The sequence below is a fragment of the Balaenoptera acutorostrata genome, chromosome 3, assembly GCF_949987535.1.
Source record: "Balaenoptera acutorostrata chromosome 3, mBalAcu1.1, whole genome shotgun sequence".
In the NCBI taxonomy this organism is placed as follows: Eukaryota; Metazoa; Chordata; class Mammalia; order Artiodactyla; family Balaenopteridae; genus Balaenoptera; species Balaenoptera acutorostrata.
Genome location: NC_080066.1, coordinates 1,172,293 through 1,294,201, shown reverse-complemented (window position 1 = coordinate 1,294,201; position 121,909 = coordinate 1,172,293). Strand labels below are relative to the sequence as shown.

Sequence of the window (121,909 nt, the reverse complement as noted above, 5' to 3'; positions counted from 1 at the left end):
ACCAAAGGGGAAAGGGAGTTTGGGATTAACAGATACACACTACTATATATAAAATAGACAAGCAACAAGGACCTACTGTATAGCACAGGGAACTATATTCAGTATCTTGTAATAACCTATAGTGGAAAAGGATCTGAAAAAGAATATATAGATGTAACTTAATATATTTATATATAACATATATGTATAACTTAATCACTTTGCTGTACACCTGACACTAATACAACACTGTAAATCAACTAAACTTCAATAAAAAAATAAAATAAAAATGAAAGCAAACAAAACAAAAAGCAAAACAAAGAAGTTTTCAAACGGAAGGATAATAAAAATACAACATATCATAATTTGTGGAAGGCAGCCAAAGCAAGACTTAAAGAGAACTATACAGACTGCAATCTTTTAATTTAGAATCTAGAAGTCCAGCACAGGTCACCCCATTCTATATTTTGAGTGCTTCTCACATTTTAATCCTGCCTCAACAAGGGAGAAGCTCTCACTGAATAACTGAAGGTCTGCAAGCTTATCACTGGGTCCTACCCCCAACTCCCAAAAGCCCAAGTGTCTCCAAGCAAGATGCCTGGGCTACAGGAGAACTCAGAGAAGAAGGCAAGCCTCCAACACCGTAAGTGCAGGCTTGCTTTGATGCAGATTTCTGGAAGGTTGGTGAATGAAGGCCATGAAATACAGTAAGTTTCTGCAAAGTCCAAGAACTTTAAACATCACCATCCCAAATAAACTGTAAAAGAGGAGATGCCACCAGAAGGCTCTGAACACTGTGAAGATGTTTTCCCAGCTCTGGTCTAGATACGTCACAGCTTTTGGTTTTAGGTCCAAGCCTGATTCAGTTTTCTAGATAAATAAACCCTCCCCAGCCCTGATCCTGCAGCTTTGCTTGAGCAGAACTGGTCTGGCGTCAGTGGAAGGCGTCCAGAGCAGGACTTCACAGCTGAGGCCGGAGCTCGTGTTCAATCAGGCGCCTACGAGCCTCTGGAAGAAAGATCAGGCCCGTCAACAGGTCTGCTCAAGTGGTACCGGTGACAATGCCGGCCAAGGCAGTGTCTAATTACAGTATCATCACAAAACTCATATTTCTCGCTCCTGCTTTGAATCAGAAGGCGTCAGCGCTGGATTTCATGCCGCCCCTGTGCACACCTTGCACATGGTGCACACGCCCGTCTCTCAGCTGCCTGCTGGTCTGTACAGGCTCTTCTTCCCCCTGAACCCATTCCTTTGCTAACTCAGATCCCAGCGCATCCCCAGGCCGGAAGAGGCCTCCACACTCACAGCCCGCCTGGCCCCTCGGGCTGCCCCAAGCAGGCCCTACCTCCTTCTGCAGCCCTCCTGGGGTTTAGTGACCCTCCTGCCTGGAAAGTCTTCCTTTGCCAGACCGACAAACTTGACAGGATTCTAAAAATTACACGTCCCCTCGGGGCATCCTTCGCTGCGGCACCATCCCTGCGGGGACGCCCCTTCACCGGTCTGGGGGCCACTGGACGTCATGGCCCGAGCCTCTCCGGACGCGACCCGTTCCAGGTCTCTGCAGCTCTGAGTCCCGCCGGGCGGGGCCCCGGCCCGCAGAGCCCAGGGCTGCGCACCACGCGGGCTGCAGAGGGAGGGGCAGGGCCGGGACACGGCAGCCTCGGCGGGACCGCGGCCCCGCTGCCCCCCAGCAGCGCTGCCCCCCTGGCCCGCCGCCCTCCCGGCCTGCCCCGGCGCTGGTCGCAGAGCTGGTGGCAGAGGTGGCAGGGGGCGGCGGCGGCGGGGGTCTCCGCGTGACGGACCACACGAATCCGCTGCCGTCACCCCCGGGCGCCCCGGCGGGGAGAGGCCTCGCTGGCTGCCTCCGTGCCTGCACCAGGAGCCGCCGCCCAGGCCTGGGCTCCCGCGCACAGCCCCCGGCCCGCAGGACGGGTGAGCGGGCGGCCCCCCGGCTGCAGAGGCCACGACCCCCGGCGTCCCGTGGCGCGTGCAGGGCGCTCGCGACCCCCGGGCAGGAGGCCCGGAGCCTGTGACCAGGGCCGCCTCTGCCCGCCTCCCTGAGGGCCACCCGGCCCCGGAGGGAAAGCGCTCCTCCCAAATGTTTATCCGGCACCGGGCAGAACAGCTAGAGCGGAGGGCTCAGGAGTCCCCGCACGTCCTGCAGCCCTGGGTTATGCGCGTGCGGTCGGGTCTCGCGCCCTCGTGCGCGGCGGCAACGACCCCTCCGCGTGGACGGAGGCTTATTCACGCGGGGGGCCGGCCGCGCGGGCGGGGACGCCTCCCCGCCTCCGTTTGCTCCTTCACTCCCCTCCTACCTTCCAGGCTTTTTATTTTATTCTATTTGACTTTAAATAGTATTTATTTGTCTATTGGGCTGCACCGGGTCTTTTTAGTTGCAGCGTGTGGGATCTTTAGTTGCGGCGAGTGGGATCTTTAGTTGCAGCGTGTGGGATCTTTAGTTGCGGCGAGTGGGATCTTTAGTTGTGGCTGTGGAATCTTTAGTTGCGGCGAGTGGGATCTTTAGTTGCGGCGTGTGGGATCTTTAGTTGCGGCGTGTGGGATCTTTAGTTGCGGCGTGTGGGATCTCTAGTTGTGGCGTGTGGGATCCAGCTGCCCGGCTGCGGATGGAACCAGGGACCCTGCCCTGGGAGCGTGGACCCTTAGCCACCGGGCCCCCAAGGCAGTCCCCCTTCCTGCCTTTCTGGTGGGCTTCTGGAGGCTTCCGTGCTCATGCCCCGCGTCCACGACCCCCCAGAAGAGGCCTTCCTTTCTCCCGGGCCCCGACCCTTCTGGAAAGGCGGGCTGGGTTCGCGCCGGGAAGCCCTCGGCTGCTCGGACTCTGCTAAGCGGCTGCGGACGCCGTGGAGAAACAGGCCTTGACCTCGTCACCGACCCTGAGCCCCGCTTCGTTCGGCTCTCCTTGCGGGCGGCGGGGGCGTCTGCTCGGCCGGCGGGGCCCCTGGCTCAGGCAGCGTCGGGCTGGCGGCCCCAGAGCCCGTCACCCACACGGGGGCGGTTCCGAGAGGGAAGGTCGCGGTCCCCGGAGGCGCCCGCGGCGGAGCTGAGCCGCGCGGCCCCGGGCGAGCCTCGGTCCTCGGCGCCGGGAAGGGCGCTGACTCCCGCTGCTGCCCCGAGCCGCCCCCGAGCCGCCAGCCCGGCCGGATGCTGAGGCCCCGCAGCCAGGGCCCAGCAGGGCCCACAGCGCCAGGGTGGGCTTTTATTCCCTCCGGCGTAACCAACCTCGCTGGGCCTGGTGGGCAGGTGCACGGGGTCCCTGCCTCCCCGAGGGCCTGGGGCCCTGACCTGCCCAAGGCAGGACCCCTCCCTGGCACACGCACACACACGCACACACACCCGCGCACACACGCATGCGCACACACGCACACACACCCCATTCCCCAGCGGACCCACCTCACCCGCCAGCATCGTGCCCCCCTGACCCCCTCGAGGGCCGCAGGGACTGAGCGGTGGAAATGGGGCCCTTCCACCCGATCCCGGGCCCTTCGTGGAGGCCGCGTCCCGCTGTGCCAGCGCTGCAGGTGCTCAAGCGGCCCTGCGCCATCCGCAGCCGTGTCCTGGGAGCAACCAGGGCCACCTCCCACCTCTCTCCTTCACTCTTCCCAGAACCGCGGGGTGACCCCCGTCCCCCAGCATCCAGCTCACCGAGCAGCGAGGTCGGCCGCCTTCCCAGTGCTCCCGGCGTCCTGCTCCCGTCACCGCCCAGCCCCCAGCACCTCGCGCCTGGCCCGCTGCAGTAGCTCCTAAGGGCCGTGCTTCTCCCCTCACTGCACCCCCGTTCGGTCTGTTCTCGGCACACAGCCCTCCAAGATGTAAGCGCGATCTGCCCCAACCAAAACCCTCCAATGGACCTGGCTCACTTGTCACATGCCTCCAGGGCCCCACGTGATCCGGACCCGCCACGCATCCAAGCTCATCTGCCGGTGCCCCTGCCCATCACTCCGCCCACCCCACGCCAGGCCTGCTCTAGCCGGTGGGCCTTTGCCCGGGCTCTTCCTCTTCATGACGTCCCCCAAGTCTTGGCTCCGTGTCACCGCTCGACCATGCTGACCCCCCAACACACTATCTAAGGTGGCAACATGGGGCTCCCCCACCGTCCAGTGGTTAGGACTCCGCGCTCCCACTGCTGGGGGCGCAGGTTCGATCCCTGGTCGGGGAGCTCGGATCCCGCGTGCCGTGGGGTGCAGCCAAAAAAATCAAAAGACAAAATAATTTTAAAAGTGAAATAAAACGGCAGTCTGTTCCTGCACCACCTACACATCTGGATTTTCTCATCCTGCTCTTCTTGTGCTTTATTCACATCACTTATCACCTTCTAACTCACCACGTAATTTACTTAAGTGTGCTGTTTACCATTTGTTGTCTGTTTTCCCGCGGAAGCGTGCGCGTTCCAGCGGGCAGGGGGTTTTCAGTTCACTGATGTGTCCCAAGCGCCGGGGAAATTTTCTGGCACACGAGAAGATGCTCGATTAACGTTTGCCGCGTGAATGGGCAAAAAGAATGTCACCCTTTACCAACAGACGTTGCGGCTCGTACTGGGCCCTGAAGCTGCCCTGCCAGTGCCGCGGGGACCCCCAGAGCCCATGGTGCGAACCCCCCTTCCTGCTAGCTCGTAGGTGTGTCTGCACCTCGGCGGTGACTGCACAACTGGGATTAAACCGGCATCACCGGTTTAAGCCAGAGACGGAAGAAAATACAGTAAGTCCCCTACATCCGAACGAGTTCCATTCCAAGAGCGCGTGTGTAAGTCTGATTTGTTTGTAAGTCCAACAAAGTTAGCCTAGGTACCCAACTGACACAGTCGGCTATATACCGCTGCTTTCACGCTCGCTTCTGGACATCCTGGGCTTGAAATAAAGATGCTGCACTACTGTGGTCTACACAGTCCTGCACAGTAAAGTACACAAAAGCACGACCACTTGCAGAGGATGCACGCACGTGACAACGTACGCCAGAGACGTGAACTAACTCACGTGACTGGACACGCGAACGCACGTTGGCATCTTCGAGAGCTCGCGACTTGAAGGTTCGTGTGCAGGGGCCGTACTGCACGAGAAAGGGCAGGAGAGCCCCCTGGGGGTGGCCTCCCCCGTGCAGCTCCCCGCCAGAGAAGCAGAGGGTGGGGAGGTGGCTTGGTCCGGTTCACAGGCCTGGCCTAACTCGCAGCCGCTCCACCGCTACCTGGGCGGGTGGAGGACAAGCGCCCCGCAGGGTCGTCACAGCGGCCACGGAGATGGTCTTGTGCGACACCCCAATCTGTAGTAGGGACTTGCTCGATGACTGAACGCAGTGGCGGCCTTTGTAGCCCAAGCAGCATGGCCGCATTTGCCTCGCACGTTGGTCCGGCATCCCTGAGGCTCATCAGTGCTGTCCGGGCACCACCGGCTCGGCTGGTAGCCACCCCGCAAAAGCAACATCCTGGCCTCGTACATGCACTGGCCTGGAACGGAAAGCTGAGAGATGAGAGAAGTGCAGGGCACGGAGCACTCACTTATACAAAAGCAACCAGGTAGTTCAATTTGCTAATCCCCTTCATGGCTTCTCACCACAGGACGGTATAAATGAAGGCCCGATAGAGGGTGAAGCAAATACACACATCCCTGGTTAAAATGAAACATCCACAGGTGGTAAACTGCTCCATCAAACTCATATTCTCTTCCCCTTCGGGAAGATTTTTCAACTTCCTTCCTCTTCAGGTAGAGAAAGTCCCAAGCTTTGTTTCTAGAGCCACCACGGTACTGCTCACAGGTCTGCAAATACCAGACCCCGTCACTCCCCGGCCTCTCTCTTCGGAAAAGAGAGAAACCTGTTTCATTCTGTAGATTTGGCTTCTCCTGGCTGGGCTCTGCTTCCTTCTGTTCCCCCTGGGGTCTGAGCAAAAAAGCAAAGATCAGATCGAAGCCGGTCTAGCCCATCATCCGCCTACTGAGGTAACTTTCCCCACTTTTAAATTCTTGCCAACTCCTAAGAGATACAAACCCCACTAACAATAATGCCTGCTTTCCCCAAAATTAGGTAGATAATAAGTACCATCGCTTTAGCACCTTCCGTTACATCCATCATCTCTCATTTAATTGTCACAATCACCCTTCAAAGCAGGTCACACAATCCCCGTGTTACCCACGAGGAAGCTCACACTCCCCAGAGCTGGTTTTCACAAGGTCTCGGAGCTAGAAGTCCGCAGGGTTGAGACGTGAACTCAGGTCTATCTGGATTCCTTTGCACGGATTGTCCTGGCTGACCATTCGGTGTTCCCAGCGGAGATTAATCGCATCTCGCCCTGGGCTGTAAACCTAGCAGGTAAGGAAAGCCAGGTACCCAGGTGCCAGCTGACTCTCAGCTTGTCCCTAATATCCTCTTGGGGTGCGGCCACCTTAGTTTCTTCATCTTCCAACCCAGACCCTACTGAGAACAGAGAGCCCAGCCCTGAACTACATTGTGAGTTTCTTGCAAGCCGGGAGCTTCGTGCCCCTGATCTAGGCGCTAAGTGTTCATGGTTGTTGAACTAGACCTTGGACTCCTTGCCCGTGATCTAGTCGTTTTTCCCGGTTCGTCCAGGGTCCCACCCCCAAGGACCAGTGCTGCTATCATCCCCTGGCTGGCGTCTTCCTGTATAAACGGACCCCCGTCCGCCTTGGGCGACTGTCCCCCTGGACTCCTGACCTGCCCCATCCACCTGCCGGCGCTCTCATCAAATGGCCCACTTCCCCGTCTCCTGTTTCCAACTAGCCCGCTTTGTTCCTCCTCCAATCCAGTCGCCAGCACGGCGGTCCTGGCACATTTGACACTCAAGCCCACTCGCATGATGAGAGTGGGTGGTGATTAGAACGCCGCCAGCCAAAGCCTTTGGATTTTTCAAGGTGGACAGAAGAGGGTAGGCAGACGGCTTCCTGCAACAGCCCAGCACGTCCTTCCTGCAGGTTCTGTGTTGCTCAGACGATATCCTCCCGTGTTCCTTCCCTCTGTCCCAGGCACTACCCTAGACTGCTCACCTCCACATGGACAACTAAATGTTCTGTCCATAGGGGCATCAGAAGAGTGCCCTCGAGGATGTCTTCCAGCTCTGAAACCTCCAACTCTATGATTTAAACACCAAACAGTAAACCTACAGCCAAAGAAATAGCCAAAAACAACCAAGGAACTGCTGTGCCCAAGGCAGGCATCTCATCAGATGCAAATCTGAGCTGCTCTCGCGGGCACTGCTTACCATCCTGACAGCTCCAGAACCAACAGATCCAACGCGACAGTGAGAGTTCAGATGAAGGGGGAGAGAATTTAGCAGAGGGTGTGATTGCTTCCAGTTAAGGGGTAGGGGGTTTACTCATTCAGCAGACCTTTATTAAGCACTTACGTGCCAGGCCCTATTCTAGGCGCCGGGGACACTGCCGGAAACAGACGAGACGCATACAGGCCCTGCCTTTGTGGGGTTTACTCCTCAAGTGGTGGGAGAGAAGCCACAAAGACATAACGACTGACCCTCATGAGGATGTGTGGTCCTGCTCTGAGCACGAGGCGGCTGTCCCCCTCCCTAACCTGAAGAGGAGCTACTGACCGCCCAACACACAGGTAGCTCTGGGAAGCAGCTGGGCCAGGGCAGAGGCAGAGAGGTTTTCAGGAGGAGAAAGCCAACGGGGCCTCGATGCTGGGGAGAAATGGATGGCCACGGCCGCGGGGCGCACCTCGTGCGTTGCGTCGGGCGCGTGCTAAGGACTTTCCGATCATCATCACGATTGTCCCGCCCAGCAGGCCCTACACACGATCAGCAACATCGAGCCTCCTTGAGTCTATGGCAAATCAGCTTTGAAGGGGCAGAGCCTGGATTTGACTTCAGTAGGTCAAACTCGGAGACGGTGCTGACTCAATATCCCCGCAAAAGAAGTGTGTTCATTAAAATAAGTGCTCCACCATTTCCCCCTTCCTGTCTCTTCAGGGTCTGCTCGCAGTTCTAGCAACTTCTCTGAAAGCGTAACCATCCTCCTCTCCCGCCCCAGCCCTAAAGTGTCTGGGGGACCTTCCTGCGGGTTTGGATGATCTGCCTGAAGGCAGCCCAACACCGCCACCTAGTGTCACCAGCGGGATGGCCCAGCCCGCCCCGTGCTGAGATCTGCGGGTCCTGTTGCTGCTTCAAACACTTTTTTTTATTCCCGACTGCAAAAGAAGATGCTTATTGTAAAACTTTCAAGTATGCTTGTCGAGAATGATTCTAAAAGCCCACTTACACAGTGGAAAGCCAAAGCAGCCCTGATCTGACCTCCATATGGATGTTTCTCTAATTTTCCTTAACTCCCAAACCCCACCAAATGGTATGTGTTCTTGTGATACGGTGTTATTGGTTATGGGAGGTGCTACCCTTATGTGTGGGAGAGTCACGCTGCAGTGTGGAGGGTAAGGGCTGCAACGTCTACCCCTGACTTCCAGATGGTCTGCGGGGAAGGGAGGGAACGGGGCTATGACATTGTCAGTGACCGATTCCGGATGGTAGCACACAGCTGTCCGTTGGACAGTTCTCTTCACGTCTCACATGTCTGACATTGTGCAAAATAAAAAGCCACAAGCATCACCGGGACGGGTGAGGAGAGAGGCCAAGCATGTTCCCAATGTCAGTATCCAGACTCAGGAATGGGGACCGTGTGTGCCCTTGCGTGGGACTCCTCGGGGCCTGTGTGTTGCTTACGGGCAAGTCGGACCCTGGGGGACTGGATTCCAGCCAACAGCCTCAAGGGCAGCCTCGCACCTTCTTAGAGATCAGTGACTTTCCCTGCTTGGTAAGCTCGGTGGAGCCAACCAAACAAAATATGGGAAACCCTGCACGGCATTAGACAGAAGATGATGGACATGACTGACTGTTTGGAAGCAGAGAGGATGCAGGGAGAGGGGTCTCCCGCTGGCCTGCAGCACAGGCGCTGGTTTGAGTTGACTCGTCTTTTTTTTTTTTAAGATTTATTTATAATTTATTCATATTTGGCTGCGCTGGGTCTCAGTTGCAGCACGCAGGGTCTTCGTGGAGGCGTGCGGGCTTCCCTCTAGTTGTGGCGTGCCGGTTTTCTCTCCTCTAGTTGTGGCGCGTGGGCTCTGTAGTTTGCGGCACACAGGCTCTCTAGTTGAGGCGCGTGAGCTCAGTAGTTGTGGCACGCGGGCTTAATTGACCCGCGGCATGTGGGATCCTAGTTCCCTGACCAGGGATCGAACCCGCTTCCCCTGCCCTGGAAGGCGGATTCTTTACCACTGGGCCACCAGGGAAGTCTCAGAGTTGACTGTCTCTTGAGCTCAGTTTCTCTCTCTCCCGGTTGTTACACAGGTGCCGCTCCAACCCCTCTCAATGCTGGACACAGTTTTCCTTGTAGATGCTCACTTTCCGTTCTTGATCAGCTGACATTCCTTTTCTATTTCTACACTAAAGCAGGAGAGGAGTCAGAAACAAAATGGAAAGTAACAATAGTTGAAGGGACTCAGGGAAGGGCCCCGAAGGGTAGGCTGACCCCTTCTCCGGTGGGGTTTGGGGCAGAGGACACAGTGCGTGTGGGAGAGGAGAAATCCTCCAGGCTCCTGATGGGACCATGTGAGTCAGAGGTTGCGTCACCCCTGAAGTTAATCGCGCCCGTCACCCAAACATTCTTGCTGTGGACAAACCCCGAGCTAAAGTAAAGGGTTAAAAAAATGTGCCACTTTTGGGCTTCCCTGGTGGCGCAGTGGTTGAGAGTCTGCCTGCCAATGCAGGGGACACGGGTTCGAGCCCTGGTCTGGGAAGATCCCACATGCCGCGGAGCAACTGGGCCCGTGAGCCACAACTACTGAGCCTGTGCGTCTGGAGCCTGTGCTCCGCAACAAGAGAGGCCGCGATGGTGAGAGGCCCGCGCACCGCGATGAAGAGTGGCCCCCACTTGCCACAACTAGAGAAAGTCCTCGCACAGAAACGAAGACCCAACACAGCCATAAATAAATAAATAAATAAATAAAGTAGGGAAAAAAAAAATTATAATATAAAAAAAAAAAAAATTAAAAAAAAAAAAAGTGCCACTTTTTTGCATAATTGGAAGCACCACCGAGGGGGGACACAGAGGCAGGGAGAGGGCACTTTGCAAGCGAGCTTCATGCCCGGATCCCCATCCTTTCCCTCCAGGCCTGCGGCGCGGTTCCCCTGACTGAAGTCATGGACAGAGCCCGTGGAAGTGCTGACAGGGCGCGGGAGGCCGGTCCTGGTCGAGAGAGGGTCTGGCCGAGTGGCCTGCCCGCTGCCTTTCCTTCTAGTCGTGTCCGGGGCAGGGGAGACTGGCCTGGGGACTTGTCCACGTTTTTATTAACTAGACATTTGGTAGGGCGACAATGCTAGTCAGATATGCAGAAGTGTACTGATGAATACTTAACAACAGGCCCGGGGGGTAAGTAAAACCTGGTTTGAGGGTTAGTCCATTTCCACGGTGTCCATATTACCACCGTGGCCAATTTCGAGCTGCCAACGTGCAGTCATTAAACACAGAGCTGGGAATAAATGCGCACAGTTGCACAGCCAGCGCCCTTGAGCTTGGCTTCCTCGCGTCACTGAAAACCACAGTAGTATTTCCCAAAGAGCACTGGAAGTAACAGAGGCGATAAAAGCGTCTTTCTGTCCACGAGGCTGTCCGGGACAGCTTCCCGCGCTGTGCCGCTGAGCCCCACGCCACGTGGAGCCTGACGTTCCGCCTCCTTCTCCCTCCTCACGGCTCAGCCCAAAGGTCCGTCTTAGGCGAGGCTTTTCCAGGCTCCGTGATAAACCCCTCGCCTCCCTCCCTTGTGGGTCTCTGATTTATTACCGTGTTTTGTTTTCTTCACAGCAACTATTTCTGTATGTATCAGGCATTTTGTATTGAATTCTGAATTTTTTGTGCATTTACATTTTTAAATTGTTTATGACTGTTTTGCCTTGGCTGGAGCAAGCGCTTCACCTGTCCATACAGAGCATCTTTCTATCGACCAGCCTCCTGTTTTCTCCCTGCTAAGAAGCCAATGACTGCACTTGAATCTCCTCCCATTTCCTTACCCCAACGTTGCCGCGCTTCCCTACATCACGGGCCTCGTGCCCCGCCTTCTGGGGTCGCAGGTCTAGGTTGCTTCCACGTCACCAGTGGTGCTTTCACCACCTTCTCCCTCCATCTCTTGGTTAGATTTTGTCAGTTATTGCTTTCTTCAAGGTCTCTGACCCTTTTATGTTTGGGAATGTCTGCTGTCTTTATATTTGAACAACTTACTAACTGTAACATTTGGGTCAGAGTACAGTTTCTCAGACATCTGTTAGAACTTCATAGACGGCGCTGCATCACATCCTGCCAGGAAGCGTTGCTGAAATTGGCACACTTTCTCTCATCCCTTGTTCTGCTCGAGCTGGTTATTTGCTTGCTCGCTCTCAGGTCCGTTTTCCTCCCGTTTCTTCCCGTCTCAGGGCTGCAGAGCATGTGCCGGGCTCTCCTGCCGTCCTGCTTCTGGGAAAGCTCTGCTGAAGCGGGTCGAAGCAGAGGTGGGGAGGTGAGCCTTCTCCCTCTCCCCACAGCTGGCATCTTCGTCAGTGGGCTCGCCTTTGCCTTGGACCAGCTCCCCGGGCGGGAGCTGCCCCTCTGTCCGCCCTCCAGGTCGCTGCCCCGCTGTTCCCTCCAGTCAGGCCTGCCTTGGTTTACCCTCCGCCAGCTTCAATTTCCCTCCTTTGGAAACACCCAGGGTGACTTCTACCTTCTGGCTGGGCCCTAAGTCAGGGGTGATTGGTTGTGCTGAACTCCACCAAAATTTTCTATCCGCTTTTCTCTCCAGCACCTTTCACAGATTATAGGACAGGTTTGTGATTTTTTCATTGTTTTGAGGTTTGTGGAGGAATATATTGGCTCTTCAAATACTTTTGTTTTGTTAAGAATTCGGGGATATTTCATCAGCTATCTTATGCTGTAATTCCGTCATCAGTATTTTACATAATATCTTTGCAACCCTTGTGCTCGTCAAACAGGTAAAGAGAGATGGAGCCTGAGATTCTGCACTGCCATTTTAAAAATTAGAGCTTCTCCAACCATGGAACTATCTTCTGCTTCTCACTTTTAACAGTTTTAGCTCAAAAAGATGATAAAATGTCAAGGTGTCAGAATGGAAAAAAAAAAAAGTGAAATTTAAGGAAGTGGCCTGTTGATATTTCACAATGACTCTGTTCAAGCTCTCCTCTTTAATCATTAATTCTTTTAGAATAAAAATGTTTGAATGCATTACATTTAAATATTAAATACAAATTTGAGCAATCCTACAAAGAGTTAAAATGTTTACTTCACTCATTCATGCAAAAATATTTGAGCATACACTAGGTGCTGATTTTTCTAGGTGATGGGAATACACAATGAAGAAACAAACATTATTGTCCTTGCATTCTGCCTTTTTCATCCAAGGTAATAACCCTGGAACTACCTCAACAGGATGAGAAAACTTGAGGTCGCAACACACCCACATAGGCTGGTCAAACTGGGCAATTAAACAGTAGGCACACGAAAAAAAGAAAAAGACGCCTGTTTATGAAGTGCACCCAGTCGCAAAAGCAGGGAATTCTCACACCCCAGCTATCCTCCTCTAGGGTGGATGTGTGTAATAAAGATGCTCTTCCATCAGCGACACATCTCAGAACGTAGTATGTGTTTTCTGCCTACAACACCCGTCCTGAAAGAAGGATCTGGTTGGATGTCAAGACATCATCTGAACCAAAGACACGGGCCTAGCAAACCTTCCCTCCCTGTGAATCTGGACCCAGTCTCCAACGCCGCTCACCCAGCCACGCCCTGCAGAAGCAGGGCCAGTTTCTGCGGGTCCATCTCCCCAGGCTTATCCCATCAGAAGTAGCATCTTGCTTCTCTGCGGCTTATTTAATCTTAAAATGTGTTCAAGTTGACTACCTTGCTGAGAGAGAGCGAGCGAGCGAGCACATTTCATAATGCTAGCAATTAAAATGGGTTTGGAGCTCAGTTTTGGTAACCAATTGATTTCTTAAAAGGAAAAAAAACAAAACCAGTTGCTGTTCCGTTCCTATCTCCCAAGGCGAGAGGACCAAAATTACAACTTGAAGAAAAAGCTCCGTAATCTTTGTCGATCAATCCTCTTAAATTGATTCTGTCCATAGCCCCTTAACACTTGTAATTCATTCAGTAACTGTCTTCTGAAGAACGCCAGCGCGCAGGCATAGAGAGTGGTGTTCTGATTTGGATGGGAGGTCGGGGAAGGCCTCTGAGAAGAGACTGCACGGGCGGCCGGCTAGCTGTGGAGGCCTCTGGGAACAGGGCTTCCCAGGCAAGGGAACGGAGGACCCTGGGGGAGTGCCTGCAGCGAGCAAGGGAGGAAGCAGACACGAGACAGCGCCTACGTTCGCGGCTTGAACACAAAAGCCACGGGGCAGCTCTGGGTTTTGTTCTGAGCGTGACAGCACGGAGAGCAGGCTGTGCACGTGTGCGCGCACGCAGACAGGAAGGCAGGAGGCCGTGGCAGCGCCGGTGAGGGCTGGGCTGGAGGGGCAAATGTGGGCAGGGGCTCTCAGGCCCAAAGCACATCGTGAAGGCAGAGCACGTGTGAGAACAGAAACGTCTGGGTCTTGAGCAACTGGGGGAACCGCGGTGTCGGCCCCTTAAGATGGGGAACAGGGAAGGATAAAAGTCTTAAGCGCAAGAGCTCCTCTTTTTCTTAAGAGAATTTGCCATGCATGGTAAGGCAAGTGTTAAACTAACTTGTCAGGGAGCTCAAGGGAGAGACCAGGGCTGGAGATAATCTGGGTGAAACTGACCTAAGAGTGGGATTCTTAAAGCCAAGGGCCTGGACGAGCTCACCTAGGCAGGATGCACTTTTAGGGTACTCCCAAAGCTCAGAATCAGGGGAAAAGGGTACAGCAAATCCTAACAGGATCCAAAGAATCCCAACTCTAAGCCAAGTTTTTCACTAAAACAGTGCAATTAAGAAATTATATGAAACAAGACTGGAACACAACTATTTAAAAATTTTGTAGTAACCTGGTATTTTACGTTTTCTTCTCCAAACGCATAAAATTATGCACTCTTTCAAAACAGACTGTTCTGAAATAACTGCACAATGTAGTCAAAACATATTTATTACTTTTCAGTGTCATTTTGTACACTCCAGTACAAATACAAGAATATAGCCATATTTACAGGTATTGAAAAGAAATCCGTATATTCAAACCCCACATCTAAATACAGTAGCTTTAAGTCCTGAACTACAATAGTTCTGGTTTGCAGTGAATTACTTCACGCCCTGCCCCCTCCCCTTTGAAATAATCCCTTGAAGTTAAGGTTGTGTTTAAAAACAATAGATTGTTTCTGAAATGGATTCACAATTAATTCTTTGAAAAATTTTAAGCACCTCCTTTCCAAGATTTTACAACTGTGAAGCAGATACATAAAATCTGGAAGATAAAATCACTCATTTGGGCTATTAAAAGCAGCATAATGTCTTTAAAAAGGGCTGACAGAGTTTTCAGTGTGCTTAAAATCTGGAGATATAGCCCAAGTTCTAAAATTAAAAGTTAGTCAAACTAGTTAAACAGAAAACAAAGGGGAAAAAGACAGGGAGGCTGGCTCCTCGGGGATAAGACTCTAACAGATCCACCTTCACAAAATACATTTTATTACAACATCAGTTTTTAAGGTTTGAATGTAACACCACTCATGTCCCTTTTAAAACAGAAAAATAAAAATCCTGAGGTTTCCCAGGGGCTATTTGCATTTCTAGTCTCAAACTATCTGAGCCAAGGTGTCCACCAAAATGAGATACATGCTCAAAGCCATGGCAACAGGACAACTAGATAAAGAATTTTCTGGGATACTATGCCTATTTTAATAAATATTCCCTGGTTACCTCAAGAAGGTTAGTAGCTGGACACCATGTGTGTATTAAAGTGCAGTATTTAAAGTAATTCACTACAGAATAAGTGAATCAAATATTATAAAAATACTTACACAAAATTTTTAATTCTGTTTAAAAATTCACCGGGAAAATTTCAAATTAGGCATCACATATGTGTATGTGAGCAGTTCCTTTAGGGATATAAACATTTTTAAAAGTCAAAACAATAAGGTGACATAGATCAATAAACAATTAGCAAATCAAGTTCAAAGTTAGCTTAAATCACAAGTTGCCATCTGACTGGGAAACATCTGCCTACTACATCATCTCTCCAGAAAAGATACAGGACTACATCAGTAAGGGTTCTAACTTAACATAATTCTCCGGAGTTTCATTTACATGCACTAATCAAGTCCAGCAAATATCAACAATCTCACAGGTATTAACATTTCATGGCGATATAATTTATAACAGTTATTTTTTCTTACATTTTAAAAGTATCCTCAAGTTACAATTTAAAAAAATCAGTTTCCAGTATGACTTTTAATTCTTAATTACACTGGAACATTTTTGTATTTTAGAAAGTATCATCCATACTATTGCTTATAGTTTACCTTTTTTTAAATTTATTGAAAAATCTGAGCATTATCTTCTATGCTTTAAATATGCTTAAAGCACAAGAGCAATTTGGAATTTTAGCATCCCAGAATGTAGAAACAATGTCTAACATCACAAAATAAGCCCTTGGTGCTGGCAGTTCTGAAAGCACATGAATACATCTGCCTCAAGAGGAAAAAAAGTCTCTAAATTGGGTAAGTTAAGATTTTGAAATTAGGAGGTTCTTCAGCATAAAGAAACCCTTGTGATCTGATTTAATACTGGCAGTGTCATGCTAAGGCCATGTGACCAATATTTTAGCAAAGAAAAAAAAAAAAGCCAAGGTAATTTTATAGTAGCAATAGTTTCTTTTTTTATTTTAATATACTTTCGGAAACAATATACAAAGCTGAGCTTTCCCACCATTTCCAGGTAACAGCAGGAAGCTCCAATTACACAAATTTAGCGTTTTGTGATGGCTAAGATCAGCAGTCAGCACCAGACTTGAACAGTCAGCTACAACACAATCATCCTTGAGAATGAAATGTCATTAATAGCAAGACAGGTAAACCAGGGTTTAACAAATGACAACCACTTGGGAAGTGACTTAATCATTCTTGTTGAATTTCATATTTCATTAAATATTCTTATACACAATTTCCTGTTAATCGCTTTAAACAAAACCTCCCTTAAGGAATTATTTCAATTAAGTATAAATGTTCAACAAGAATAGTTCTGACAAAGAATCCCCAGGTAGTTCAAATTCTAATATGCATTGACCGAAGGTAAAGAAAAATAACAATTTTTGTTTGTTTTAACATGTTTATTATAACAGATACAATTCACATCTGACTAGCTGTTTCCTCTTCCCCCCCAACCATGTTCATTGGGCCATTTCCTTATATTTGAGCCATCAATGTACTTTCAGCACACATGCCCAGCAGTACTTTTAAGTCCATTCTTACAGGGTGCAAATGGATTTCAATAATTTACACAAACAAGTGGGTTATGCTCAATCACTGCAGTTTTAAGCTACTGTACACAGGAATGAAAAGGTTATAGAAAAGTGCCATAGCCAACAGTGCCTTAAGAAAGGAGTAAAAGAGGAGCCTTAAAAAATGGATAAAATCAGATCAAGGATTTCAGAGGGAAATGGAACACACGGGAAATGAAAAACATTTCTCTGCAAAACAAATGGAGAAGCACTGCTCTTGATCAGGTGCAAGTGTGGAAACAGTTGTTTCATGGTATTTTGTACACTGCCCATATGGTTCAAAATTGTATCCTTAGACACAGATCGCCTGGCGCTTGCACTGAATTTTTTGAAAATGCAAGATTTCTGAATGATAAATTAACCCCCCAAATTTTTCTTTAAAAAAGCTAATTTTGCAGACAGGTTTACATGTAAAAGGCTAGGTATTTAGCCACCTCAGCATTGATTAGTTTTGGATGTCTAAGCTCTGTTACACATGGCTTCCCATGGCTTCACTCTACAAAACATATTTACAACGTGAAGAATACATCTACAAGAAATCTACATTTCAAGGGTTTTACAAATCAATCTTGTATCTTTCCCCTGAATTGAATCTCACAGACCCCCACCCCTTGTCATTTCCTTTGCCCAGCTTAACGGTCCAAAGTCTACTTAAATGCAGCTCAAAAATGTTAAGACTGGGCAACAGATTTACAGTTCTGTTCTCAACACCATGTGCAATTATTCACATCTTCACACCATGAAGGAATTCTGATTTTTTAGCTTTTCGAGTTCCTTAATTTGTTGTCTCAAAAATAGTATCCTGAAAAATAAAAGAGGGCATTAGAACCCATGTGGTCATTATAAATGTTACAGAAAAACCAAACTTTTAACTATAAAAATAACTTTACAAAGAAAATGAGTAACTACTAGTTAAAACAAAGTAATTTAAAACTGATTAGTGTAGTTAGGACAAAATCACCATTTGAAAATATTACATATATTAAAGTATCAGGATGACAAAAGTTAGGTTTCCTAGTTTTCTAAAACCCGTTCTCAATAATTAGTTTGAATATAATGACTGACTTAAAAGGTAACTGTTCACTGTATCATCACCAGACACAAGAGGCAGCAGATAACATGAGATAAACTTACACTGCATGTTTTCTGGACCACAATATAGTAAGCCTAGAATTAACGAGCGGCAAGAGGCTAATCGTTTCTGAAGAACAATTCTCAACATAAATGTCGGTTCATAAAAATGGAGCAAAGTCCAATTGACATGTATATCTAAAACAAAAACTAAAACACAAATTCCACAGCTAACTCGATTTCCATGAACTCTGTTAACACTGTTCCTCTTCTGACCCCTTTCTTCTGCGAACTACGACGATTACTGCTTTGATATAGCATGGTATCTGTGTACAGTCAAACATGATACGTGACATATGACTGATACGATACGTGACTGTTCAGTAAGCTGCTGTAACGAGTATCGCCTGCCTAGCAAGCCAAACTAAAGTTAAGTTTTATGTACGTCAGAACTACTTTCAGAGCAATCCTAGAGTAGAAAATTCCCAACTGATATTCAACAAGTACCTCCAGACATTTTAGTAGTTGAAAGGTTAGATAAAAACTCACTTTTCCAAGTTTACTATAAATCCCAACTTCGCATTTATTAAATTGACCCAGTCGCTCAATATAGACAGGAAGTGAAGCCATTGAAAGTTAAGTCCTCGATTTTGTAATAGGCATTGAAAAAAATATCTATACTATTTAACACGATATAGAAATCCTACTTGAGTAAGATACTAGATTAAGAAATATGAGACAGAGGGGCTTCCCTGGTGGCGCAGTGGTTGAGAGTCCACCTGCCAATGCAGGGGACACAGGTTCGAGCCCTGGTCTTTGAGGATCCCACATGCCGCGGAGCAACTAGGCCCGTGAGCCACAACTACTGAGCCTGCGCGTCTGGAGCCTGTGCTCCGCAGTGGGAGAGGCCGCGATAATGAGAGGCCCGCGCACCGCGATGAAGAGTGGCCCCCACTTGCTGCAACTAGAGAAAGCCCTCGCACAGAAACGAAGACCCAACACAGCCATAAATAAATAAATTAATTAAAAAAAAAAAAAAGAAATATGAGACAGAGTTTAAGTGAAAACAATTAAAGAAAGCAGATATATATCATTAAACTTCCTGGACAACTAAGTTCTTAATGCAATTGCCAAGGGGTCTATCGATGCTGCGAGGACACCGCAAACAGTGACGTGAATTTCAGCTGAAATACGTGCCCTCGGCAAGAGAGCGCTGCTCCCAAGCGGACAGGGGGCTCCCGGCTGCCGGCCACCCCCCGCTTTTTAGGTAAAACATCACTGGCACCGTGTACTGTCATGACGCAAGAAAAAAAGTCTAACGATGAAGCATTTACCACGGGTGAAGAGAAATAAAATCTAGATGCCGCTACCATTCGCCGGGAGTACTATCAAATTATGAAAACACAGTTTACAGTATCATGGAACGATACTGATGTATCAGAGAACTTTAAATTTCAGAAATGAAATTCGACTTATGTTCTTTAGTCCAATTTAAGATCTAATTATTTTAAGATACATAATTTTTAGCATTACCTAAAAAAAAACAGAAAAGAATTCATTTCAGTGAAAAGCTTACCTTTGCTCTCGCAAAGTTGCTTGAATTTCACATACTCGGACTAAAGATCTTAAATTTTTTAATTCAGTACAAATTTCTGACATATGAACGCTTCCCATGTTATGGGCTTCCTCTCGCAATCTCGATGCCTGTAATTAAAGAAATGAAAATCTCATGAAATATAAATCATATTCACATACAAAAAATAAAACATTAAATTTGAGTGTAACTTTATACCAAGGTTACAGAGTAAATCTTTTCCTTTAAATTCACAAAAATGCTCATGAATCTAAGGGGGAAAATGATTTTCTTTTAAAAAACTGTCTCTAATGGTGGAAGGTGTTCACTTTAAGATTTCCCCTTCAGGTTTCCTTGGGGGGATAGTATTTCCCATCTCACAGTAGTTTCGTGCTGGGATAGAAGGACTCATGATTTGTGGTTAAATAAAGATGCTGGATCAGCCAAAGCAAAGTTCAGGTATTAACACTGATAAAAGGGCCTATTGTATCCCTGTATCAAGAGATACACAATGTATTTCCGTGAACTTACAGAACATTTCAGATGGTTAGTCATCTGATAAAAGGGAAAAGCCAATTGCAGTAACTGCAATGTCCTAAGGTCCCTCATCCCAAAGCAGAAGTGTTTCCTAACTCCAGTAGCTAGTCTGGAGGGAGAGTCATATGATTAATAGTACAGCTGAACCTTGAGCAACAGATTTGAACTGTGCAGGCCCACTTACATGTGGATTTTTTTCAATAAACACCACTGTACTACATGATCCACGCACGCTTGTGTGAACCTGAGGATGACGGACTCCGGATATGGAGGGCTGACTATAAACCACACTCGGATTTTTGACGACGTGGAGGGTCGGCCTCCCAACCCCTGAGCTGTTCGAGGGTCAACTGCACTAACAGGTTCTAAAGCTATCAGAGTGGCCGGCTGAGTAGAAAAAGCACAATGGCTTTGAGTCATAACACTGCAGAAACTGGGTGACCCTAGTGTAAATCTATTTGGTCTTAAAGGCCTCATTAGTAAAATGGAAAACTCATTATCTGCACTGGTTAGTAGTTTTAGAAAGTGGAGAAAACAAACATAAAGCACTTAGCACAGAGCTAAATTAAATGCTGAGCACTTGATAATGGGGGCTATACTGATAATTAAAATATTTTATGTGAAACCACAAAAAGTTACCTCACAAATATCCACATCAAATATTTTATAAAGTGACCACAGACAATCTAATTAGAAATTAGTTGTTTTAAATACAGCTTGAATCCTCTGGTCCAGATTAGATTTTCTCAAAGTAGAATTAAGTTGCCAGTCATCCAAAGGTTAAACATCTGCTGTGATCATGTAACATACCTGCTTCTCTGCATGATCTGCAGGCCATCCTTGAACATGTTTGATGAGATTTTCATTGAAGTGCGCTGCTAGCGTAGGTGTTAATGAACACGTAGGACGGGCAGATGAATTCTGTGGTACAACTGTTGCATTTGAGGCATTACTACTAGAAGTATGATTTGGACCAGGTGACGGACTTCTCTGGCTACTAGAAGAGAAAACACAATTGAATGTGTAGTATGTTTAAAAGTGGTCTCTGGGTATCCTAGACACTGTCTGTCAATACCTTTCATTAATTTAAAGGTACACAAATTCCTAACAAAAATTTATTATTTTAACATCAAATAAACAGAACTGAAAGTCCGAAGTATACTTATATATCGTGTATTCCTAATACACTTTTGGGGGGCTACAAGAGCCCCTTTAACACTAACGTCAGAGTTGAATTTAAAGTATCAGTACTCTCCCAAATTTGACAGCAGAACCTGTTGACTTTGTATACTACAAACACTAGACAAGAATGTAACTAAGCAATGGTCACATTTGAACAGTTGTCGATATAAGGCACATTATTCTACCTTAAGTACATGAAGATATGGAGGGGGAAAAAGTACACTGTCTTTGACTGTTTAATATCAGAATAAAGTGCTGAATCAGAGGGTGAAATAATGTGAAGCAAACTAGACTTTTAATTGCAAAACAATGAATGAGTTTAGTGGCAAAATAAGACCAAAAAAAGCAACACTCTGAGGTTGCTTATCTTCTTCTAAAACTGTATGGCTAGGGCTAGGATTTGGGGATATAAATAATCACCCAAGTTGATTTCCTACCTGCTTCACATCAGTTATTTCCAAAAACTAAGTCTCCCAAAGGATGAAGCGTTTTCACCACTGAGGATATTTATAATTATACTGCAGCCTCTAATGCCAATTTAAAAGGAGAATTTCCCCCAAACGTTCTGAGCAACGGCAACGCTGCTAGCAGACAGCTTCCCAAAGCGATCCCTGTAAAGGGAACGACGCTCATGTGCATGTATATGCTCCGCAACGCTTGTTTAGAAAACAACAATAAAAACAACCGCTGAATTATGCTGCCACCTCATAACAAGAAATAAAAATAGGAAAGTCAATCAAATGAAAATCATTTAAAGTTAATTAACAAAGAAAACCGACAACACAGTACAGCTCTCCATCTGACAAGCAATCCGTATAGGGTCAGAGTTGAGGCTATTATTAGGAAAGACACACACACGCGTGCGGACACACACACACACACACCAGTTGTAAAATACTGGCCCAAGTTTTAGATGTGAGATATCTGGCTTTATCAATACATTCAAATCTAAAACTGCTATTAGGAAGTTAAAAATGGTATCATTTCCAACTAATGAAGGAGTATAAAATCATGTGCCCTCTACAAGTATCACATATTATTACTCCCATCATATTTCACCAAGTAAAATTCTAAAGAAAGAGCCACTTTCTTCAAATTAACCCAGGATTCATTACTAGAGACAATCTACTTATTGTAGTAAGATTTGCCTTTGTAAATTTTATAATACAAAAAACTATGGTTAAGCTGTTCATGGATTCTTCCAAGATCAAGTTCTACTACATATATATATATATATATACACACACACACACACACACATATATATATATAAAATAATATCCAAACAATATGGCAATATGCCATATTAAGGAAAAAACAACGTGGCCTCAACACACAACATCAACTTACTTTGAGCGCTGAAGACTTCGAGGAGAGACAGGTTCATGACCTTGCTGCTTGTCAGCAGTTACAGGCTGCTGTGTGGCTGATTGTGAAACTGGTCCTTGCTTAACTACCGGAGTACTAACCTGAAACGTCAAAATCTGGTGAGACAAGGCTTCTGCCACAGAGACAAAAAGCATGAAAACTAGATAAGAACGAAAGTTCTACCAATGAAATTATTTCTGTTATTATTCTATTATCTTCCCAATTATTTCTCTTCAGTGATTTTTAAGGTAACAAGAGTAGTCCTAACTGTCCTTACCTAATAAGATTAGTAGTAGTGATACAGACACATGTAATCGTGTAAACTATTATCATTTAGGGCCGAAATCCACATACTTCTCTAAGTCTAGTTAGTAATCTTAAACACTTTATAATCTAGAGATTTAAAGAAGTAGAATCAAATGAGTTTCCAAAGGTCATGTAGTTAGAAGAAAGTCAAGTTTTGAGACTTAGATCTAATATCATAAAACAGCCCTGGGCCAAAAAATTACTTAGCAAACCAGCATAAGAAACTAGTTCTCCTGATTTTGAGCCCAGTTTTCTTTCCAATACACTATATAATACCTCTTCTGATTTACTGTTATTTATTTACTGTATCAATAAAAATAAATACGTTCCCACATCATACAAATACAGCTGCTCAAATTTCAACCACATATGAAGAGAATGTATATGCCGGTCTATCAGAGAATGAGCTACGGCCCATACATAATTCAACTGGAGTGGGCTTCAAAGAGATGTCACCCCATACAGGCAGACCAAGAGATCCATGACTGCAGTGGGGACACATATAGTAGGGTGGCCAAAAAGTTCATTTGGGTTTTTCTGGAAGATGTTATGAAAAACCCAAACGAACTCTCTGGCCAACCCAGTATCATTCACATTCAGACACGACAGAGAAAAAACAAGCAGTCAAAGGTGGAAGCCCGAAATTAAGGCGCAAAGGCAGACAGAGGCACCTGTGATTAAGTCTCACCGCTTGGCAGCAGAGGCTGTTATGCGGTGGGGGGGTGGGGGGAGGATAATTAATATCGCCCCCCAGCGACTCTGGTTAGCACTGCTCCTTCTGAATACAGAAGAGCACGCTCTTTTATAAAGAATATTTTGTAAGATCAAATGTCCACTTACTTTTAAAAACAACTCGTAAGTTTTTAATGCAAAAAACCGAGAGCCACCTGCGTAAAGGATCTGAAGTGGCAACGTTAGGACCGACGGTACACCCAACACTGCCACCCACGCCGCGTGCCCTCAGGACGCCACCGCAGGACGAGCTGTAAGCTCTAAGAATAAGGTCTCTGGTGCTAGAACTCACCTTGTAATTCTTCTCCCATCAAATACAGGCAAACAATAAAGAACTGCACAAAAAACTAACAATTGTGACTCAAAATTTAAAAACTTAATCTAGACTAACCCCAAAACACACACAGACCAACGGCTGAAGTAGGGAAGATGAGCCAACAGAAGACTGAAGATCCGGCCCACCATCCATTTCAAGCTGTTTCAATACATTTTTATTTTTAAGCTTCTGCTTATGATTTTATTTGAATAAAGAGTTCTTTGGCATGAAAGTCTGAAACAGCCCACTGTTTTACAACTAAAAAGAATTTCCTCCTATAGTTACCATTAAGAGTTAAAAAAAAATTAAACCTGTACATTCCAACCTCCAAATAGCTCAAGTTTTCCTGGTGGTGTGCTACAGAGCAAAGAACAAGCGTGACTGGGAACTGCTTATGAATCAGTGCGTGAGACTCCAAGGATGTAACATCAAGCTGACAGTAGCACGGTAAGGTCCTGTTCACAGCCCAGCAAGAATAGAAACCAGCAGCTTTCTAACTGTGCTCTGAGGAGCCAACCATGTACGATTTTGCTTGGACAACCAGGCAATGTAGCTTAGTATTAATAAAATGGGTTCTGTACTCAGAAAGACCTAGGTCTCAAAATCTGACTTGACCACAAAAATCAGACTTAACGGAAGATTTCATTTTCTATTAAATGAAGCAAATAGTAGCTGATGTGAAAATTAATACATATAAAGCTCTTAGCACAGAAACTGACTCATTTCTATAATTTGTAGAGAGGTGGATGGACCTAGAGTCTGTCATACAGAGTGAAGTCAGTCAGAAAGAGAAAAACAAATACCGTATGCTAACGCATATATACGTAATCTAAAAAAAAAAAAAAAAAGGTTCTGATGAACCTAGGGGCAGGACAGGAATAAAGATGCAGACGTAGAGAACGGACTTGAGGACACGGGGAGGGGGAAGGGTAAGCTGGGACGAAGTGAGAGAGTGGCCTGGACATATATACACTACCAAATATATAATAGATAGCTAGTGGGAAGCAGACACATAGCACAGGGAGATCAGCTCGGTGCTTTGTGACTACCTAGAGGGGTGGAATAGGGAGGGTGGGAGGGAGACGCAAGAGGGAGGAGATATGGGGATATATGTATACGTATAGCTGATTCACTCTGTTATACAGCACACCACTGTAAAGCAATTATACTCCAATAAAGATGTTAAAAAAAAAAAAGTATGGAGAAAATTACTGGAAAACATGTTCTCTGATCTCTCAGTCTAAAAATTCTACAAATATTAAGACTCAATTAGTATACCTTCTTTATCCACAAAGCCAATTAAGAGAAGAGAACCAGGGGCTTCCCTGGTGGCACAGTGGTTGAGAGTCCACCTGCCAATGCAGGGGACACGGGTTCGAGCCCTGGTCTGGGAAGATCCCACATGCCGCGGAGCAACTGGGCCCGTGAGCCACGGCTACTGAGCCTGCACGTCTGGAGCCTGTGCTCCGCAGCAAGAGAGGCCGTGACAGTGAGAGGCCCACGCACAGCGATGAAGAGTGGCCCCCGCTTGCCGCAACTAGAGAAAGCCCTCGCACAGAAACGAAGACCCAACACAGCCATAAATAAATAAATAAATAAATTTATAAAAAAAAAAAAAAAAAAAAGAGAAGAGAACCAGTGTATAAAAGTGGCACAGATGCAATTCCCTCCTCCAAGCCCTCAATCAACTGAGAGTCTAACCTGAACCTATTCTCACTCACCTGTCATTCATCCCACCACTACCTCATTCCCCAAAGAGGGCTTCTTCTCCAATACATATTCTAAAACATTATGAAACTTGCTTTAACCAGAAGTGGTTTCTTCCCCGGTTTCCCGCAAAGGCGACATACCTTTGGCTGTGACGCAACAGGAGGAGTACTAGCCAGAGGCTTGACAGGGACTGCGTTCGTCTGAGGTGTGCTTATTCTCGGAGACACGTACGATCTCGGGGATGATGCATCAGACGTCAAAGACATCGGAGACTGATTAGACGGCTGGGCTGTGGAGAGTAAAATAAACCAAAACCCGCTGTAGTTTATGTGCAGGAGATCTTTACATCTCTCCACATGCCCCACACCCCCAAAGAGAACAGCTATCTGAAAAAGTCAGCATCTAAGCACTCGCTGGGGTCACAATGACCAACTGAGCTGCTGAGCGAGACCAGCACGCCCAGTGCGGCCCCCACTAGGTCTGCGAACATGCTCCCCTGGAAGGCCTCATCTCACCCTCGCTGCTTCTTTCCCACCCTACAAGGAGGCCTGACCGTCCCCCTCAGGTCCCCGCCTCATGAGACCACCCAAGGGCTAGCAGCCCTCACTGCACGCTGCGTCAGTAGGCCAGGCGTTCCTGCTCACTTTAGCAGCTTTCTGCACTGGGGCTGGGGGCAAGCCAGGCAACCCTTTCATTTCCCGTTTGCTCCTCTGTGTCCCTTCCCCACTGGGTACCTGCACGGAGAAGAGGGCTGGCTAAGTCAAGGCAGGACTTGAGCATTTCTACATCCTCTGGTCAAAACCCATCTAACACCAACTTGAAGCAAACTTCAACTCTTAAAACAGATCCAATGATTCACAAAGATTGAGGGTATATCATATTTTATTTTAGCTTTGGAGTAAAATATCTCACTAACGACTTAAATGCTGAATATATACTATATTGCAGATGTGATGGCAACGGTGTAAGATATATGTCAAAAGCCTGTTTCATCTAAAAAGGTAAAGAAAAATACTACTTGTATACAGCAGTGTTAACAAATCAAAATAAAATCAATATCATAGCTACGCTCTCTTCAAAGACTAAAAAAAAAAATCTGCTACGAATTCCACCTGCCCCCCACCAAGATACAATTCTAGAGGTATCTAAGAATATAAATACCTTGTGTAGAGAGCTGAGCAGCTTGAGAAATCAGAGAAGTTATGTTGAAAGCAGATGGTCCAGCAGTAAGAAACTTATGAATTATAGACTGCAATGAGGCTTGGGTCACAGCTGCTGTAAGAACTATAAACATATTATATCTTAAATTCAAATAAAAACACAGTGGCATATGTGCTATTAGTTACAACTTGAAAACTCAAAAGGAACCCAGAAAAAATCTGGAGTGTTTCCATACTAGAACTCCCAAAATAAAAGTCTAGAAGATAGGAGTAATACAATGAGCCTAGAGATGTGAAGTGATCTGAGGCAGAGGCAAAGACATTTAATGGGTTTATATAATAAAACAGTAGAGTTTCCTTTACAGTAAAGTTTAGGTGTCCAGTTAAAGGAAACTCCTCTATGAGACTTTTAAAACAGCAAAGAGTATTCACCGGAACTTCTGATTATACCAGAAACCTATCGTACATAGGCAACGTACTTAGTACATTACTTGGAATTAACTGGATAAACAGCAGTTATTTCATGCGATTGCATTATTAGACCAGCTGAGCACTCAAACCCTACATCAACACTCACCCACAAGAAGCTTTCAAAAATGGATATTAAAAATCTGGGTACTTTGGAATACCATGTATTTTTGAAGCGTAAGATCTTTTATTATTGACATTTGCTTAGGCTATCATTTCTTCAAAATGTTTAAAAGTCCCACTTTGCCCAGTAAAATGTTCACCTATCAAGAAATGCTGAAGAGAATAAGAATGGAAGATTAATGACCAACTAGCCTAAGATACCTCCATTTTTAGGATAAAGGAAGAATTTAACCACTTATGTGGAAGTGTACACAAACAGAAAATTTTGCAATGTTCATAAGGCTTAAATGTTTCAATCTGAATGGTTTACGAATTAAAAACTACATCCACTTTTATTCAGACTTCTTTGAGGTGGCTGCCCAAATACTTTAGCAGCACACTGAAAAGCAAAGTTGGAATTAACAATGCAGTTAACTAGGAAAAAGAGGATAATGTTACCCATTACTTCCCTTCTCAAAAGTGTTTAAGTAGTTTAAGAACTACCTGAATTCCTGTTCTTAGTAATTAGCATATTTTAAATATTCCAAATAATCATTTACCGATATAACATGAGATTTCTTGAAATATGTTAGAAACCAGGTGTTTTCATATCAGTTTTAGCAAATATTCTTTTTTCTGTTTTCACTTAAAAAGAAAAAAAAAAATCACCATATACATTAAGCTGACGGAACAGTTATCTCCAGTAACTACCAGGTACACAGCCAAGTCTTGAAAAATATACAGAAAATCCAAGTATTGCTAATTCAATTACAGTAACAAAGACCTTAAGCTATGGGGGATATAAACTCCAAAGCATGAAGTTCAAATGTGAATTTCAAAATGAAACAAAGACCATTCCTATATTGGAGATTTTACTAATTACATAATTTTGCACAATGCAGATGAACTTTGTAGAAATTATCACAATGAAAATTTACCTTCATTTATCTTGGATATGTCCACATTAGAATTATTGAGTTGCAGCGTGGCTTGCAAAGCAGGAAGCAACTGTCTGAGCAGATTTGGGTCCTGCAGTAATGGAGGTATTGGTGACTGTGGGACAGGAGAGACAGGCATTGCTGAAGCAGAGGCTGGAGGGGCAGGCGTGGGGTTCAGTCCAGAGGCAGAAGACGTGGAAGGAGTTGTGCAAGAGTGTGACACCGATTTGTCTCCTGATGTAGATTCTAAATAAAAAGGAGATAATAAAGCTGAAAAACATTACTTCAATAGAGGAAACTGGAACCAACATCAAACAAGCAACACCCACGTGGCAGGCACCTAACTCAAGTAACCTCATTTAATATTTATAAGGTAGCACAGAGGGGACTCAGTAAATATCTGGCTGACTAGATATGAGGCAGACATTTCACATCCTGATTTCATAGATGAGAAAACTGAAAAAGATTACATAACTTGCTTGAAGTCACAAAACCTGGCAAGGCAGTGACTCTACCATACCCATGTCTGAGTCTCACAGCACCACACTCTATTGGTAATGCTGTCTCAAACACATGCACAAGCACACCTTCTTGTATTGCGTTTTGCCTTTATTGCATTTTGCAGTTGCTGCCTTTTTCTTCTCCCCCGGCCCGCCCAACAAATTGAAGGTTCTGCAGCAACCCTGTACTGGGCGAGCCTCTCCGCGCCATTTTCCCAACAGCACTCTTTTTTAATTAAGGCGCGCTTTGTTTTCTAAATGTAATGCTATGCACACTTAATAGGCTACAGTACAGTGTAAACACAACTTTTCTATTACACTGGGAAACCAAAAACTTCGTTTGACTTGTACTGTGAGACCTGCTTCACTGTGGTGGTCTGGAACTGAACCCACAATATCTCCATGGTATTGTCCTGTATTAACTACACTTCCAAATAAGCTTCCATTAGGATATAAAGGGACAGTACAACTCTGCAAGACTTAATTTCTATGCATCATAAAATAAGGTGAAAATGCTTATGACCACAAAAACAGTCTACTTAAGCATGACACCGGCCTTAACACCGATCAGGAGAGGCACGGTGGTAAGCACCCCAGAACGGACTAAGGATGTGATGACTAGGACGAGACCCTCCTACCCTGAACTTCCATCCTTACAACTGAGCTTTAGGACTGCATACTCCTCTTCGGAATTAAATGTACAAAGTAATGAACTACCTCTATTTGTACCACTTAATGATTATTAGCACTAAAAAAGATACTTTTAAAAGCAAGAAACTCCCACAAGAACCCAACCTCAGTGTTTAAAAATAAACCAAAAAAAGCATAAAACATGCATAAAAAATTATCCTTTGAAAGCCATCACTGCAAATTACTTATACAGATTTAATGTAACTGAAATTAAAAGCCCAATAGCATTTTGGTAGCATTTGACAAGCCAATTCTATAACTTATTTTGAAGACGTATGGGCTAGTAAGAGCCACAAAATGCTTTAATAAAAGGAACACAGCTACCGACATGCCTTGCCAGACATAAAAACTTTAACATTTAAAACAAAACCAATTTAAGGCAGGTTAGACTTCTGTATATGTATTTAAGTCTTTAGAACTAGTAGATGAAAACAGAGGAAAATAACTTTGATGTGAGGATGCAGAAAATAACAAAGAGCAAAACAATTAAACCCAAAGTACTGGTAACCAAAATACTTTAAGGAACTCCTATAAATCAAAAAAGACAAACTAAACAATAGAAAGGTGAACAAAAGACATGGAGACAATTCACAGAAGAAACGTGAATGGCTTAAAAAACACAAAGGATGCTCAATTTCATTGATAATCAGGAAAATGCAAACTAAAAAGCAACAGAATATTCTTTTATGTTCATCAGACTGACAAAAATGTCCAAAGTCTAACAATACCGAATGTTCTCAAGTAGTAATGGAAACACCTAACATCTCAGGTGGAGACTAAACTCATATAACCACACTGGAAAACAACTTGACATTATCTAGAAAAACTGGAGCTACATGCACTTCACGACCCAGTAATTCCCCTTAGGCATACACCCTTAGAGAAACTCTAACGTACATAAATCTGGAGAAATACTCAACAATTCTCATAACAGTGTTATGCTTCTTTTTTTATTTTAGCACAAAACTAGAAACAAAACACATGTCCACCAACAGGAAAAAGAACATCAACTGGTATTTTTATACCATGAAATTTTACTAATACAGTCACCGTAATGGAGGAAAGAATTAGAAACAGAGGTCCAATGGGTTAACGACATTAAGACTAGATTATTCAAGATATTCATACATAGTCTCTTACAATCTTGGCTGAAAGGCTCTTGAATTTCCCATATATACCCATTTCTTGGAGATTTTCAAGCTCATATATACATTGTATAACTGAATTAAGACTGCTACTATGATGTATAAATGTTTCAGGAACACTACATTTGAATATTACACTGCTACCTAATAAGTATAAATCTTCACTCCCAATTCTAGGAACTAAACATTCATTAATCATCATGGCCCCAAAGAAGCCGGGAATTACTACTGAATAGCAAGTTTACTGCCAAAAACAAAACCCCTCCTCCACGGCCTTTTTATGCTACTGTAATGGTCAGAAGACCCAGAGACGATGGCTGCTTTCAGTAGATTTCACGGATGTGTTGATCTCATATGATCCACTCAGAAGGTCTAAGACATATTCATTTTTGTAAGGCAGATACTTTCATTTTAAAAGGCACACATTTTAAGGGAGGGTCTCTAAGTCTAGCAGATTGCCTACCGTGTTCAGCTTTGCTGTTTTGGAATCATAAACAAGTATAAAGAAACTTGAGGGCTTCCCTGGTGGCGCAGTGGTTGAGAATCTGCCTGCTAATGCAGGGGACACGGGTTCGAGCCCTGGTCTGGGAAGATCCCACATGCCGCGGAGCAACTGGGCCCGTGAGCCACAATTGCTGAGCCTGCGCGTCTGGAGCCTGTGCCCTGCAGCGGGAGGGGCCGCGATAGAGAAAGGCCCGCGCACCGCGATGAAGGGCGGTCCCCGCACCGCGATGAAGAGTGGCCCCCGCTTGCCGCAACTGGAGAAAGCCCTCGCACGAACCGAAGACCCAACACAGCCAAAAATAAATAAATAAATAAATAAATAAGAAAATCCTTTAAAAAAAAAAAAAGAAACTTGAAGGAAATAAGATCTTCCTTGTGAAAAGTTTATTACTTCCTTGTGTCAGTTATTACATTTTATGAGGCAATATAGACTATAGCAGCAGTTTTCTCCAGATCATATACCTTAAGGTTCAGCTTAAGGAATAAACAGTTCAGGGGCATCTTAATGACGTTTAGAATGAAACAAGTTCTCTGTTTTTACTTCCTGCATGAAGTAAATTAATACTTATATCCCTCTGAAATGACCCTTTTGTTACATTTACTATGGTTTTCCTCTGCCTTTATAATGATAGGAGTTGGAGAAGGTGTAGGTTGTTTCCAAATTTCTTTCGATGCTGCTAAATCTATCCACAGATTTGAAAAATTAACACAGGCTTGAAAATTCTTCAGTGTTGCCATTCAATCCAGGAAAAGGAAAACACTCCAAAACAGAAGATACATATCACCGCAAAGAAATAAAGTAACAATGTAAATAAAAACGTGTATCCCGAGGAAGGATTTCTTTTGCAGTTCTGTGAGAGATTATTAACGAACAGTATGGAAACCAGTTACTACTACTCAATACTTACGGGAACCTTGAGCAAGTTAACATCTCTAAAGGCCAGAATTTCTCTTTTTAAAAGGTCTGACTTTGCGTACGACTTATCAAAGTTTACAAACAGAAAACAGATACCAGGGCTCCACCCCAGTTCTAATGAATGGGGCGGGGGTGGGGTGTCCGAGCATATGGTGAATTTCCAAGAGTTCTATGGGTGATTCTGCAACACCTTGCTGGTTATGAAGAAATAGAGAACTTCCCAGATTCCTTTTAACTTTAAAAAACCAAAGGAAACAAAACCAAAACAAAATTTTTAAAAATACAGCACAAACACAGAGAACTAGTGGAGAAAGGGCAAGGTCAGAGACAGCAAAGCTAAACTGCTTTTCCAGGTAGGTCTTCAGCATGCTATTTTCACACTAGTTACTTATTTTTAAAAACAGCTCCACTCACCCCCTTCTTCCTAAAGGACACACCCATACAAATGCCCTCCCGAAGTATGTTACATCTTAAACATTTTTAATACTACTTGCCTCCATCTAGAAGTATAATTGAGAAAAATGATTGAGTGTGATAAAAATATAAAACACCACCCTGAAAGGCAGTCTTGGTTTCATCATTAAAATATAAACGAAAGCTACTGGTTGGGTGCCGCTCCTCTGCGTTCAGAGCGCCCTACCACAGACATTACCCAGCATCTCCTATTATGTAGCTTATTCTCTCTCGCCCTTCTATCAGAAAATGAACTCTTTCAGGAGAAGAATTTTGTTGTATTTATCTGTGTAGCTCTGGTGCAAAATGGGATCTGGCAGCAAGATGGCATCAGCATGTACTTGAGGACTGGATGCCTGACTCGGCAAGAAAGGCTCAGGTGCATGTGTCTGTGCTGTTTTTCTTAAGCTCTAGGTTCAAAACTTATGATGGGCAGAAAAGCCTAAGGTCTCCAAAGATAATTCATTGAGCAGACAATGAACAGCTCACTTTATGCTATGTTTCATAAAGCTAATTAATACTACATAGCCTTAGAGACAAACTTAACTTATTTAGATTCATTTTAATAATCATAAAATCCTCAACCCCCTTCTTCTTTTTTTAAACACTCAAAGGCAACAAGCAACTATTCGGAACAAATACACAGTCATTAATTGTGCTTTTTCTACACAGATATTTAATTTTAATTAACATTTCTATTTGTCTTTTTAATCCGGAATCTGTTACAATGTTAGGTTAACATACTTCATGTTTAAACAGTTTTGTATCAAACTAAAATTAAAAATCTGGATCTTTGAAAATAAAAACAAATAATGAATTTAAGTAAGAAAATTAACGTAGTGTTTTACATTACAAAGCCATTTCAAAAGACTCTTCTGCTTTTTAACGTCAGCCTCTAGTCTCATTCTTTAAATGCAAACTTTTCCAAGCATTAAAGAAACCTAGGTTGCTTTAAGCCTATTTTTTCAGCTTTTGGCAAAACAACAGTATCCAATTTTAGCTCTAGCATGTTTATTTTTTTATTTTGTGTGCATGTGTGTGTGTGTGTGTGCACGCGCACGCGTCCCTATAATTTTTTTAAGGATATGTGGTGATGTTGTCCTACGGTATTTTAAACTTAAAATGAGCTTTAAGGTCACTTTCCTACCTGATGTTTTTCTATCATTTGTAGATCTCTAACCAATTCTTATTGTAAGCCATGAAATAAGTATGTTACTCTGATTTTAATTTAAATTGTGTACATTAGCTTTGATAAAACCTTTTTCTCTCCCTTTATGCTTGTAATTATGAATTATTCATTTATACTTCCAATTTTTACCAGTAGGGGGAGTAACCTACCAAAGACTAGACTTCACAGAGATATGTACCATAACCTAACTTTTTAAAGCTTAAGGTAATAACCACTCACCTCTTCTAATTATAGGCACCCTTTCAAAATACCCAAGACAACACAGACCAAAGTCAAAATTTTCTGACCTACATTTTTCTGGTATGCCAAATAACTCCTCTTCAATCTGCACTAAGATCTAACAAGATACTGCACGTAAAGAGTAAAAGGTACTGACTGCATTTCTAAACATTAATTTCCCACAATCCTCTGACAGTTGCTGTCATAATACTAAACAGGATATGGGAACAAAGCTCAAACTACTGATGCAACAAGGGCAGCCTGCTTGTTTCATTGTGTAGTAATGGTGTTACAACACGGAGGAATCACAAGGGAAAACAAAGTATACAAGTGTAGTAGAAAAAACCATAAAATAACTAGGTGACAACACCAGGTCTATAATCTGTGACTTTCATTTTAATTTATTTTTTACTCTATAATTCGTAATTTTAAATGTGTCTGTCCAGAACTTTTCTATGCATTTAAAATGTACATAAAAATAAGTATGGCATTGATTGATGTTTTATAACAATTATGTTTTTGCAACTTGCTCTTTTATTCAACCGAGAAAATCTTTATGCTAATACATACAAAGAGGATAAGCCTATTTTAAAACTTTTAACAGATTTTACTTAAGTGACCTCCGTAATAACCATCTTATTCACTCCTACCAATTGTGTTTCCCTACATTCAACTGTTAATTATCACCAACTTTAAGAGTGAAAAATCTCATTTTAATTTCCAATATTGTATTGGTAATCTTTCTCTTGAATTCTTTTATGCTGGTAAAATATACAACATACAATTTACCATTTTAACCATTTCTGGGTTTACAATTCAGTAGCATTAAGTACATTCACACTGTCATGCAACCATCACAATTCACCTCCAGAACTTTTTCATCTTTCCAAACAGAAACTCTCTACCCAATTAAACTATAGCTCCCAATCTTACAAGCCCAAAGTAAGCACTATTCTAGTTTGTCTCTCTATGAATCTGCCCATTTGAGGTACCCCATAAGTGGAATCACACAATATTTGTCCTTTTGTGTCACTTAGCATTAAGGTTTTCACAGTTCATCCATGTTGCAGCGTTTATCATCATTTCATTCCTTTCTAAGGCTGACTAATACTGCATGTGTATATATATATGTATATGTGTGTGTGTATATATATATATATATATATATATATATATATACACACACACACATATATGTATATATCACATTTTGTTTATCCTTTATCTGCTGGTAGACACTAGGGTTGTTTCTGCCATTTGGCTATTGTGAATAGTGCTACTGCGAACACTGGTGTATAAATACCCGTTTGATTCCTTGCTTTTCAATTCTTCTGATTACATACTTAGGCATGGAATCACTGGATCCTATGGTAATTTTATGTTTCATTTTTTGAGGAACTGCCAAACTGTATTCCACAGCAGCTGTGTTATTTTACATTCCAACCAGCAATGCACAAGGGTTTCAATCTCCACGGCCTCAAAAACACTTGTTGTCTTCTATTGTTTTTTAAAATATATATACAGTAGTCATCCTAATGGGTGTGAAGTGATATTTCACTGTGGTTTGATTTTCTTTCCCTGTTGACCAATGATGCTGAACACCTTCTTATGTGCTTACTGGCCATCAGACTATGTTCTTTGGAAAAATGTTGCATCAACTCCGTTGCCCATTTTTGGACTGAGCTGTTTCATTTTATTGTTGAGTTCCAGGACTTTGTATTTATATATTCTGGCTATTAATCCCTTATCAGACATGACTTATAAATATTCCCTCCCATTCCATGGGTTGTCTTCTCACTCTAGAGTGTCCTTTGATGCACAAAAGTTTTTAATTTTGATGAGGTCCAATATATCTATTTTTTTCTTCTGTTGCCGGTGCTTTTGGTGTCATATCCAAGAAATCACTACCAAGTCCTGTCTCATGAAGATTTTCCCTTGCTTTCTTACAGTTTCATAGTTTTTAGCTCCTAAGTTAAGGTCCTTGCTCCATTTGGAGCTGATTTTTCTAACTGTTCTAAAGCAAGACGGGCAATTTAAAATTCCTCTTCTGTAATTGCCTGTTCATATACTTTGCTCATTTTTCTATTGGATTGTTTTTTTTTCATACTGCTTTGATGAATTCTTAATGTATCCTTAATGTACTGATATTCATATTTGTTGCAAATATTTTCTCCCAATTTTGTTATTTTTTTTTCAACCTTTGTTAACTGTATCTCTGTCACAGAGAAGTTTTAAATGTCTTATGTAGCCAAATTTACCAACTTTTTAAGGCAAATGTGTTTTGGGTCCTCATTTAAAAGGTCTTCCTTGCCCCTCAAGTTATAAACAGTATTTTCTAACATTCTTTCATCACAGGTATTCCCCCTGCCCCACTGATCAAAATGCCATCTGTATTACATAATGTCATTTTAGTGACACTTACTAAATCAGACTAACACCAACTGCCCCCCACCCACCCCCGGTTAACGTCCTCAGTTATTCAACAAATGTTTAGGTACTTCTATGGCCAACTGGTCTAATTTTACATGAACATTTAGTAATCTTAAAAGTAGTCTGAAAAGTAGTTTAAAGCAAAGCAAGGAAGGGCTGAATGTGTCCCACTTACAGCCAGCTATGACCTCCTATGTGGGCTATAAAAGATTACTGCTCTTAACACACTGGGAAAAGTCTTCAGGTTCATTTTAACTTCACCCAGTCTACAAATATCATCAAAACACAAAAAGGAAGTTTATTCCAAGTGACTAACTCACATCTCACATTAAAGAACGACTAATCCCCTCCCATAAGATTAAGACTACAGAACAGCATGTAACTATGTGACTCTTTAGGCAGGCTAATTTCCTGAGAGCTGCCTTGAGGTCACTGAATAGGTCTGCTTCTGTGGCTGCTCTGTTTACTTTTCAAACTTATCTCTGTTAATAAACCATAACTCTAAATTATTAAATGAGAAACTTAAAAGTCATTAAACTCTTCTGACCCTGGCATTTATTTGGCTAAATCAAAAAACAAGGACCCACGTCTCCTGCCTATTCTGTCATTTCACAAATCTGGAAAAGAGGCTGGGGTCAGGACCAGTTTAGAATGGTCAATGGGTTGCCAGCCCATAAAATTCAGTTTTAGACTTTTTTTTTTTTTAAGCACATCAGAGTTTCTCTGTACTTTGTTATATGGCTGTCCAATAAAGGAGTCTTGCCAAGAGATGTTCAAATGTTACCATAAGAAACAGATATAAATCTAAAAGGAGGCACCTGACGCCCTTGTCTCACCCTGCCTAACACTAGGTTTATTCTCTGCAGAACCCAAGAGCTTCCCAGCTCCTCCACAGTTCTGTCCCTCAAGCAAGCACAGACTCACTTATCTACGGTTCTTTTCATCGAAAGACACACTGGCATTAAACAGATCTAAATCTATTTCTTTAATTAGACGCACAACACATGTAACACTCTTCTTTTTCTCCAAATACATTTCTTAAACCGTGACCAATGTAGGTGCTTCCCCAACTCCCAACACATGCATTACCATTCTTTCACTTACTTATCCATATACCACAAATACTGACTGACTGCCTCTAAGTACTAAGGATACAGCAGTGGTTAGGACAAAGTTCCTGCTCTTCTGTTATTTATTAGAGCATTCTACTGCTGTCATCCTTAAATACAGTTTAGCTATACTAATAGCACTTAAGACCAAGAGACCTATCTTATTTGAACCATCAACCTCTTAATATAAATTATTTGTTAAGGAAAATCCAAACAAGGAATTCACTATGTTGATGAGAACAGTCAATAGGAAGCTTCACTTAAATAACATGGATGTCTCCACTGAGGAAAAAAATATACCGCAAATTAATGGACCTTTCACAAACTTAGACTAACTGGAAAACAATCTGAAAAGATCCAAATTGTTATACAATTTATTTAAGGAAACAATATTGTCTTCAATTCACACGCAAGGGGAAATACTTGGTAAGACTGTACTATTTTCCCTATACACCTAGGCAACTCCAAGGTAATCAAGTTTCTTCCTGTAAGTTTAAAATTACTATATTTTCATATAAAGTTTGTGATCAGCAAACACACTTTGTAGAATTTAAACATGAATCACCTAAGATCTGTGAGGAGTTTTGAATTACTGGAGTCCAAACTAATATAGATTGGTGATGTCTTTCATTACGTACAGTTTTATGGAAAGAACATGGATTTTGGAGAAGCAGCCTCTTACACCATATGTTTAAACTTCAGCAATGTGCAGGCTCTTCATATCTAAGAAGACAATTCTTTCCCTCACAATGTTGTTTTAAGGAATAACCTAAAATGTGTACAAAACATTTATCACCAAACCTGGTACACAGTTAATCTTTAATTACATGAAGTTTGTCAGGAATAGTGCTTGAAGCTTCGAGAGAGAGGTCAGGGAGTGAAAAAAGTACAAAATGCAATAAATCATAACGTCTGACCCTACACAGGATAGTCTAATTGAAGGAACTAAAATTATAAAGTGGTAAGTGCAGTAACAGACAAAAAAACAAAGTGTTTGAGAGGTTAACTGACACTGAGAACCTAAGGACATCAACGCTGGCCCTTAAAGAAAGAGTACTGAGTTCAACAGAATGGAAATGGAGGAAAGAATATGTCCTTTTCAGCAAAGGATCAAAACATGAAAGAGCATAACACGATCTAAAAAACCTTGTACAAGTTTGCAGCAGATGAATTATACAGGGAATGTTTAAGAGTGAAATACTGGAGATCAAGCTAGTAAGACAGGCTGCAACCAGACTGTCAAGGACTTGCTATCATCTTACTGAGAAGTATGGACTTTTCCTTTGGATAAAACCGTTAGAAAATTTTAAGCAAGGAAATAACACCATCCTATCTAAATTTTACAATGATGTCACTGTCAGTGGATAGACTGGGTAGAAGGAAGCACAGCAGTTATCAAAAGGTTATTTCAAGAGCAATGACCTGAGTCTCAATAATGGCAGTGGCAATGACAAGAGAGAGAGAAACGATACACGCCGGTAAGACACAGGAGGAAGAATCCAAGATTTGTTGATGGATGGATGGGCAAGAATGTTGAAGAACATGGAATGGTTGGGAGGTAGTATTGTCACTGAGAACCTAAAAATTGAGGGAAAAGGGAGGAATTTGGGACACACTATATTCTGGGGAGATGTTAACAAATACCAACTGCTTGGAGAAGGAAGCAGACGTGTGTGAGTTAGAAATAAAGATTTGGGAGTCACTTATGTAGACAAGGTAGTCATGAGAATTGCGACCCAGCAAAAGAGGACATGTTGGGCAAGAAAACAGAACAAACCACAGTGAAGACTGCGCTCCACTGCTATTTACGGAGCGAGAAGAGAAGAGAGCGAGGGGACTGAAGGGCAGCACCAGCAGTCAGAGGAGAAAAAAATTCCAAGAAGGAGGTAAGCGCGAACAACAGGTAATATGACATAAAGACCAAAGATCTTTCTGAAGGTCAAAGGTTGTTTTTTTTTCAAACTGAGAAGTGTTTTTTAAATAAATGTTTTCTGTAACCAAAATAAAACCGGCAGAACTGAAAAACCAAAAACATCCTTTAGAAAGTATTACTACACTAACAGTTAATGCATTAATTCAGATTTTCTCTCTCAGGAATTCCCTTTTGTAAATTTAATTCCGCATCAGGGCAAATACGACTTGTGCATATGAATTTTGGTACAAGCCATCTTTGGGAAATCTGACAACATCTGGAATCACCTGTTTATATATGATGCACTGTATGATGAAAGTATGTTTAGTAATGTGTAACAACTGCTAAAGGGGAAATTCAAACAACATACATAAAAGGAGAGCAAACTAGAAGCAAAAGAAACCCAATTACTTAAATCCTTTGCCTACAAGTCAAATCAATGTGAAATAATGAGTCAGACAATAGAGTAAAAGCTTAAAGACTCATTAGGTCCACATAGCATCTCCTAAACCCAAAGGACATAAAAATTCCTCAACATTTACTGATGCTGATCTGCTAATTCATCTGCTAAGGAGTCTACCCAAGGTGATTTATTTACTTAATGCTTCTCAAATTTCCTTAGCTCCTCAAAACTGGGTTAAGTCTGGGACTGTGGCTGGTCTATGAAATAGGCTTATCCCATCACCCTGCTTCTTCCATTATGCATTGCCCCCCAAGTGGTGGTTGCCACAGTTTTTCTGAACCTTCTATGGTTATTAGCACCGAGTTGGATAAACACAATTTGGGTTGCAAAGTTCAACTTCTCCTCTTCAGACTTAACTCATAATTCAGACATTAAGACTCCTTATCTTATGGCCCACAACTCAGTTTTCTAATTCACAAACTGAAACCAATAGCTGCATGTATGCGGAAATGACAAGTTTTTAAATGTCTCTATTCATATTAAATGTTAATAGAAAATTGAGACAATTTCTAAACTATATCATGAAGATAATTATCACAAAAACCAAAAATTGCTTTATACAAGTATGATGGGACAGTCATTTAGCTGTGAAAAGTTATTGTATCCATTACTAACTGTTATAAATTAAGCACTTGACTTCAAAGTGTCAAAGGCTAAAACAGTTCTGAGGCTTCGTAATTAAAAAGAAAAAGAAAAAAGCTAAATATAGCTAACTCTAGATCTAAATCTATGCAGTAACATTCTAGAAGACTTTTTAAAAGAATTTATAGTTAAGCGTCTTATTTAAGCTAACGGAAATCATGTCATATAATCAGAAACTCAAGGAACTACAGTTCAACGTGCAGCATCTAGTGATAACGGCATACCTTTTCTTTCTGTCTTCTGTGCAGGGACAGAAGATGTGGGTGTAGGCAGTTTTGAGAGAGCAGATGCTCCGTTAGCATCGAATGATCTCTTTGGCTGGTGATCAGACTGCGGCGTGAATGGACTACAAGGCACAGAGCCTGGGGCAGCAGCTGGAGGGACCACTGGTTTGATGGGGTGCTGGGCTGGCGCAGAGCTACTCTGAGTCTCTGCTCTTGGCAGTCTGTAGTCTCTGTCATTGTGTCTGCTTGTCTGAGACAAAATATTCTGTGGGAGCAAACTACTGGCATCACTGGAATGCTTGTCTTCCACTTTAGTTCAGAGTTCAGAAAAAGAGATGTCGGAAATGACGGAAGGGGAAGAAAAAAGATGACGTTAGAATCCTGTCTTTAACATCAGCCAATTTACCAACATACTTGTATTTAACATCTTTTTATAAAACTGCAAGCCCAGGTAGCGCCTGCAGTTTCACCACTAGCATATAAATATTCCAATACTGCAAGAGGAATTTTAGCTCAACTCTAAGTATTTAATCTATACTGAGATTTCAAGGGGGCTACTAGTTTTGGGGGATTCTTTAGAACCACACCATGGTTCAAACAGAACATTTTTTAAAAGATCAATATATGGAGAGGTATAACATTTTACTCAAATAAAAAAAATTATTTTAAAAATAGAAAAGGTAAACGGTCCATTCTTTTAAAATATGGATCTTGGTTCTAATAATTGACTGAATTATCCACAGTGGTTCAACTACAACGGAATACTACTTTGTTGTTAGCCTGATTTTTCTGAATACTGAAGTAGCTAATTAGTGGGCTCTAAAGTAGTTGGTACTAGGGCTTAAATGACCTCATTTTGGGATGGCTGAATTTTATAAAGAACTCTGCATTCAATAAGCACATCAATTCATATTTTTAATCATGCTAACAAATACCAGAGTTAGTTATAAAATCAAGTTATAGATAATGCCATCTGAAAACAGCAGCCCTACATCTGCAGCAACGTCAGAAAAATATACCCGGTATTCTCAGTCATGCTAAAAACAGATCCTCTCCCAATTTAAAGCCACAAAAATATTTTAAACTCAAAAGTACTTCTGCTTCCGCAAAAAGAGTACAAAAGAAGGAAAATTTCAACAATCACAGTAACAAAATATGTATTTGTCAAAAAATCTCCAGCCTAAATTACCACAGTCTCACCAGTAACTGAAGGATTAAAGCAACTTCCAAGGAGAAAAACACCTTAAGATTCAAGCACAGGATATGTAATGACATTACCAAAGGATGCCCTCCCTGTTGAATACTGTGTCGTTTTTTCCAGTTCATGGCTCCTCCCAGTCTGGAGAGCACGAGAGCACAAAGGAGGAAGTAGGCTTAAACCGCAAAGCAGTTTTCAAATTGTCAGCGCACACCTGCAGCAGAGACACTGCAGAGCGTCACAGCACACGAGGGCGCTAGACACCGCAGAGCGTCACAGCACACGAGGGCGCTAGACACTGCAGAGCGTCACAGCACACGAGGGCGCTAGACACCGCAGAGCATCACAGCACACGAGGGCGCTAGACACCGCAGAGCGTCACAGCACACGAGGGCGCTATGGCGCCAACAGCTGTCTCCTGCTCATGGCGCGAGACGTGCCGCCGTTCAGCAGACCCCACCCGCACAGCCCCGCGACAAGAACACTCAGCAACCATCTGCAGAGAATTCTGGGTGCCGCCACTGGGCGAGGAGAGGTGTGCTACCGGGGCTGGCACGGAGAGGCCAGGTGTAATGCTCTACATCCTACAACACAGGACAGAATCCACACGCATTCCCTGACCCCAAGCGCCATCCGTGCCGCTGCTGAGGAACCCAAGTTAAAGTTTCTCTAACCACAGGGCAATCAGTCTGTGAGGCACCGATTAAAGGTAATAAAAATAATCAATAATACAACTACGCCAGTACAATTACAGCAGCAGTAATACCAAATTTAAAATTTTACCCCTACAACTTCACTGTCAAACTGTGGATATTGTTTGCTACATTGCCAAAACTCCCGAAACACAAAAACGCTCTTTAAGAATCTTTTTTCCTACCTTTACCTCTTTATGTATGAAATGTTCCCAACCTTCCCTGCCCCCTCCACACGCACACCTCTTTAGCTGGCTGTTCGGGACAACAGAGCTTTAGGCCCTACCCTACATGAACACCAACGTACCAGACACATAGGAGACTCTGGCAGCATTTTTTGGATACACAAAGTTAAGCACTTCAGTGCCTAGTGACCATTATTACTATCACGCCAAGTACAGTCAGTTGACCAATTAAAAAAAAAGTAGCAGCAATACAGCTGCAGCCCTTTCTCAAACATTACTTAAAACTCAAGAAGTGTGATAAAGGAGTACATTTCAGTACAAACAAAGACCCACCGACTCCTCATCTGCACTTCTAGGAATTTAGCTAAGGAAGTCATCAGGGAAGTGGGCAGAAATAGGAAGAGCAGCACTGTTCACTGCAGGAAGAAGCTAAAAACCACGCGGTACCCACGGAGAGAGGGTAATTTACGAATGGGGGGCACGTCCAAAACCGGGACACCGTGCAGTTAACGTACGCTGCACTATAAAATGGCAAAAGGAAACAAATCCTTGGAAAACATTTTTTTCTTAATTTTTTATGGCCGCGCCACGCGGCACGCGGGATCTTAGTTCCTCAACCAGGGATCAAACCCGCGCTCCGTGCAGTAGAAGCACAGAGTCTTAACCACTGGATCGCCAGGGAAGTTCCATATCCTTGAAACATTATTGAACAGAAGAAAAAGGTTAAGAACAGTAACATACAATCCTATTTTTGGTGTAAAATACATGCACATGTAGTTTTTATATACTTTCACAGGCAGCTAGAAAAAAGCGTATGTCTCCAAGTGTTCCTGAGTCATGAGATTAAAATACTTTCCCTCTCTCTACTTTTAATAACAAACATGCCTAACTTCTGAAATCATAAAGAAGAAAGAAAAAACTGATTTCCCTTTTGAAAGAAAAAGATGCACACAGATAATTTGAAACCACAACTCTGATTTTATTTCCTTAAAGATTTTTATTAAGCAGCCAAAAATAGTATTTTCACTTCCATCAACTTTTCTATCAGACCTCTAATTACCCCAAGAGAGGACAAGTGACTAGGTTATTTTGGAAAGAACAAACATACTAGGCTCTGATCTTTTCTTCTCTGGGAACCATCAGCCACTACGTGGAGAGGCCTGGCCCAATAACCAAAAAACGTTATTTTTACACTCATCCAGCCACTCTTCCTGGATATCCACAATTTGTTCAGGAGGACCACAAGCTGGGCACTATATTTTTTTTAACCTGGAAAGGAAAACCTCTCATTTTTAGTTATTCGCCAAAAAGTCACAGTTACTTAAGATATTAAGTGAAATGGGATTACAACCCAAGTCTTCTGTCTCAAAATACAATATTCTTAAATTTCCTAACTTCAGTGCTTTAAACCACTGTTATTTTCTAAGAATTAGGTACAATTTCACTAACATAAAAAGTTAAATGTTCCAGGGAACATACTTTAAACATTCAGTCCTACAGAACTATATTATTTGTTTCATCTTAAGTAATTTCTCCCATCAAAAATTCAATATCCTCCACTGGGACCAAATATAACCCTACTTTTTTGTTTTGAGTTACAGAAGGAGAATTCAAACGCTTAAGTCTAAGAATTCCCAAAACACATTGAAAGATTCTCAAAACTTCAAAATTTGATGAAGAGCCTAAGAATTCTATGTGGCATTTAAATTTTATTCTAGGCAAGACAAGCCACTGGGAATAGAATATATTTAGTAAAATCTTCAAATTCAAATTTTATCTGAACTTAAAAATAAATGTATGTTACCCATATTGTCCAACTCGGACAAAATCTGACCTCAAAAGAACCTGAAGGTGCCCACAGTATGGAGACGACACACAGATCTACGATCATGGTGAAACCCATTTCCAGATACAAGGATGAACAAGCTTCTTGCTGATAACACAGACGAAGACAGGCACTTCACGTCACTCTCTGTGTGCGGCTATCGTTCAGTTACTGGACTGAAACCCAGCGGGTTTCTCAATGACCAGTGTAAATGGGGGTGGGGTCTCCTGTCAATCCACAGCATGAAATCTTACTTCTTCACCAACTCAGCGGCATTGGAGCCATCACGGGTAGTGATGGACACCTCCACGTGCACCATTTCAAGAACAAAACGATGCACGTTAAGAGGACAGACCCAACACAGAAAACCTTTTATGTTTCTATTTCTTTTAGTTTACCTATATAAACGGCTGTGCACATAAATCTGTAAAGTAAACAAACTACAGGAATGAATCAAACATTATACTGGTTCAAAGAAAGAAATTAATACTTACTTCCACTGGCAAACCCACTAGTGGCTGTTGCTTGCATCACCTCTCTTCTGTAATCCCTATCTTTTGGGAAGCTATTAACTGCCATCTTGTTTGCTTCTTTTTGTCTCTGTTCTCTAAAAATAAAAGATACACCCATAAAAATTACAAGAGATACAATGAATCTACATTTAACACTTCTGGTCAAATGCTCAAAGAAACTGTATACGGAACATAAAAAAAAACAAGGCAGTGGGGCTTCCCTGGTGGCGCAGTGGTTGAGAATCTGCCTGCTAATGCAGGGGACACGGGTTCGAGCCCTGGTCTGGGAAGATCCCACATGCCACGGAGCAGCTGGGCCCGTGAGCCACAATTGCTGAGCCTGCGCGTCTGGAGCCTGTGCCCCGCAACGGGAGGGGCCGCGATGGAGAAAGGCCCGCGCACCGCGATGAAGAGCGGTCCCCGCACCGCGATGAAGAGTGGCCCCCGCTTGCCGCAACTGGAGAAAGCCCTCGCACGAACCGAAGACCCAATACAGACAAAAATAAATAAATTAATTAATTAAAAAGAAAATCCTTAAAAAAAAAAAAAAAAAAAAAAAAAAAAAACAAGGCAGTAATATCATTCAACTGGTGTGGGACATGGGATATAGCAAACAACATTAATGTTTCTCACTGATGGCAATATTATACCCAGTATTTACATGCCATTAACCCTACAACCAAAACTCTGTAATGATAATTCTACATATATGAAGGAAACATATTATTGTCCTACAAGAATGATAAAGTTTTCTAATACAAATTATAGGGAAGATGTATGATAGATTACAGATTAATATAGATTTTTAAATTACATAAACACACTGACTGTTCACAAGGCCCTTGTGGACAGCTGCGCATCTGTCCTAGTTTTTCTGGTTTTGCTTTTCAAGGTAAAGAGAAACTACGGGAAACACAGACAACGGGCCAACCGCTGCAATGAAGGAGTGGAGAGCATCGCACTAAGAAGCCTGAGCTTAGAAGGTTTCGCACCCTGAGACGTCAGCCTGTAGAACCAAGAGCGAGAAATACTGTTCAGTTAGATGAGCAAATACCTTTCAAGCCACTCTTTTGGCTTTTCCCACTGTGAAACTTCTGTTCGACAGTTGTAGTAGTATTTCTTCCCAGAGGAGCTAATATGCTCAGACCAGTCATCGGCAGAATCATAAGGCTTGAAAACACATTTTAGAAAATTAGAAAACGTTAATACAATTGAATCACTTGGTATGAAATATCAAGAAGGTCAATGGTTTTCAAGGCATACATATGGAAAAAGACTTGAGATAAAAGTGCCCTCATCTAAGATGTCTAAGATGTAATTATCTGCATATATATCTTAGGAGACCCTAGTCTATGAAAACCTTCAAGGGTAACAATGGAAAACTCTATAAAATATCAAATTAAACAGATTAGAAGGTGTATTAGGCACAGGAAGAATGACACGAAACTAACATCATAGTGACTTTAGAAAAGCATTACAAAGCCCCCCATTACCACAGTTCTAATTGCTGAAATCTAGTCACATGGAAAAGCCACTCTCAACTGACTGATCTGATGGCATGAGAGCACATCAGTTCTAAACACTCTAAGGCACAACAGTAATCACAAAGAGTGTGACAGAGAACAGCCTGCCTGTATTCACTGTTACTTAGTGGGAAAAAAGCACACACAAAAAAGCTTTAATGTAAACACAAAGCTAATTAACAGCTATGGATTTGTTTCCACTTCAAAATCCATGAGCTGGGTCAAGTATTAACTAGACCTTGTCTCCCACAGCACATAGGGTCGGCGGTGCTGCTCATTTCCCCGTAACTAAAACTGGTCTGTCTTCCAAAAGTTCTCAGATACAGTAATTTCTTGCTAGTAATTTCATAGGCACTGTAAAATTATAATGAAGTTAGAAATATCTGAAAGGCCCAGTTCTCATGGAACTAATCTCAACAAAAGTAATGTTTAAGTGCCTGCACCAGCTCCAGGAAATCTGGTAGAACCCCAAGTACACTTGTACATGAATTTTACTGTTTTCAAAGGAGCTTTGAGGCTAAAATGAAATAAGGTTATACTCTGGCAGCCCATCCTCCTTCTGGGCTCACCAGAGTGCAGAGGAACACAATTTTAAAGCTTAAGGAAAGGGACTCTTATGTACTGCCTACACCCAGCTTTCTTTAATCTACCACGTAGGAACAAGCTGAGAGAACTTACAAGTTGTTCACAGGTCACAAAAGTAATCAGTGGCACAAGAAAGGATCAAAACTCAGGTTTCTGGACATCTATTACTTCCACTAAGTCAATACCGATCCTGGAAATGCCGTAAGCATCCTGAGGACAGCTGAAGAAATGAGGCAGACTATGCTCTCAGGCTGGTGTCTCAAAATCGTGAAGCTGCTGGAAATCAGCCCTGTGCTTCCAAACCTCTAAAGATCAGTGGAGAGTTAACTCTCAAGCCCTCTAGCTTCCAGGAGGCTTTGCCAGGCTGCAGGAAAGCCAATCACAGAAGGCCAAGTTCAAAAGGTTCTCTTCCACCACCCAGCACTCCCTAGACCTAAATCAGCATGCCCACTGAGCGCCTCTATGGATGTATCTGGAAGATGTGGTTTGCTGGGCAAGTGGCCACATGGGGCTACTAGTTCGGTCTGGAGAGACAGAAGGGGGTTTGAGGCAGGGGACAGAGGCCGCCAGAGTAGAGCGGAGGGTCTAAGCCCGTGCCCCGCAAAGTGCCGCCTGTGCCGACTGTGGCCTGTCTGGAGAGACGAGGAGCCCCGGTCAGGGCGCACCGTGCTAACACACTGCTTCCCAAGCCGAAGGCCTGCTTTCAGGACAGACACTACCACAGCTCAACGAGGCAGTGTATCTCATGGCGGTCAATGTCCACTCTGGCACAACCTCCAGGACCGTTCAAAGTTCAAAGACCAGAACCTTGAAGAGCATGGGTTCTCCAAACCCTAGGTTAGTACTAGTTAATGTCTTACTTGACAGAATGTGCTCCAGGTATAGCACTGCAATCACGTACTAGTAACTTAAGCTCATCTTCTCCACCCTACTTCTATCCTCAAAAAAAGCTTAAGGAAAAAACCCTTAAGTAACAGGGTAATGTCTTTAAATGCTGATATGCAACAGCAGGTGTTAAATCCCCCCCCCCAGGTTGTATTTTTTTCAGGCTGACTAAGGTATAACTGACAGATAAAATTGTAAGACATCTAAAGCGCACACAGTAGCGATGACCACGTCTGTCTCGTCACCTCGCTCACAGGCACTTCTTCTGGGAGGACACTGGCGCTCTACTCCCCTAGCACGTTCCCATTACACAATACAGTGTCACCAGCTACAGTCACCATGCTATAGATTAGAGTCTCAAGTTCCCTGATTAAAAAAAGGTATCTAAAATTAAGAATTCAACAAGAGTTTTGCAAACATTTCAAGTTTTCTAAATTAGGCTTGCTGCAGTTGCCAAGTGCTGCCCAGGGACCCTTGAGGGACCCCGAGATCATTCACAAAATCACAACCATTTTCGTAATAATACTAAGACAAATTTTGTCTTTTTCCTCCTCATTCTATCACAAGAACACAGGGGAGTTTTCTCAGAGGCTTTATGGGAGATCTGATATCACAAAAGACTGAAGGTAGAACAACTATGAAATTCTAGGTATCTTCTCTCTACTCAGGCATTTAAAGAGATGCTCAATGTCTATTTTTCAAAAAAATAGAAAGTTATTTTTCAAAAAAATATATTACATGTGTTGACATGTAATAGTTTTACAATTTTTAAATTATCTTTCAAATTTATCAGTTTTAATTTTTGATATGGTTACTCACGATGGAGTCCACATAAACAAAAGCTCTCAATTTTCATGACTATAGAGGCCCTGAGACTACGAAGCATGGAATGGCCGCTCTATAAGAACGGCACTGAATAGTTACTGAAGCAACCGTCTGCTCTTTCAGTTCAAAATCTCTTTTAGAACTTATATCAACGCTGCTTTCCTCTTCTTAAATAAAAAAGCATCCGCCTATTTACTCCCTCCAAAATACAGACTTCCACCACTTCTTCTCAAAGTTAAACTATGGAAAATAAAGTGTTAATCCCGAAATTTAATTATGCCCTGTTAATAAAGAATAGTTTATTAAATAACATCAAAGATGGCACTCACTGTAACAAAGAATTTCATGGAGTCCTAAGAGTTCTATGGTTAAGCAGAATATCTTCAGTCAAGACTGGTTACAGAGAATAGATCTGAAGAAGAGCCTCCAACTTAAAACCTCCAGAAGATATTTAATTGATAACAGAAGATATTTAATTCATAACAAGGGGAGCTGGAGTATAAATGCAAAGTAACCTAGGACTGAATTTAAAGCACCTCCAGCAAATCTAAATTGGTAAACGATACTTAAGGGAAGATTCCAATTATAATGTCTTTAAATGGAAATAAATTTCTCTTCCTAAATAAACAGATTCTCTGAATAAAGAGATCTCTTAAAAAAAATCAGGAATATGCGTAACATAATCTAAGGCGGCCTACGTGATGTCTGTCAATCCTACCATGATTTATGTTAGGAAGGAGGCGGCGTTCAACAGGCTACATATTTAAATCCAAGGAGGCCTACATGTGAATACCTTCATACCAAAAAAACAAGGTAATTGCAACTCGACTTCCAACAGTTAACTTGATAAATGTAAGTCATCCATACAACCACATATCTGTGTGCATAACTCCAAATAATACTGCTACTGATTTTCAAAGACAGATTTAAAACTTAAAAAGCACAAAGAGAAAATAAAAACCCACTTTTAAAAAAAAAGCTATTCTGTATTTTATAACCTGGGTTCAAATAACGTGTTGACCTGGGTTACACCTGATATTCTTCTGTTCATCTCTTCTTTCATTATGAAAGTATTAATGAAAGGTGACTTTATGTTTTACTTTACTACTCAAAAACCTTCCATTAGAAGTTATTTTAGGACAAAGTCAGTTTACAAGTAACCTTCAGAAATGTTCAAAAGCCAGGCTCTCAGGTAACATTAAATTTATAGTTTGTAAAAATGTCATTCCCCCTGGGTACACTATGGTGAAAAAGACCACTACTTGAGGTTAATTATATACCTAGAGTTGAAATCTACAGAAAGGGGAACCCTGATTCTGAAAACACATGACATTTAATCCGTCTTCAGTTTCCACTCACACAGTGCAGTCCCCTGACACCCTTTAGAATTTGCATCTTTCAAATTTATCTGATGCCCATTATTTATTCTTTCTGATTTCATTATGCCAATCCATTTCTTGAAAATCAAAATAATCAGAAACTGTTTTCCCTGAACAAGGAATTTTTTCCACCGAAACAATGTCCACATGGCCCGCCTCTGTCCTAATAGCAAATACCAAATCTAAATTGTCAGTAATAAAGGGAACATGAGGTTAGTGCTAGCCTGTTAATTTAATGGGGCCATTTTTCACAAAAACAGAGATATTCATTGCAAAATCCTGAGTATATGTCTTAGTGAAAATGACTCAGCACAAGTAGTGTGATGAGAACACCTGTGAAGGTTCATCAAGCTGTTGTCTCAGTCTTGATACCACCCTTTCTCTATTCTGTGATGCTAAGGCTGGGATAACGCCAATTACATTCTGTTTAGCCAGCTGGCTTCCTCTTAGATTCTGCCAGTACCAGGCATTAAAGGAGGGCTGAAAGGCAGGAGGAAGAAGCCTTGCAGCGCAGCAGGTTCCAGTTTCCAGCTCTCAACCCAGAATCAGAACCAGCTTCATCGTACCTCGCAGAGGTACCGTCACCAACTGTGCAAGGCTCCTCCTCTCAGCAACTGGGTTCTGATAACCCCAACCTCTTCCTTTTGCTCCCAGCCGTCAGGGGTAATCACTCCATGTTCCTTTTCCTTTCCTGTATTTGAAATTCTCTATGCTAAAATAACCGGTATGAGTCCTGTTTTCCTAATTTGACCCTAATATTTAAAACTGCTCTAAAATTTTTATGAAAATCACTGATGTCTCAATTTTCTATGGAAATGTAGTATCTACACTGATTCAACAAGAGACAAATAATAATAAACCCCAAGGGTTTTCAATACCGATTAAGGTATGATGATCACCTGAATAACCAAGGCAATGTCTGCTGCATTCAACCTACACGTCTATAGCCTTCTAGCTGTTCTTCCTATGATGTATTTTCCACACTGCTATCTGATGTTTTTTAAATTGCAAATATGGTACTTCACTGATTATACCCTTTTAGTAGCTCACCACTGCCTTTGCATATAGTTCATATTCCCTGGAAAGGCAGAGAATGCTTTGTAATCCGGCCCCCTTTCTCTCTGTAACCTGAGCCCCTGCCATTCTTCCACACCATCGAAATCCGTGTTCTGCAAACATATGGTGTTATTTCATATTGCTATGTCTCTGTAGGTGCTGTTCCTTTCCATGCTACATAAATTCCAACCTCTTCCACTGCGTGGGTCACAGTCAGTCTGTTGGCCAGCACACCTTCCTCATCCAGGCTGCAGCCCCCCTCTTGAGGGCTCCCCAGCAACATTAACATGCATCATTTTAATGGTTTACTTTTCAGTCTCCACCATAGGCCCAAAAGTTCCTTTAAGATGGGCTACATTTTCTTAGTTCTATACATCAACAACCTAGCATATGCCTGGGAAATTGAAACCTTATTTTTGAATGACTGTATTAAAACTTTTGTTTGAACCTTGACTCTAAAAAGTTCAACCTGAGTAACAGTTACTTCATTAACAATTACTTCATTTTTAGAAATACCTACAATTCTTCACTGGGTTTCATGCCTTTCAGGAGACGGACCTCTATGTCACTAGTGTCTTGTAGAGTATGTAATACAAGTAGAAACTCAATAATTATATAGAATTTTTTTTTAACAGAAGTTTATAGATTATGAAAAGAAGAAGCTCAAGTTAAGCCACAAGTTTCACAATCTAAAGTTCTTTGTATCTCAAATATCACAATGGTAAATTCTGCTCCATAGAGGAATGCAAACAATATTATTTCTTGGTGAAACAATACCAAGATGGCATATTTGGACCATGCTCAGTTAGAATAATGAGGCCAGCTCATTAGTTCAAGTGCGTTAAGAAAAGATCAACTTTGATTTAAAAAAATTTTTTTTTGCAATATATTCCAAAAACACAAAATTGGGCATGTTTATATACTTACTGCATCTGAAGTTTTGCTTGGATTATTGCTTGGATTAGAAGAATGTGAATTTGAACTATGAAGAGCACTGTGGTTGTGTGAATTTTCTTGGGGAGAGTAACTGGTCCCTGAAAAAAATAAAAAGCAAAGTGAATTGTAAGTCACATTTGATGTTTACACTGGTTTCTATCAGACTACAGACCATTGTATATCACTAACTCATCATTGCAAAACCTCATTTTTATTATTTCTAGCAACCTGTAGCTTTTTTAAAAATAAAAGTTCTAATAAAGACACAACGTACAGAGAGAAAAAGGCAAATAAATTCAACTGACAGAGAACTAGAAGTCACAATTATCCAGTACGTTTTTGCAATTATTTTTCAACTTCTTAAACAGTTTCCACACTTGTTCTTTTAAGTTTTGCCACATTTCAACTAAAACAGTATGCAGTTTTCAAAATGTTAAGTTTCAGGGAAGGTGCCTGCTTTCAAGATGATGAAGATGGCATCGTATCTCCTCACAACAGGACTAACACTTCTTAAAAACTGCTTAAAAGTAACTCATGAGTTTTATGAATAATCTACACATCTCAGAGACCATCAGTGATGACGGTTTCTACTGTCTTAAGAAAAACCAAGATATAAATATCCACACTTGATTAATGATACAAAAAGGTCCACTACAAAAGTCTAATTGTTAGCACTTCAATTTCATTCCATGTATTTATTTTTCAGTATCAAGGTAACATAATTCAACTCCCCACCCCCAAAATTGAGCTGGCAAGTGGTATGGAGGCTACAAGACAATGAACAAAAACTGGAAGTGGGAAGAGCAATTTAGATGGTCCAGTGGTCCTGGAAATTAATTAGCAGTCAGAACCAGAGCTGTTATGAGAAGAAATGAATAAGAATTAACCATTTCAATCAACAGGAACAACTACAGGCCCACCTCTGTTTTATTGGGCTTTGCTTTATTGCTCTTCACAGTTACTGGGTTTTTTAACAAATCGGAGGTCTGTGGCAACCTTACATCTATCAGCGCCGCTTTTCCAACAGCACTGGCTCACCCCGCGTCTCTGTGTCGCAGTTTGGTAACTCTTGCGGTATTTCAGACTTGTTCGTGGGACTCTATCTGTTATAGCGATCCGTGGTGAGTGACCTTTGATATGCTACTCTAACTGTTCTGAAGCACCACCAACCACCGCCACAAGACGGCAGACCTCACTGACGAAGGCTGTTGTGTCCCGACAGCCCCCGCCTGCCCCGCCTTGGGCCACGCTCTTCCCTGAGACACAGCAATGCTGAAATGAGGCCAGTTAATAACCCTGCAATGGCCTCTCAGTGCTCAGTGACACGAAGAGTCACACGTCTCTCACTCTGAATGAACAGCCAGACATGGTGAAGCTCAGTGAAGAAGGCAGGTCGAAAGCCAAGACGGGAAGCAAGCTGGGCCTCTTGCACCAAACAGTTAGCCAAGTTGTGAATGCGAGGGAAAAGTTCTTGAAGGAGAATTAAAAGTGCTGCTCCAGTGAACACACGGAAGAAAGCACAACAGCCTTACTGCTGATGTGGAGAAAGTTTTAGTGAGCTGGACAGAAGATCAAACCAGCCACGACATTCCCCGAAGCCAAAGCCTAGTCCAGAGCAAGGCCCCAACTCCCTTCAATTCTATGAAGGCTGAGAGAGGTGAGGAAGCTGCAGAGAAAACTCTGAAGCTAGCAGAGGTTGGCTCATGAGGCTGAAGGAAAGAAATCGTCTCCATAACATCAAAGTGCAAGGTGAAGCCGCAAGTGCCGATGTAGAAGCTGCAGCAAGTCACCCAGGAGATCTAGCTAAGATCACTCATGAAGGTACCTACACTCAACAGATTTCCAATGTAGACTGAAAGAGCCTTCTGTTACTTTCATAGAGAGAAGTCAATGGCTGGCATCAAAGCTTCAAAGCACAGGCTGTCTCTCTCAGGGGCTAAGGCAGCTGGTGACTTGAAGTTGAAGCCAATGCTCATTTACCATCTGAAAATCCCAGGGCCCTTAAGAACTCTATGCTAAATCTACTCTGCCTGCGCTCTGTAAATGGAACAGCAAAGCCTGGATCACAGCACATCAGTTTATATAACATGGTTTACTGAATATTTTCAGCCCACTGCTGAGACCTACTGCTAAGAAAAAAAGATGCCTTTCAATATATTACAGCTCACTGACAAGCATCTGGTCACCCAAGAACTCTGATGGAGATGGACAAGATTCGTGTTGTTTCCATGCCTGTTAACACAACATCTATTCTGCAGCCCATGGATCAAGGCTCATTTCAACTTCCTGTTCTTTTCTGAGAAATACATTTCATAAGGCTATAGTTGCCACCGACAGTGAGTCTTCTGACTGATCTAGGTAAAGTGAATTGAAAACACTCTGGAAAGGATTCACCATTGTAGATGCCATTAAGAACATTCATGATTCACGGTAAGAGGTCAAAATATCAACATTCACAGAAGTTTGGAAGAAGCTGATTCCAACCCTCACAGATGACTCTGAGGGGTTCAAGACTTCGATGGAGGAAGGAACTGCAGACGTGGTGGAAACAGCAAGAGAACTAGAAGTGGAGGTGAAGATGTGACTGAATTACTGCAATCTCATGATAAAACCTGAATGGATGAGGGATTGCTTCTCATGAATAAGCAAAGAAAGTGGTTTCTTGAGAGGGAATCTACTCCTGGTGAAGATGCTGTGAAGATTGTTTGAAATGACAACAAAGGATTTAGAATATTCAGTAGACTTAGTTGATAAAGCAGCAGCAGGGTTTGAGATCATGGATTCCAATTTTCAGAAACAGGGTTTCTTTTTTGTTTTAACATCGTTATGGGAGTATAACTGCTGTACAATGGTGTGTTAGTTGCTGCTGTATAACAAAGTGAATCAGCTATACATACACATATATCCCCGTATCTCCTCCCTCTTGAGTCTCCCTCCCACCCTCCCTACCCCACCCCTCTAGGTGGTCACAAAGCACTGAGCTGATCTCCCTGTGCTACGCGGCTGCTTCCCACTAGCTATCTATTTTACATTTGGTAGTGTATACATGTCCATGCCACTCTCTCACTTTGTCCCAGCTTACCCTTCCCCCTCCCTGTGTCCTCAAGTCCATTCTCTACATCTGCATCTTTATTCCTGTACTGCCCCTAGGTTCGTCAGAACTTTTTTTTTTTTTTTTAAGATTCCATATATATGTGGTAGCATACGGTATTTGTTTTTCTCTTTCTGACTTACTTCCCTCTGTAGGACAGACTCTAGGTCCATCCACCTCACTACAAATAACTCAATTTCGTTTCTTTTTATGGCTGAGTAATATTCCATTGTATACATGTGCCACATCTTCTTTATCCATTCATCTGTCGGTGGACACATAGGTTGCTTCCATGTCCTGGCTATTGTAAATAGTGCTGCAATGAACATTGTGGTACATGACTCTTTTTTAGTTTCTTAATGAACCTCCATACTGTTCTCCATAGTGGATGTATCAATTTACATTCCCACCAACAGTGCAAGAGCGTTCCCTTTTCTCCACGCCCTCTCCAGCATTTACTGTTTGTAGACTTTTTGATGATGGCCATTCTGACCGGTGTGAGGTGATACCTCATTGTAGTTTTGATTTGCATTTCTCTAATGATTAGTGATGTTGAGCATTCTGTCATGTGTTTGTGGGCAATCTGTATATCTTCTTTGGAGAAATGTCTATTAAGGTCTTCTGCCAGGGGCTTTTTGAATAGGGACTAGATTTCACACTCTATGAAACAGATTTATCTACATCACTTAGCAAAACAACTGTAACTTAACTTAAAAAAAGAAATGAGGAGGAAAAGGAATTTAGAAGTGGATCAAGAAGTCTCTTCCATTAAAAAGATGGGGGCTTCCCTGGTGGTGCAGTGGTTAAGAATCCACCTGCCAATGCAGGGGACACGGGTTCGATCCCTGGTCCAGGAGGATCCCACATGCCGCGGAGCAACTAAGCCCATGCGCCACAACTACTGAGCCTGCGCTCTAGAGCCCGCGAGCCACAACTACTGAGCCTGCGTGCCGCAGCTACTGAAGCCCATGCACCTAGAGCCCTTGCTCCGCAATGAGAAGCCCACGCACCGCAACAAAGAGTAGCCCCTGCTCTCCACCAACTAGAGAAAGCCCGCGTGCAGCAACGAAGACCCAACACAGCCAAAAATAAATAAATTAAATAAACAAATTTAAAAAAAAAATCAAAGTTAGGGGATGCACATAGAATATAATAAACAAGCACTACGAGCTCAGAATGAAGTAACGGCATGGCAAGAGAAAAGGCAATGACCGAGATTTAATCTTGGATAGGACCCAGCTTACTGGGGAAACTAGAAGCAGATTCAGACCCAAAAAAGCGAGTGATGTGACAAAAGACAAAAGGGGGTTAAGTGCCCAACAAAATGTAGGTGACAAAAGAGAGGAAATTTCCCAGCAAGACCGCTGCTTGAGATGCCTGACGGTTTCTTCATCTACTTACTTTTAAATTTATCTTGCTGGATGGTATGTATTTATGTAAAACACCCTAAACTTTTTTTTTTAATATAGTAGTCAATGAATTCTTCAATAAACACTTCAAGAATGAACACGACTGAAAGAAGAAATCAGTCAAGAATAAGCTCAAGCATACAGGAAAGTTAACATGGAACCTGAGACTGCAGTCCTTAGAAAAGCCTGCTTGCGGAGTTGGCCCTTGGCTGGCACAGTGACTCTTCAGGAGGACTGACTGCCACAACAGTAACTGGCAAGAGTGGCTGCCTGTGGCTAAGCTGCTGTGCAGACAATATGGTTTAGGCTGAACACCTGCTTTCCTACTGGGAATCCAGACTTTTGGTACAAACTAGGCAGAGATGCCTACCTAAGAACCCAAATCCAATAAAAACCTTGGGTACTAAATCTCTAATAAGCTTCCCTGGTAGACAACATTTCACCAGTGTTGTCCCAATTCGTTGCTGGAGGAATGAAGCGTCTGCTGTGTGACTCCACTGGGGCAAGATTCTTAGAAGCTTGCACCTGGTGTCTTCCAGGTTTTGCCCCAGATGCCTTTTCCCTTTGCCGACTACATTTTGTATTCTTTCATGGTTCGTAAGTCATAGCCATGGTAATCAAGGTCCTATGACTCCTCTTAAGAGGATCACCAAACCTGGGGGGCGGTATGAGGACCCCAACACATTCAGTTACAAAGAAAAATCAATACTCCAAATTAGACTTTAAAGAAAATCTCTGCTCTATGCCAAAATCTGCACTTTTCAGATGTAACTCATGAATTTTTTTTCCCAAAAAAATCAAGCTTTACAGCTGCATGCAAATAAAAAAGGAACAGTAATATGGGCTACTACAACACCATACTTGTACACTACGAGTTGAGATTTCAGAAACAGGAGCCTTTTGAATGGGGACTAGACTCCACATTCTACGAAACAGATTTATCTAGAACACTTCGCAAAACTAACAAGTGTTAACTTCAGAAAGTGAGGAGGACTTCCTTCCCTGGCAGTCCAGTCGTTAGGACTCTGCGCCTTCACTGCTGAAGGCACGGGTTCTACCCCTGGCTCAGGGAACTGAGATCCCACAAGCCACGAGGTGTGGCCAAAAAGAAGGGAAAAAAAAAAAGTGAGGAGCAAAAGTAAGATACAGATATTTTACTGAAAGACTAGGAGTAAACTCACATTCTTAAGAATCCAAACTAAGTAAAAGATTTTATAGGAAGCATGATGAAGCAGGCAACAGAGCTTTTAGATCAGGGCCCAAAGGATGTATTTCAGAACTGAAGGAGGGTAGCTTTGCCTCTGAGTATCAGGACTATGATAAGCTGAACAAAGGTAACTGTCCATTTAAAAAGCTACAGTTTATATTATCTTCCAAAGCACTGGGGGGGAAGGGAGGCATTAAAAGCACTGAGGCTTTTAATTTCTCCATGTAGTTCTTTCCAAAATGAAGTAACATGCAAGCAGGAAAACAAGGTCAGAGCAATGATGATGGTTATGATTTTGTACAGCCATACCTTTAAAGTGCTACAAAACAGTATTTCTTTGAAAACTCCTATTTTATCTTAAAAACTCACATAAATTTTTATATCCTATTCCATGATGGATGGATTTGTATGTTTCAGGATAAGAACAGAAGTGTTTTTTTTAAAAAAGTAGTAGTAGTAGTAGTAGTAGTAGTAGCAGTAGTAGTAGAATGTAGAGGCTAAAGCGGAGAGAAAGAATAAGTGATTTGAGGATGGAAACATATCCAAAGAAAAGTAGAGCCATACATAAAACTTGAACTCAGATTTTCAATGCTAAATCCAGAGATTTACATACATATATGCTGGTGAGAGATCACCTCGTAGATGCTGTTTGGCCCGACAAAGTAATGGCAGCAAAAACTGTCTCTATGTCTGGTGCCCTTTATGCTTTCTTTACATTACCAAGAAGAGGGCTCGCTACTTTAAAGGAACAGAAATTATCTCCTTGAGAAAAGCAGAATTTGTGGATAAGTGGGATAAAATTGGTTTTAAGTAATACACATTTAAATCAAACCTTAAAAAATTAAAGTTAAAAAAAAAAAAAAAATTAAAGTTAAGACTGATGAAGCAAGTAGTCAAGACTTCTCAGAAAGGGATACTACTGAGAATTACTTGGGGTCTTGCTTTTGGGAGGGGGTAAAAGGCGGGGGGAGGCGGGGGGCGGTTTATGTTTATCCTTGCAACTTGATCAACCTGCAGGAGTGGGCAAAGTTCTCCCGTCCGGAGCTCCAACCCGAGGCAGACACGAGAAGACGACGTGGCAACACGACTGGACGCTAGTACCAGACTAGAACCCAAGGGCCGGCAAGCTACAACCTGCTGGGCGTGCGGTGCAGCCAGCCACTCACGTGCTGTCTGCAGCCACTTCTGCTCTTTTCATCGTGGCAGTGAGGGTGCAGACTGAAGACTAGAATGTTCACTATCCGGCCCTTTAAGAAAAAGTGTGCTGACTCCTGGACTGGACAGTATTCATCTAAGAGAGAGAGTTAACATAACAATGTACGATGCTGACTTCTTCCCTGACAGAATCTTCACTACTTCAAAGGCAGAATAATCCCTCCTACTTGTCATCCTCTGAACTTCAGAAGGTAGATCTTAAGGGTGAGAAGGATATAACCTACAGTCTGAGAAAGATGGAGCCCTAAGAGAGCACTACGGGAAATGGACCCCAAAAATGTAGCAACACTCACCTAACTCAGCAAGAAATGGGCGTTAAGCAATTAGATTGCCCTCGCATTTAGAATAAGGGAACTTGGACATTAGGTGGCAAGTGGGAAGTATATACAATTCTATATAAACAAACAAGGCTGGGAAATGCAACCAGCTTTTCTAAAGGTGAAACTAGTTTCCACTCTACTCAGGGGTAAAATATTATGGCATTTGTGTCCTTACTCAGAACAAGACAACCACTAGAATTCTCTACTACATCCTCAGACTTAGAAATTAAGTCTTAATGCCTTCTCCAAGAAACTGGAAACAACACGTAAGGTACACCTATAATGACAATGAAAGATTTCAAGTACATCCACCACCCCGAACTGCTATTCAAACTAACACAAGCAGATGATAGGCATGACTGAGTAAGGTTCAGTAGTGGACCTCAAACTTCAGTCTATTAAAAAATGTCGAATTCAAAGTTGAATTTCACAGAGACTGTGATTCACACGACATGAGACGGGACCTCCAGACCTGAATTGTTAATAGGCACTCCCTCTGTCAAGATGGTTCTGGTGGTCCATATCCAGACTGCACTTCATTCCAAGTGTCCTCCTCTCAGCCCTTCAAACCAGAGACCACAAATATTTAAAAATAAAGGGATTTCACAAAGGAAGTCATGTATCTGTAATGGGTATTTCTGCCGTAACATAATAAATGTTCTCCTGAAAAACCTTAAACTCTGCAAAACTGCACACTAAAAGTTTTATGGGAAAAATAGGGTAGGAGCAAATCACTCAAAACTATGCAACTTTACCACAGCCAGAGCACTAACAAAAACCTGAACAGCACAGGCAAGCAGCTCAGCATGGCTGCAGATTGCTTCAGGGGATATTAAACTGCTGGGGTTGAGAACATGGAAATGAAATTCTGAGCATTGAGGCTACAATCCAAATGGACAGAGAAGACAAGTGCAACTTGCCACAGAGGGCGAGCCATGCAAGGCAAGGGGAGCAGACTTGAAATGTTCTTTAGGGGTCCTGCCTGTACAGCTAGTGGAGGGCTTTTTCTTTCTATTTGAAGGTTATAACCTTACTCCTACTATTTTGATTTGCACTGCCTAGAAGAAAAAAAAATTTCATGTATGAACCAACACACAACTTCAGTTTATACTGATGTCATTTACCAATTGCATATGAGCTAACTGGTGGTGAAAAGCAAAAGTTGTAGCTAACCAGACTTTATCCTGGGGAGAGGGGAAACAGATAAGATGACGTGTCAACAATGGGCTGGCATCTGACAGTCCCCTGTAGTTGAGTTACTCCCTACAGATCTGCAGTACCCAAATGACAGCCACTAGCCTACACATAGCTAGTGAGCACAGGAAGTGCAGCTCCTCTAAACTGAGATTTGCCATGTGTAAAATACATACTGGATTCAGAGACTTAGTACAAAAGAAGTGTAAAACAGCACATTAATACTCTTAAACTATGTAATATATTGAGTTAAATAGTATATTAGTAAAATTAATTCCACACATTGGCTACCAGAAAATTTAAAATCGCACACGGGGCTTGCTGGCCAGCACTGCTCTAGATGAAGACGCCCGCTGACTGCTGACACTCAGTGAGGGGCCAGGGATGACGAGTGTGCATAGGACGTTTCTCAAAGAACTGCTGCGTATCTGAAAAATCAGCTTCTAGTTAGCGGAGCCTAGAGCCTGATACTGCTTAATACAACCTGCTGAATTTTCTAGGAATGTAACTGTTTTAATTGTAAATTGTATTATACTTAGTTTTGTATAATACCAAATATACCAATATACCAAATACCAAATTGTATTATACTTAGTTTTGTTTTGAACTTTTACCAAGATGTTCACCACTTAGAAAAATCTCATCACCAATAATGCCATACAATACACCTGCACTTGTATTTATTACACAGAAATGGTATCAAGGAGACACCCTTGTTAAGAGAGTTAGGACCAAAAATAATTAAACTAGTAGAGACAAATGAAAGATAACAGCTCTCAATGACTTTCATTAATAAAAACTATTTTAAAAATAGTACTGCTGGGCTTCCCTGGTGGCGCAGTGGTTAAGAATCCTCCTGCCAATGCAGAGGACATGGGTTCGAGCCGTGGTCCGGGAAGATCCCACATGCTGTGGAGCAACTAAGCCCGTGCGCCACAACTACTGAGCCCACGTGCCTAGAGCCCGTGCTCCGCAACAAGAGAAGCCACCACGATGAGAAGCCCACGCACCTCAACAAGGAGTAGCTCACCGCAGCAACAAAGACCCAACGCAGCCAAAAATAAATAAAATAAATAAATTAAAAAAAAAATAATACTGCTGTCCTGTATGTTTATCCCAAATGAATATGCTAAATATTTTCAACACAGTGATACAAACTACTTAGTGAAAATTACATTTAACGTTATTTCCTCTGAAGCTGCCCTTATCTTTCCTACTCTTACATGCGCAGGTAGCATGTATCATTCATGCATGTCGACAGGCTAGAAACGGGGAATTTACAAAATACCTGAGAAGGTGTGCACGCAACAAAGAGAACGGAGTCGGCTCCCTTCCTCACCTCATACACAAATATGCAAAATGAATCACAGAAATTCACGTAAGAGCAAAACCTGTAAAACTCCTAAAACGCAGGCGTAAAATACTGCCAAAAAAACAAACGAAAAAGACAAACAAATTAGAGTGTGTCAAAATTAACAACTCTGTGCTTCAAACTCTGTGTCAATAAGAAGACAATCCAGAATGGGAGAACACATTTGCAAATCTTATGCAAAGGACTTTTATCTGGTTCTACCGGTAGGAACTCTCACAACTCAATAAAAAAGAAAAACCAGACTTTAGAAGAGTGAAACAGGCTTTCTTGGTGGTCCAGTGGGTAAGTCTTCGCGCTTCCACCTGCAGGGAGCGCAGGTTCGGATCCCTGGTCAGGGAAGTTCCGCGTGCCACACGGTGCCGCCAAAGAAAAGAGTGAAACATCCCAAGTTCCCCCAAAGACGTACAGATGGCCAAAAGGCACATGGAAAGATGCTCAACAACATTAGCCGTTGGGGAAATGCAAATTAAACCTGCAATGAGATAAAACTTCACATCCATCAGGATAGCTACCATCAAAAGGACAGACTTAACAAGTGTTGATGAGGATGTAGAGCAACTGGTACCCTCCTACACACTGCTGCTGTTAGTTATCATATAACCCAGCAATTCTACCTCTAGGTACATGTCCACGAGAAATGAAAGCATGTGTCCACAAATGTTCACTGCACACTATTCGGAACAGCCAAGACACGGAAACAAACCAAATGTCCCACAAATGATTAACAAATGAATAAAACATGGTATATCTATACTATGGAGTATTATTCAACAAAAAGGAACAAGTATTGCTACATGTTATAACATGATGAACCTTGAAAATAGTATGCTAAGTGAAATAAGCCAGTAACAAGACTACAACGTACTGTAGGATCTCACTTATATAAAACGTCCTTAATAGGCCAACTATAGAGACAGAAAGGAGATGAATGGTTGCCTAGGGCTGCGGGCACAGGGGAGCGGGGGAACAGTTAAGAGCTACAGGGTTTCTTTTTGGATGACAAGAACATTCTAAAACTGGCTGTGGTGATGGCTGCACAACTGTAAATGGGTGAACTGTACAGGAGGTGAATTACACATCAATAAAAGTGTTACCAAAAAAAAAAAGTCTACCATACCTTACCTGTGACTTTTACTTGTCTAGCTTAGACAGAAGTCTGTCATCATTTCTCAAACTCTAATCCTATGAGATGCTTTGAATAAACAATCTTGCATGGTCATGTGAACCTGGAAAAAGCTGTATATGATACTGTCTTACGGAAAACTTAAATGTGCTTTAAAGGCTGAGAATTATCGTTAGTGAATAAACTTTAACCTGGGGGAGGGGGGAGGGAATTAAGTACGTGATACAACATGGACAAACCTCAAAAACACCATGCTAGGTGAAAAAAGCCAATCACAAAAGACCACACAGAATCATTTCTATGAAATGCCCATAACAGGACAATCTATCAAGACAGAAAGTAGATCAGTGGTCTGGGAGCAGGCAGGGAAGGGAAGAAAATGGAGAATGACTGCTAATAGGTATGGGAGGTTTTTTTCGGGGGGGGGGGGGTGGAGGGGTGGCGGGGATTAATTGCGTGGTATGTGAATTATATCTCAATTTTTTAAAATAACATTTAAAATATATATATATTTTTTTACAGGAGGGGGAGGTTGGGGCTAACCAAGTTGAGAACCACTCATTCAGTGAAGAGTACTCAATCAGGCCGCAATCAGGCAACCTGGGCTTCAGTCAAGATTTTGTCTCTACTTTACTGAAAAATGAAGAGATCATGGAACTTCTACAGTTACCTCCACCTGCCAAATAAGGTGCTGGTCTACAGTGTGCAGGGCTGCAAAAGAGTCACAACTAGATCTGAAATGCCACCTTATGAACGTCAGCGGCCTCTCCTGACCTCCGCCACCTGACTTTTCACTATGGGATGATGAAGATTTTAGAGGGAGATTTTTATCCTCCTTTCTGTTAGCTCTTCACGAGGGCTGTATGAACAAAGTAACCATAAAAGCCTACAGCCTTCAAACTGCCTGTGCCCTCAAGATTCAGCGCCTTATACTCCTACTTGCCTAAAAAAATTACCAACACATGACTCTCAACTCTGCAGTGACCTCAGGCACGTGGTTTGCGAACACGCAGAGCAAACAGGCAGTGAGCACCATGTGCCTATGCAGACTTAACCCTGGCCTCACCATCTCCTCCCTCCTTGCTGACGCCAGCAGAAATTCGCTGGGTTCACCGTAATATTCTAACTGCTCTCCCACTATCATGCTTATCTCCATTTCAAAACACTCTCTACAGAACAAAGTAATCTTTTAAACATGTATCTCAGATCATGACATGTGTTTTGAATTTTAATGAGTACAGAAGGAAGCCATTCACTACACTTTGGCTACACTGGCCTCTTTCAGTTCTTTGAATATATGCCCAGTTCTTCCCTACCCTAGATCCTTCATACATTCTACCCCCTCACCGCTTATCTCCCACTCTTTGTCTGCTTATTTCTTCAGGTCATCCTTCAAGTTTCATCTTAAATGCCAAATCCTTAGAAAAGCCCTCCCTGATCCCTCAATCTAAAAACAAGCCCCCATCACAGCACACAACTGTCCTTAACAGTTATTTTTATGCAATGTAATTAAGACTACATCTCACATTGCTCCCTATGTTTTCTTGTTTTTAAATTAGCTGACTGGCTAGCCTAAGGACAGACTGCATTCCTTTGAGAGAAAAATATAAGTTAGTATGGAAAACAACACGCATTTTCAGTTAATTTATGAAATTATCGTAAGATTCTAAAAGGGAGAGTAGGAAACAATGCAACTGAAAAACTAAGTATCCTCCCAAGCTGATGCCTTTAGAGACAGAAAGAGGCAGGTGCTGGCATGCCTAAAGGTCTCTCTCCAAGTATTTTCACCTCCTGACTCTTATCAACTGAGCAAGAAGTGGCAGAGTTTAACTTTGGAAGCCTCATGGTAACCGCTCACTGAATCTATGAAAGGATGAAAAATGACCAAAGGAATCTTCAAGTATGTGCCACGTCCTCAATGTTTCACACACTTAAAACTCTCAGTTACACTAAGATAGTAACAGAAACTATACAGATCTAAGAGATTTAACTGGGTACAACAAAATAGAGAATAAACTTCAGTCACGGGAAACAATATGAGCAACTGGCATAAAGAGAGGTAAACACAGAATGGCAAGGGTTCAGAGGGCAATGAGTAAAACTAGTTTGACAGGAACACGAGGTTCCCAAATGAGATAAAAGGGAATAAAGCTAAGTTAAGCTAAAGACATCAAGGGCCTTGGAAATCAAACTAAGGGGAAGAAAAAAAAGAAAACAAACAGATTTTTATCTTCTGGACAAAGGATTGTCAAAATAAATAATTTAAAACCTATTTTTTGCTTTTGAGGTTCTTTTTTTTTTTGGTGCTTTTGAACAGTACTAGGTGCACCAAGAAAAAGTAGATTACAAGCAGGCATCTTTAAGGATAACATAAAAGACTAAAGAAGAGGTTTAAGAGGATTCTTTCTAGAGAAATGGTTATCTAATATTCTCCCCCCACCTTCAAGCCACAAAATTTCCTGCTTACATGGCTGGCTGCTCATCCTTCAGCTGCCCCTAAAAGAGCCCTTCTGTGACCACCTCCTACACCTGTCTCCCTCTCTCCTGCCATTACCATTTTCAAATCACAATTCATTTCCTTTATAGCACAGACCTCAGTACGAAATCATCCTGTTCGTCTACTTTAGATCGTGTCTCTTCCCCTAGGAGGGAAGCTCCCTGAGCACAAGGAGCCTTGCCTGTCATGCCACGCCATAAACCCTGCACATAGTTACAACGGTGCTTGAGTTTCTCAGCAGACTCTAAAACAGACACATGAACGGAAGCCCAATACCCCAACACGAGCCGCTCTTCCTGCCATGGGGATAGTGGGGGATTAAGGACAATAATTAGCCCAGTCACATTCTTGGAACCTCTGGGCTCCATACAGTATCATTTAAAAAGAAATGACGACTATCCAAAATTCAAGGTAGGAATTTATGTGTACGTCTTTATTTTTTAAGAAAATATTGGCGCTTTTTACACATGCAACTGTAAAGATGCAGTCTGTTAAGAATGTTTTGCTAGCTAATTCTTCTGCAGAGTATTTGTAGTTAATTACAAATTAATATACTCATTTAAATTATCAATTTTAAATTACTGAAATTAATTATTGAAAGTAAGTACTTCCACCTTTTATGTTTATACAGTGTGTTCTAAAATGGCACCTATATATTTTTTGCTTTTTATTATGGAAATCTTTAAACATACGAAAAAAGTCGTACACTAAGCCCAGTAATGCTCATCTCTCAACTTCAACAAAAATAGTATCCGTATTTTTTTTTAATCACTTGAAACACAGTAGGAAACCTACACATGAATGAGTAGTACATTAGCAGTGTGTGTTGGGTGTGTGCTCCTTGGTCCATCAATGTATTTGGGGGTTTTAACTGTTAATGTGTTATTAAGCAGCTCATTTGGAGAACAAAGCATGTGGAAGAGGTCATCTTTTGATCCTCTCCTCAGTCCAGTATTGACCAGACTTTATCTGAATACATTTATAGACCAAATTTATTTGTAGTCCTCACGGTAATTTTCCACTGTGTTTTCTTTGCAGTACGCTCTTTTGGCTGTAATGGGTGCATATGTGTTACTAAAACGTGAATCCTAAAATGAAAGGCAATTTCTGGGACCAGACAGAAATAAATTCTGTTGAAAAAGAGAAAAGCTAATATATTTGAAATGTTCCACTTTCTGTATAAAAGGAAACAATGTGGAGACGTTTTTGTCTTGTTTGAATAAACGATTCATCAGTGAAAAAAAAAAAAAAAAGAAATGACACACATAATCTCCAGAGATTAGTTGTCGAAAGGCTGGGTAGTAGTAACAAGTTCTATGTATCATAAGCAGGTATGTAAACTTCACCTGTTAAATATAAATAATATGACAAAGCAAAAAAGTTTTAACAAGACACTCATGACCTGAAACACCCACTGAAATTGAAAATTACCCTCGACTTCCCTGGTGGCGCAGTGGTTAAGAATCCGCCTGACAATGCAGGGGACGTGGGTTCGAGCCCTGGTCTGGGAAGATCCCACATGCCACAGAGCAGCTAAGCCCATGCACCACAACTACTGAGCCTGCGCTCTAGAGCCCACGAGGCACAACTACTGAGCCCGTGAGCCACAACTACTGAAGCCCGTGGGGCCTAGAGCCTGTGCTCCGCCAACAAGAGAAGCCACCGCAACGAGAAGCCCGCGCACCGCAACGAAGAATAGCCCCTGCTCGCTGCAACTAGAGAAAGACCGTGTGCAGCAACAAAGATCCAATGCAGCCAAAAAAATAAATTAAGAAAAGATCACTGAAACAGAGACTTAGGCTTTAAAAAAAAAAAACAAAAACTTACCCTCCATTCTATTACCTGTACAACATAATATAAACTGGAAAAGCGCTTTTCCCAAGATTTTAAGGTATATGAAAGAAAAAAGGTAGCATATTCCAACAGAGTCACCTCAAGGAAAACAGTAAGTTTCCTGTTACAGATAAGACACTTTTAATATTGCTCTTGCGTGTCCCTTAATAGAGACATGTGCAAACAAACAGCATTTACTCCGTCTGTGTTTGCTGGGTAGTCATCCTGCTTTGTATCAAGACAGGTCTGCAGTTTGGGATAAGGTACTGGTGAACCAACATTGGACACTTTGTACCCAGGTGTGCTCCAACTGTGAAATGGTTGTTAAAGGGAAAAGTCAACACTGCCATATCACCTAAACCAGTTTTATGAACATTTAAGTGGCATATGCAAAATACTATGAAGTGTTTTAAAAATAAAAACAGAAGCTCAGAATGATAAGGGGGAAGAGAAGCTGCAACAGACAGATGACATTTGCTGATCACGTTTAACCTACATACTGATTTTATGACAACACGCTTTGGACGAAGAGTATTATTTCATTATCTCTTCACTCTCCCTTCAGCCCCCATCTTCCTGCTCCCACCACCCTCCTTGTCCAATCACAGCTCTAGCCAGACTTAGATTATATAGATTTATTGAGCAGCTGTTTCGAACTTCCAAGGAAAAAGTATATAATCTGTTCCAGAATCAGACTCAGTCATAAAAGTAACCAACCGGAAAATCCTGGCCAACAGTAACAAGAATCGCAGAGCAGTAGCAGAGCACCAGGTGAATATTCAAAGTCTCACATGAATATACACCTTGAATGTTAACTTTTTCAAATACGTTGTCAACAGATAATGAAGAGCATTTGATAAATTTCAAAGCATTAAACACCTAACTGTAGGAATAGATGGATGTTTCCTTAATATGAAAAAGCGTCTAATGAGGAATGATCTTTACGTAATGATCATCTTATCACCAGGCAATACCTTTTTAATACCAAGAACCACATCCGCAATTGAGTCTTTTACTGTTTTTTAAATTGCAATAACTATTATTTGATTTTCTAAAATAAACAACAGGTATTAATATTATAATTGGAAGCTACAGAAAAACATTAGGAAGGATAACTGTATCCTCACAGGCTTTTTTTCTGCACATACATCTAATACCCAAAGATAGAATCACACTACTTTATATGTGGATTTTTCTACTTAAATGGCAGACAGAAGAGGGGGGAGAGAGGGTCACGCGGCCCAACTGAGTAGAGAACTACCTGAATCAGAGGAGAGCCCTGCCACTCTAAAACCCTGCCTGCATCCACAGACATGACTCCTGGAAAGAGAATTAGACAGTGGAAGTTCAGGGCTTCCCTGGTGGCACAGTGGTTAAGAATCCACCGAGCCCTGGTCCGGGAAGATCCCACAGGCCGCAGAGCAACTAAGCCCGTGTGCCACAACTACCGAACTGGTGCTCTAGAGCCCGCGAGCCACAACTACTGAGCCCGTGAGCCACAACTACTGAGCCCGTGAGCCACAACTACTGAGCCCGTGAGCCACAACTACTGAGCCCGTGAGCCACAACTACTGAGCCCGTGAGCCACAACTACTGAGCCCGCGAGCCACAACTACTGAGCCCGCGAGCCACAACTACTGAGCCCGCGGGCCACAACTACTGAGCCCGCGGGCCACAACTACTGAGCCCGTGAGCCACAACTACTGAGCCCGTGAGCCACAACTACTGAGCCCGTGAGCCACAACTACTGAGCCCGCGGGCCACAACTACTGAGCCCGCGGGCCACAACTACTGAGCCCGCGGGCCACAACTACTGAGCCCGTGAGCCACAACTACTGAGCCCGTGAGCCACAACTACTGAGCCCGTGAGCCACAACTACTGAGCCCGTGAGCCACAACTACTGAGCCCACATGCCACAACTACTGAAGCCCACGCGCCTAGAGCTCGTGCTCTGCAACAAGAGAAGCCACCACAATGAGAAGCCCGCGCACCGCAAGGAGTAGCAGCCCCCGCTCGCCGCAACTAGAGAAAGCCCGCACACAGCAACGAAGAACCAAAGCAGCCGAAAATCAAATCAATAAAATTATTTATTTTTATTTATTTATTTATTTTAAAAAGACAGTGAAAGTTCGGAGAAAACAGTATGAACTGCTACTTTCCCACATGATCACTCTCCTCCTAATGGACACCTCCCTCACCTCCTTCCCTGATCTGGACTCAGTTTAGAAACCACCAACTTCTAAAGCTACAATTAAGATAGTGTCCAGGAGAGTAAGAAACAAAGAGAATCTAATCACACTTTACATATATATATATATATATATATATATATATATATATATATATATATATATATATATATATATTAAAACCCAACAGAATGACTTCACTCAAGTACACAGAAACCATTCCACACAGAGCCTGTGCAGAGACCAAAGTGGCAGTATATAACCTAAACAGATGAATACTTCGAAAGAAATCTCAGGAAACTAGTAACTTCTTAAACAAATTCTCTTTTATCTCAAGAAATAAAGAGAACATGAATTCTACGAAACAAAGCAAGAGATAAAAGGATACAAAGGCAGGGGGGTGGAATAAATAAGAGGAGGAACTCAGTGAAAAGATGAAATCAAAGAAACAAAAACCACCTTAGAAGTAATGAAAGAATCAATACTGCTGCAAGCAATGTCAACCACAAGGAACGTAGACCTGAGAAATATCACAAAATACATGGGACAGAAGGACAGAGATGACAGCATTTAGAGGTAAGATGCCAGATATGAAAGATGAAACCAACATACGTAGAACTGGAGGTCCTGAAGAGGAGAACAGAAAACAGGGAGGGCACCCAAGAGAAAAGAAAGCTTCCCTGAAATAAAGGAAGATCTCAGTCTGGAGACTGAAGGGGCTCACCATGTAGCAGGGAAAAGTAACAAAGAACCAATAAAAACTGACACATATCCTCACATTCTGGTGAAGCTGCTGAATTTTAAGCATAAAGACAGAATTCTTAAAGCATCCAGGCAGCAGAAGCATGTCACTTATGAAACAAAGAAGGGTTCACCGCAGACCGCTCCACAGAAAACACTAAATGCCAAAAGACAATGAAGTAATGTCTTCTGCTAACAGAAAAAAAATGGATGTGACCCAGAGAATTATTTTTCCAACTAGGATGTCATTCATGAGTAACAACAGAAAGAGGACATTCTCAAATGTTCAAGAACTCAAAAATTAAAGTACTCATAATCTGGGAGGTGATGGGGTTAGCAGATAATCCTAAGGAAAATCAAAGCGGCCACTCGCCAGTGGAGAAGCTGTGCTTTCGGGACAGGCAGCGTGCACCGCGTGAAGCTGAACGCGGCTCCTTAACATCTGGGGTCAACAGCCACGCATCATTACCAAGCGTTTATTCTGATACCTGCCTTGTGCCACACGACTGACATTACACAGCAAATCACTGCCAAAATATACTCTTTAAACTTTTCCTGTGTTACTATTTTATAAAAGCCGTCAATGACATTACACACACACACACACAGCACTCATTTAACAAATGTTTCATTTACTGAATATTTACTATATGCCAAAGACAGTGCAAGACACTAACAGAACAGGGCAGAAGCCGTTCATCCCTGAAGCTTAGTATAGCTTCCCAAACTTTACTACGTTATTGAAAGAAACTGAGGTGCTTTTTAAACAGTTAAAATTGCCAGTCCCATTCACCACTTTTAATAATTGGAGGATTTCAGGCTTCCCTGGCAGCGCAGCGGTTAAGAATCCGCCTGCCAATGCAGGGGACACGGGTTCAAGCCCTGGGCCGGGAAGATCCCACATGCCATGGAGCAACTAAGCCCGTGCGCCACAATTACTGAGCCTGCGCTCTAGAGCCCGTGCTCCGCAACAAGAGAAGCCACCGCAATGAGAAGCCCGCGCACCGCAACAAAGACTAGCCCCCGCTCGCCGCAACTAGAGAAAGCCCGTGCGCAGCAACGAAGACCCAACACAGCCAAAAGTAAATAAATAAAAATAAATAAATAAAATAAATAAATTTTTAAAATAAGTAAATAAATAATTGGAGGATTTCTTCTCGGGTGACTCTGAGAGCCAGTCTGAGGAGCTACAGGTCTGCCACAGTTACAACATACACAGCTGACCCTTGAACAAAGCGGGTTTGAATGGCACAGGTCCACTTATATGTGGATATTTTTCAGTAGTGAATACTACGGTCCTACAGGGTGTGTGGTCAGTTGAGTCCGAGGACTTGGAGGAACCGAGGCTACAAAGGGCCACCTCTAAGTCACACTTAACCCCTGTGCTGTTCAAGGATCAAATGTACTGCAACCTCTCTAGGTCTCCTGAATCTTCAAAGGCAGATTAAATAACATCCAGTAATCTTACTGTTGACTGCATTTTATTCTAAGTTTTTTGACAATAGCAGTACAGTCGGGATGGCACTTTGCTATAAATGTCAGAGTCTAGATTGTGTCACTGCTTCTTGAACAGTTTTTAAATGTCTTAAAAACAGTGACAGCAAAACTGACTTCTGTGAAAATATATAACAGCTCAAGAGTTTAAGTTAAAAGTAAATTACCTTAAATACATACTTAAGTATAAATAAATACAATATAAACAAATTAAATGTGAACAAAGTATATTTGTTCCACGGAATACACTGACCAAATATGAAAGTACAGGTTATCCAGAAGAGTCGCCTATAGTATGACCTGAGCAAAATGAAAAGCAAATCTGGTACATTTACTATCACTCCATGTTAGATACAAATATTAAACATTAAATTAGCACCTTTCCTTTAAAAAAAATTCAGGTATTTGTGTAATGACTTACAGAAGAATGTGATTAGAGAGATGGCAACAGATGAAAATTAAATTCTGGCAACAGTAACAGTTTGATAATTGATGACAATGAGTGAAGATTTTCCTACTTGCTACTGTGACTAAAGAGTTAAAGCAGCAATTATACCCCGGCGTCCGTAACAGAGAAATGAAAAGTTATTTCACACAAAAATCTGTACATGAATGCACAGCTATATCGGTAATAGCCAAAAACTGGCAACAACCTAAATGTCCTTCAACAGTGAGTGGTTAAACAAACTGAAGCACATTATACCACAGAACACTACTCAGTAATAAAAGAGAAACACGCCATTGACACACACTCCCTTGGTTCTCAAAGGGAATCATGCTGAGTGAAAAAGAAGTCAATCCCAAAGAATCACCTACTGTGATTCCATTTCCATAACATTCTTGAAATGACAAAACTATACAGATTGAGAAGAAGCATGGAAGGAGGGAGGTAACTGTGGCTATAAAAAGAATAGCACAAGAAACCGTGCTGAACTGTTCTATATCCAGACCTGGGCGGGAGTCACATTCATCTACTCACGTGATACAACTGCATGGAATGCACACGCACACACACACACAGAGCATGTAAAACTGGTAAAATCTGAACAGGCAGTGATGGTGTCAACATCAATTTCCTGGCTGTGACAGTACACTATAGTTATGCAAAAGTTTTGTTGTTGTTTTTTTTTTAAGTAGCCAGCCAAAACCAAACAGCTGGGGTGTGAACCCAAGTGTGAACGCTCCTATTCTCCTGCCTGCGAACAAGTACAGGTGGTGTGGCTTTGTTCTCTCACTGCCCCTCATCAAAGTCATTCTTGCTGGAGGTGCTCTCCCCACTGGACTCCCTAACCTCCCCCAATGCGTGCTTAATCACTCCCGCTCGCTCATCTGACCTCCATGGCTTTTCTTTCATGTCACTGCCATGGAATCCACGCGCATCAAAACATCCTCCAAATACATCCTTCGCCATCTAGAGAAGCCCCAGTATCAGCCAATCACGTCAATGAACTCCACACAACACTTTCCCAGTGTTCTTGTTCCTTAATTTTTCTTTCAAGTTTTTTTTTAAACACTTCTAGATTTGATGTCATTTCAGAAAGAAAATCTCTATTCAAATAATGTTTTACTATAATTCTCCTTAAAGATACAAGTCTTGTGTTGCTATCATTAAATTGCCATAGGTCTGAAAAATTCCCAAACCTGTTTAGTGCTATAAAATATAGCATTTTAAGAAACACTTTCAGTAGAAGTGCCACATTTAACCTTCACCCTTCCTTCAACTCCAAAATCTCACTTGTCCTACCTCCTAGAGCACGATCACTATGGTTTGGCTATAAGCCAAAATGAAGGAACGACAGAAATATGAGGCATCACTAAACATCCTACATAGGGCAGAGGAATCGGATTACTTGAAAAGAGTAATGCTGAAAGAATATGGTTCTTTGTGCCTAAACAGTATCCTAAAACAGAAAAACAAAAAACAAAGTAACATTTTTTGATTACCATATTTTGTAGGAATTGTTACAGATTTCAAGCGTATTATTCTATTTAATCCTCAAGCAAATCTTTGAGAGGGTAGTAAAAATGCCTGTGTTACAATTCAAAAAAGAGAGAAGTTTTAAATAATGAGCCCCAGGCTACAGAGTTACTGCGTGGAAGACAAACAGACCCCTGGCACTGATGCTCCTTTTACAGTATTTTCTTCGCACCACAAAGCTGCCAATGCACCACTATCTACATAAGTGACAGCTGCTACAGGAGAGCCCATACTGAATTAGTTTAACCCCTTCAAATAAGGGATAGAATGAAATGCCCAAATACTGTTAATTTTATTAATTTTTCTCACCTTTCTGATCTCCTAAAAGTATATTCTTAAATTATATTCAAATTCAGAAACAACTATTAACCATAACTATTTGCTCATTAAATCACCATATTATTCAGCAACTACTGTGTTCAAGGAGAACGTGTACCAGACCAAAAAGCACGCTGGAAATGGTCAGATCACTCTATTTGCATCAGATTTTCAATTAATGTCACTGCCCTTAAGGAACTGGGGGAAAAAACATTTAGAAAACCTATGAGAAAACGGAACTCAGCTGAAATGTCTGCAGCGTATCATGTATCGCAGTCAGTTCCCAGCTCCCGGTTTTCTGCCCTCCTACCCTCTCAACCTTAACGCCCACCCTTACTCCACTGAAGCCATAATACCTCACCCACCATTCCACCTAATGAAAAACCTTAAAAAGTTCTATGATCCCTGTTCCCCCCCCTTAGGGTCAAAGCCCATTAAAACACACACACATCCACATACCCTAATGTAAACTGTTTTAAACTATTCTTTTTAAAAACACCAGTTAAAAGTGAACTTCTCCGGCAGTTTCTGTCAAAGGAAAATCTACAAAGGTGCCTTTAAGAACTACCATATGACCCAGCAATCCCACTCTTGGGCATATACCCAGAGAAAACCATAGTTCAAAAAAACACATGCACCCCAATGTTCATTGCAGCTCTATTTATAATAGCCAGGACATGGAAGCAACCTAAATGTCCATCCACAGAAGAATGGATAAAGAAGATGTGGCACCTATCTACAATGGAATATCACTCAGCCATAAAAAGGAACGAAACTGGGTCATCTGTAGAGACGTGGATGGACCTAGAGACTGTCATACAGAGTGAAGTCAGAAAGAGAAAAGCAAATATCGTATATTAACGCATATATGTGGAATCTAGAAAAATGGTACAGATGAACCGGTTTGCAAGGCAGAAATAGAGACACAGATGTAGAGGACAAACGTATGGACACCAGCGGGGGGAAAGCAGGGTGCGGCGGGGTGTGGTGGGGGATGATGAACTGGGCGATTGGGATTGACATGTAGACACTAAATGTATAAAATAGATCACTAATAAGAACCTGCTGTATAAAAATAAATAAAATTAAAATTCAAAAAGAATCAAATTAAATTTTATTTATTCAAAATAAATAAAAATTAAATTAAAATCAAAGCAAAACAGTCAAATTCATGGGAATAACAAACATCAAAATGAGGACAATTATATGAAACTAATCCTTCCCATGTTTAACTTAAAAAATGGTACCGCAGTGCTCTCTCCAGCTGTAATTAAGTAAACGGTAAATAATAATCTGTATATATTAGAGTAGTATATATACATATATCCCTTACCATCAATGGACTGTTAATGCCCAATCTAAGGCCGCCTTCTACTTTGCACTCCAAGTGATCCTGCTTCTCTTATTCGCATGGACTAAGCGACTCCACGTCCTCCAATGGCTCTTCACCTTATTCAGGGCACAAGCCGGCATCCCCTCCATCCCCATCCCCTGCAAGGCCTGCACAATGGGGCCCTGCTACCTCTCTGAGGCCATCTCCTGCCACCTCCCACTCTCATACGCTGGTGGTTATCTTGTTTCGCCAACACACCAAACATGCTCTCACCAGAAGGCCTTGACACACCCTTCTAGAATGTACTTCCTTCATCCTATATTCATATGCCTACCTCATCTACTTCCAACATTTCCATCGAGCAGCCCCAACTTCCCAAGATTATCTTATTTCCTCTTATTCAGCTCTATTTTTTCTGCAAGGCAGCGCTTTTCTCTAACTCATATATTATCAGTTTATTCTCTCTCTCTCCCAAGAGAGTGTGAGCTTCGTGAGGGCAGATTTAACTACCTGCAGTATCCACAGGGCCTGGCATACAGGAGGTGCTCATGTATTTACGTGTCCTCTACCAGTGTCTCAGGCAAATATCATGCTCCCCCAATGGTTTTCTACCTTACACATTCCACCTGGTATATCAATACATTTACCTTGGTGGATTAGTACTACTACACATTCTTCACTCTACAGTTTTGTTATCTTCTCACCTTTCATTTCTAATCAACCTTTGACTTCTAGGTGCCTGCCTATTATATCAACTAAAAAGCCTACAGTGTATAAAAATTATGTTCTACTCTTTGTAGAGTGTCTTTATTCCCCAGGACAGCCCCACCTTGGGATTCCCTGAACTCCTTGAGCGCACCAGATTTTACTGATTCTGAAGCAAACTCATTATCTTACTTGCTTTCACTAATTATCAGCAATTGCAGTCCTTGACACAGTAAAGTGCAGTAACGTGAGCCAAGAAAGATGGACAACTGTGAACTTACCTAGGTTGGTTCACTTACATAAAACTTCTTACAATTTATATTTATAGGGACTTCCCTGGTGGTCCAGTGGCTAAGGCTCTGCACTCCCAATGCAGGGGGCCCGGGTCTGAACCCTGGTCAGGGAACTAGATCCCACATGCATGCTGCAACTAAGAGTGTGCACGCCACAACTAAAGATCCCGTGTGCAGCAATGAAGATCCCACGTGCCGCAACTAAGATCTGACACAGCCAAATAAATATTTATCAAGGTAGTTTGTTGTGCATAACACTGGAGAACAAAGTAAGCGGCAGCAGGAAAAAAAATGAGGAAAAATAATTTCACAGAAGTAAAGTTTCATCTCTTAAGACCCGAGCTTGCTAAATCTCATATCCTTTCTATAGGTAATGATAATGTATAACATTAATACCGTTTTATAATACTGTTGGTTATATTGCCTCACACCATGTGATTTTTACTGGCACTGAAAATGCATTAAACTATGCCTAAGAGCGGGGCCCCCAACCCCCAGGCCACGGACCAGTACCGGTCTGTGGGCTGCTGTTAGGAACCGGGCCACACAGCAGGAGGTGAGTGGCAGGTGAGGGAGCGAAGCCTCACCTGCCGCCCCCCATCGCCCCCCGCGACCGCCTGAACCGTCTCCCGCCTCCACTCCCCCGCCCCGTGCAAAAACTGCCTTCCACGAAACCAGTCCCGGGTGCCACAAAGGTTGAGGACCGCTACCCAAGAGTTTATTAATTGATAACACAGGTACTCAAGTTAATTTCTGAACACCTCAGGGTATAGAAAACCACCTGTTTTTATTAGAAAAAGACTGTTTCAAGTTAAATAATCTTGACTTATGCAATTACCAGTCTCAAATGTTTAGGACAATCTCCATGTTAAAACTGTTATACATTTAATGACAAAAATGCAAAGTTTTCATTTAAGGAAACTACTGCTGGCAGGCAGGAAACACATAGTCTTCTACAACCCAAAATAACCCATTCACATCCAGGCCAAAAGATGAGTGCTAGTGTAAAACAGTCCACAATTACTGTAAAAAAATACCTGAAATTTTTTGATGCAACGAAAGCACTAAGATAGAAGAGACATTTCCCTAGAAAGCAAGGGTTTGTAAAAATCTTTACACACTGTACGTATGACTCAAACACACTGTTTGAATCACAGGTTATTCCAAAGTTCTCTAGTATGAGACACTACAGACAAAATGTCATTAAGAATTAGAAGGCGTGTGAGTGCTGACGACTCCAACTGGATCCTATTGAGCCCCAAAGTTTGTCACACTTGCTTCCAGGAGAAAATGAAGGATACTTCTGCAGACTTAAAGGGCTCATGTTCGCTTAGCATCAAAGTTTTAACTTATAGTTCTTTAAAGTTTTAAATATATTTAAATTAAAACATTTTTAAGTGTTAAAAGATTCCAAGTTAAAGCTTCTCCCAGACTTTCTGCCACTAACATGCCGTGGGATTCGCCACAGGACTCCATCATTCATACAGCACAGAGCAGTGGCTGTCCAACTTTTATGTGCACCAACCTGCAGGTTAAATTTGCTGACATTCAGGTCTCAGCACCCAGAGGTTCTGACTCAGGCGGAACTGAGTGGCATTTTAAACACCCCAAGTGATTCTGAGGCAAATGGTCCCTGGACCACACTCTGAAAAACAATGGTACATGTTTCTGACCATGGGGGGGGCGGGGGGAAAGAACGCTTCTCTAAAATATGATAAACATAGATTTCTCTGAAACATACTGAAGTATATTCTGAAGAACAAAGAAAAACTGACAAGACTTAAAATTACTGGCAGTATATTTCATAGTATATGTTCACTTTTTGTTCAAAAAACCCTCTGTAGACCTAAATGAATGCACTGGATTTAGTCTAAGATTGGATATTTAGTCCTCTGAGGGGAGAAGATTCACGAGAAACCAAGCATTTGAACAGTCTGTTGCTGCCCTGGGTGAGAACCACAGATGTCACTGTCATCCTTTCGATTATCCCATTTCAATGCACTCAATGTTATTACTCCTTAGTAATCATTCTGAATGCCACATTTTTAGATATCATTTATCAAACTAGCTAAGTGGTTGACTGAAGCTATCCGAGATACCCAGTAGGAAGGCAGACAGACCGTGAGGCAGGAAGGTACCTAACATGCTGGAGGAGAGTCAAGGAAGTCAGTGCTGTAATCTCAGCAAGTCGAGAGGAGGATCTAGAGACAGAATGTCAGAGAGGTAACAATGCTGCAGTCACAAATCACACACAGGACCTGCGGGCCATTGTTAAGGACATTCGAGAGGGTCTGCTGCCCTGAGAATAAACTGAAGAGTCAGAAGGTAGGAAAGCAGAAAAACCGGTTAGGAGGCTCAAGATTATTGGTCTGAGCAACTGAGAGGCTATAGTTTCTGCTTATCAAAATGCAGACGACTGGGAAAAGCAGGTTTGAGAGGGGAAAATGAGCAGCTCAGTTTTGGACACTACAATATAACCATCATAAATAAAGTGTTTCCTGGGATAACAGATGTGCTAACTAACCTAGACTGGAGATTGGGAGGTTAGAGAAGCAACCTCTAAATTGAAGCCTGAAAAACAGGAAGGAATTAAGTAGGCAAAGGGGAGTGGGGGAGAGACAGTATTCTAGAAAGAAACAGCACGTGTAAGTTACCCATGTGTGACAGATCTCCATTAGCTTCAGAGAACTACAGGAGGGCTAGACACAGAGATGCAGCAAGGTGTTCACTGAAACATTTGTGCTTTACCTGAAGGGCACTGGGGAGACAAAGATTTTTTTTTATAAAGAATGAGCAAATGTGCTTTTCTTAGAAGGTGATTCTGGCTGCAGTGTGGATAATGAACTGGGGAGAGGAGGGGACAGTAGACCACTGCTTTAATTTAGGCAAGAGGGGATCACAATCCCAGCTAGAAAAAAATGAGTAAGATTCACGAGCTATTTCAGAGGCAAGATCTAAGCGAGTCAGTAAGTGGATATTGGGGATAAGGGAGGATAACAGCATTAAGAAAGTCAAGAGCGAAGCAAAGGAAAGGAAACCAAGATGCAGTTAAATGGACAACCAGGATATTTCACCCACACCTCAATGCTTATTCCATTACACAGTAAACCTAACACAGCATTATAAAAAAATACTTACCCATGCTAGATTATTTGCATTTTGAAAAACTCATTTTCACCAAAAACAAATCGCCAAATTCAGGTATTAACATGTACACTCTACTTACATACTTTAAACTTAAAAGACCACTAATGACTCTTCCCTTAACCTTAAATGGTGCTCTATATAATTTCATGACAACTTTGTTTTATAATTTTGTAAGTATCTCATCTATTAAGTAAAAACCAGAAAAGGCTGTATGTTCAAAAGAACATACACTAGAATACATAGAACAAAGAATACAAAGAATAAAGAATACACAAGAATTTCTGAAATATGAAATTAGTATTTCTTCCCTTTTTAAAAGTAAATCCACCAGAAAATGGTTTTTGACCAACACAGTAAGTTTAAAATATTTAATACTCGGCATCTTGAGAGTCAAAATGATTATTTCCCGACAAAGCAAAAAAATGAATACTATATTCAGTGGGCAACTTAAGACTTAAATTGGAAGCTGTATTGACAAGGTCACAAACTGAATCACTTTTTTACATAAACAAAAATGATTTTTAAAGTATATACCATACAGTGAAAACTTTACGGCTTCTGTTTATAATAGTCTTGAAAAGGCTCAGCCTTATTTCTCAACTTAAACTTAATGAAGGCAGAGGAAACTATCATGCTGTTCTATCCTTCTCTATATACAGTGATGAAAATACTACATGAACACTGGAGAGAAATATTCTAAAGGTCCCCACACAAACAAAAGAAGCCATACATACTACACTGCTGGCAGGGAGAGAGTTTTGGTTACCATGCAATGGCAGGACACATAGCAAATATCTCAAAGCATAAATTAAAGCACAAAAATTCAGAAGGTTCTCCTGCACACATTTCAAGCCATTTATTTGGAAAGGACCTTGGAGATTATCAATTCAACCTTGTTTAAAAAAGGGGAAGGAAAAAGAAAGCAGTCAAAAAATTACATGATTTGCCCATAGTCAAAAAGCTAAGAACAAGCAAACAAAAACTACAACATCCAGACCTCAAGACTGGTGCTCTTTCACCTTACAGTTTTCTCACCTTAATCCTTTTTACCAAGTTAACAATGCTCTCTATCTCTTAATAGCATGCCATCCTAAAAGATACATGTATCCAAACCCCAAAAAAGGAACTTCCTTACAATTAGAATCCAGTCAATATTCAAAGAGTTCTGGCTCTATGATTCAACGTTTTCTTTTTTTTAGGTTTCAAATTTTACTTGGTAGTAGTTCTTTAACACGATGCTTTGACATGTGTATTAAAAACCCAAATGCCACCCAATAAGCGTCTTCTGAAATAACACTGCAGAACACAAAACAGAAGGTCCCCATATGCTTCCTGGCCTTCCTCCACTGACAGCAGTCTTAGTGATACTGAAAGGTTACAGAGAGGGAATATCTAGTAGGTCCAAGAAGACACGGCTAACAAACCCAACTTAGGCACCACTCTGACCAACAAGCCTGATTTTCTCCACCTGACAGAGGAGAAAGCATGATGATACACTATTCCAACACCACAAAAATAAATTAGTGCTTTTAAGCCAGAAGATAGCTTTTTAAAAACCACACACATCCTTAAGAATAAACATTGAGAGAAAAAATCAGAAAGGTGATAAATAATGTGATGACGCTTAAAAAGATAATAAGCGTTAGAATACACACGTACGGAAACGTAGACGGAAACCTTCAAGCATTCACCGTAAGGAGTCTCCAATGATGAAAACTCTTACATGCACTTAAGTACTCCTCCTTTGAAAGCCTAGAGTATATTCACTCAAATATCTGAGGCCAATTCTTTAATCGTTGAAGATGTGTTTGACTATTAAAAATAACTAATAATTCAGTGAAAATACTGGTAACTAAGGTAGGAGAAAAGTTGGCTAATATTGTTTAGGTAACACTGTTTCAGATCAAAAACAAAATGGGACTTAAGAGAAATTAAGATCCATCCGTTACTATGGCTCTTGATTTTCAACAAGATGTGAATTCAACCCCAAAAGATTTCAACTGAGCCACTGCTGGACTGAAATAGTCTATGTTCTTTAAATGAGTTTACTTTTAAAAGTCATAATTTTACTGTCAAGAGCCAAAGTATGCCATGTTATAGTTGCATTCTTTTTTTGCTGATAAAAAATGATCTTCAGTTAACATTTTAGTCACTTTTAGGAATAAAATCACAACACGATGAATCACTAATTAAAAATAATTAGAGCAGTAATTCTCAAGGGTGAAAGAAATGGAGCACCACATGTGAGAATTTCTGGGAAAGTCTTAATTTCAGTAAGCTTGAAAAACCTTATTGAATATTCAAATATAAGGGAATTTGGGAAAAAAAGACCAACAACCAAAAAAAAAAAAAACCCTACAAAAAAAACAAAAACTCACCTTACTGTCCTGCCTAAATATATCATAGAAAGTACTGTAAGATCTCCTTAAATAGTGGGTGGATGGTGCATGAATTTAAAAGGATTTGAGAAACGATTTACAAAAGGAACAGTAAAAAAAAAAATTAGTAAAAAGTCTGTAAAGTTTTAAACATCATTATTCAAATTAAATATAGTATATTATAGTTTATCATAAGGCAACTGACAGTAGTCTAACTATCAAGGTGACTTAAAAGAACTGGTAATAATGTGTTGGAATTAACATACCAATTACCATACACAATTTTTTAAAAAGTTTATTTAGATAGTTTCCTGAAAATGTGAATAAACTGTTTGCTTCCTTCACAAACAGTACAAAAGCAACTTCAATCCAACCTAAGAATTCTAGAATAGTAAATGCACCTGAAAGCAAACTCTCTGAGGTTTACTACCACTCACCCGTTTTTCACATGTACTAGATATGTAAAATGGCATGTAAGTTTAACAGCACTGAGCACCTGCATTTATACACCAGGCCCTGATACAATTAAAATTAACACAGCCTCTACCTTCCAGGAGCTGAGAGAAGGCAAACCACATACGTGAACAATTACAACTCACTGGACGGCAGCTGTAAGAGGAACAGGGTCAAGGAAGGCTTCACACAACAGAAGAACTGGGACCCTGAAGGGTTAAGAGGTTTGCCAAGAAAAATAAGGTGGGGTAGGAGTAGTGAGAGGACAGTTTTGGCTGTGAAAAACACATACAAGGGGGACAAAAGTATCTGATGTTCTCGGACCGGGAAAGCAGTTTCTATACGACTGTAACAGAGAGAAAGGAGAGGGGGGGCTGAGAAAAGTTTGGACTCTTGGCCATGGTGACTCGGAGGATTTTCAATTCTTCAAATTTTCTAGCTATGTTTACAAGCAGAAACTCTACTCTGAGATGCCAACTTTCCAGCGTGAACATAACAGCGGTTTCTTTTCACCTCAGTGTCCCCTATGTACACCAGGCAGAAAGACCACCCAGGCAGGCATATGAGGAAGCAGGGAGGAAAACTCCCAGATCTGCACAGTCATGTTGCTCGTATGTAATGTGCTTAGATATAGAGCCTCCATGAGGTCTAGGGTTCCTCCTAAACACAGGAGGAAAGGAAAGGAAAACTTCCCAAGTATTAACCAAGACAGAGAATACTCAAGTTAGGAACGTCCCATGAAACATGCCTCATGAGCAAGAAGGTATGCAGACCTAGAAATCCAAGGAGAGGGTGCGCAGCAAGGACAGGACGACGCAGAGCGCGCTAACGTGTCGGTGCAGATAAACGAGACTCAGAGCTCAGGAAGCGGTTGTAACAGCAGCATGGAGAGGAAAGACAGCATGATGAAAAATCAAAAAACTACCAATAAGGAAGGAGAAATCACTTCAAAGGACTTCAGTAAAAGAACGAGTGGAAGGTTTCCAGTGGACCTGGCAACCAAGAGATTATTAGCAACCGCGAAAAGAGAAATCTCAATACCACAGAGAGAAGACGCCATAACAGCAATGGGCTAAATTTAAATTTTAAAACACTAAAACTTCTTAGTTGCATTAGCCACATTTCAAGTATTCAATAGGCACACGTGGCTCGTGGTTACCATACTGGAGAGCTCAGATACTGAACATTTTCAACTACACAAACGTTCTTTTGGACAGTGGCTAACTAACCTAGACTCTCCTTCCCAAATATAAATGTACAACTTCAAACAGCAAAAATATGAGGAAACCAGTAACATGGAGGAGATAAACCAAACCCAGACAGAAAACTTTCTGAGGACACATATTTGACATGGGAAAAACTTGAATATAATATAAAATCTCAAGAGTATTTCTACCGAATCACAGTCATCAAATTACAATAAGTTATTTAAAAATTAAATCATCCAAAATAAACCTTTCAACAGGTGGACAAAACGAACACAGCTTTCACTATAACTATGGCACTAGGAGAGCCTGCCATGGGATTCTTCTCCCCAGAGTACAATGTACTCTCATTCAAAAAGTATCCGAACACCTACTTTTTACTAAGCAAGAGATAAGAACAGAACCAAAACACATCTAACACAAACCCCAAAAGGAGAAGAGTCAGAAACAATTTTTAAAAAAGAGGGGGAGGGTGGCAGGAGGAGGGGAGAGGGAATGACCCTTTCTAAGGGTTATCCTTTGGCTAAAACAGCCCTAAGCAGAACTACAAAAAGAAAAAAAGACCACATTTAACAAGGAGAGACTGGTGAAGGAGAAATCCTAAAAGACTCTCAAGCCGGGGGTGGGAGAGTAGAGGAAAGCGAGACACATGCATTGTAATGGGTTAAGCTACCTATGAAAAAGAACTAGGTTTGATGTGGACTTCTCATCTGCAACTAGGAACAGTAATCAATTTAGAAGGAGCTTCAAAAAAATTAAATAAAATTTTAAAAGATTCAAGGAAAAGTGATTTTAATCTAGCCAAAAGATCATTCTCCATGTCTCGAAACAAAATGAAGACATGTTTGGGCATAGCAAAGCCTCAGATTACCACCCATTAAAAAATAATAGTTATGAATCTTTATGTAAACATAAAGGTAGAACACATAAAGGAAAAAATGCTTTCAAAAAATAAGTGAAATCAACTATCATACTGGAAAACTTTCTCACCTGTCAGAAAACAGATCAAGTAAACATTAAGAATAAAAGGATTTCTATTACATAGTAACGTACGACAGAATTAAAGAACTTGATCTAAACAGTTCTTTGTACCGAAGAGAAAAATACATTATTTTCAAACATCTCAAAAATATCTGCTGTCATTAAACTATTAACGAGAAAAAAAATCTTAATTCCAAAAGGCCAATAAAATTAGAAAAACAAAAAGCCAAATAATTTTTAAAATACCGATTTACAACATTCATTTAGAAATTTGAAGGCACACTTCTAAATACTCCTGGACTTAAAAAAAAAAAAAAAAAAAAAGGAAAATCAAAACTGAAATCACCTTTAGGCCTGAATTAAAATGAAATCACTCTATTAACTCTACATTAAAATCTATGTAGGGCTTCCCTGGTGGCGCAGTGGTTGAGAATCTGCCTGCCAATGCAGGGGACACGGGTTCGAGCCCTGGTCTGGGAAGATCCCACATGCCACGGAGCAACTGGGCCCGTGAGCCACAACTACTGAGCCTGCGCGTCTGCAGCCTGTGCTCCGCAACAAGAGAGGCCACGACAGTGAGAGGCCCCCGCTTGCCGCAACTAGAGAAAGCCCTCGCACAGAAACAAAGACCCAACACAGCCAAAAATAAAAATAAATTAATAAAATCTATGTAATATGAACAAAGCAGCAAAGTTTAGAAAATTTACATGTCAATCCATTCTACATTATCAAAGTAGGAACCAGAAGTTTCTATATTAGTGAAATTTTGATACGGTTCCCAAACAAGATTGTAAGAGCAATAAAGAGGTCACCCAATGACAAATACATGTCCAAACCTCTCTCTCTAGATTTGACACCAGAAATCTGTTTTTCCCTCAAAATACGCATATCAACTGCAATCCTCTTTAAATTCTACTTCTACCATCTTAATCCAAATCCTAATCGCCTCAAATCTATAGCACAACAAGCAGTGCTAACAGTACACGGCTTTATATAATCAAAGGTTGGCTAACGTGCCCCACATCCGCACACTAAAGGACCACCTCAAAGCCTAACTGTACAGCGTGCCCACGCGCGAGGACACGAGGGGAAGTCGTGAGTAGTGTGTCGTCCCCCGAGCTAGGAACGACATGGTGCTGACAAAAGTCCCACTGAACAGCGAGCAGGAGGCACCAGCAGTTCTCCTGCTCTAAGGGGAACAGACTTGATGAAAATGAAAACCAACTAAGACATCAGTTAAACAGTAATTCCCTATGTCTGCACTAAAAATAGCAGTTTGACATTTAAATACTAAAAGGAGTGCTACATTTTAAAACCTGTTCTTCCCAAGAATCAAGAACATCCCTAAATTATGAGAGTCGGTATCAGGGGCTCACCCAACTCCTGGTCAAGGTAACAATAAATCAATCTAGCCCAAATCAAACTGACGCGGAAATCTGGAGGGACCAAGTACCTTGGGTCTACTTTTGCAAAATAATCAACACTGACATTTAAGTTACATTACAAAGGAACTACCATACTTACACAAAAATACAAAACTGAGGTTGGTCTACAGCTTTAGACAGTACAGCCTTGTGACTTAACCCTGAAGAATATTCTTTATAACTTAAATGTCCCATGATAAACGAGACTCACCTCTATGCAGAGTATTAAATACGAATGCTTTAAAACCCTGATAAGGAGCCAACAGGCAGCAGGAACACATCGTCACAGAAAAGGCTGTGGGACAGGAGAGAACACCACTTCTAACAGCCTACCTTACTGTGTTCCAACTCCCATGTTTTCCCCAGGGCTTCAATGAATGTTTTCATAAACCACCAGCACATACTTTTATGAAGTTGGAAGAGTCTGGAAACTTATTCTTCACAAATGCATTATTAAATGCAGAAATATTTACCATGATCTTCTCATCTAAGCCAAAATATTCCAGAATAACATCTTTTACTCGTACTGCTTTCTGGCTACCACAGAGGACTACTTCTATGGGTACAGTACAGGTCAAAACCCTTCAGAAGACGCCAACCCAATGCCATGCTCTTCGGGCACAGCGCCACGCGATTCAGCAGGAATGAGAGATTAAGCCAGAAGACCAGCACTGCCTAACACATCCAACACGCTCAGGCTGAGCTTCCTTTAAAATCCAACTATAGCTGACCCTTGACCCACGCAGGTTTGAACTGCATCGCTCCACTTACAGGCAGATTTCTTCCCCGATATACACATTCCACAGTACTCCACGAGCTGAAGTCAGCTGCATCTGAAACGCAGAGCGGCGGGTAAGGATGCTCGACTGTAAAGTCATACACAGAACGGCTACGGGGGCAGGGGGCTGGCTGGCACCGTAACCCCTACATCGTTCGACGGCCCACTCTGCTCCTCAGGGTCAACTGCAGGAAGACGGTCTGCTAGCACCGAGGTCAGCCTGAGCACGACGACTCGGGCCAAGGCTCTGTCTTCCGAAGAAACAAAAACCAGATGAAGCTTAGCACTGGGCTGTCTCAGGAAAGCCTGACTGCACGGGAATGGGGGTGTGTGTGCCAGAGACACCTGATCTAAGGAAGAGCGGCAGCTTCAGATACGACCCAAACATATCCTGCTGGCCTGGCCAGCTGCTAATACTGGTTAAAAACTCCTCCACTTCCCAGCATTCGTTCTACTCTGGAGCAATGGCTGTTACATTAGATGCCACAGGATGCTAACTGAGAGATTTAAGGCGTAACTGTGTACAAATTATACTATTATCTGTGCACTAGAAAAGAAGGTGACGGAGAAGACAGTTCTCTGAAACTCAAGAAAGCACACAGTATGACCTGGCAAACAACCACTCCGACTTCTAGACCCCTAACGAGAAAATTCACATTCCTTCACGTCCATCTCAGCGTTCCTCCTCTTGTGCGTACTCTCCCTAGGTCTACAGTCTGCATGGATCTAAATTAAACCAGTGTGTATTTAAAAATTCAGTTTTACACACACACACACACACACACACACAAATTCAGTTTTCTAGTCTCCCCTCCCTACCCACCCCCCACTGCTCTGACTGATGGTAATTCAGATGGAGTCAGGAATTTGTAGCTCTAAAAGCTTCCTAGGTGACCTGAGTAGACAGCCAACTTTGGGGCAACTACCCTAAATGTGTGTTCTGGTTTACCCTTCCATCGATCCTAAAACTCTGTCAACCGCAGAGCTCCGGACGTGAGCAGCTAACAAGCTAGCATGGCCCTGCAGCCCCTTCACGCCACCCTCACCCATCAGACTCCCCACCTGGCAAGTGAAATACCCAGGCCAGTCCTTCCTAAGGAAGAAGGATGAAGGCAGCAGTAGCTTGAGACTGGGGCTGCTAGTCTGACACCAACTCCTCATCAGTCACAGGAATAAGGATAAACATAACAACGTACCATGTCACAGTCTGAGCACTTGGCTAGATGCTTCACAAGTGTTCCAAGGTTTGTAATTTTCATTCAACCCCACAGCAATCCTAGCGAGTGGACACAAAAACACAGAGCGAGAGGCATGCCTGAAGTCAGCACCCAGCTACACGTATCAGCGACTGGACTAAAACACAAATCTAACTGAAAGATGGCTCCACCCATCGGCTAAGGATAAGAGATAAGTATTCACATTCTCTGAGCACTAACTAAAAGTACGCCTGGTCAGTCCTCTCAGATTGATACTGCCAACGCCAAGTGTCTACTGAATCCACTGTGAAAATATACTAAAGACGAGCCAAGTAACCCCGTAATATGAAACCATTTGTAAGAAGAACTGCGAAGGCTACGTGTAGTATCCTTCTCGTATGTTATGGCACGAGAAGGAGTCCTATGAAAACTACCGACAGGATCTGAGGCGATTTCATTTTCTCCCTTCTCTGCATTTTCTAGTTTTTCTATAATAAATTCGTACTAACAAAGAAAAACTCTAGTACAAGCAGCACTATACAGTTCAAGGGCCCATTAACTCCAATCCTGCCTGGCATAAAGATGCTGTTTCAGAAATCAAGCGGATAAAAAATTTCTTTAGAAAAATAGGAAAACGTGTTAAGCTAAATAGGTCAACAGGGTGATCATATTCTCCAGAACTCTGCTGTCCAATTCCGTAGCCACTAACCACACGTGGCAAGTAGGCACAGGAAATGTGGCCCCCAACTGAAATATGCAATTAGCGTAAAATACCAGATTTCAAAGACTTTGCACAAAAAAAGGATTATTAAAAAAAAATCAATAGTTTTTAAAACATCCAGTGCATGCTGAAATGAGAATATTTTGGATACGTCAGGTTATATAAAATATACTAAAGCTCACTCCTACTTCAACAGCGCTACTAGAAAACTCGTCTTCGTGGCTCACTTTGTTTCTACTGGGCAGTGCTGCTCTAAGACCTTGTCACTCACGTGCAGCCAACAACACGGCAACATCTGGGATCTTGTTAAAAAGGCAGACCCTTGGGCCCTACCCCAGAACTGCTGAACTAGAAAATGCATTTTAGCAAGATCCCCAGATGTTCAGCATACACACACACGTTGGAGAAACACTATTCCGGACAACCACAATTTCATTTCCCTTTCCATCTTGACAATCCCAATAGTCTTTCATCTACCCATTTACTAAAATCTGCCAAGGTGTCAGGCACTGTTCTAGGCAACAGGGATACAAGGGGATAAAATCATCAACAAATTTACTCCCTATTCTGGTGGAGTATATTCCAGAGGACACGCAAAACCGTCAGTCCTGCTGTAACACTTTTTGTCGAAAAATGCCAATTTGTTTGAGCACCGTTGATTTATCAGGAAACTACCTGAGCATGACGCAGATTTCCCCACTTACCTACAAGCAACTTCACCCGGGAGGAACACCAGCTGCAGCCAGCTGGACCAGGCTACACTGGAGTTCACGGCACAGACACATACGCCTCCAACACCTGCCAGCTACCCCAGCTCAGCGTCCGAGTTATGGGTCACATCCCTCCACAGTCGGTTACAATCTTCAAAGGGTTATTTCAGATAACCCTCCTTCCATCACTTCACAGTAACTCACAAACTGCAACCCTTCCACAAGCTGCTAACTTCAGGTCTTCGTCAAGGTAAAATGCTGCATCTACTGCATCGTTAGTGTACTCCTTGACAGTTTAACAAAGCTGTGCAAGATCTTCGCAAGGCTCCGCCCTTCCTAACGTGCCGACGACAGTGTTCTTGGAGTCCTGTGCCCCACCCACGTCTCCCCCATAAACCCTGGGGTGCACTCGGCACGGCACGGTAACTTCCAGGAACACGTGCTGTAACACGATAACAAGAAGGCGGTAACATCAGGTCACCGAAGTACAAAGAAGGAGCAAAGCAGTGGGAAGGACAGGCGATGACAGGACGGCTGTCTGAGTGACCGGAACGGCAGGTAAGGCCTCTGGGAGAGGGTGGCACTTCGGCAGACACCCCGCTGGAGAGACGGCACCGGGGGTACACACAGAAAGATGAACATCCCAGAAACGAGGAGCAAAATGTGCACAACTCTTGAGGCAAGAACAAACCTGCTGCAGGGCCAGTACGGACAGAGCAGCTCGGACAAGGGGAAGAGGCCGAAGAGGTACCCAGGCACCAGATTACACAGGGCTTATCACAGGCCTCGGTAAGTAACACCGTCAGGGAAGGGTCTTGGGCATGACAGTGATGTAGGCTGTCATTTTAACTGGACTACTCTGGCTACGTGCTGTGTGAAGCGTAAAAGATGTGGGACACCATTCAACAGGCTCCTGCAGAGTCCAGGTGGGAGAAGGAAGGAACAACAGTTTTATTTTAAGTACAGACAGTCCCAGACTTACCATGGTTCGACTTAGGATTTGTTGACCTTACAATGGTGTGGAAGCCAGCAGGCAGGCAGTGGGACCCATACTTGTAATTCTGGATTCTGCTCTTCTCCCAGGCGAGCGAGCGATATGCGGGAGGATACACCCTCAGGATCGGAGCTCCCCGTCAGCCACGTGACTAGAAGGCGAACCACCCCTACACTTACAGCCGTTCTGCTTTTCACTCTCAGTACAGCAGTCAGTCAGTTACACGCAATATTCAACACTTTACTGTAAAGCGGGCTTTGTGTTAGACGATTTTACCCAAAATGATTTTGCTCATGTAAGTGTTCTGAGCACATTTAAGGTAGGTTACATGTATTAAATGTAACATGCAATAAACTAGGTACTATAATTTAAACTACAGTACTTTTTTATAGTACATTTCCAACTTAACGATATTTTCAACTTTTGGTGGGTTTATCGAGATGTAACCCCACTGTAAGTCGAGGAAGATCTGTACTAAGAAGCGGTTACAGCTGGAGTACAACTTTAAGGTAGAGATAAGGTTTTATATGCAGCAAAAAGACTCGCTTCCTACTTTCAACAATTAATAGTAGGCTAAATAACTAGATTATATGTTCATCAGTAAAACAGGAAGAATCCTGATCGGCCTAATTCAATGGGTTATGGAACCAGGTGAAAAACAATGTAAAAGGGCTTTCAAGATTATGAAGCATCATATAAATCATAAAAAGGAGAGTCTTCATAGGATATACTTTTAAGCCCTAAGTAACTGGTTTTGAAATGACTGACAAACAGTATCTCCAGTTCTTAGCACAGGGTCGCAGAAGTAGAGTCCAGGTACAGATGTGGTCCCAGGTACAGAATCTCTACTAAGATACCCCAGCTCATTGCTAGCTCCACTCTTTCCAGCATTAAAACAAAATGGTTCACTACTTAAATCAAAAGCATTCTGCACAACAGAATAAGACAAACAGAGCCTCAACAGGAAGACAACCTAGAATATATAAATTTTCTGCGAATTATGGACCAGAAATCCTAAGTATGTTACACCAAGAACTTTAGATACATCTTGCAGAACTAAAACAGTTCAACTGAGACTGCCTTAAAAGATCAAAGTAAACCATTCCAAAATATTTTTGATTGTGAAATTGAAATCCATTATATCATAAATACATAATAACCACCTCTTTAAGAGTAACAAACAGGTTAAAATGTGATGACTAGAAGACAAATGCCATGGTACGTGTTCAAACACATGCACAAATGTTTAGAGCATGTATTTCCTAAAATTAAGGAATACTGAAGAGCTGAAATATTAAAACTGTTTATCCACCAACCTTACTCTGTTCCTCTTGAAATGGAATACCTATTTCCTGTGGTCTTTTTTAACTGACCTATGGAAACCCAATGCAAACCTATCTGCCTAGTTTATTACCTTACTACATATACACTGGACCAATAAAAATAGGTAATACTTACCTATTTTCACTAGACAGAAAAACACTTAATTCAAGTATCAGTAAATTTTAGATTCTGTATGAAATTTCCAAGTTGCTTTGAAAACAAGCCTCTGTATACGAGGGCTTAACTTGAGAAAAATGGCTTCTTCCTAGTAAAATTGGCAAGCTTTCCCATTAAAACTTATTTTTAAAAGTACACTAACATGATCATCTGGTCTAGAACTACACACACACACACCACACCTACACCCACACCCACAGTACCACTGTCAATGCCCTGATGTTGATACCCTACTATAATTCATTAAGATGTATCCAGAGCGTTAAGAGGGTACAAGTAAAGTCATCTTTATACTAATTTGTAATATAGTAAACACCCACCAAATAAAGTTCAAATATGCCTGAAAGTTTCATCTCCAACAGTGTACACAAGTTACCAGAGTAGAGAGGACTAATTTCTAGACTCATCTGTCACTATGGGTTCCTTCCATAAAAGTAAATCTTCCCTCATCTGTAACCTGTAATACAGGGATACTATCCGTACCATCTACCTTCCAAGGTCAGTGAGGATCAAATGAGACTGTTCATTTTATAGCACTTTCTCACATTACAAACGCACAGCATATTTCCTTTTATTCCAAATGTAAGTTATATGAATAACCGTAAGACCGTACTGTGCAATTATCAGTCTATTATTTAATGTGAAAATACTAAAACATTACTAAATTATACTTTAAAAACTATAAAAACACCAATTATCCCCAAATACTCCCTACTGAACAATTCCTTCAAATGTTACAGTAACCGTCATTTAACAATTGTATTAAATACATTTCCAAATTTCTCCAAATATAGCTAAATGACAAAAAAATAAAATAAAAGCTTTCATTATGCAGCTAAAAACTTTAAAATCTTTAGAAATGTAACCACTAAGGGCAATTTTTCCTTTGTACTCAAAGGTATTTGAATGCTAACTAAAAAGCTATGCAAAATCACTGTAAGTCCCACAAATCAGGGAACCGATAAAGAATATTTTTCAATTAACCAATTGAGCTACGCTATCTCCCCCAAAAAGATGTTTCTAACAAGTATGTTTCTGACAGTTAATTCTTAGAGGGATGATGAGAAAAATGGGACAACCCTCAAGAGGCTGAAGTTTTGTGGAACAGCTTTACAGAATCCTTGTAAAGATAGCCTTCATTCCTAAACTCATTTGTACTATCAACATTCTTAAAGTTACTTGGTAAAATTATCCTCAGAACTAGTTTCGTTAAAGAAAAACATACTTTAACGAAATGGAAAGAGTTTTAAAATTCCACAGAAGTACAAGTTCAACCAGAATTGTACTGTCATACTTCTGAGGTGGGGGGATGTTAAGCCGCACCTTTAAAAACATGTCTAAGCTATAAAAACAAATCCAGTATACCTTAAGAGTCTTGTTTTTGGTTATTTTTAAACAAAAGATATTTTGCAGATAGATCACAGAATATATAAAAATAACTTATTCCACAAAGTTAAACAACCTTCTAGGTAAGTTATAATGTCACATAACTTCCCTTAATTACGACAGATATCTACATTCCCTTTCATAAATCCTATGGGATAAAAACCTCTAATTCTTTTAACTGCACATACTAAGCTGGAATAAATCCTTCTTAGCTGCAGATTTCGGAAAGTGACGATCCTCCTCAATCCCTGCTTTCTGACTTTTTATGATGTACTTTAAAGTCATTTTATATATTACTCTGAATTGGCACTTTTCAAGGAAATCCAAGGTGCCATGGAAGAAATCTAGTAAATTACTGAAAAAAAAAAAAAAATGCTGTGATGTGGACAGATGCCAGTAAAGCCCCATTTTGGGGGGGGGGGGATACACACATCTTTAAATTAGGTAGTTATTAAAATTATTAGATTTTTTTACTCCTAAAGTAAAAATCAATTTGAAATTAGTTCAATAAATATAGTAACCTGTTCTTACATTAAACTGTTACTTACAAATGCTGAGTGCACAGATAATCCAACTCACTTGCATTTCACTTTGGATAATGGTTTTGCCTGTTATGTGAACATTTATCTAAATATATTTGAATTCATATTTATTTAAAGATAAAAATCTCAGGGAATAAAAATGCCTGTAATAAAATTACATATTCCCCTTAAAATCTCAGTTTCAAACTCTCATTAGCAAGGAAAAAAAAAAACACACCTGAAGTCAAAGTATAGTGACTAAATATATCAGTATTAACTGAGGGAAGAATCACCACTTCACATCTTTAAAACACCAAATTAACATCAAAGATGCACTCCAAGCTCAAGAATGCATATCTGATTTTATGGTATTCATTATTATTCCTACCTAGTGTAAAGTAATATGATAGCCAGGTATATGAGAGACAATACAGTCAGGGATGAAGTTAATATTAGTTAAAAGGCTCCAGACAAAGAAAAGCAAACAGCTAAAAAAGCAAATCAGAAAGTGGGGTTTAACTGAGCAAGTGACTAGATCAGAAAAATAAGTTTCTTACAAATGCAGCTAAAGAACCATCAGCAAGCAAATGCAAATAAAAAGGAAGCTAAAAGCAAACAAGAGATATCTGGACTACACACAGGAAGGAGAACTAAAATCAAAATGAATAAAGAAAAAGCACAGAAAAAGCAAGCAGCTAAACCACCAACACCAGCTCTCCAGAGTCAGAGCCTTTAAGAATAGCTTCAAGGCCAGGATCACATCTTAGCATTACTTCCAGGAATACCACACAACTGTTGACACACAGCAGATGCCCAATGTTTGCTGAATGAATGAGCAACAAAATGTTCTTGGGATTATTTCACCTGTAAAAGAATTTACCAGGCATGGTTCACTGTAAATGTATGAAAGCATTTACAGAAGTCAAGTTTCCTAGAGTACTTAAAATGACCTCCCTTCCTGGATTTGGGGATACATGATAGATTAACCAGATCATTATCACTAAAAGAGAACCTGGGACACTTATCCATAAGGAGATGAGATGCCACATCCTATTTAGTCACAATCACCAAAATTTTAAAGATAAAGCAAAATACAGTGCAAACAGTACTGCCTTCTAAGAGCTAACATTTGAAATGAAATCCACTACAGAAGAGTGGTTGGTAATAGAATCATCTCAGACTACACAAACACTATGAAAATTTACCCACAAAATTAAAAACGTTAATAGTTTAAGAAATTCTGTCCAAGAACTTGTAACGCTTAATAACCAAACCCATCTGCTGTTACTTACAAACAAATATATAGTTTATCTGTGTAAGCAGCACAAAGCTATACTATACGTAATGGAGAACTATATTCCCCTCCCGTTCAATAACCATCCACATATTCCATCTCAATGCAATCTTCTGATCATTATTAATTCCTCAACCCAGTAGTTATATACAGAGGCGGCCAATGTTTCTCAATATCCCATCACACTGAGTAGAGCTGACTTCCACCCTAGGAGGCAAAAAAGAGAACCAGAAGATGCAGAATTCTTTTTTTTTTTTTTTTGAAGTAAAGCAAAATATTGAGAAGCTAGCTGAAAATCAGACAGAAAGCCATGTGAGACTCCACCGAGTTTCCTTAGAAGTTTATAAAAGCACAATCAATAGGGTATATTTATTTCAAACACGTTATCTATTAAGCAATTTAAGATCTTATAGCAGGGAAAAATAGAGATTAATTGCCTCAGTGAAATTGGTTTATCCCTCAACGCATCCTTTAGACATGAAATCTGATTATTTTGGTAAATTTTGGCCACATTAAATCTGAAAACAGTTAAGAGTTTATTAACTTTTTTCCTCAGCCTTCCACCTACCACAAAGAACTTGAGGCAAAGGAATAGCTGAAGGGTAACACCACTGGGGCTAACTTTTAACAAGGTGAATATGTAAATAAATATAGAAGTTACATTAATTAGATCCTAGGGAACAGGAAAAATCTCATTTAAAAGTTCACAGCAAAAACTTAAGAAAAATTTTCTGAATCACAAATGATTTTTTTAATCTGTGAACTGTCTCAAAATACCTACTAAATTTTTAAATTCGTACTTTACCATCAGGAGACATGGCTGAACTCCTTTAAAAAAAAAAATTCAAGCAGAAACAAGTATCTCAAAATAAACCAAGCCAAATAAACTGAAACCTTTACTTGAAGAGGCGAATGTTCCTTTCTTGAAAAAACGTCCTGCACTTCCCTCAGCATTCATAAAGCACTGGTAGGCTACAAGCATAAATGCATTCTCTAATTATCAGCTACTGGAGTCCAGTTTTGGATGCTCAGGTCAGCACCTGTTATCTCTACATCACTTGTTTGGGAATCAAATAAATTAATAAAAATATTCTGATGACATAACCAGGCAGTAATGTCTGCAAGCTGGAAACATGACGGACACCTTTTGTTTTATACAGAATTATCATGAAAAACAAACATGTGAAAGTTTCAACAGAAAAGCTACTCACCACCATCCCTCTCTCTAACTCTGTGAATATGCACATTTTTGGCCTTACTGTGACCTGTGCTGTCACTGTATTTGTTTTCAGGACTATCAGATCTCCGCAACATTTTATTTGGTGGTGAAGGATCTGCGGCGTCTCGCATTTTTTCATGTCTGTGATCACCGCTACTGGGGTGACTCTTCGATGAATACTTAAGTGCCTGTAAAACATCACCCCCCCAAAAATAAGAGAATTAAAACCTTGAACTCAACTTTCTGGGTTAGTTCTACCGTAAAACTTGGCATATTAACTTCATTCCGTTTTATGAATTTGTATCAAGAAAATTAAAATTTCCTTTTCCAATTCTTTCAGCTATTTAGACAAGACCTAAATGCCTAAGAGTTACTGTAAGGCCCCTCATACAAATCAAAACACCACGTTCAAAAAAAGAGATCCACTCCACTCATTACCTTGTAAGTACAAGAAATCATACACTTTGGTAAATCAACTCAATTAATCTTTCTGGGAATTAGAAAGTTTAATCTAAAGGAGAGTACTACCGTCATCCGTTTTTGCTCTGCAACTGCTTCGCTAGACACAAAATATAAGCAAGCATGCACAGGTTTCTGCAATCCAACAAAACAAAAGCATCACTTTCTCCAATTCTTGGGTTCAGGCACGTGAAGCATTTGAGACCTGACTTCCCTGCTCTTGCAGGTGCGGGAAATAATGTTAAGAGGCAGAAACGCTGGCTACTATTTCTGACCTATCATAGCGGAACTTAATGGAACTCCCTCACAACAATGTATCTGAGACAACCACAACATGGCAGTCTTTCAAAGCGCATCATCAATTATGCTTTGGAGGGCCCGGCTCAACAGGGTTTGACCTCTGACTTATGCAAACTAATGAACACTGTTTTGCACATCAGGGGGCCTAGGGTTTTTAACTTGGGCTTTTAACAAATCATGCTGGCCAGTAACACAACCGTCAGCTTAGAAACCTGCTCTCCTACCCGGTAAGGGATCAGACGCAGAAAGTCTTTCCTCCTAGTGTCATCTGAGCGCTGCCAACCATGTCTGAGACCCGCCCCACCGCCGGAACCAGGGGCCACTTCTACCAGGACTTTTTTTTTTTTTTTTGATTACAGGTTTACGTGCAGCCGCCGCAGGCACACACTAGAAGCACCTTCCTTACTTAGAGCGGCTGCCTCAGCACCCAAAGACCTCAACTCCGGCAGGAACAAAAGCGCCATCTTCCACTAGCAATGCACTTAGCCGCCCCAAAAACAAACTGCGAAGGGAGAGCGCTCCACCGCGCGCCCAGGAGTCGCAAACCCGTCGGCAGCTTCGCCCCGGCCTCGCGCCTACTCTGGACACCCTTCCGGCAACTTCTCGTCGCCCCGCTACAAAGGAGCGTGGCTCCAGAGGCCCCAGCGCCTCGCCCCACCGAGTCCCTCCCGCCCAGGCCGAGTCCGGCCCCGCCCGGCCGAGAAGGGCTCCGCTCGCCACGCGGAGCTGCGCTTCCTCCAGTCACCTGTCAAGATGAGCGCCCACACCTCGCCGGCGAGCGCCGCGGGGGCCGAGCGCAGGCTGCGGGCGCCGCGGAGCCGTGGCCCCGAAGGGCCTGCAGCGGCTCGCGAAGCCTGCGCTCGAGTAGCGGCTCCTCCCTCCCCGCCAGCCCCGCCACCCCGCCGGCCCCGTCGGCCCCTCTGGCCCCTCCGGCCCGCGCCCGGCCCGCGGGTACCTGGTAAGGCTGCGCGTCCCCCCGCCGGTCGTGACAGCTGGAAAACAGGAAAAGAGGCGGCCTGAGGCCGGGGGCCCCGGCGCCCCCCCCCGCGGAGCCCCCGGAGCCCGCCCGCGCGCACACGCACACTCGCGCCCGCCGCCCGCCCGCCCGCGCGGCCGCTCCCCCTCCCGGCTGCTCCGGATCAGGGTTAACAACAAAAATGGCGGCGCGGCCGGCCCAGATAAGGAGCAGCCGCCCCCCCGCCGCCCGCCCCGCCGCCCGCCCCGCCGCCCCGAAACGAAAAGACGATTTACCCATCACTGAGTCTCTGCTGTTTCCTCGCATACATTACCATCAATGCCCGGCCTGTGAGCGTGTGTCGGGGACGGGGAGCGGCCGCGGAGCCGGGCGGCGGGCGGGCGCGCAGGCGGCGGGCGGCGCAGGGCCCGGCGCGCCCTCGGCGACGCTCAGCACCTCCCCGTCACTGGCGCCGGCGCTCCCGGGCCATCCCCTCCGTCCGCACCACGCTCACGCTCGGCTCGGCTCGGCTCGGCTCAGGCCGGGCAGCGGCGAACAGGGGGAGGGGGCACCAAGACGCGTCCGGCTCGGCCCCGCGCGCAGCGACTGCCTCCTCCGCCTTCGCCTCCTCCCGCTCCGCCGCCGCCTCGCCTCCTCCCCCCGCCGCCGCCGGGTCCTCCTCCTCCTGCCGCCGCCGCTGGTGCCGCCGCTGCCGCTCCACCAACTACATCCGGGCAACTCGGCCGCTGCGGCCTTCGGAAACCCTCGGCACTTTCCGCCGCGCCCCTCCTCTCCCACCCTCGCGCGCTCCGGAACGCCGCCTTCGGCAAACCTCGGCTCGCCGCGGCCCTCCTCTTCCTCCGCGGCCTGGCTCGCCTCCTCGCGACCCGTCCGCTCTTTCCGGTCGCCGCTGGGGGCCCGCACGCGCGCGTCCGGCCGCCGCCCTTCCACTTTAGGGGTAGTCCGGCTCGGGGAGCCGCCCGAGACTGGTCCCGGGGGCCCCGGGGCGCGCGGGGCGGGCGGCGCCTTCGGGAGGAGGCCGGTGGGGCGCGCGAGAAGCCATCGCGGACTTAATAAGGGCGGCTGCGCTGCTGCGCGTGCGCCCGGCGGCGCGGGGCGGGGAGGCGTCCCCACCCCTGCGGGCTCCGGCCGGGAAGCCCCTGGTTGGGCGGCGGGCGGACGCTGGCCTAGGCGCCCGCTCCGTGCGCGGGGACGCGAGCTGCCCCGGAGGCCCGCTCTTCGGAGCAGGACCCGGGGCCTGCGCGGCGGCCTGGGGGGGGGCAGGGCGCGCCCCTGGGCCGTCGGCGTCTTAGAAGTAAGTCACCGCCGGAAGCGCGGGGCGAGGGCGGCGTGCGTTCCGGGTCACTGCGCGGAGCGCCCGGAGCCCGTGGGCCTGCGCCCCCCGGGTGGGGGGTCCGCGGGGGCAGAGCGAGCGCCGCCGGGGCCGCTGATTGGAAACGCGCGATGTGCGTGCACGCGTAGGGGGGGGGCCTTAGGAAAAAGTGTTGTTTACTGTTTTCCACCCCTAGCCGCGCCCTCCCCTCCATCTCCTTTCTTCGTTTCCCATTTTTCTCTCCTGTGGCTCCTTTTCGCTCACGTGCGGGCGCTTGGAGGTTCTGCATGTGAATGGAGGCCTGGGGAGTGCTAAGGAAATTGTTGTCAAGGGAATTTGGTGGCGCGCTCCAGGCACAGCAGCAGCGTTGGCACGTTGGGAGGGAAAAAAGTCAACTCTGTCCCCCCAGCTAGGCTTTCCTGGACGGCGGTGGTATCCAGGTGGTTTTATTTCTCCTTCTGTTCTAAACTTCTTGTAAGGCAACACTGAATGAAAAGAAGTGTAGTAAACATACACTAAATATACAACAGTTTACATGGAAGAAAGAGGCAAGGTAGGAAACAAATCAGAAGAAACAAGGTCCTTCCAAAGAACTGATTTAATTGGTATCCAACCAGTTACATTATGGTTGGCCTAATGAAGAGGTGGAACGATGCGGGGAAGAAGGCCCAGAAATCACAGCTGATGGTAAAAGAAATAAAAAGTAATTACGTAGCCGTATTTGTCACATCTGCCTGCCAAAAGCTATGATTACTGCTGTTTGGGAGGACTAGTAAAGTCCACTTAAGGCCCACCGAAGCTGTCAGTAACTAAGAAAGAAACTGCCAGTGACTGAAATGAGGAAAAAAAGAAAAGAAAAACCGGAGTCTTTTAAGTGTGGTTTCTAAACACTTTTGTGACAAGTACGCTGAAGACGAAAGACATCAGATTGGAAAAGTACAGAAAGTAATACATAAATTTAATGCAGAAACTTTTTGAAAGCTGGCAGCAAAATTTATTACTAATTTCTTGTTTGATGATTACATGTCTGCTGAACTTGTTATATACTGTTTGATCAAAAGCGGCAAACCGGGCTGAGACACGCAGCAAACAGCTGTAGGCAGTGTACAGTCGGTCCTCGTTATTCGCACATTCCATGTCTGCGAACTCATCTGCTCACTGCAATGTATTTGTAATCCCCGAATCAGTATCCACAGGGTTCGTGGACGTGCACAGTGAAAAATGTGACTTGCCTGACAGGCACTGCTGAGGTTAAAGGAGACGACACTCAGCCTTGTTACGTCAGCTCTTGCGCTGTAAACAGATGTGCTTTTCACAGTACATACAGTGTCATGTTTTTAGCAATTTTTTTGTGCTTTTTTACTGGCGGCTTTCGTGTTTTAAGTGCCTTCACACCCCCACCCCAGGCGTAGTGCTGAGCTGCTGTATAGCATTCCTAAGCAGAAAAAGGCCGTGTTCTTTGTGGAGAAAACGTGTGTCGTGCATCGGGTTCATTTAGGTTTATCATTAGTGCTCTTGGCCATGATGAGGTCAGTGCTGATGAATCAACAGTACATTAAATAAGATGTCTAAACAGGAACGCACATAAACAAAGTTATGTATCAGTCAGTTGACGAGAATGTGACCGCAGGATCTTAGGAACCTAACCCTGAGCTCCTCCAGGAGCAGTTTAGCGTTCCCGGTGACTTTATAGAACACAGCTGCCTCAAATAATGAGAATCGACTGTTTACTAAAGGACACATCTAAATGTTACCCACATTTTAAAAAATCTCATCTCGTCGCCTACCTTAGATTCTGTTATCTGTTGCTGTGAGTCGTCCTTTGGAAATACCTTCCATCCTTGCCTTCTCCCTCCACTTTACATATCTCACCCACAGCCCTGCTCAATTCACTGCATGCTTGAGGAAAACATAACACCTTGCTAACTCTGAGAAGAGCTCCCTGTGTTCCTCACCCCCCTCCCACTAACTTCCCTGATCTGTTTACCCTGCCCTCTTCAACAGCTGTTTAACCTCTTCTAAACCTGACAGTACATCCCCAGTCCTTGCTGTGTTGCTTCTTGTTTCTCTAAGATGATAGACGGAATCAGAAATCTGTAACAGCTCTGGCCCACGCCCACCTTGCATCTACCAACCTTCCTCCATCTGAATACACTGCTAGCCTCCATAACTGGATGGATGGTCAAAATTCCTGTCCAAGACCAAAATTGCCACTTTTGCATTGAGTTCCATTTTACTCTTGGAATTGTCCTCTTTCCTTAGCACATTTTCCGCTCTCAACTTGATCGTTTTTGTCAACTTGTAAAGATTTTAATAGCTAAAATCTTGATCATATCTCCCTCCAAATACTACCCCATTGCTCTGATCTGTTCTCCTATACAGAAGAACTTCATTTGCACGTCTGCTACTCTCTCTTGAACCCACAAGTCAGACTTGATCCCCAGACGCCACTGAAACTAAGGCTCCGGATCCTTGGGAGCCTCCACGTTCTCAAACCTGATTTTCGTTTCTCAGTCTTCATCTCACTCCACCCGTCAGCAACGTTTGACACAGCTGATGACTTACTCTCTTCCTCCTGAAGCCCCTTTTCTTGCCTGCCAGAATTCCATTCTGTATTTCTCTCTTGCTTCCTAAATGACTGTTACTTAGTCCCCTTGCTGGTTCCCCTCTTTTTCCAGCCTCTAAATGCTGGAGTACCCCAGGATTCAGATCTCACAACTTGTGGACTGCTTCTCCTCTCTGTTCTTTCCCCCTCAGCAGGCCCATCCAGATCTCTGGCCAAATGAAACCCACGTTTGCATCTCCAGCCCACACCTTTCCCCTAAACACTAGACTCGCACTTAACTGCCTGCTTTACAGCACTGCTTGAATGTCTATTAGGCATGGCAGATTTAATATAGTCTGAACCAGACTGTTAACCTCCGTCCCACCCCCCCACCCCCAAAAGATTGTGATTTAGTGTTCCCTATCTCATGAAATGGCAACTCCATTCTTCCAGACTAAAACCTCTGGAGTCATCCTTGATTCTTTCATACCTCACATCCAGTCCGTCAGCAAATCCCACCAGCACTATCTTAAAAATATACCCAGAGTCTGATCTCAGCTCACCACCTCCATCACAGCCACGCTGATCCAAACCGCCGTCTTCTTACACCTAGGCAATAGCAAAGGCTACCGAGCTGATCTCCCACTCCTACACTTGCTTCCACGTCGTCTGCTCACTCACGGCAGCAGTCAGGGTGATCGCTTTGAAAGTCAACATCATTCCTATCTTAAAGCCCACTGATGGCTTCCGTCTCACTCAGAACAAAAGCCGTGGTCTGCAGGGCCCTGCGTAAACCGCTCCCGCCCACATTACCTCTGGTTTCACATCCAGTGTGACATTTTTGCGTGCTCAGTCTTTTCCCACCACTCCATCCTCCACTTTCCTCCACTACACCAAGCACATCTCTGTCTCAGGGCCTCTGCACTAGTATCATCCCGCCTGAATGCTCTTCCCCTTGGTAACCACTTGGCTCACACTGTCACTTCTTCAGGTCTCTGCTCAAATCTCTCATCAGAAAGGTCTGAACTCTGAGAACTATGTAAACAGCACCCCACCACCATCTCTCTCCCTTACCTTGATCTATTTTTCCTGTACCACTTGCCACGTAATATGTTGTGTATTTTGTTTATTGGTTGTCTCCCACTAGAATGAAGGTTCTGTGTGACATAATCAGATACATATTTGGTGAGTGAAAGAATATTTACCTACAAAAATATATACAAAGAAAATAGCAAAATATTGTAATTCGCACAAAGAAAAAGATACATGGGTTTATTTCTGCTTGCTCTCTTAAAGAAACATGGAATTATAAATTGAGTCCTGCTGTCACAAATTAAATGGGAGCAAAGCTGGATTATTCCTAATACTCGTAAAATATTGTGAAAGGTAACATTTGAAAATTTATATAAATTTGTATATATAGCAAATCTTATGCAGACTACTTGCATTTCTGTTGAATGAGAGATCTCAAATTTGTGAATGAGCAGCAAGATCCATATTTCAGCCAATAAATTAACACACGTCAACCATTATGGGGGAGATCTATCAGCCGAAACGCCATCGGTGACCCTGATTTTAGTGTGACCCTATTGGTGGAGGAAGAATCAGAAAGTCACGTCATCAGGCCTCTAGTTGTAAAAGAGACTTTAAAAGGTTTGCTAAAATTTTTAAAGGGTCACAAAATAAGAATACATTCTCTGAAATTTTTACCAAGTGCTTTTCCTTTCTATCTTTTTTCTCTGTCCTTGCCCTTCTCTCAACTTGGCACAGTTTAGTGTTCAAAAGCATGGGTTTTGGAATCAGAATGACATAATGTGGAGCTCTGGCTACATTATTGACTGGTGAGCAGTGTAACCTTGGGCAGATTGCCAGAGTCTCAGAGGTTATGCTTCCTCATCCCTAGAATTGACTTGATAGGGTATAGGGCTGTTTGTAAAAAGTTAATGAACTTCCGTAAATAATTTAGCAGCACGTGGCACATACATAACTTCTCTGCTGGTGGATATCATTCATTCATTCAAAAAAAAGCGTTACTGAGTTTCTGTGTATCATGTCTTGGGAACATAGTATTAAGCAAATTCACTTGGTCTCTGCTCCTGTGGAGTCTATGTTTTAACTAAGTGCAGTACATAACTAAAAGGAGACCCTTTGTGTTCTCAGATTTGTGATGTGAGGCTTTCATTCAACTATGTTGAAAAATAGCAAAAATGCAACAAAAATTATGATTTAGACAAGGGGAGTAAAAACTTCCAGGACAGCACCATATCAGTATATGGTATATCCTTCTAAGCTGGGGTAATAGTGTAAATAATGGAATCAGCAGGTCCTGGGATTCCCACCCTCCCCACACCTCCCCAGGATCCTTATTGACTCATGTATTCACAGTTGAGCTAAGGTCTGGATTTACAACTTGCCCGTTTTTTGTTTTGTTTTTTTAAGTTTCTCCCAGTGATAGATAACAAAGTGCAGCCAAGATTGAGAACTATACCCTAAACCCTTTGCCTCTGGGAAAACTTCAGCCTCGATGAACCCAACTATTCACTTTCTCAGTACCTGGAAGCAGTTGCATGCTGCTGAAGGCTGTTGAGTGAACTTCTGAATAGACTGATTCCACTAAAATCTCATGAGCACCAAACAGACGGACCCTCAGTACAGCCAGGCAGTCTTAGACATTTCTCTCTTCAACCCCCTCATCTACTCCAAAAAGTTTCTCAAACTTCCACTCTCCTCTCACTGTGCTGCCTCCCCTTCACTTTCAGAAGATAGCACCTCCTTCCTCCTAAACTGAAGCCCCCAAATGGAAATTTCTTCCTGCCTCAAAATAGCCAAATTTACCTACACACAACTTATCCTTCCTTCTACTTACTCAACAGTTTACTGAGAACCTACTGGTGCTGGGAATACATCATGAACAATACGGACAAAAATCTCTACTCTCCTGGGGCTTACATTCGAGTGAGAAAAAACAAACATAAATAAGTGATATGGTAATTTGGAAAATAGTAAGTGCTATGGAGAAGAGTGGAAAATGATAGGGACAACTAGATTAGGAATAATATTTTAAACAGAGTGGTCATTGAGGTGACATTTAAGCAAAGACTTAAAGGTGATGAGAGAGAGGAGTGTTCCTGGAAAAGGGAACGGTGAGAGCAAATGTCCTGAGGCAGGAGTGTGTCTGGTGTGTTCAAGAGCAATAAGGAAAGCTGTGTAGGTGAAACGTATTGACCGAGGGGGAAAGTATGAGGAAATGAGGTCAAATAGTTTAAAGGAAGGGATGGGGGAGTAGGTGATGAAGGCTCCAATAAGCCACTATTAGAAGGCTGGCTTTCATTCTGAGACAGATGAGAGGCCACCGGGGAGTTGAGCAGAGAAGTGACGCTGGCTACTGCGTTGAGAATAGTCTATGACAAGGAAGGATGCAGAGAAACTAGTTAGGATGCTACCGCATTGTCCAAAGGCCACTGTTTCAAAACAGGAGTTAAGCCTCATCTCTAGGGCCACACCCTTCACATATGCTTTCCAGCCTTCCACTTTAAGGAACTAGAAAAAGAAGGGAAGAGTAAATCCAGCGATAGCAGAAGGAAGGAAACAATGAAGGTTAGAGGAGAGACAAATTGTAGATATAGACAATAGAAAACAGTACAATCAATGAAACCAGAAGTTGGTTCTTTGAAAAGATCAATAAAATTAACAAACCTTTAAATAGAATGACCAAGAAAAAAAGATCCAAATTCCTAAAATCAGGAAAAAATGGGGATATTATTACCAACCATATAGAAATAAAAAGAATTATAAGAAAATACTATTAACATTTGTATGCCAACTAATTTGATGACCTAGATGAAGTGTACAGATTCCCAGAAACAAAGTACCAAAACTGACTCAAGAAGAAATAGAATAGACTTAACAACGTTACAAGTAAGAATATTGAATGAGTAATCAAAAAGCTTCCAACAAAGAAAAGCCCAGAATCATATGGCTTCACTGGTGACTTCTATCAAACATTTGAAAAAACACCACCAGTCCTCAAACTCTTACAAAAAATAGAGGAAGAGAGAATCTCTTCCTCTAGGCCAGCATTACCCTGATAACAAAGCCAGACAAAGACATCACAAGAAAATAAAACAACCAACATAGTCCCTAATGAATATAGATACAAAATGTCCCTAATGAACATAAATACAAAAATCCTCAACAAAAGTAACCCAGCAGCATGTTTAAATGATTACATACCATGGCCGACTGGAATCCACAAAATTATTAGTGCTAATAAATTTAGCAAATTCACAAGGTACAGGATCAACAAAAACCAGTTTTCTTTCTGTACACTTGCAGTGAACATTCCAAAAGAAATAAGAACACAATTCCATTTACAATAGCAAAAAATAAAATACTATGAAATAAGTTTAAATGAGACGTAAACTACATTGAAAACTACAAAACATTGTTGAAAGAAAGCTACAAAACATTGACAAGTATTTACAAAATATTAAAGACCTAATTAATGGAAAGACATTCCCTGTTTATATTTTGGAAGACTTAATATTGTTTGGATGCCAAACTGATCTACAGATTCACTGCAATCCCTATCAAAATTCCAACTGTTTTTTTGCAGAAATTGACAAGTTGATCCTAAAATTCGTATAGAGTTACAAGGGACCCCAAAACAATCTTCAAAAAGAAGAAAGTTGGAGGACTCATACTTTCTGATTTCAAAGCTTACTACAAAGCTACAGTCATCAACACAGTGTGGTATTGGCGGAAGGTTAGATTGATAAGTCAGTATAATAGAATTGAGAGCCCAGAAATAAACCCATACATGTGTGTTAAATTGATTTTTGACAAAGATGTCAAAACATCACTGGTGAAAGACTAGTATTTTCAGTAAATGCTGCTGAGAAAATTGTATATCCACATGCAAATTAATCCGTTTGAACCCTTACCTCACACCATATGAAAACATTAGGCTTCCCTGGTGGCGCAGTGGTTGAGAATCTGCCTGCCAATGCAGGGGACACGGGTTCGAGCCCTGGTCTGGGAAGATCCCACATGCCGCGGAGCAACTGGGCCCGTGAGCCACAACTACTGAGCCTGCGCGTCTGGAGCCTGTGCTCCGCAACAAGAGAGGCCACGATAGTGAGAGGCCCGCGCACCGCGATGAAGAGTGGCCCCCGCTTGCCGCAACTAGAGAAAGCCCTCGCACAGAAACGAAGACCCAACACAGTCAAAAATAAATTAAAAAAAAAAAAAAAAGAATAAAGGCCACAAGCAAAATTATTAAAAAAAAAACAAAAACATTAACTCAAAATGAATCAGAATGTAAGAGGGCAACTATACAAGTCTTAAAATATTGGGGGTAAATCTACATGACTTTGGATTTGGCAGTGTTATTCTTAGATATGACATCAGGAGCACAAGTAACAAAATGAAAAGTAGATAAATGGATTTCATCAAAATTTAAAACTTCTGTGCACCAAATGACACTATCAAGAAAAAGCCCACTGAGTGGGAGAAAATATTTGCAAGTCATATATATGATGAGAGTGTATTATCTTAAATATAAAAATAACTCCTATAAAGTAATCAATAAAAAACAACCCAACTTTAAAATGGTCAAAGGACTTGAATAGACATTTCTCCAAGGAAGATATTTTAATGGCCAACAGTGTAAGAAAAGATGCTCAATATCATGCCATTAAGGAAATATTAATACAAATCAAAACCACAATGAGATACCACATCACACCCACTAGAATGACTATAATTAAAAATCAAACCGGTGTTGACAAGGATGTGGAGAAATTGGAACCCTCCTAAATTGCTAGTGGGAAAGTAAAATGGTGTAGCCACTATGGAAAACTGTTTGGTGCTTCTTTGGAAGTTTAAACATAGGATTACTTTATGACTCAGCAATTCCTACTCGTAAATATATACTCCAGAGAAATGAAAACAGGTATTCAAACAAAAGCTTGTACCTGAATGTAGCCAAATAATGACCAAAAGTGGAAACATCCAAAGTGTCTGTCAACATATGAATGGATAAATTATGGTATATACATACAATGGAATATTATTCAGCCATAAATAGGACTGATGTACTGATACAGGGTATAACACGCATCAACCTTGAAAAACATGCCAAGTGAAAGAAGCCAGACACAAAAAAACACCTAAGATTCTGATCCCATTGGTATGAAATGTCTAGAATAAGCAAATCCATAGAGATAGATTAGTAGTCGCCAGGGACTAGGGACTAAGATTTAGACAGTGCTGATGGTTTCAGATGTGAATGTACTGGAAGTCACTGAATTGTACATAAAAATGGTGAATTTTATGTTGTAAATTTTACCTCAATTTAAAACAAAAAACAAAAAAGAATCGGTCCCTCCGCTCACTATTTTCTTTCCAAGCACTCTGTCTACTCCCATGGCCTCTGTGTATAGTTACCACCTATACACAGATGCCTCACTAATTTGTATCTCTAGCTCAGATCTTTTTTCTAAGTTCCAGGCCTGAATATCCAACTACTTACTTACCTAACACCGCCACATGAAAGCTTCAAACGCATCTTTGAAATGTAGAAAACCGAGATCATTCCCTGGCCTTTCAAACTGGGTCATCTTTGAATGTTCCCTATCAGTAAAGGTTAAAAATAGCTCACACTCATTGAGGGTTCACATCGTGTTAGGGCTGAAATAAGTGCTTTACATCCATCAGTTCATTCAGTCCTCATAAGAACCTCATATATTATCTGCTTTCACACAGAGAAAATTGAGAGGTCAAATAACTTGTGGATATCACACACCATGCAAGTAAAGCTAACTTTGAGCAAAGGCATCCTGACTTCTCTTTATTTTTTTAATTTATTTATTTATTTATTTTTTGCTGTGTTGGGTCTTAACTGCTGCATGCAGCCTTTCTCTAGTTGTGGCAAGCGGGGGCTACTTTTCGTTGTGGTGCGCGGGCTTCTCATTGCAGTGGCTTCTCGTTGTGGAGCTCGGGCTCTAGGCACTCAGGCTTCAGTAGTTGTAGCTCGCGGGCTCTAGAGCGCAGGCTCAGTAGTTGTGGCGCACGAGCTTAGTTGCTCTGCGGCATGTGGGATCTTCCAGGACCAGGGATTGAACCCGTGTCCCCTGCACTGGCAGGCGGATTCTTAGCCACTGCGCCACCAGGGAAGTCCCACTCTGACTTCTCAAAGTCTATGTTCTTAATACTGCTGGACCATCATCCACCTTTATATAGAAACCTAAAAGTCATCCTTGTCATTTCTCTCCTTTACACACCATAGCCAATTCATCATTAGGTCCTATTGATTTGATTTCCTAAATATCTCTCACTCTATCCAGTTCCTTTTATCTCTACTACCACCAGCCTCATCCAAGCCACTATCTTTTGTCTCTACAATGGCTTCCTAATTGACCACTCCATGTCCAGTGAGAACAACCTAATGAAAAATAATTATAACCTAATGAAAAATAATTATAATTTTGTATCTTCCAAGTAGGGAATTCATATTGTCTTATGCCCACGGAGCATTTACAAATATTAATCAAATTTGGCCACATAGAAAACCTTACTGAATTTCAAAAGCTTGTAATCTTAAAAGCTACTCTTAAGATCTCAGTGCAGTAAAACTTAAAGTCAACAAAGGTTACCTTTAATTCTTGATTTTTTTTTTTTTAGATTTTTTTTTTTTTGACATGGACCTTGTTTTCTTTTAAGTCTTTATTGAATTTGTTACAATATTGCTTCTGTTTTATGTTTTGGTTTTGGTTTTTTGGCCACGAGGCATGTGGGATCTTAGCTCCCCGACCAGGGATCAAACCTGCACCCCCTGCACTGAAAGGCAAAGTCTTAACCACTAGACCGCAAGGGAAGTCCCCTATTTCTTGATTTTAACTTCTGGTTCGTCAGTATCTCCAACATTCCTGCCTGCCTTCTTGGTGATTTTAATATGCATATCAATGCTCTAATACCTTGGCTCCCATCTTCTTGAACTCCTCTCCTTTTCACTCTGCCTAAGTCATTCCCTTGATCATTCTCTAGTTGGAGCTTCTTATACCAGTAACTACAAGCCCTCCATGTTCTCCATTTCCTGCATCCCCTTCTCTGACCATCACCTCCTGTTTTCCAGCTCACCCCTCTAGATATCTGGTTCTCGACAATTCTTCAAACTCATTGCGAATTCCAGTTATTGATTCTATCACTGTTTCACTGCCCCTTACCCTTAGTTCCCTCTTCACTCTGTTTAAATTCCATAGTCAATCATTGATGACTCCCTTAGATATTCCCTTGATTTCTTCTCTTGATTCCTCATACTCTCCTGGCAAAACCATAACTCATACCTGGCTCCCAGGTAGCTGAACATGACTGGAAGAAAAATGGAAGCATGGTAAGAGGTCTCACTTTAAATTTACGAACACAGACCTCAACTGATCTCAAAATGCTGCCAGGCAATCACTCTCCCCTTTTCTTACACAAGTATTTGATACCGTTCTTCAAATATTTTCTACTCCCAGTCTTACCCTCAGTGATAACTTTTCATACTTCCTGGAGAAAACTGAAACAATCAGAAGAGAGCTCCTGCCACTATATCTATCTGCCTATCAGCATTTGAACTCATGTACTCTGCTTTCCAGCCCATTACCGTATGAAAACCATCCGTGTTCTCCACGTTCTTATCTAAAATCAGCATCTCTGCTTGTGTACTAGATCAAGGATCAGCAAACTGCAGCCTGTAGGCCAAACACTGGTCTTTGTTTTTATACAGCCCATGAACCAAGAATGGTTTCCACATTTTTTAATGGTTGGGGGGAGAAAAGACTATACAACAGAGACCATGAGTGGCCCTGAATTATTTACTGTTTAGCTCTTTACAGAAAATGTCTTCTGATTCCTGTACTAAATCCCATCCTCACTCGCCTACCCAATGATATTGATTCAACAATTCTCCCTTTTCTCTCTTACATTAACAAGTTTTTGCCTCCATACTGGATTATTTCCACCATCATTCAAGCATTCTGTTATTTCTCTCATTTAAAAAAAGTACAAAACTTGATCTCCCTTCCCTCGCTCGTTACTGTCCCATTTCTTTGCTCTCCTTTGCAACACAGCTTCTTGCAATAACAGTCTATACTTGTCTCACATTTCTCCCTTCTAATTCTCACTTGAATCTACTCCCAACTAGGCTTTCAGTATCACCAAAACTGCTCCCGTCAAGGTCACTAATACCCTCCATATGCTAATTCCAATGGTTAATCTTCAATCCTAATATTAGTTGACCGAACAGCAACATCTGACACAGTGGTTCACTCCTTCCTGCTTGATACACTTTCTTCACTTGATTTCCAGAACACCATGCTCTGTTTTCTCCCTGCTGTGCTGGCGTCTCCTTCACTGGTCTGGTGCTTCTCCCTGGTCTCACATTAGAGTACCTGAGGGCTCAGTCCATTCTCCATCTGTACATCTCGTTTCAGGGCTTTCAAAACCACCTGTTTGCCGGCAACTCCCAAATTTAAAACGAGCCTTGACTTCTGAAATCCAGTTTCCTATATCTAACTGCCTACTCAACATCTCCATTTGCAAGTCAAATGAACATCTAAAACTTAACATCCAAAACCAAATTCCTGATCTTCAACCCTAAACCTATTTAGTAGTCATACTCGTTTCACTGATGCTAAATTCTATCCTTCATGTTTTTGAGGCTAAAAACTTTAGGGTCATTCTTGATTTCCCTGTTTTACACCATACATCCATTCTATCAAGAAATTCTGTTGGCTTTGCCTTTGGACTAGAACCAGAGTCTAATTACTTCTCTGTTCCTCCACTGCCACCACCCTGATCCAAGCTACTGTCATCCCTCGCTGCATTACTGCTCAGCTGCCTACTCCATGATCTCTCTGTTTCTACCCTTGCTCCGCATAGTTTGTGCTCCATGTAACAGCCAGTGATGCTTTAAGAATATAAATCTTATTGAGTCACTTATCTGCTCAGAATTCTTCAATAGTTCCCCATTTCATGAATAATGAAACCTAAAGTAACAATGGCCTCCAAAGGCCCTACCTAAACTGGTCCCTCTTGCCTCTCTGACCTCATCCCCAGTTCTCTGCCCTTACCTGCTCCAGTGGGCTTCTTAGTCTTCAAGTACTCTGGCGTCCTACTGCGTAAGGGCTTTTGCACAAGCTGCTTGCATTCTTCTCCTGTATGTGCACTTGGGTAACTCCTTTGCCTCCTTTAAGTTCTTGCTCAAATTTCACCTTCTCAATGAGGCCTAATTTGATCAACATATTTGAAATTGCAGCCCCCTACCTGCCCTTATGATTCATCTTTCTCTGCTCTGTTTTTGTTTTACCTGTAACATCTACCATGTCCTAGCATGCTATATAATTTACTTATTATGTTTATTGTTTATTGCCTACCTCCTGCCCACTCATGTAACCTTTGGAGTCTTTGTCTCTGTTGCTCACTGATGTATCCCAAGCATATAGCTCATAGTTGATGCTCAATAAACATTTGATGAATAAAAGAGCAAACAAATTTTTTTAAAAACTTAACTTACTAACTTTCCAAACAATCTACTACACAATTATTAAATCATAGCTGCGATTACAAATTTTATACAAACTGAAAAACTAGAACAGTTTATATGAAAGTACATGAGATATGAATAAAACTTAAATGCAGAGGAAAAAATTGTAGCTTTAAAGGAATATAATGCCAAACATACGAATTCTTACTATGATCAGAGATCCGACTTGTGCTGTCTACCATCACCTGTTATATCCATCTCAGCCTAGCTACTGGACTTTCTCTCACAAGGTTACTGCATTAGAACAGTGGTTCTCAAAGTGCAGTCATTGGGCTAATAGCATCAGCACCACTGGGAACTTGTTAGAAGGCAGATTCTGTTTTAATAAGCCTCCAAGTGATTCTGATGCACATGATTGAGGTTCAATATATTCGAATCAGGGAATTTATTTCTTACTGACTTTTCTCCTTCCAAGATCCAGGAAGAGGAATAGAGTCTACTTTTGACTCAAATAGTTTGTCTTGCATAGGGAGACAAATTTAATGGATCAGGTAAGTTTATCATCTATGTTAACCAATATAAAATACCTTTAATTCTTCATGCATGTAAACTTTGAGTACCTTCTGTTTTTTAAGATGAGGCAAGATAAAAATATTGTACAGAAGAAAATTTACAATCATAGACTTACATCTGTCTTAGAGGTTGTTATCCTGATTGAGGTTGATAATCACAGTCAGATCCTTATAGAATATCCTGTTTATTTAATACCTAAGAATAAGTTTAAAAGAAGTACCAAGACCTATATTGAGAACATCTTAAGGATTTACAGAAGGATGTAAAACAATTTGACTAAATTGAAAGCCATTTAATTTCCTAGGTGGGATAACTTAATATTGTATAGGTGGACAGTGCTTCCAAATAAATGCATAAATGTAATGCAGTTCCAATCACAATCACAACTTTAGGGAAGTGAATGTTGTTTTGGCAAATTCATACCAAAATTTATCTTGAGAAATTAACTCATTAAAAATTCAAAATTATGAGAAAGGAGAATGACGAGGGGGAGCTTTTCATACCATACATTAAAATTTACTATAAAGCAAAAGTAATTTAGATTGTATGTTATGGATATTGGAAGAGACAAATACAAACGAAATGAAATGGCCAAAAATAGATCCATGTGGTTATAACAAATCACTGTATTATAAAGGAGAAATTGGAAATCAGTTGTAAAGTGATGGAATATTCAAGAAATGTTGAAACAATTAGTTACCCATTCTGAAAGAAAGAAAATTAGCTCCTGTCTTCGTATCATGCTCCAAAATGAATTCTTAGTGTATTACATCTCTAAATATTAAAAATTAAAGTACAGGTACTTCCCTGGTGGCACAGTGGTTAAGAATCTGCCTGCCAATGCAGGGGACACGAATTCGAGCCCTGGTCCGGGAAGATCCCGCATGCCTTGGAGCAACTAAGTCCGTGCGCCACAACTACTGAGCCTGCGCTCTAGAGCCCGTGAGCCACAACTACTGAGCCCACGAGGCACAACTACTGAAGCCCACGTGCCTAGAGCCCATGCTCCACAACAAGAGAAGCCACCACAGTGAGAAGCCCATGCACTGCAACGAAAGGTAGCCCCCGTTCACTGCAACTAGAGAAAGCCGATGTGCAGCAATGAAGACCCAACGCGACCAAAAATAAATAAATAAAATAAATTTATTTAAAAAAAGAAAGAAAGAAAACTAGGGCAAATAGTTGGCTAAAGTCACAGAGATAATAAAAGCAGGAGGGCTGTGGCATTTGGGCCCTAGAAAATACCCTCTCATCCACTACACCATGCTACCTCGAAATGAATTAAAGCAGAATTTTCAAGTGTGAGCTGGGAGTAGTCAAGACCCTTTCAAAAGATCTCTGAAGTCAAAACTTTTCATACTAATAAAGCATTATTTGACTTTTTCACTCTCTTTTCTGAGTGTACAGTACAGTTTTCCTAAGGCTACATGACAAGTGTTATTGCAAAAGACTGAGTGCAAAGCAGATGTGAGAATACAGCTGAGTTCCACGAAGGCAGATATTAATGAGACTCACAAAGATGTAAACAAAGCCACTCTGTGTTTTGAAAAATACAGTTATTTTCCTAAAAATATTTATGTTAACATGTAGTTTATTATTTTAAATGAATTAATAAACATTTTAGAATGTTCTTAGTTTTAATTTCTAACATGGTAAATATCAAGAGATAAAACCCACATAAACAGAAGTTCTTTGGAGTCCTCAATAATTTTTAAGGATGTAAAGGAGTCCTGAGACCACAAAGTTTGAGAACTACCAAATTAAAGAATTACTTTCAGGGCTTCCCTGTTGGCGCAGTGGTTAAGAACCCGCCTGCCAATGCAGGGGACACGGGTTCAAGCCCTGGTCCAGGAAGATCCCACATGCCACGCAGCAACTAAGCCCGCGAGCCACAACTACTGAAACCCACATGCCTAGAGCTCGTCCTCCACAACAAGAGAAGCCACCGCAATGAGAAGCCCACTCACTGCAACGAAGAGTAGCCCCCGCTCGCCGCAACTAGAGAAAGCCCGCACGCAGCAACAAAGACCCAACACAGCCAAAAATTAAATCGACACATAAAAATTAATTAATTTAAAAGAATTACTTTCAGACAAGAGACAGTCATGTCAGTTGGGCCTCCATCCCCCTTTCTGTGTTCCTCACATAAACAGAAGAGATTCCATGGGGGAATCTGTGGCTTCTCCCTCAAGACTAAAATCTTGAGAACTCTTTTGTAGAGTGCTTTTTCTAGAGCAGCGTTTTCCGAAATGTGGTACGTCTAGAAAGTTATCTGAGATGCTACTATCCCACCATCAGCCCATTTCTACTCCCTGGGCACAAATCTGTGTACAGCCCCCTCTGTTCAATAAGTAGCCCCGCAGGGTGCCAGCAGATGCGACGGGGCTCCCCGCAGGCAGAGCGCGTGCTCCTCCAGGGCCCGTGCGCCATCAGGGCGAGCCCAGGGTGACGAGGGGGTAACTGGCGTTTGTAATCTGCTGTGGCCGGAAGGGCACCTGGTTCTGGTTTTCCATTCACAGTACTGGTGTTTAAAGTTTCCTTTTGAGATCAATTTAAGTTTAAAAACTGAGTTGACTTAAAGAAAAGTGTTAGGAAAAAAATGTTATATATTATGTGAATATGACAGTAAAGGAAATTTAGATATTCTGTGAACATGACAAAATTTGTTAAGTGAGGGAAGTTTGAGAAACGCTGCTCTAAAGCAAATCACTGATCTGTCTGGGGTGGGTCTTTAGGTGGTTGTTGGGATCTGAGAAAAATAGGGCAAGACTTGAGGTACCGTCACACCCGTACTCTAGGGGAGATACAGAAGGAGGAGAGCTCTGCGCTAAGAGTGAAAGATCAAAGCCCTTTACTTTGGCGTTTGTGGAGGATTTCTAGCCTCTAGTTATTCCTTCCCCCAACGACACCTGCTTATCAATATGTTTCGTTCACTTACACAAAGCTTGTGTTCATCCCCTGAGTCTACCGCTACTCAGCCGTGGTGCAGACCTAACTACCCCTTAAAGCACCACGTGATTTCATGTCTGATAAGGATTGAAATCCAGAATACATAGGGAGCTTTCTACAACTCAACAGCAAAGAAATGTGATTTTAAAATGGATTAAGGACTTGAAGGAAATATACACACTGCCAATAAGCACATGAAAAGGTACGCAACATGACTAAGCATTAGGAAATGCAAGTCAAAACAACAGCAAGATACTATCGCACACCCAACAGGATGTCTATTATTAAACAATTATAAAAAAACAAAAAAAAAGCAGAAAATAAAAAGCATTGATGAGGATATGGAGAAACTGGAGCCCTTGTGCCTTGCTGGTGGGACTGTAAAATTGTGCAGCCACTATGGAGATTCTGTAAAAAATTAAAAATAGAATTACCATATGATCCAGCAATTCCACTTCTGGGTTTATGCCCCAACGAAAGCAGGAACTCAGACAGATATTTGTTCACCAATATTCACAGAAACAATGTCTGCAAAGGCAAAAGATGGAAGCAACCCAGTGTCTATTCAGATATATGGATTTTTTAAAACTACACACAGACACACACACACACACACACAGAGGAAGGCACTTAAAAAGGAAGGCACTTCTGACACACACTTCAGCGTGGATGGACCTTGAAGACATTATGCTAAGAGAAATAAGCCAGTCACAGAAGGACAAATGTTGTATGATTCCAGTTAGATGAGGTAGCTATTGTAGTCAAATTCATAGTGACAGAAAGTAGAATAGAGGATACCAGTGGCTGAGGAGAGGGGATAAGGCAGAGCTGTGTTTTCATGGGTACCGACTTTCAGTATGGGACGATGAAAAACTTCTGGAGGTGGATGGTGGTGATGCTTGTGCAACAACGTGAATTTACTTAATGCCACAGAATTGTACACTTAAAAATGGTTTGAATGATAAAATTTATGCTATGCTTATTTCACCACAATCTTTAAAAAACACAATGTAAGGAATTATTACCCACAGAACTTAAAGTACAATCTGAATCATAATACTACACATCTCATGTGAAATGGATAATCAGACATATAGCACAGGTGACCCCAAGATACCCACCAATCCCTGCCCACGAAACCACAATATTCAATGTAATTTGCATGGCATTGTCTACTCATTATGTAAGCCCATTTACTCACAGATTAAAATTGTAGTCTGACGGGACATTGCTTCTGAGTTCACATTTTAGACTTCACTTTTCTTCTGCAGCCCTGGTAAGATTACAGTAAAGCAGGCTGGATCCGAAAAGGAAGCACTCCGTTTTACCGGAAAGTTACCCCAGCACGGAAGCAAGCAGTTAGTTATCCAACCAGTATATGAGGCAACACCTCTTGGTGAGGGAGTGAAAGTACTGTGGTGACAGTGCTCGGGCCTTACCTGTTCAGATCCCTGGTTTATCCAGCTCGTTTTGCAATGCAAACTTTGCTTTGCCAACTTCTTTTTGCAAAACAGTATAAAACCTTAAGAGAAAGCTGATTCTTATTTTCAAAAATGTTCATCACTTTATCTACTTTTTCCCAATTACTCTTTTCTTGTGAACAAATGGTATTTATTTTTTAATTTTTTTTAAATGTTAGGAACTACATAAACTAGCAGCATTTCTCCAAAAAAAGAGAGCTTATCATTGACCCTAAGGCTTCTGTTTTGCCCTTTAGTTATTATCTGCCTTTGAAACAAAGCAGAGGGAAAGCCTAAAAGTGGTTTCTTGGGGCCCTTTTAGTCTCTTAAATCTTAGAGAGATTACACCATTTCGGGGTCTTCAGTAAAGCAAGATTTGCTTATAAGACTCTGGTGAACTCTAGAGGCCTCCGATAGATTTTGCAATGAGTTCTTGTTAAAGTAGGGTTTCTCCAGATTCTGCAGCTAGCAAGCACCGCCCCTGTCAACACTCTCCCGACAGGACGTCACTTCTGCAAAACCTTCTGCAAAACCTTCCAAACATGCATATACAGGTATTTTGTTCAGAATGTGAATTCCTGGGATATTGCTAGATTAAGGGAGTCATAGGCATACAGTGTAATCCAACTTAGGATAGAGTTAACATGGTACCCAGCTTTTCATGCAGTGTTTAAGGAAATGTTATGATGATATCACTCATGTCAATGTCCAGTATTTCCTAATGAATCAAGCTTCATTTCAAGGCTGTATGACTTCTGTAGGAATATCCTTTTAAGCTCACCGTTGACCTGTGTTATGTGCATTTAGGCCACTGCAGTAAACGCACGGCAGCAGGGAGCCCCCTTGGCACACACGAGCAGGTCTCTGTCCTTGCAGCCCGGCCCAGGAGGGACATATGACTCCATCGGCACGGCTCCAAACTTGTATCAGTGTTGACTGCTTGCCAGGTGGTATGGCTCCAAATTCTCTCCTTTTAAAATGTTGTTTTCCCATCTGGCTTTCATCCTTTCTTGCATCACAAAAGTATACTTCTAGAAAAAGGAATATTCATCAGCTATATCAAAAAAGACAGGCCATCTTAAATCAACATCTAAAAAGATTAAATTTCGTTTGCAAAATTCTAAAACAGATTTTTGATGTTTTCTACATGAAAGCTACTTTCCTGTTCGAAGGAGTATTGACCTGTTTATATAGTGAATAGATTTACCTATGGAACCCTACAACTAGAATAGCCCTCTGTGGCAAAGAGGCTTTCTGACAGTATCTTTTCTCCTTTTCTTTCTTAGTAGAACCCTTGGTTTGTAGTGGGACCCATCTCTGTCCAGAAGAAGACTGTATTTCCTCACTTCCCTGTAGCTTGATGTGGTCATGTGCCCAACGTCTGTCGAGTAGGATATACGCAGAAGCCGTGCAAGGAACTTCCAGGAAATCCTTAAAGAGAAGGGGCTATTCTCCCTCTCTCTTTCCTCTGGCACAACATGAATGTGATGGCCGGAGCTTGAATAGCCATCTTGAACTATGAAGTGGAAGCCACGTGCTAAGGATGACAGAGCAGAAAGTAGCAGCCTGGTTTCCTGGCACCGTGGACAGGCATATCAGCCCAGGAGAGACTACCGCCAGATTTTTACATGTGAGAGAAAGTAATCTGCTATTTTGGTAAGCCACTGTAATTTTGGATTCCTTGTTGCTCATAGCTAAGTCTAACTCAACTCTCGAATATGGAAAGGAATTATCTTCTTTTGAGAATATATCATAATGTGCTCTAAGTTGTTTAATTTAGGCTGATGGTGGCATCTCCCATTTGATGAAGGAATTCAAATCTGAATGATGTCCCCATAGTAAAAAAAAATTAATAACAATACAGCTCACTTTGATTTCTCTCTCTGAGGGTGTCAGTACCTTCACCGTGATGTTCACTTCCTTTGAAAGAATAACATGTTCTGACAAGTGGAAATTGGTTATCTAAAGCAAATACCTTGCTACTTTAAATCTGCTAAAAAACAAACTGTATTCATTTTCAATTCCTGTGTCTAAAGCAATTGTGGAAAATTTATGTTCCAATGAATTCAAAAGATTAATGTTGAATTAATAGTAAGTGAATTTTGTACTGAGGATGGTTGCTTCTAGAGTGCTGCTAATTTATTTCTTGACCTAGTGGTGGTTGCTTACATATTTGCTTTATATTTATCCATTAAACTGTACATATGTTTATGTACTTTTCTGTGTTATATATTTCATAATAATAAAGGATTAAAGACGTGAATTTTGTGATTTCTTTTAAAAATACACCTTTCACTTGTTTTGAAGCAAATGTTTTGTTTTGTTTAATATTTATTTATTTATTTTGGCCGCACCGGGTCTTAGTTGTGGCACACGGGATCTTTTTAGTTGTGGCATGAGAACTCTTGGTTGCAGCCTGCATGTGGGATCTAGTTCCCTGACCAGGGATTGAATCTGGGCCCCCTGCATTGGGAGCGCAGAGTCTTAGCCACTGGGCCACCAGGGAAGTCCCACAAATACTTTGTTTTTGACGAAAAAATGTAAAATATAAAATTCGTATTATTGTCAGCAAATTTCCCAATAAAAATGTATTGCTTTGATTAACAATTTTTATCAAATATATGTGATATTTTCATTGAAACCATCCAGTAGTTTAACTAAGGATAATTCCAGAAAATTATCAGACTTTCTCTATATAACATCCACTTTAGCCAAACCCTTTAATAAATAGGATCTAGTTGAAAGACAACCACCTCACGTCTTTAGTAGAACAAACCTAGAACGAATGAATGGCTAGACTCGAGTTTTTAAAGTTCCAGGAGCATTCTAAGACATATTTCTGTAAAAAAATACAGCATAGTAAACGAGCATTGGTCTCCACTAGTGTGTTTGGACAAGGCACTTAAGTTTTTGAGTTTTAGTTCGCTCTGAGATACGATAATCCCTGCCCTCCTAGATGTGCGAACGACTGTGGAACAAGCATTTTATAAACCTGTTATTATTAATACACAGATTTGATTTAACCTGGTTATGGTCCAGATTGATCCAAGTTCTCCGAGGCTTCATGTGTCGGCAGAGGGGATGTATTAGTCGAGTTAAGCAATACTAGCTGCCTTCGCAGGCACTCTGACCTCTCAGGGAGTTAGCTGAGCACAGATGTACTCCTCCATCACCCTAATCCAGTGTGAGTCAGGAGGGTCTCTTTGGTGGCTCTCCTACAATTCTGGGACGTGGGATGCTTGCATTTCACAACTCTGCCGTCTTAAAGTCCTTTACTTCCGGCTCTACTGATGGGAAAGAGAAGATGGAGAACTCACACCTGCCCATTATGGTTCTGGACTGAAAGAGGCATGTGTCCTTCCCCTCAGAGTCCTCGGGCCAGAACTGTTTCTTAGCCCCATCCCAGCTGCGGGGGAACACAGGTACTAACAACACTCTCTCACAACAAGCAACTTACAAGGAAGCTACTTGATTTAAAGCCAGGATTCTTAATATCAAGTCCATGGAATGGCTTTGAGGGGTCTGAGAATCCCGTTAGATTTTACACAAAAATCTGGACTTGTGATGTTTATTTTCCTAGGAAGAGGATCCATCTCTTTCTTTGGTCTCAAAGGGCTGCTCAAAACAAAAGTAAAGAATTACTGATTTAAGGCAATAGGTAAGGGGAGAAAACTGTGGAATTGGCTGCTATCCTTTCTTTTAAATTTAATACTGCCTACAGTTTACTGCCTACTTAGGATAGAAGACACATGGACGGTAGAGGTTCCACGCACGGTGGATGGCTAGTTGTTACACCAGGCATTTTTCGTATGCTACCTTTAATCTTCACATTCACCTCGAAGGCAGATATTCTCATCCCCTTTGTGCAAATAGGGAAACTGAAGCTGAGCGGGGCCCTGTGGGGTTCCCAGGCACCGAGACCCTCTTGCCCCCCATTTCTGTAGGCAAGACTCCAGCCTCCATGACCTCCCCTGAGTTCCAAAGGGCAGATTATGGAACAGTTGCTAATCAGGGGGGAGCAGCCAAGAAACCACCTGAGGCGAGACTGAAGGGGCCAGAGAAGCTCAAGACGAGGAGACCACCTGAGATGAGGTGAAGGGAGCGAACGCCCTGCACACTCCCCACCCTGAGTCATGGTTATAAAGACCCTCATCAAATCCTCTGGGGTGGGGACATACAGTTTTTCAAGGCAGAAACCGGTGTGGCCCCCGTTGCCTGGCAAAGTAATAAAGCTGTCCTTTTCTACTTCACCCAAAACTCTGTCTCCGAGATTTGATTCTGCACCCGTGTGCAGAGAGGCTGAGCTTTCAGTAACAAAACTAAGAAGCATAAAGATCACATAATATGCCTCAGATCACACAGCTAGTAAATGCAAGGCATCTGTGTGAACCCAGGACTGTTTAGCTTCAAAGTCCTCATATCACACTGGGCAATTTAGGTGTTTATTATCCATTGTGAATGAGACGTAAAAGACAATATGGCCTGAACGTATTCATAACTTTATTTTCCTGCCAACTGAACAAACCAGACAAAATACCAGCCTTTAGCAGAAATGTCATAGAAATTTCTGTGGTTGAATTGACAAGACTCCAACATTGATGAAGATCTGTTGTGTACACAACTGACTACAGATAGAAAAAGACCAAATAGCAAAGAAGAAAAGTGAAAGAATTTCTACCTGATTCATGTTTA

At 42.1% G+C, this 121,909-nt stretch overlaps 1 protein-coding gene and 1 long non-coding RNA gene across 5 annotated transcripts; one reads left to right on the top strand and one right to left on the bottom strand.

Moving 5' to 3' along the window:
* Positions 1–14,073: 14,073 nt before the first annotated feature.
* Positions 14,074–98,795, bottom strand: WAC (WW domain containing adaptor with coiled-coil). Of its 4 annotated transcripts, none has more exons than XM_057544461.1 (14): positions 98,662–98,795; positions 97,830–97,866; positions 96,108–96,303; positions 51,887–51,993; positions 45,761–45,876; positions 44,689–44,801; positions 40,295–40,603; positions 27,899–28,144; positions 26,392–26,514; positions 25,371–25,519; positions 22,149–22,267; positions 20,427–20,613; positions 19,083–19,210; positions 14,074–17,237 (listed from the first exon to the last, which is right to left on the bottom strand). In XM_057544461.1, the coding sequence occupies exons 3-14, from the start codon at positions 96,244–96,246 to the stop codon at positions 17,168–17,170; spliced, it is 1,806 nt and encodes a 601-aa protein (XP_057400444.1). In that variant the 5' UTR covers positions 96,247–96,303; positions 97,830–97,866; positions 98,662–98,795; the 3' UTR covers positions 14,074–17,167. The 4 variants fall into 4 exon arrangements, with proteins under 4 accessions (XP_057400444.1, XP_057400445.1, XP_057400443.1 ...); XM_057544462.1 differs by lacking the exon at positions 98,662–98,795 and adding an exon at positions 98,164–98,304; XM_057544460.1 differs by lacking the exon at positions 98,662–98,795 and adding an exon at positions 98,126–98,261.
* Positions 98,796–98,958: 163 nt separating this feature from the next.
* LOC130707731 (uncharacterized) lies at positions 98,959–119,470 on the top strand. The gene is made up of 3 exons (XR_009007752.1): positions 98,959–99,144; positions 118,025–118,164; positions 118,504–119,470. It is a non-coding gene; the product is annotated as an uncharacterized LOC130707731 (long non-coding RNA).
* Positions 119,471–121,909: the final 2,439 nt, after the last annotated feature.

Coding starts and splice junctions, on each gene's coding strand:
- WAC (XM_057544460.1), bottom strand. CDS start 98,166: ATGGTAATGTATGCGAGGAAACAGCAGAGACTCAGTGATGG. Junction 40,604..44,688: donor TAGTGGGTTTGCCAGTGGAA/GTAAGTATTAAT, acceptor TCTGAACTAAAG/TGGAAGACAAGCATTCCAGT. Junction 28,145..40,294: donor ACAGAAGACAGAAAGAAAAG/GTATGCCGTTAT, acceptor CTTTTTATTTAG/AATCTACATCAGGAGACAAA.